Source organism: Diplotaxodon limnothrissa, linkage group LG13 (genome assembly GCF_057381915.1).
Source record: "Diplotaxodon limnothrissa isolate DT_005_m linkage group LG13, D_limnothrissa_male_GT1.1, whole genome shotgun sequence".
NCBI lineage: Eukaryota > Metazoa > Chordata > Actinopteri > Cichliformes > Cichlidae > Diplotaxodon > Diplotaxodon limnothrissa.
In genome coordinates, this window is record NC_140608.1 from 22,184,000 (window position 1) to 22,325,053 (window position 141,054).

Below are 141,054 nucleotides of genomic sequence, written 5' to 3' on the forward strand. Positions count from 1 at the left end.
TCCAGCCTATTTAATGCTTTTTACCATGTTGTACAATAAGAGGTTTAAATAGATTAAACGCTTCTTCATTGAAATAAGGTTGATATCGCACAGACGTGGTTTCAACAGGATACCCTTTGATTGATAAGTTGGCACCATGTGGACATGCAGTCTCTTCTGTTTCCCGGTTAGATCAAATATTTTATGGTATTAGAAAAAGCAGAGGTGTAGATAATAACACAGTGATGGCTGAATTCCATGTATTCCTCTGCTTCAGTTTAATAATAATAGCTCTCTCTGACACTGCCATGAATAGAACAAAGGAAGCTTTGATTTTATTAGTGACACCTGTGCTTTTCTTCTACCTAAAGTTGAAACGTCCTACACTAAAGGCCTTTTGTCTTTAGTGTAGGATTTTAAAGCATCCGATTCTTCGGGACACCACACTAAAACGATCATAGTGACCTGATCAAATGTCAAACAGAGTCAGATTCATTGCATTCATTGCACAGCCAAGTTTAGGTTTCAGCAGGTGAGCCCAAAAGGACAGAGCATCTAATTTAATCTATCTTGGGACCGCTCTCTGCACTGCTCACCCCAGAAAAAATGAGTGACAGAGGATGGCCTGTTGCCTTTGTGCTGTGTGTGTGGCCGTGGGGCGGTGAGTTAATGCAGGAGATTGACTCTTAATTGCAGTGGGGAACGCTCATCTTTTCTCATTAATGAGAAGGAGCCCGAGCCTAGAGATTTTCTCATCACATAAATACACTCCTCCACCGGCCAGGTTAAGTGCTGTTTAGAATATTGGCCTTCTTGCATATGATTTTTTTTTTCTGGACCACTATGTCTCAGATAGTGAACACAAGCAAAAGATGAAATGGGAATAAGGCAGGACTCAAAGGTTTGCGGTGTTGTTTGCTGTCGGGGTGGGTGGGGAGTGGGGGGTGTCTCTGAAGTGAGCCGGTCACATGTGTGATACGAGTCGTGAAGAGGCAGGGCCCCGTCCAAAAGGGGGCTGGTGAAACCTCTTCATAGAGCCTAACGAGGCAGATGAGATGGCCATTTATGGGATCACGTTTCATTTGCATTTCATCCAGCCTCCAGATCAAAAGACAACCTTAATTTGAGGGCTGCACCAATAGAAAGTGAGTGCTTCCTGATGGATACAGATGTTGTGGCTGAAGCAGAGCAGAGGCAGTAGAGCTGCTCTGCGGGCCTGTCTGTCTGTGAGTCTGTGAGTCTGGAGGTGGGGGTGTGGTGGGGGTTAACCTCCGCCTAAAGGACGACCACTGGCTCCCCATGATGCATAACCGTGAGGGATTAGAGAGCACAAAGCAGCAGACTGTTTGGTGGAGCACTAAAATGTGCTCCTCTGGGGCTCATTGAAAAATGATTGCCGATTAAGTGTTTGAAGTCTGCCCAAAGACGAGTGTGCGTTTTTAGTAAGACGAGTGTGCGTTTTTAGTGGGATGACGATGAAACTCTATCTTTCCTGCTTATGCAGGCAATTTTCCCTCTCTTTTTCCACTAACTGTACCATGATGTGTGTTCTCTTGTCGTGCCTGGAGTTGAGGTTGCCAAACTCATTTCACCTCTTGGACCCCAGCTTGACTGGAAGCCAGACAACCAAAAGTGATAAGAGTGAATTAAGCTGTTACTCTCCAGCGGGAATGTTATTATACCGCCAGAGAGAGGCATTGATTTCCCTATGAGAACAACAGGTGAGCTTGTAGAAAATAACTTGGAGTCTGCCTAAATAGCAGGTAATACCGGGTCTATAAAGATAGAATTATGTTAATGGAAATAAAGAAGATAAGGTTGCATAACTCAATTCACGGAGGATAAATTGGGTCAATCCTAATACCGTATTTAGAGCGCCATAATAGTCATAATTTCTAGGGGGTCCTATTCGTGCAATGGCAAGGATTGCTAAAATATTTTATTTTCAAGTGGCATTTATCCAACATGATTTACAATTGTCGTAGGTATTTATTCCAAGTATAAAGCGGTGAATTACAACCCTTAGAAAATTCCCTGAACAAAATCATGAAGTATGATGTGATGCCAGGGTCAGTCAAAGTCAGCCTCCTGAGGCATATGGGACTGTGCTTCCTTTGATTAATTGAACCCCTAAGAAGACTAATACTCTGAAGTGAACTGGAGGAAATAATTTGTGCAAGAGACAATGTCGAGAGTGATGACAAACATAGCTTAGCGTTTCCCTTGTTGCACCTCAATTCCCCGCAATGTCAGCTTTGAAACTGCAGCGCTCCTCAATATATTATCGTGTTACACTCATTTGTTTTCATTATTGCATCAAAGAGGATCTGGTCATGCAGCGGCCATTTTCCACCATACGGAGGCCTAGAGAACAAATGTGACTCTGGAGTCACTTCGGGGTTATGTAAACAATGACGAGTCTGCAGTTTAATAAAGGGTTAGACTCACATTCTTATGTTACTACATAAAGAGAGCAACAGCCACTGAACTTCAGGGTAAATACAAATATTCTATGTTGTCCTGTTCTGGAGTAATATTTGAATTTCTAAGTTAATTACAGCTACATTCACATCCTGTTATAGCCCGCCGAGCCTTCGATTTTACATCGTAATAAAACGCCACGAACTCGACTTTCGTCTCGGCGGTGTTGGTAAACAAAGCAGGAAGATTTGTTTTAGAGTTGTAAAATGAGCCGAGTATGTTAAGTAGTCTCACAGAGAGGCTGCAGGGCTGGGGGTGAAGGGTGAAGCCGGCCCCAGCGGACAGGTGGAGGTAAGTTGAGAGCCATGCCACCCAAGGGGAGGATGAACTTGAGACGTGTCCCTCACCGTCCCGTGAAGGTGGAGGTCAGCAGACAGCCACTCTGATCGCCCGAGATGCCCCAGTCAGCGGGAAGGACCAGACCCTTCTTCCCTCTGATGAAATGAAGCCACCAGCGGGCCGGGTCAGTCTCAATTAGGACTCATAAACTATCATCAAAACCTCAAAAGCTGGTCTCCAGTACTCGGGTGGTCAGGGCAGAACAGAGCACATCTTTGTGCCGCGAGAGTGTATCGCTCATGCGTGAAACAGACACGCCTTGTCCCACTGTCTGAGATGTATCTCTCAGTCAGCATGGAAACAGCCTCCTCAAAAGTTTGTACCGTTGTCGACTTTTGCTCCAAAAAAGCAAGAGTTAATTAACTCTGGGAAAAAGCACTCACAAGTGTCACAATCCCTTCACAGGCAATTTCCACCTTATATGGAGCTTTTCTACTAATCTCCCTAAGACATCAGACTACGGTTATAACCGTCTATAAGCCCAGAGGTTGTTTGTTTTCCACTAGCATCTCTATCTAAGGCAGATTTATTGTTTGTTTTTGAAAGCCGGTAATTAAGGCAGCTGCAAATTTGTATTTCTGTTGTCTGAGGCCTGGGGCCGGGATTAACAGCATTTAGCATTGTGGAGCGTACCCCGCCCCCTTTAAATAGGGTCAATTAAAAAATACAAAAAAAACACGAGAAGATGAGTTTGTGCCTTTAAAACACAGAAGAAGAAAAAATGCTGTTTGACATGTTGATGCGGTTGTTCAAAAAACGAGTCACTCGTTAATTGTGTATTCACGCACACTGCATTAGCTGGTGAATATAGCAGCAGTACATATATTTTTAAAAAAGCACAGGACTAATGTTTATTTAGTGCTCTTGACAGGCAGCTGTACATATATACATAAAATAAAATTGATACACTGATAAGGAAATGATTAATAAGTGGTATATTTCCTGCTCTTCAAAGCTTGACATGAATCACATATTGTTCAGAGAAATAATTACAGCTACACCTACGGTTGGATTCTGATTTTTGACACCAAAGTGACGCGTGAAGCCAAAAGGTATTTGAAATGGCCGTTGCTTTCTGACACTCATTACCCCGGCATTACAAGAACACGTCAAACATGAACATTTTTCCAATTTCTGCGGTAGAATTGAACAAAGGGTTACATTATAGCCCAGGAATCCTTAGACGCTCACTAGGCATTATTTACCCTAGGCTGCGCCCATGGGTGACATCTCAACTCCCTGGGTTATTACACCTGCCCATCAAGCCTCGGCTCTCAGCCTTTTTTTTTGTTTTCTTTTTTTTGTTCGGTAAAAAACATGTCTGAGCTGTCACTGGGATCGACCCGCTGCACAGACTTGCTTACCGGGAGGAAGTTTTCTGTTTCTGACGGCCCGTTTGAAAGCAGATCAAGGCGATAAGCCAGATTGAGCAGGTAATAAGTCATTTTAACTGATTCATCATTTAACTCACTCTGACGGACTGATATCCACACTGATAATATCTGCTACAAATTATAGGCTGTGAAAAGATCGACTTTACAGGCTCAATCATGTGACAGTGAAAGATTTCGCTTGTAGATTTCTGCTTCAACCTCAGGGTACAAGTGATAATTTCCTAGCAAAGCAATGTTTCCTCCAGCTGTTTTTTACACATTTGTAGACATTATCTGAAGGACGTGCATGTTAGAACCCAAGAAGTGGGATCAGAGATTAAACACACGAGCAATCACATCTTATTCGGCAGTAGTGCAGCATAGATGCTTCGGTCCAGTAAATCCTCCTGCACGCTCCTCTCAGGCAGCACTCTCACCTAAACCTGTTTCTAGTAGCAAGAACGCAGCTGAAGAAGACTACACACCTTCTTCCACAGAGCAAACTATGCACTCCTGGCAGTGTTGCTGTAAACAAACTCTAAATAAGGACCATTTCTACCCTTTGTATAAAGGTGTTTTTTCTTTTTATAGTTTTTAAAATGTAAGTTATTTCAACTTTAACCATTGCATCCTCTCAGCTGTGTTTTTTCAAGAATCAGTGCAATAAATGAGAAAGGCCAACCAGCAATGAGGGAATAAATTCTATATTTAGAGCAGCTTTTCTGTCAAATAAATGGATTTCTGTTTTTACAGCTTTGCCAGGTTATAGAACTTTAATAAGGTTTATATTTGCTGTTGTAGCAATAATGCAGTACACCAGACACACTACATTTCCTGCAAAAACAGCTGTGGCGCTTTGGGAGAAAAAAGAAGCACTCAGTAGCCCCAGAAATGATTCATCATAGTTACAGTGTTGTAAAAAAAAGAAAAGAAAAGGACTTTGCGTGTGCATCGTGCATGTTTTTTAGTTGTAGTTCTGTTGAACGAGAGATGGTGGCCACCCCAGGGGAGCTCTCTCTTGTAGTCAAACTTCAGCATGCTCTGGTAATCCTGTTAAATAAGCGAGGACTTGTAGCACCTCCAGCAGATTAGATGTGACCAGAACTGAGGAAACACCTGAGCGAAGCCAGAAATTTGACCAACTCCGAAAGACAGAGCAAAGTGAAATAAAGTGGAAGGGAGTTTATGTTGTGTTACGCTGAGGTGGAGCCGTCGTTGAGTCAAGTTGCTTCAGGGCATGAGAGGGGAGGTCGTTAAATGAGCCGGTCCTGCTTTACTGTACCTGATATGAAAATAAATCAGAATCATATGCATCTTTGAAGCATTCACATGTGAAACGATGAGTCCTTTAAGAGTGTAATATACCGACCTTGTTTTGACTAATATGAAGAAGACGTCCTACAGGACATACGTGAATGTACAGAACGTGACTGCACTGTATATCTGCAAAGGTAGAGCGTGCTCCAGAGGGGAAGTTTATTTTTCCTCATACATTCCTCCACCTTAGCTCTGTCATAAGCTATTTTCTGCTCCGCTGCAAATCCTAATTGATCGAGTTCAATCTCAGCTTTACGTTACATGGGCAGATGACATCATTTGATACCGATATTTTGCGCCGTTCTCGCGGGCTAATGTTGTTTTGCCAGCTTTATGGCAACGCACCGTCTAGACAAAGGCATATGTACACAAAAATCAAGCGTATAAATGTTTAGACAATCATTATTTTAATTTAAAAATTTTAAGGTTGACTTACCTGCGGTGGATGGTGCCAGTCATTGTTGGATGGTGACAGCGCGAGTGTTATGCTAAGGCCTCCGGTGCTTTGGTCTTTTTCAGGCTCGCATGCTTCACGGGGCTAAGTCAAGAGTGGAGAGACAATAGTGCAATTTATTACACAGCTGAAGATCAGGTTCTGCTGTCAATCCTGGCTTTGCTCAAAGGATGTGCCGCGTGCTTGTGTGTGTGTGTGTGTGTTGTTTCAGTTGTGATGATGGAAGTTATTTTGTGCATTGTCACCCAAGTCTGACATTTCTGACAGTCAGCACTCTCGTCAAACAATCCCTTCATAATCCTCCACTTTTTAAACAAACACGATGTGATTAAATGCTGTGAAATAGTTTCTTAAATGTGGTGGCTGAAACCCAGGTACCTGGATTTAGTGGTCACAACCCTAAAGGAGGAATTTCTCTCTCACATCTCCAATTAAAAGATACTAGTGTGATTTTTTTTCTCTTGTACTTCCATTTAGTTACTTCTATGAAAGTAGCATTTTCTGCTTAAAGATCTTTATAATCTTCTAAATGCCTTAATATGTAGTTTTCTGTTTTTTCTTTAACAAGACAGTTAAGACACCCTCAAACATCAGTCACTACAGGCTTTATTGGCATTCATTTCTTCAGGGTAGTACAGCAGCCTCCCAGAGGGGCTGCTAAATCAACCTTAAGACCCAAGACTAGTGCTTTAACCCCTTGACTACCTCTCTCCAACTCCTCCCCCCTTTTAAAGCTTGTCCTTTGGACATTTACTAATAAACAACAGGTCAGCACCTGCAATGGCAGGTGATTTATTTAACTCCGAACAGCCGTGACGAGCTTGCAGTGAGGAGGGAGGTGGGTTGGAGGTTAAGGGGGGAAGATCCTCCCCAGAAAACCAGCTCCCCGGCCCCCGCAGGCCTGGAAGTCGACTCCCCCACTGTATAAGCACTTAGTGCTCACTTCATTCTGCTTCTCATCTGACTGTTTTCTTTATTTCCCCAGTAAAAGACGACAGAATCTTTCCAGTTTATCACCATGAGCTCATAAAAAGCCTGGAGGATAAAATAATCATGGTAAATGGTAAATGGCCTGTATTTATATAGCGCTTTACTAGTCCCTAAGGACCCCAAAGCGCTTTACATATCCAGTCATCCACCCATTCACGCACACATTCACAATCATTTGTATAGCAGGTGGGGGGAGTTGAAGCATGTCCCCAGCGTATGACATCACTGGGCCTGACCGCCTCCCAGCCGTGCCAGTGACACAGGGCCACCATGTCGTAAACCCACGATAAAGGATTAGAGCATGTTTCCACTGCATCTGTCCAGTGAGCTGAGCTGATCGGACAAGGTACAGTGCAAGATGTTGTCCAAGGACCTAACTAGAACAGAATTATTGAGTAACAGGAAATTAAAAAATTCCTGCAATGCCGATCCACCACTCAAAGTAATTCTTTTGCAATCTGGCCTGCCCCCTCTCTGAACTTCAGCCATTGGGGGCTCATTTTGTTGTTGTTTCCGTCAAAATATCCCAACATAAAAGGAAGGAGGACAAAGACACTGTACCTTTATCAGTTTTTGTTTTCTTTTGTTTTGTTTTTTCATAGGAAACGTATCGTTTTACGCATCATAAGATAGTAAAACCTGTACTGGTTTCACCTTCATAATTACAGTTTAGAGCAACAAAACTCTTAAAAGTTAATAAAACTGCAAGTTTAATGATTGCATTTAGTGAGATTCTAGGTTGTCTGGTTCATCCATTTGGAGTATTTACTTAGCTTCTCTTGCCAAATGCAGATAGCTCTCTCGCTGTTAAATCCCTGCATAATACATGGGATAAAGGCCTAAATGTTTCACTGCTCCAAATCTCCCCTGAATAATTACACTGAAATTTTATTCAACTTTTATGCCTCTTAGAGTCGGATCCCTTTCCAGGAATCCAACGTTTCGCAAATCGGACCTTCATCTCACCACGTGGGCACTTTTCTCTTTGGTCAGAAAAACGAGTGTTAACAAAATCACTTAGTATTATAGCAAACACACGTAGGCGGAAGATAGCAAACATCCTTGGCTATGGAGGGGTGTTTCTGATCATATATTGTCACCGTTAAAGCTACTTTGGGATGTTCTTGTCAGAGGTAGCTCCACATTTTTGGCAGTTTCTGACACAACCCCTGTAACCATGAGTCGTATATTATCACTGTTTTCATTTTATATTAACTAAATCAGACAGATTGAAAATTATTAAATAACTTTTGGTTAATTCTGCGAGTTTTTTCAGGTATTATTATGAATTATTCTAACACATTACACAATCACCCGCAAGTTAGAGCAGACAGACTCCGTAAAACTGTAAGCAGGTGTGAATGAATGCTGAACAGAGGTATGGAAGCGTGACCGCAAGCCCACCCACACCTTTCACATTAAGTAACATCAACCTTAAACCTGCGTGTAAAATATTAACAAACTGAGAAAAAATGACAGCTGCCTCACTTTAAGTTTCATCAGCATGTGGAAACAGTTAATATCATACCTCTATTGTAGCCTGTTCTCATTAGCAGAATGACTGAAGCAGGAGGGCTGGGGTGCGGGGTGATGAAGAACATCCAGGCTTGCGTTTTCAAGACTTCAGCACACGTAAACACAACATGAGGATTTGGTGACTTCACTTCCTGCTTTGAGAGAGCCACTCTACTAAAAGAAAAAGAAAAAAAGCAGTACAGCTGGGGTCATGTACTTGTTCCCATCAGTTCCATGGTGTTACCTTCAGGGTACCAGGACCAGATTATGTTGGGGTTTTCAGCTGTTTTCTATTAGTCAAAACATCTTTTTGCATTCTTATGTTAATTTTTTCTAGAATAGTTCACCATTATATGTGAACTGCAGTAAATTTTTAATTTTGGAGGCTGTTTCAACACAGCTAAGAAGTCTTGTTTGTGTGCATGTCCCTTCCTCCACTTAATAGAGTAGGTAAAGAGTAACACCTCAGGCAAACAAGTAGGAAAATAAAATCTTTAGAGACTATGAAAAATCCCACAGTAACTTTGTACCTGCACTGCTTACTAGTTTTATTTTAGACAAACACATCAGCTAAATGTTAATCATGGATTTTCCTAGTCCCCAAAGGTTGCCGTTCTGTTTTTATTCTACTGAAACTGTGCCATTACCGGTTAGATTCAGGCACTGAAACAGTCCTTGGTTTGGGAAAGCTGGTTCAAAATAATCTCCTTCTTGGACAGGTGTTATTATCTGATGAGCTGGGAGTGAGACCCTTTTCACTGTTTCTGTAAACCATGCGCTGCGTGTCTGTGAGGCAGTTTTGACAGAGTGGCAGTGTTTGACATCCTGGGAATGAGAGAAGCCTGGAAGTGCAGTGACAAGAGTCAGTTTTGTGTGTTTTGGGAAAACAGTTTTAGATTACATGCAGTGATTTGACCCATTTCTAATAAAACATATTTATTTGAGCAACTAGATGCATTTCTGATTTTGAACAATAGGCTATAACTTCAGTTACTGTTCGGGTAAAAGCAGGTAAAATGAAGCTGTCAGTGTGGGAGCATTCTCCCTATATGACATTAAAAAAACATTTTGTATCGTTGTGTATATTTAATGCCTCATACAAAGTCTAGCTGTGTCTCACTCTGTCATGTACATTACATCAGCCTCAGCCTAATTCTGCTCCAACCAAACAATCATTTGGATTAATTGTCAAAGAAAATCTCCCGTACAGAAACACGACAGTCGCTGGAAGCTTGTGTGTGTGTGCGTGTTTGTGTGTTTATTTTTCCCTCTGTCACAAACATGAGGACTTGAGTGGAGTGTGAGTTGTGTTTGAAAGGTGGTAAACCTGCTGAGGCTCTTTAATTTCCCCCCTCTTCACCGGCATGAGGGATGGTTCAAAGGGTGACTCTCTGACAGGGCATGTGATCGCTCCTCCGTCCTTTATCTGCCTCCCCACATTAGCACGTAAATGAGGCTGCACTTTGGGTTTTGGGAGCTGAAGCGTGCTCAGTGTAAACAGGAGTTGTACTGTTATCATTATTGGACAGATTTCTGACATCCTAACACCTCCGTTTCATTAACATTCAAAAGGGCTGGGATTTGACACTGCCTCTGTTTATACAGATTTTTGAATACTTTGCGGTGGGGATTGTATACAAAATACTGTATACATAGTATTGCCACTGTTGAGTGGAGTTACACACCTTTGTATTGGCAACCTGAGCTTTGCGGTGTACGCAGATGATTGGATGTTTAAGTCCTAAAGTTAACTTAAGAGGCTATAGTCGGACCCTAACAGTGATTTATAAGAAGAGACTCTTTAGTTCGAGATGGAGCCAATATTGTATGTATAATTAGCTACAGTGCTATATTTCAATGTGCTTGCATATCGATGTTGATGTCTGTGCTGAAGTGTGTTCTCAGGCCTACAGTGGGGTGACTGCAGGGTCCTGAAACTCCATTGTGATTCGAGCAGAGCTTATCGCATGGGAGAGAACTGGCAGCCTCTTAAAAGGTATTATATGTGCTCTCGTTCTCCTTCCCTCTGTCTGACAGGAGCCCTTGGGATGAAAGGAAAAAGCAGTGGAAAAAGAGACATCGGTTCCCGACATGGGGAAGTCTTTGTTTCTATTCTCTCCATCCCAAGTCTCTCCAGGAATCCTAATTTCCACCATTCACCTACCTATCGGCAGATAAAAGCTGCTTGAAGGGGGGGATTTCCTCAATTGAGACAGCTTGTAACCAGTCTGCATAAGGGGGAAGCCGCACAAAGCTCCGTGAGTGAGAGGAGGTTGGAGCGCAGATTTCAAACCGCTTTGAATTCGAACACACTGGTGAGTGAGTTGTTCTAAAGGACATTTTCACAGAGGCCGATTTGAAACCTGGCTGGGAATCTCCGAGCTGAGAGTTTGGATAAGAACACTGACACACGCCATGAGAATCTCCTCAAATCCTGAATATTCCCAGGAAACCAAAGCAAGGATGCTGACACGGCTTGTGAGAGCGTCATAGCCTTGTTTCTCATTATGTCGGTTTCTCGAAACCACTTTTTATTAAGGTTGTTTGCTTTTGGTGGGGGGATGATTAGATGGTGATGTCCAAGTTCAGGGAATGCCAGGCTTGGCAGCTGACGTCCTTAATGCGGCTGCTTGGCATTAGAATGGGGGAGGAGAAAGTCCATGCCAGTCTCCGGGGAGTGGGAGGTGTTAACTTCTAATGGCTTTCTCTGCCACAGCCCTGACATCTGCAGGGCTCCCAGCAAAAGAGAGTGAGGCCTTTTTGAAAAATTAATGGAGCTGAATGCATCTCACAGCAAGGAGAGGGCTGGATTAATCAGCACATTAAGGGCTAGCTCCGGATTGGAAATAATTATTGGAGCTGACAAGGTGCAGAGGTGCCAGTGCCAGCTCCTTTCAGGAATGCATTTTAAAAAGCAGTTTAAAAAGCCTTCAGATGTTGGCATTATCTTGCGTGACCAAATTAGGAGCAAATGAGAAAAGTTTATCTGGCATTTTGGAGTATTGAAAGAGCTTAGGCTTTATAAATTATACAGTGTGTGTTTGTGTGTGTGTGTGTTGGTGTGTATGTATGTGGAAGCACATGTGTCTGCACAGCGTGCACGCAAAAGGGGTGCAGATGTGTTTTTTTGCAAGTGGGGGGAAGGGATGAGAATGAGAATTATGAGTAAATCCTTTTTTTTGCAAAAAAAAAGAGGAAAAAAACAGGTTTCCGATTAAAAGTGGGTGTGTGTGTTTTTTTTTCTAGAGGGACTGCACAAAACTTTAAGGGGGATTAATTTAAATGGGTGCTTGAAACTATCTTACTGTTTGTGCAAATGAAAAGTGGATGTCTTAACATCCTGAAAGAGCCAGACGGTAAACTGATTACTGTTGACCACCCATGAAAAGCATGAAGAAGGAGGGGTGGGGGGGTTGAAGAGAGAGAAAGAGAGAGAAATGATTTAATAAGCGGCATGTTTTTCTGCCTTTCAGAAATAATCCTCTATAATTTTTCTAAGCAAGTGATCGGGCAGGCGTTACAGTCATCATTAATATACTCTACATTTCAGACATCATTTGCCCGATAATAGCTGCTTCCATCTGAAAGGAATCAAGGTGATGCAAGCCGAGTCGAAGATAAGAACCGTTGCTGCGGAAATGCAAAACATTGCAGTATTTTTATTTATTACATTTGGACAAATCAAAGTGAAATTGGAATTAGTTATGTAAGTTATTACGAGGCTACCTGACATTTGGATGTCAAAAACTGGAGGAAAGAAATGAGCAAACTGCTGCAAGCTAATACAAAACATCTTTTCTTATAATAGCTGCTTTATGATTCCTGCACAATTTCCAGGGTTGATTTTTTAATTAGTGTTACAAATGGTCAGTGAGCATTTCTCTGGGTTATCCTGGATAAAATTGAATGTGACTCTGCCCTGAAAGCAAACAAAATATGACTGAATGGATTAAGAGTAATAATGTTTACATCTTCGTGGTGGTATGAAGACACCTTTGAAGAGAGGCGGTCCACAACATCAAAAGAAGCTCTGTGTGGAATGCCAAATGTTTAGCTGGCTGTTTGATCTTTAAAGCACCGTCGATCAGATATGCAACCTTGGATAGAGATCTCCATTATGGCTGTTAGTCTCTTTTAAGTACAACGGCTCTTCAGGTAAAGTGCTCGGTAACAAACTGGAGGGCCTTGAGCGTCGTCTTTACGGCCTCTGTTCCGCTTGCAGTGAAACAAACTTCAGGCGGCGGTGAAAACTTCAACGCTGTGAACGAGCGATTACTCGAGCCAACGCCGATGTAATTCCGTTGTCTCGAATGTTGTCGCCGGTCCTCGCCATGTAATTACACGGAGCGTAGCTAAAGTCAAACCCCAGAAAATGGGTGGATTTCGCCGATGCAATCAGGTTTGTGATATACCCAATTCAAGGGATGCAAATTTGATTTAACTATTTCCAGGGCTGATGTATGGAGCAAGATATTACTGAAAAGGCACGTAAATTGAAAAAATAAATAGGAAAGAGATCATCTTAATTACCTTGAAATTAGACTCATATTCCACGGTGCTGATATCAGGAAGTGACATAGGTTAGAGATTTCACTTGTTTATTCACCAGCTGACTTGGCGATTGCCATACGTTTGCGTTTATATATGGCGTATCAGTGAAATTGTGTTTGTTTCAAGATGCTGCAGATTATCCAAAGGTGTGAAAAGATTCATACGACTGAATTGCTTAATATTGAATACTAAATCAATTCCGTTTCTGTGTGTGTGTTGGGAGCGGGGTTGGGGAGGGGGGGTGTCTCTGCCCTGCAGCTTGTGGGCGTAAAGCTTAAGCTTCTACATTCATGAAATCCAACAGGATATTTACCACCTGTAAATGCTTACATTACGTGAAACTCTAATTTCCCCAGATCCATGTGTGTATGATTGTGTTTCTGAGACCTCATCCAGGCCCAGTCGCCTCAGGGGCTGAGACTGGACAGCTGTATTCACTATTGTAACACTGAACTGCTTTGGACTTTGTGTTTCTTCATCACGGTACTTAAATCCAGTGAAAATGGGGGTTTTAACTTCTTTTTTAAAAGATGTTTCAGGTATATGCATCCATATATTTCATCGTGTTCTAAATAAATAAAGGAAAATTCAACTTTCATGCTTCCAGAAATGAATTATGCCTTAAGGAAATGGCCAAACTTCACAAGAGTGGGTGTTTTCAGAAAAGACGCATAGGCCTTGTCATTATTTCCTGCCCCACCTACTATTTTTTTCCCCTCTGTCTGCAGAGCAATGCATCTCTGCCCTGCAGCCACAGCCTCGAGCACGTCATTCTGGGAAGCATTCGAGAACACCTCTGTCTCCTCTTTTCAAAAGCTGTTTAGTGTCTGGGAATATTTGTGAATTCCTTTTGATATCATTACATACATTGTAGTGTGAAGCGCTCCTGCACATACATGCGGTGTCACAGTGTCTTTATGTCTTTTTCTCCCCGATCCACACTTAAAACAATGTCGATGGATTAATGTTTTTTGTGATGGATTAAAGAGCTACGAGAGCGACGTGTCTGCGTGAGAAAAGGCTGCTCTTGGAAAAGCTTTGCTTTTTTTTGATGATCATTGTCGTGTCACCGCGTGAACAGAACAAATCAATCCCAGTCTTCATATTCGCACATCACCTGCTGTGTGGTTAGTCACCAGCCACCACTAGGTTACATCCCGGACTAAATAAATTATGTGTATCAGAAAAAACCATAGAGAGGAACAAAATTGCAGACATTTTACAATATCTATAAATATATAGAGTCTTAATAATATTTAATAATAATAATAATAATGGATACTTTATTGATCCCCATGGGGAAATTACTTGTTTTTCTCTGCATTTGACCCATTCACTCTGTGAAGCAGTGGGCAGCCCACTAAGCAGGCGCCCGGGGAGCAGTGTGTAGGGACGGTACCTTGCTCAGGGGTACCTCAGGGTAGCCGTTAAGTGGATTCGAACCGCCGACCTTCCGATCATGGGGCGACCACTTTACCTACTGAGCTATCCCTGCCCCTAAAAAATAACGAGGCTGCGATGGCCGGGAATCAAACCCGGGTCAACTGCTTGGAAGGCAGCTATGCTTACCACTATACCACCATCGCTAACATATTTAAAATATGTTAATCATATTCAACCTTCGTTTCCATGGTTTTAATCATACCTTTCTAACACAGCCCCTTCTCACCAGCATCTCGTTCTTAGCAAAAGTATATTAAATGCAATTTTAGATGAGTTCATTTAAAACACATTTGCATCTAAAGAAATGTAGATGGTGCAAAAACCACAAGGGGGGAAATCAATGTGGTCCTTACAGTAGCCTGTAATTAAACTTTCTTAAAGCTACTAAAAGAGATTTCATGAAGGCCAAAGGTCCTAGACTGGCACCATGGGTGCTGTGAGGGTGCTGATGGTACAGTACGGTGGCGAGGGAGAGCTGTGATAAAGGGCAGCTGCCGGCGATTTAATGAGGGAGCAGGGGATGTGGCCCCCCGCTGCAACTCATCGCCACTTAATGGCACCACTAATCCCTGCAGAGATGGTGCTGTACACACAATTGGTCTCCCCTTCATGTGGCGAAATATTCCAGCAACACTTTCTCACACCCAGCATCACCAGTTAGCTGTTCGCAATCACTATGAAATGGTGCCTCTTTCAAAAACATTGACAGAAGAAAAGATGAGCCGCTTCTTGCAGGTGATTCAGTCTGGAGCTCAGTCCTTTGAATGTTGTTTCTGGCTAACACCAGCCACTTCACCCACTCTATAACTGAGGACATGGTGTGCAGGTGTAAAGGACTAGAGGGTGTAAAAATGTGCCCATTATTTTTCACTGCAAGCCTCTCTTGTGTATGACTGCTGGCGGCCACATGCTGCTAAACTTCAGGGCAATGAGTCCTCGTGCTTCCAAGGTTGCGGTGTTAAGGGTTGAGACAGATCCATCAGCTTGATGTTATTTAAAGCAGGCTTTAATTGGCCCTGGGTGTGAAATGTGATCTATGAGTTGCTGGTCCACTTGTTTTTCACAACACTATGCCATTATAAAGTGGATATTCCCTGACCTGTTAGCTTTGCCAGGAATTCTGTCCCACATTTTCTCTCGCAATCTATTCGACAAGAGCCTCGGGCCTAACATCAGCGATGTGCATATACAGGCCCTCCTGTAGTCCATTCATCAAACACAATGATTTGGCTGTGTGTTTATATGGCGCAAGCAATTCTCCTGTCTATATTTGAACAGAGTCTCATTAGAATAGCGGAGAGAACTTGAATTTCGGGTAGTGCTCACCGCACAAGCACATCGCTCTCAGATGAACATATGGAAATCGATTTGCATGTGAAAAAAGCATGAATGAGCGTCCAAACCGCACTCTGGAAAAACATTCCATGTACGAGAAGAAGAGGGAAGCACTTGCAGCGTCACAGAGCTGAAAAGTTAATGCAGGAATGTCAAAGCAAGCATGTTTCACTTGTAAAACATCTCAATCTGTTAGCATGAGCGCACGATTTATACGTCTCAATTTTAAATACATGCATGTAGAGTGCAATCTGTTTAGTTCCCAGCTGGGAGCTTCTCTTTGTTTTCTGGAGAAGAGTTACTCGCTCCACTTGTCTGGACGATAACTTACGGAAAACATTCATTCTTTGACTGAAGTTGATACTTTGCTCTCAGTGGGACTCCGGGCCAGCGGAAACAAAATCTTTACGATTCTTTACCGTCCATATGTTCTTGTTTATGAGCAGGCACCTCTGCCTGTCATGTTGGGGCACGGAGGGCAGTTTCTTTGTAATTCTTCAGAAAATGCGTCCAAACACAAAGTGGTGCCCACCTGCCTGACGCAGACATAAGCCCACAATCTATTTAGACACTCGCACACACTATCCCTCCCTCAGCTTTAGAGCCAGATGTGCTATGCTCTCGGCGCAGCCTGAACTGCCAGCTGAGGCGAGAGCATTACCCTGGCAAAGAGCATAAAAGGCCACATGAAACAGACAGAGGAGAGGGATTAATGCTCTCCTCCCATCTTCACTTGGCTGTATTCAGCTCTATTCAGCATATCTGGCCTATAATGCATTTACAAACTGGATTGTTACTGACTTTAATAAAGAACAGAGTCTGGATGGCATTCTAATACTCCGAAATTTATCTTGCACCTGTCCCGAGAAACTCGTGTTTTTAAGCCTGACACAGTTATTGATTTGGACAGCGAGTTCATCCTTGTTAAGAAATTCTGCCTTAAATCCTCGCAGCTGTAAATTATTGCCGACGCTTATTGTTGATGAAGCTGTGGTTTGTGGAGACAGAGTGCTCTTTGCGTCAGATCTCAGCGTTTTATGCTGCAAAGAAGGAGAGGACCTTTGTAAGTTAATCGAAAACTCTCGGCACAGATTATTCTTTTAGCGCACGAGACGAAGACACAAGGCTAAAGAGGGCAAACCTCAAAGGGGCGGTGCTTCATATTTCTTTCCAAGAGGATTGTGGGAGATTTTGCATACAAGCACCTCTTGAAACCAAAAAGAGGCCGCAGTGAATCAAAGATGGAAGAAAGAATTAAATGCCACGCTAAGACTCTTCTTTTATCCTTGTGGTGATTTTTTTGTCACTCTGTAAATGTGCACTTAGTTTGCATTTGGCAAAGATTTCGTGGTGAAAAGACGAATCGGTGTAATCTTTATCCCATGGCAGCGAGTGCAAATGATGAGCCACCAGTAAAAACAGAAATGGAGTGAAGCTCTCGCTTCTATTGCCCCCATCATCTTTGACAAATGGAGCAGCAGTAAAAAAGGCCTCTTTGAGTGAGTTGTAACTTTCGGCAGCCCCTCGCAGGTGCGGGTGATCTTTCATCCTCCCGGCCCTCCTCCCCCTCCGCTTCGGCGTCCAATCTCTGGCCTCCATCAAAAGTGAACGCGCTGCCCCAGGTTCAGATTAACTCCACTCCGACAGACCAAAGGCCTCCCCTCCTCCTGCCCCTTTCCACCTCAACTCACACATCTCCTACAACAGGGGAAATTAGGGCTAGTTTAGCAGATCTTACAGCATCACTAAACACCGCCTCAGATCGCTCGCTGATTGCCTGGCTCAATCGTTGCGTCCCTCCCACCACCTCCACTCCCCTTCGCTTATCTCTGCCTTTGGCCAAAAGCAGCTTCTCTGCTCTGAACCCTTACTCTCCCCTTACTCACACACAAGCACAAACACAAGCAAAAGCACACACAATCCTCCCTCCAACTTCTCCAGAGGAAATATATAACTAACTTATTGTGAACAATCTCTCAGCAGAGTCAATAGATAATTTAAGTTAAGCCTGATGCCATGTCACAGTGTTTGCCGTCTGCTTTTTCCACTCGGAGTTAATGTTTCTTTTAATTGTGAACCATAATAGAGAGCTTGCTGTGTTCATGATCAACTGTACGACCTCCTTTACAGGTTATTATCCCAGCTTTGTCCCAGACGAGCTTCAGTGGTAACAGATTTACAGATTTATGTGGACTGGGATGAGTCTGACTACAATGAGCTAGGTAACCACAGCTTAGTGGTAGACTTTTGGAAATTAGTTATGGGAAAATGGACAGAGCTGTGGTAATTGCTGGAGTAAAATATTTTCTATTTTTTAATTAAATCTCACCAGATATTTTAAAGGCTTTTTAAAGTCTTGCAGCAATTACGGATGATCAGCTTTTTAGCAAGCTGGTTAACCAGCGGGTGGTTGGGTGAGACCTGTCATTTGTCTCTCTTGTCAGTTTCCTGTTTTCCTGAGCAACTCCCTTGACCTGGCTGGCAGGCCTGCCTGCCCTGAAGAGCACTTTCCCTTTCCTCATTTTGCGTTGGGCCGACAAGGATGAAGGGAGGGAGGGAAGGGTGAAGGTGGCGGTGGTGGGGAGGGTCCAACTTAATCTGACCCATTGCTCAGGTCAGTGAGCTGCTTACAGGGTCTATCCAAACATAGGAGCTTGTTTTGCTAAAGCTGTGGAAAGAAGAAGTACCCTCTTAAATCAATGCTTTACTTAGAGCTGTGCACATGCAAGGTTGTTATGCGTGAAACCACAGGAGGCAGAGCTGGCACACAACCAGCAGCGTGCTCCTCTTCTCCACACTCCCCTCACCAAAGGGAAGAAAAAGAAAACTTGCCTCTGTACATGGCCAAAAACTTTTTCACCATTATGAGCTATATTTTTAAAGCATAGCTGGAGTGTGTGGAACAACCCCCTCCCCACACGCACAAACAATTGCTTTGGTTCACTCAAATGCAACGGCATTTTCATTTGGGCCCTCCACAGTGTGTGCTCTTCCTATGACAAAAGAGAATTGCAGTCTAAAATGCATCCAGCTGTGTGTACTTATCTTTTTCTCTTGACATATTTTCACCAAAAAAGTTCAGCCCTGATCTAATCACGATGCTGCGGAGAGACCAGATTGAGCGGCGCTCATGTATGTTTGTGGTGCACACGCTGGAGCAGTTTGAGTTTTCACCCGGTTGTTTGGGTATCATATGATCTAAAGAGGAATGTAGAAATCAGCCAGATTTATTATTCCTGTTTGAGTGAGAGTTTGCAAAGGCAAAGAGAGAACTGCTTACTGCTAGCTTGAGGAGGCATTTAAGGTATCGTTGAAGTAGCTGCTATGACTTTTCAGGGCACTAAACTGCCTTGTTACAGAGGGGAGCAGCCGCATTGCACACTTCAGAAGTGGTTTGTCATTTAGATTGAATTTTTATGAGTGCCCACAGGCACTTTTTCTCAGGGGTCTTTGCTTTCAGTGAGGTGGGGCGTTGTGGAGTTGTGGTTGACGCTGCAAAGAAAGGAATTCACATTAAATTCTGCAGGTAGGCGCAAACACCTGGGCGAGGTGTGTTCCCAAACTAATGTGCCACAAGTAACCAAAGGAAGCACGGCGCACTTGAACCCAGGTTACACGGGGCTTCTGACAAACATGGCCACTGGTAAAAGGCTCTTGTTGTGACTGTAAACAAAGGCTCTAATTCACCGTAATGGTTCTGTGGGTCCAATGCTCTGGGAGATGCAATGGCCAGTCTCAGTAGCTTAATTATCTTTCTAATTTGTATTAGCACCAGCTATCCTCTCAGGGATAATTATGTGTCTTGTGTGTGAGCAAGCTTAATGAGGTTAACTTAAGTCTTTACATGGAATAAGGGTTCATTCACCTTATAGAGCAAAGAGGCAAGGAAAAAGCTGCTGATTGCTGTGTTTTTCTCCTTTATAGATGAATACCATAAAGTCTTAGAAATCCCAGTAGAGTTCAGAGGTACTGTGAACTTATTCTCAGTGCTAACAACAGAGGAAGTTAGTTTGGCGTTCTGGTTGAGGGATGTTCAGCTGAATCAGTCGAGAGCGCTCTAGAATGGCTAAACCTTGTCCATCCTCACTGATTATAGATAAAAATCAAAGAGCATTCCTATCAGATTGGTATAACCTCACAATCATTCACTATGTTCCCTCTCCTCCCCCTCCAGTGACATTTTCAGGAAATCTCAGCACTTCCACCAGCCGAAACTCAGTGCGCACTGAAGGGAATCATGTTTAGCAGGTATTGATAAGGCTGATAAGAGCTCAGGCTTGCTCCTTGATATCATCTGAATTCCTAAAGTCCTGTGATCATACGCCTTTTCCCCTCTCGATTCATATGCTGTGCACCACCACTACAAAAGACTACATTTTTCCCTCTTATGACTGAGTGTAATCCACTGCTAAAGAGCCCTCATTTATTTGCTGTACCCCTCCCATTTTTGCTTGCTCAATACTTAGCTGTTTTTACTGCGGGTTGGGGAAGGAAACCATCTTATCTGTGACTAGGGGGATTTATTAGTGCAAAAAAAGATAATTGCTATTCATAGGCCACTGGGGGCTGATTTACAACCACTAATATTTAGGATTCCTAGAGCCGGTTTTCAGCTTTTTTATCTCCAGCCCTGCCTGCAGCGCAGAGGGGAGAGAGGTCGATGAGGGATGGACTGGGCAGAGCCTCCGCTCAGAGTAATTTGGATGAAGACTAATGTGTGAGGAAGTAGCCTGCATGAGAAGGCCTCATCCACGTAGGTCTGCCTGGAGCTGACAAACACCTGCGCTACTTAACCTGTAATGAGCCTGCAACTGAGATCTGTCTTATCCCCTTTTGGTCCACGGGAGCAATTCTAAGGCAACAAAAAATGTCAATAAAGTGGAAAAATCTGGAACGATATTACTTTAAAGTCTCTTTTATTATCTTTGAATACGTAAAAATATCTGGAATGACCACATTGTTTGCTTTCTGTTTTCCTTCTGGCCTTTTACCCACAGCACAGGGAAAACATAGCTTGTCCTCACAAGGGTCGTGCTTTGGTTACCTGTAACACAGGTAGCTTCTTTTTTATTTTCTTTGCTTTTTTTTTTGTAGTTGCAGGCGAAACAGGAAATGAAGAGTTCTGGGTCTGTCTGTCCGTGCTGATCCTCCAGCTGACCGGGAGGCAGTGGGGGCTTCAGCGAGAGCACTCAGATGTGAGGTCACGGGTTCAAAGCCCAGGTGTTGTGCCTCACAGCAGGACGTTTCCCAGTTTAAACTGTGTAAATGATTTTAGAGAATGTAGAGGTTAACCAGAGATCAGCCTCTGGTGAGACTCCTTCTACAGTATCTGTCAAAGACGTCAGTTTGTAAACACTCTGATCTGGCTTCAGTGTGCTCACGCTAATGTGCTCTATTACTGCAAATCCAAATCACCACTTTAAGTAAATCTCACCTCTCTGTTTTGGTGAGCAAATTTGATTGTAGATAACTTCAGATAAGAATTAAACAATTATTAAATTTAGTTTTCAATTTGAAAACAGCGTATCTGTGCATGCAAGCTGTGATATTACAGCAGGAGAAATTTTTATGAAAAAAAAAAAAGGCGGCTGAAGAATCCCGAGTACATGCAGCAACTTCCTTTTGATTCCCATTTCATTGATTTAATTTCTCATCCTTAAGAGATGTCACTTTGTCTGAAAATGTATTCATCCTGCATATGCGACTCTTAATAACGCTAATCTTTTCGCCAGAGCAGAAATCTCATGGAGGGATAATCTGAGATAAATATAGTTAATTGAGGCCAGGTGAACTTTCTTTATCAGCAGCACAGTCAACCAATCTGAAGTAAATGTGATAATTAGAATGGAGATGTCTTCACCAGGAACAGCGCGTGGTCCTGTCCCGCAGCCATTTGCCTCAAATTATATCTGATTTCACAATACGTCAGAAATCTATAGCAAATTAGTTGGGCTGCGAATGCACTCATGTTTCCTATAGACATGCCTGAACGTGACAATCTGGAGGGAAGAAGGACAGCTTCTCCTCAACCACTCAGTCTACTGATCTTAAATAACACTGCACATCTTACAGTGCACCAAACAGCCCCCTCCCTGAGAGACAACAGGTCTAAATCAAGGGGAAAACGGGCTCACGTCTCCCCCCTTCCGCTTGCTGGTGAGGTATGAAAGAGTGCTCTCTTTGGCCATACATGCAGCCTATGCTCCACTGAGCCTGACCACCATTAACACCCCTGAGAAACTACGTCCTAATTACTCATTCAGCCCGACAGAATCTCCTTAATTACAAACTTCATTAGCCTGCAGGACTTTGTTTTTCTCTTGAAAAGGAGGGAGCAGGGGGACAGCTCAGGCCAAGGTGCAGTGGAGGCGAGGGGCTATGTGCTTTAGCACCTTATTCCTCCATGCATTTCTTTTTTCTTCTTCTTCTTCTTCTTTTTTTTCAAAGGAGATGTTAAGACCTCAGTCAGAGATCTAATTAGATTCATGGTGAGAATCAGACACCTTTTAACTAGCCTCTGGAGTCCCCCTAAAAGGACAGCGAGATCCAGGCTAAGAGAGGCACAGAGAATTAAATGAACCTACTCCTGCCTTTCATGTGTGAAGTGGTCTGATTTGCCATGTCCTCACCTCCAAATACAAAATAACCTGCAGCACTTACACACCCCGCTACCATTATACCTCACTCATAAACACATAGAACAGCCTGTGTGTGCGTGCGTGCTTGTATTAGAGGGGGACAAAAAGCTTCAACAAGACCAGGTGCTGTGGCTTTAGCTGTCGTTGTAATTGGACTTGAAAAGACATAGATTGCCATTTCCTCGTTTATATATTCCACACTCGGCGTTGCACCTGTTTATTCTGCCCGCTCGTCTGAGCTGCTGATGCGCACATCGCGTGGCTTCACAGTCAACCCGCCCCTCATTTCTGTGGGTTACATGCATTTAGAGCTCATATGTTCACACTGCATGCAATTATATGGTTGAAGGCGCTTTAGCCAGCAAGCGTTAGCACCAGTTAGAGTCAGGTGAAGCACAGAGCACTTCTCGGTTGCTGCTAATGCATAATGGAGTGCTGCACAACCGTCGAAGTTGGAGAGTTCCCAGCCAACGCTGGTCAGACTTCAAAGTCTCTCTGTGCTGCTGCCTGTGGAGAGGTAATTATTTCACCTTAAGCTTACGTAAACCGAGTTATGCTTGTTATTAATTAGAAGGTGGCTCTCACAAACTCCACTTGAGATGTTTAGACAGCATTCCTCTCCTTTCAATAAATAGCTAAGCTGTGCAGAGGAAGAACATTATGAGTGAATGGGAGTGAATGATCAGCAAGAGTAATTTAGGTCAGTTTCTCTGTGGAGGTGCTAAGTTGTTCATTGGCCCATAATAGGTGTCACAAACTGAATTACTGCCACCAATCATTTACACCGCCTGTCAAGCAAGGCTCCAGCTCTCCAAGCAGTCACACTGAAACCTGCACTAAAAGCCTTTTCTTGTCTTTCTGCGTTGCTTAAACATGTCAGTGTTTAGATGTCAGACACTTCAGCACACTGTATTTTCTCCCCCTGCCGTAACACATTTGGAACACATGGCCCGCGCGGTTTTCCAGCAGGGAATTCGAGAACATCTGCCGCCATAGCAAAGACGTAACAAACATGAAGCTTCTCGTACTTTTTCCAGCCTCATCTTCTGTATATTACTTCCATGTTTGTGTGCATAATCTCAGCTGAAGTTGCAGCCCTCGGGCTCATGAGACAAAACCACTTCTTTTGTTAGGTGTTTGTGCTGAACATAACGATGTGTATTTAGCCACGACCGAGGACATTCAATTTCTCGAGACAAAGCCACAGACTGTTTTGTCGGACGGTATTTTTCCACGATGGAGCAGAGAACGCAGAGACACCCACTACCAAACCGCAAATGCATACTCGCTCATACAAGACACGCACACACAGTCCTCCACGGAAAATATTGTTTGTGAATATTAGTCATGTTTAAACCGACTTCAAGTGTCTGTTGCGCAGAGGGGGAGGTGGGCTATTATGACAGAACTGACCAGAGAGTTGGCACGGCGTCGCATTGATGCCACAAATGACTTCAGTGTTGTATGAGAAGCTAATGAGAGCTGGCGTAAGAGTTGGATCAGCATTCATGAAGACGTCGCGTGAAGCAGCTGAAACGTCATGAATTACCATGAATTACAGAGTGTCAAGAAACCCCTTCTGGTGTGTTATGAAAACTGCCTGTTGTAAATTAGAATAAAGTGGTCTGGTCAGTGTTGCTTGTCATTCTCCAGTTTTGACTGAGGGTAATTTGGAAAGGAGGGTAAAAGCTCCATATTCCAAACTAAAGCGTGAAAATGTGCAGAATGAGCTGGTAAATATTTTCAGTCTGGAGCCACACTTCTGTTTTTAACTCACACCAAATATGTCAACACACACACACAAGCAGAAATGTCAAAACACTTCATAATGACCTTTGTTGTTAAATGGTAAATAGATAGTTAATTCAACAATTACAGGATTAATTATTTACTAATAACATAGGATAATTATTCCTGTTTACCAATCATTATTAAGGCAGTAATATAAATATAATTTATTCATGTGTAGAAAAAAAATAATTTTATTCAATCCAATTTTATTTATGGGACACCTAAAATTCTAGATATTAAAAAAGAAAGACCCTTCAACATTTTTTAAAATTATATGTAGTATAATGCATGGTGTCATAACTGATAAGAGAAATATTGTAGTAAAGCTTTCATTACTGATCGCTAAGCTTGTTCTAATTCTCAGGGCACCAAAATATTGTAGATTTGTCATAACTACTGGCATCACAGAGATACACAGTGATCAGTGAGATTATTCTCACTACATATATATATATATATATATATATATATATATATATATATATATATATATATATATATATATATATATATATATATATATATATAATTACTATATTTTTATTTTTTTCTTAAACAGGAAGTGACTAATTTGTGTCTGTTTAAGCAACAATATTTCAAAAAATACCAAGATGCTAGCATAAGTAAGCAGCCCCCCCCGCCCCAAGCTCACATTCTTATAATTTACGCCACTGCCCACCTTACCTTCTTAGTTTTAAGTTATTTAATACAATTATTAAGAACATAAGCTTCGACTTTTAGAATAGCCATGTAAGTAATGTTTATAGTAGCGCTGCTGTGTGTTTACTAACTTCTATAAAGATTTATAAACATCATTTCCAGCTTTACAGTACCATCAACAAAATGTTCACGGATATGTTTGCAAAATTAAAAAAATATATGCAGGTTATCGTTGCTTAAAGCTCAATTTATTGCTAGTTTTTATACATTGCCCACTTGTTTCACAAGCAAATTAATTATCTGGTAAAGGAAACATCAAAATAGCGCCACCGAAAAGTATTTCTTCTATATTAATGTTATCATATAGTTATTTGTGTTATGATCAACTATAGCTCAGGCTATAAAACAAATTAGAATAATAATTTTTCACCTTACCATACACTCAGAAAAATAAAGGTGCCAACTGGAACCAAAAGTGGTTCTTTAGACTGATGCCATAGAAGAACCTTTTTTGGTGCCACAAAGAACCTTTCAAACAATGGTTCTTTGAAGAACCATTTCTTTCAGTGGTTCATTGAAGAACCTTTAAAGGTGCCCCAAAGAACCATCAAGAAATGGTTCTTTGGGGCACCTTTAATGGTTTTTCAAAGAACCTTTTTAAAAATGGTTCTTTAAAGAACCATTTTTAAAAAGGTCCTTCAAATGGTTCTTTAAAAGAACCATTTTAAAGAACCTTTTTTGAGTGGTTCTTTAAAAAACCATTTTAAATCTTTCAAAATAAAATGCATCATAAATTGAATTTGAGTAGGGTAAAATAAATACGAGCACAGCATAGACATATATTAATGGTTTATTGTCATTTTGTAGTATACCAAAAGACAAAAATGCATTTTAGCCCTCAGCACAACATCAATACTAATACATGTCACATATTAGTGTTTTAAACAGTAATAATTAAATATATTTGCTATACTATAAATAAATATATATAAATACTATAGCTACAGATAACACAACAAATAATACATGTATTGTTTAATTAATAAAACATCAGAAAGTGATAAAACACATTAGAAATAGCAATAGCTTCATAACAGACCAATAAATCAACACATTTTCATCAGCAGATGTTTGCATGTTCAGTAAAAACATTTCAACAACAAGTTTATGATTAAAATGATCAATGAACTTTAGCATTACACCATGTAATGTACGTTTCATGTTGTACTCATGGTCCTTTGTTAGTCCAGTTTAGGACAATGTCTCTGACGTATGTTTCATATCAAACATATGTCATATCAAAACAAGCCCACACCTGCAGTTGTTTCAGTTTTTCACTGGTGTTTCCTGTCAGCTGGTCAACCTCACTCAGGCAGACATCCATATCAGCCAACCAAACGACAAGCTCCTCCCTTTGTGCTTCAAATCCCTCCCACTCTGAGACAAGGAGCTGAAAGAGAGAGAAAAGAGTCAATTATAAAGAAGAGAGAAAAGTGAAACCCTCCTCAGAAGGTCTGACTCGCATACCTGCAGTTGACCTGTGATGGACTCCAGTTTGGCGTTCACGTCATCCCTCGCCGATGCCAGCAGCCGAGTCTGCAGGGTGCCCTGGAAGAGCTGAGTTAATGTTCGACTCCTCCTGGTCAGGCTCTCCAGCTGGATGACCCGAGGTCTCCCCTCTCTCCGCTGCCTCTGAACACAGAAACACAAATTGCATCTGAAGCAGGAGGTGCAGATTTTTTGCTATTCTTTTCTAAATCCAGGCTAGATCACGTGGAGGTATTTGGAAAACTTTTTTGGCCAGTGGACGACTGTTGTCTTGCAGAAAGTCAAATCAAACATATGCGATACACAATCAATTCACAAGAACACATTGTAAAAAATAAGTCCAGTTCTTGCCTGATTTCAAATGAATTCTGCATCAAAACAGGGTAAAACGAGTGTTTGCAGCAAATATGAGCACAAAGCCTCACTTTGTACAAGCCTGCTATTACAGTTCTCCTCTATGCAGACGACTTTCCTGTTTTCAAGGCACAACTTGGATCTGCTGTACGAATCTTATGGATACACACTAAATGAAACAATAGTGTGCATGACTCCAGATTCTGATCCCTCATCCTAATATGGTCCCAACATAGCAACAGCAATAAAGCAGATGCTGAGGCTAAAAAAATACAAAGTCCATAAACCAATGGCTGACGTGGGTTTTATCATAAGGGTGATAAATATACAGATTTCAGTCTGTCTTAGAGATTTGATGTTCATTTACCTGCAGATGCACTATACGTGCCTGCTCTATGGTTTTTCACAACATTTTGCACATCACTATTTAATACAGGAAGTACGTGAACTAAAACAAGTCATCTTTCTTTGTGAGAGGACCATATTAATGAAACAAACCTCAATGACATCATAGGGATCCCTAAAGATGCTCCTGCTGCTTCTCTTCCTCCTCATCCTAAGCTTCCTTCTCCTTGTCCTCGCCTTCCATCCAATTGTAATTCAACCTAATTGTGTTTCTCCCCCTCCTCTTCCTCATTTTGTTGGAGCTGTGAACACAATTAATGTGAATCTGGATTAATTTGTGCAAACAAGAAAAATCTACAGCTTTTTGGTCAGAGGTGCTCTTGTGATTTAAGCCGGGTAGAGTAGATTTATGTGTTGATGCTACCTGCTTCAGCTCTGGCTGCTGAGTGATATTTACACCCTGGCTGGATTACAAACTTTAACCATGTGCTGAACTTTGGCCCAGCGTTGATACCTCTTGTTAGTATAACGACCTCTTCTTAGCTTGTATGTATGATGGTGGATAAATGAAATATACAAAAAAATTAACTATATTACAAAAGAACATCTATCTTGGAAACATCAAATGACCGGAGCATAACTTGTCAACTAGTCCGAAACTAAGTTATGCAGGAACAGTCAAAGACACACCTTCTCATGTCACATTTCTATTCATTTCTATATAATTCGATTAGACAATAAAGAGTTATCTAATCTAATTATTCATTCAAAACACTTATGCATAGCTGCATTTTATACAGCTCATACAGAATTCAAAGTACAGGTTCATGTGAGTATTTAATGTACAGCTCATATCTACAGAATTTCAGAGTTTCTAGAGCAGACACAGAGCTCACGTCACAACAGGCTTCAGGCGCCATTTTAGTGACTTTAACAATATATTAAATTTTAATTTCGGTCTAGCTGACATTAGGTTATGTACGCAGCACGCAATTGAACCACATATTTTAGAAGCCAAAGGTTCAAATTAGCTGGGAGCAGCTTCACTTAATTATAACAGTGGTTTTGTTAGGAAAACAGTTGGATACTAAATTGCGTTGACCTCAACGGCTAACGTATCTAGCTAATCGCTACTGTTAGCACAACATTAACAGCAAGCTACAATGACGAGTAACAAAAACAAAACAGTAATAAGGTTTTAATGGAAATGTTTTACCTTTTCTAACAGTCCCAGAATCCACAGCTTCAAAGTCCAGCAGGTACTGAAGACTGTTATCCGTTTCGCTGTCACCGTCCGTGAGTTTTTTTCCCGAAGGTCAAGGCCCGCCGCTCGCACACTCTGTCTGCGCATGCGCATCCCAACGACTGACCCCCTCCGTCCGCTCCCGGGAGGTTATAGTATGACGTGTTCTGACGTCACTCTCTCTCTCCCTGTCATTTATTTGGCTCGAAACACATATCAACAAATTGCTCAGTGATGAACAACTACTCAGATCATTTACCTAAGCTGTGCTTTGTCAAAACGAAGTGTGTGTTCATTACACTGACATTCTGTTCTGCAGTTGTTATTTACTTGTATTTTATAATTTGACTTTACATACTGCTGGGTGGTTTGTAAAGTTTACAATAACTAGTATTATCATTATACTATATTTTCAAAAATATATAATAATCTCAAAAGTAATGCCTTGGAGTAGAAAATAGTATTGCTTTATTAAAATTTAAAACTAAAGTACAGTACTTGAATGTGTGTATTGTGTCTACTGTTTGCAAATATTTCTAACTTTTATTTGAATATTCAGTTTCCTACCATCTTCTCTTAAAGGGTAATTGCCAGGTATCCCGCCCTCCCCCTTTGCACACACATGCACACAAAGAAAACACAGTATAATTCACAGCCTCATTATAGTGAATAAATATTTATGCTATTTACACCATCAAACTTAGATTGCTAAGGATGAAGAACCTTTTGTTCTTTAAAGAACCATTTGTAATAGCTGAAGAACCATCCACAAAATAAAAAGGTTCTTTGACGTATGATGATTCTTTAAAGAACCATGAAGACATCTGAAGAACCATTTAAGAACCATAATTTTTCTGAGTGTAGGGTGGTCCAATGCAATAGTTTACAGTTCCACTTTGAAACTGTGCCATTTCTTTTTAGTGTTAACAAAACTATTTAAGGCTACAGTACCAGTAGTATTTACTGATATGTGCTTTACTTCAGGCTAATGTTTCTCTTGTTTGCCAACAGTCTATTTTAAAGCCACTTAATGAAAAATCCAAACATCTAAAGTTACATTTTAAATGTGTGTCATGGGCTCAGTTGACTCCTGCGTTGAAAAGGAATAAGGAAAAGCGATGCACCATCCGCTACCCAAGAGCATGCAACCCCCTGTCTGCAAAGACCACTAGTATTTTATTGCTGCTTCACTTCCCAGACACTAAACACTCCACTGCTGTCAGACTCAGCCCAAAGTAACTTGATATTTCATGTTTTTTGGGGGCCAGATTTTGCTCCCTCCCAGTCACCAAAAGGGGGAGACACAGCGAAGCTTTGAGGGGGCAGAAGAACAGGTGCCCACAATTTCACCTGTCTGCTCTGTAACCCATGCTCTGGGAGCTATGTTACACTTCAGCTCTAATTGTAGCCACATTTGCAGCGATTTCACAGGGATGAAGTAGCAGAGGGGAAGTGGACTCAAAAGTCCACTTTTAGAAGTGAGCTAATTTAATTGCATGTGACCATACCCTCACATGGAGCGACATAAAACACGGACAGGAGAACCAGCGGCTTACATAGACACACACACACACACACACACACACACAAGAGCAATGGAGCTTCAGCAAGCCGTAGCACTACAGCCTGTTTATTCTAAAAGCAGGAGGTCATAAAATCAGGCAGTATTTTCAAAAGTACCTGCAAGCTGCATCCTGCAAACAGACAGAGCTGTGTCAGTGCTGATGATGTGGGAGGGGACTTGCAGGTCAAGAGACACAAAATAGTTCAGCAGGCACATGTGATATATTTAGTGAGGCCATTGTTTGTTTTATTTAGAGAGCGAATTGAGGATTTTCCAAACTGCAGCGCCCCTGAGGTATTTTATCAGGTGTACAGTCCGCCATGTGTTACACATTAGCGAGCTGAAGGGAATGCTGCTTGCAGATACAACCTATAAAATGTTTGGAGGTTGGAACTTCAGAGGACAAGGGGTCGACAATCGCTCTCTTCAGAGCTGGTGGTGGATATGTGGGAAACACTTATATGCAAATGAAACGGCCTCAAATTACAGCCCAAATTGCCCCTATATCGTTAGAGAAAATAAGCATTAGGAATCTCTGGCATTGCAGTTTGCCATAAGAATATTAATGCATGGAAAAATAGGTGTTTACTGCTGCAGCCAATTATAATAAGAAGAGTTTAAGGAAGACGGGGGAAAAAACAGCTAATAAAGTTTCTGAGGCCTTCCAAACTGAGCTGTGCCTGTGCAGTGTGGTTACTGAGGGGAGCACACAGATATGCTGGTGGTGTCTGCAAATGCAGGGCGCAAGGCATGATGGGACTGAGGCCTGACAGACGGGGAGGGCGGCCATTGTGCAGGTGGAAAAAAATAAAGTTTACTGTTTCTGAAATGCAATGAATATTTCATAGTGAAATAACCATTTGTCACATGTAGGTCATGTGACAAGCGTGTGTGTGTGGTGACCTCGGTGAACATGGGCAATGGAGCACCAAAACCCAGTGAGTGAAACTCTGCATGGGCCTGTCAGAGCAGCTTGTAATGTGCCACTTGGCTTTGTTCATCTATTAACAATCACATTTTGGTGCCAGGCTCTTAGTGTGTGTGTGTGTGTGTGTGTGTGTGTGTGTGTGTGTGTGTGTGTGTGTATACGATGTCGACCTGCCTTGAATACATTAACTCAAGTGTCTTTTTGTTTCTTTTTCTTTTCTTTTTAAAGAACAGTCAGCATATTTATATCTTACAGCTTTGGCATTTTTCCTTTTTTTTTTTTTAAACAATATGTTGATTTTTTTTTCCAGTATAGGATCTCAAACGCTAACAAGTTCATTGTCATGTCAGGAAACGCAGCAGGCCGCTGTGATGCCTTTAGGAGCGCTTCGTGAGTGTCTGCGTGTTTAATCCTGCTCTTAAACGCCTCACCTCGTTCAAAATCTGAGCTGGAAATAACTTAAGGATAAAGGACGCGTTATTCACAAAGATCGCCACTTCTGCCCAGCTGTGTTCATGCCCCTGAAAGTCGGTAGACTAGTTAGTCCGAGTCAATAACCGCTGACTGTACCCGATGGCAAATTGGAAATTGCTGGGTTCGGAAAACATAATCATCCGAGCACATCGTGGCTGCAAACGCCACTCCTTCGTTATTAATAATAAAGAAAGAAACTGAATCCGAGGCGTGGATGTTTAATTTGTTATTATGTAAGCTATTTGAAGAGTGATCGTATGGTAATTGCTCATTAGTCTTGTATATTTATCGCTGCACCTTATGTCGAGGCCAGGGGAATTGTGCGGGGTTCATTCTCTCGTTTCAAGGATCAATTTCAGAGGCAATTTGTGAAACAGGACAGATCAAGTTAGGCCTGACGTTGGGTCTGTAACGGGGTCGGCCTACAGGTGCCACCTCACAGACATTCATTTTGCCCCCGACGAGATGCTCTTCGAAATGAAACTCCTCTGGCAGACGACGTGTTGACAAACTATCCAAATCCATCCTTTCAGAAGCCACTTCTTCCGACTTAAGAGATTCCAGCTCGATCAATTATTGACTTTGCGCGCTAATACCGAGCCTGTCCTCCGCTTATTCCCTCCCTCGGCCACTATTCACATTAGTGGTGTCAGCGGACGTAATTATACCTACTAATTGCAGATTAAAGGTTTTGGGTCAGTGGGGTCACTTGATAGGACCGACTACTCTTTTCAGTGGTGGATAATCGTTTCACGTTGCGCGCTAAATGTTTGATGCAGCGGGAGCTCGTTTCCAAATTGTCCAAAATTTACGCAAGAACCAAATTGCGCGTGGACTTGTGATGATTTATGAGGGAGTTTAGCCCCCGGACCGAGAGGGGCAGTTTCAGTTTAGATAAGAGGGTCACCAAAGGTCCCCACAATTGGCCCTTAACGCACAGCACGAACGTCTGGGAGAAGGATCTAATACGTGAGGGCCCACTTCAACTCATAACGCGCGCACGCTGTTTGAGTTCTGTCCAAAGTAATTATATTCATGTGACCTTAGTTTCAAATTGCACCTGATCGTCCTCAAACAAATGCCAGGATCTGAAAAGAAGAGCGCCTTGAATTTCTCAGACGTGAAACACCTAAATATTACGGAAGCGGCATGCGCGCTTTTGTTAGGAAGATGTCTTTACCCAGACTGCTTTACAGAAAATAATCCCCCACTCCACCTCCGCCTACAGCTTTTTATTATTTTCATTTTCATTTTTTATGTAGTAATATGCACTTTCAAAATAAAGAGTCTCTTTTAATTTTATTTAACAAATTAAAATACAATACACCCACTGGAAGCTTTTAATTTGGTGAAGAAGATTTTTGGATATTGTAGCTTAAAAAAAACAAAACGTAATTTCAAAAATAAGATCAAAAATTATTTCCATGCACTAGCTTCTTTTAAGAGAGAGGGGTTGAAATCAAACGCATTTAAATTAATCAAATTGTGCCAGGCTCTAATGAGAAGCCTGTCCTGTCTCCTGTGTGTCCATGCAGACGCACACGAGGAGGGGGTGTATGTGTGGTGGGGGGGGAGTGCGCCAAATTTGTTTGCGGCGGATCAAGGCTCACCGCCTCCACTGCACTTTCTTTATCTTAATTCCAACTTGAAAAGATATAATTATCTAGTTTGAACAGGACTGCTATCAAATCCTTCTTTATAGGCAGGGTAGGGAAAAGCTCGAGTGGATTGTGAAGCTCTGAGCCGCTCGGTGTTGCCCGAGATAGGAGTAATGAAGTTGTGGAGTCCGGAGATACAAAGGGCATTAACCTCATTAGCATGAAACCTTTTCTTCTAACTATTGTGGGACCCTTTCAGTCCTCTAATCCCCCCTATTTCAAAGCTGGGTTTGTAATAAAGCTTTTAGGGGTTTTTTTCTCCAAAGCTAATGGTATTCTCTATAGATTTTTATTGCTGTTATAATCTATGGGCCGATTAAGAATTCCCTATATGCCATGTCCCCCCTCCTTCCTAACCCAAACCACAAAAACACCACTTTTTACTTTATGAAACAATTAAACAAACACGTGCACCTCCGCGAGAAACACCGAAGTTAGGTTTGCTGTGCTGTTCGCGAGGAAACAAACAAAAACCATCATAATCTAGTTTCAATTTGTTAAGATTTCTTTCTGCTTTCGTGGTTTTGTTGTTTGGTTTGTTTGTGTTTAAATGAGAAATCGTTTCCTGCATCTCTTTCTCTTTTTTAATGCGCCCACGGACTCCAAAAAAGAAGTCCTGTAATGTTTCCGCTCGGTCCAAAGCAGCAGCTTGCAGCACGATTGGAGCCTAAAAGACAAGATTTTAAACAAAGATCCCATTTTTTGCGGCACATTGCAACCTTCCCTTATCGCGTCGTGAGGGGTAGTCAGATTGTACTAAATTATGTCCAACCAAGCCCCCCTTGGATCCGTGGATTAAGAGATTAAAGTGGACCACTGGGCAATGCATCCCCTTTCCCCCCTCATATTACTCGCATGATAATTGCCCAAACTGATTTGCACTTTCACAAAAGCTTGTAGGGACTCTTTGTAGCCGGAGCGGAGCAGACGCTGCAGCTCCTGGAGGAAAAAAAATGCTTTCTATGTCAGACTGAGAAACAAATGCAGGGCTGAGGAAAACAAATTACATGCTGCAGAATTTTTCCTCTCTTTGTTTTTTAAATCATCCTATAAACGCCACATCAGCGCGCCTCGCTGTGCGCTAAATGATTGCGCATTTCCAAAAAAAAGAAAAAAGAAAAAAAAAAAACTTAAGGTTGCTTTCCGTAATCAAAAGCCTATACTTTTACTGCGCGCGACATATTGATAAAACTTTATTGACAAAATATTGACAATTACATACTTCTTGGAAGTATACTTTGTGTTAAAATTGTAGCAAACTTAACACAAACACAAAAAGTATTTACATTCTGTAAAAGCGGGTTTAACAGAAACATTAACTTTTTTTTTTAGCATTTCTGTACATGGAATAACGCTCAGTGCTTTTTTATTTTTGCTCTCTCTCCTGTCTTTGCTCAATTCTTGCTTTTTAGTCCTTCATTGCAACTTTCACTGGAGGGTCAAGTCCTGACAGAAGCCTGTGTGGGGGCCACAGCGACACATTGGTAAAGCTTTAGGTTAAAGGAATGTCCTGATACCTTCCCTTTAAGTACTTTGTCTGTGGTCTGATTCACTTATTTTTTATTTTTTTTATAGAAAGATGTCATTTTTTCATCGAAATTCCACTTTTCTTTCCTTAAAAAAAATTAAAAATAAACACCATAACGCAGCACCGCTACTTCATATGTTTTCACAATCACTTTTACACGAGAATCATTAATTAAAGACTGCACACATTGTAAAAAGGAAGAAGCACGACATCTCTCTGTTTGAAAATAGAGTTAGAAACAAAACTGATTATTTCTCTTTTTTGTTGTTATTGTTTCTGTTTTTCCTTGGTTTGCGAAAACTCGTCAAATTAAAAACAGCTACCAGGAAAAAAAGAAGAAAAAAAACTAGACCATGCATTTCAAGTTTTACAAAAAAAAAAAAAAAGCAGTTTGGTGTTTTGGTATATCTTACGTGGAAACGATTTTTTTTTTGTTTAAAAAAATAAGAGGAGGAAAAAATAATAATAAAAGCCTTCTGAAGTGCAAACGTCCAATGTGAGTTGGAGAAAAATATAATTAGGTGTTGGTTGTAGGTGGGGGAGGGTGGGGGAAGGGGGGTAGTAGTGGTGGTTGGTGCGAGAAAGGGTTCAGGTAGGTGGACTGACACACTGTCGGTCACATTTCCCTGGGTCACTCGGACTGACAGACCCGCGTGGTGACAGCAGTGTCAGTCGGGCTTGTCTCACCCTCAGCTGCCGGTCTCCGGAGATCTGAAATGTGACATTGGCTTTGTACCCTCTCACTTGTCTCTACACGGCATCCTGTATCCATGTCCTCCTTCATTCAGGCGCATAGTCTTTATTTTAATCGTCCGAAGTGACATCAATTTCCTCCGGGCTCGCCTGTTTAGTCGCCAGTCTCCACCGGTTTATGTGATGCGATCCTTTCTTCTTCTGCTGAGACTCCGAGCCCTCCTCTTCCAACTTCTGTCTCTTGAACTTCGTCCGCCGGTTCTGAAACCACACTTTTACCTGCATAGAGAAGGGGGGGGGGGGGCAAAGAAAAACCCGTATCAGTTTCACGAGATAAACCGCGATTGGCCAGTGCGTAAAACCAAGCGTGAATAGGATAGCATGGCTAAAAACAAGCAGAGAGTTCAGCAGAAATAACAATACTTTTTTAAAAAGGCAAAATGTGACCTGCACCTAAGGAAACAGCCGCCAGGATAAACAAACATCAATTATAGTTCCAGTACAGCACGAATACATGCCATTAAAAATCATGTCATTGTTAATTACTCCAATTATTCTTATTAACTCACATAAAAAAGAGCGACTTCCGCCTTAAAAAGGTCAAACCCCAATTCTATTAACAATATAACAGGACAGAGTCTTTTCCACATCACGCCTTAAAATTATCGGGAGGGAAAAAGGAAAATGAGACAAGGAGCTGTGACACAAATAGAATATTTTAATAAATAAGGTTCACTACTGTTTTAATGCGCGCAGAAACTTTGACGCCATACCCAAAGTAGGTCAGAAATGTATTTAATTTTTTTAGATTTTTTAAAACAAAAATGTCAGCATGTGGATGTCAAGAGAAATAAATGTCTCTGAGGCACGTTTAACATATATGTCCACACGCTCCTCTAAGTGGATTTGTTAATAATCGGTACCGTGGGGGGAATTAACAACATCTAAATCGATAAATTATCTGTTCCTGTTTTGTCGCTGTGCAGCCCTTTCAGCTCTTTAATGGTGACCGAGGTGCGTTTAATAAGCCTTCAGTGGGCTAATTGAAGTAGGTGACGGTTCATTTCTCCCTTCAGCTCCTCCAAAAGGCCCCGCCGTATAAAGGACACACAGCGGACAAAAGACAGCAGGCTGATGGGCTCAAACAGCATCTTAAATATGGCAGGGGGAATTCACTGAACCCGCCTCGCTCTTTGTATCTCCTACCCTATAAAATGGTTAACTGGTTAATTTGCCCTCCATTTTGAAAAGGCAACATTCTCTCCCCCCACCCCCCACCCCAAAACAAAGTAATTCAACCCCCTCCTGGAATGAGGTTAGGCCTACACAATGACGATCGACTGGCTCCAGCAGAAAGCCTCTGTCTTCAAATGACAACGTGGAAACGGTGTGCCACCTGATAATTTCGCGTTATTGTTTGGCAAATGATAAGCAAATGATAACACCCCGCTTTAGTGCCGCGCGTAAATACGCACACGTTTTACAGGCCTGATTGAAGGCTCCATGACGCACGGTACCACGTTAAAAAAACCAAACACATAAAAAGTAACACACCGTCCTCCAGGACAAGCACCACGACACAGTCAGCTTCTATAATAATCAATAATAATCTCTCGAATTACTGTAAAATGAAAGTGGGGATTTCCTAAAAGCCAAAAACACGACACGACGCGCTGAGAAGCAGCACTGAAACAAAAAACACACACACAACGTGAGAGCAGGTGAGTGGAGAGAGAGAGGGCGGAATGTCGAGTAAAATCCAGTGCTTCTTACCTGAGTTTCTGTGAGGCTAAGGCTGTGGGCGAGCTGCTTTCTTTCTGCTCCCACCACATAATGGTTTTTCTCGAACGCGTGTTCGAGCCGCAGGAGTTGCGAAGGTGAAAACGCTGTCCGGATTCTTTTGGGCTTTCTGGCCAGCGCGTTGTGCAAAAGGAAGCTCTCTGGACTCGTTTCATTACCTGGAAGCGAGCAGAAAGTGAGGATCCTCAGTGACGTATTCAAATATATATGTATATTTTATAAGATGTTAACTATTCCATAAGAAACAACAGGCCTGGGCGCAGCTAGAGGACTGCAGTCTCCTGAGGGACTATAAAAGAGGACGATAATAAAGTCCAAAAAGAAGCTGGACATTAGTCAATAAAAAGCCACACGCCGTATTTATGAAAGTGTGTGTGTGTGTGTTCAAATTAATCATTACTGAAGGTTTCTTCTTTTAATATCTGTCAGTCCTTCCGTGTGAAGAGAAGAGGGAAACAAATAAAGCAGACGTATAATCCTGGACTTAATTAAATTAGCTTTTTGTGAACAAACTGTAAATCGACAACACACAAAACCAGCTTAGAAATTAAACTGAAAATACATTCCAGTAAAATAAAAAATAAAAATAGCGCTGTCACTTGCAGGAAAAACAAACCAAATCAAACAAATAAAAATAATATTCAGTAATAATATTATTAATAATAACGATCACATAAAAATACCACAAATATAGCACCCGAAATCAACAATAGAAAAGTTCTCAGGCCAAACCAACTTAAACAATAAATTTACAATTTACTCATATTTTGTCTGATGTCAGGTTCAGAAATTTAGAAACAGCATAATCATATAATTACACGTTTAGCTCAAATAAAAATGTATTTATTTCTTTAAAAAAACAAAACTAAAAAAACTAAAAAACAAAAAACCTGCTGTAACAGGTTTAAACCGCAGACTAGCGAAATGCTTTCATTGCGTTTCTGGATATAGATCATGCGCTATATATAACCTGCAGACTACCGGTGTACAAACATGTCAGAATTTCAATTCGTAAAAAAACAACAACCCGTTAACACATACTCCAAAGCTGCAGGCGTCCTCACAAGCCCAGCCATAAATATTTCTTTGTTACAGATTATTTTTCTTTGTCCAAAATCGAAGAAATTCGTTACGAGGTCATTTCTTTTTACAGCTGCGACACCTTTAGAAACTACTTTTGGCACTTAACGACGCTTCACTTTAAAACTGTTCTGCTACAGCTACAAATATATATTTATATTTTTTTACACCACCTTGCTCTCAGCTTAACACAGTCTAAAAAAACTAAAAAAACAAAAATGAAATAATAACAGAAAAGAAAATGCTACAGCCCGTAGTTGTTCGTGCGTAAAACTCATCCAAAGTCGAATACTTTGACAACTTACCTTGAAACCTGTGACCCAAGTACCTATATCTGTGTAATAACCAGGGGTAGAAAGTTGAGGGGTCTCTTTGCTGGCTGGCAAAAAGCGGGTGCGGACTGTGTGAGGATGAAAGCGGGTGAGCGGCCAGAGCGTGCGGCGGGGCCACCGGATGTACTGGAACGGTAGAGTTTGGCGGATGAGAGACCGCCTCGGCAAAAACCAAGTCCGGGTTAGAGTAGACGCCCCTGCCGCCGGAGTGAAAGCCGTTCAGAAATGGGTTCATCTGGCCGGAGTTTGCATAGCTGAGAGCCGCTGGCCTGATGGGCTCCTCGGAGCGGGACGCCGGTATCGGATTATCCTTCGCCACTAAAGACTCTATAGTAAAACACCTCTTGGGTGTAGGTTGAAACATGGTCTGATAGTCCAGATTCCCCAGTTTAGGTTAAAGTTGTCGTAGGCGCTCTTGCTTGAAAAATACTCCACACCCAAGGAAAAAAAGGGGAAAGTTTCTGCGCAGTAAACAAGTTGGGAAAGGGCGGCGGGCAGTGTCGAAGAAGCCAGAAAATAAAAAGTGCTCGGCTACTCCCAGACTAATCCATGGATGTGATCGTTTTCCTCGCCGGCTTCGTGCAGGCAGATTTGTTAGTTCATGAGCCTAATTAGCGCTGCAGCCCCATAAACAGCTTCCTCTGAAGGCTGTAATGGCATGGTGATTGGTCGCTGCCGCTGCTGCTCGCCTTAAGGTGGAGAAGGGGGAAGACGCTTAAAAAGTGCGTCAATGGGAAGCAGGGGCGCGGAGAGGCGGACTCGAACGCGCAACACGGAACGGATTCGTTCAGAGAAGAGCCCCCCGCGTGCACGCACACATGCCCGCACGCGCACATGTAGACACACAGACACATGAATCCACTCGTGCGCACATATCTCCAGGACATTTAACACATTCAACTAACCAGTAGAAAAGGTAGCCTGCTTATTTGCATTTAGTGTCTACGACAGATTCAGGCAGATCTTTAAAGTGTGTGTGCTGTTACTACTAGAGGTGATTACTTTAAAATATGCAAAAACAATGTGGCGGCAACACATCAGCTCTGTTTGACTCTGTTTTTGGGATGCTAATGGTATGGAATAAATTGAATTTTTCAGCAGCCGCTTATTTGCGCCATTAGTCGGTTTTAATTTATTTTTCCATATTTTCCTGTTTTCTTTTTGTTTATTTATTTATTTGTGACTGGACATTTGCAGAAAATTCTTTTTTTTTCGTTGCTGCTTGTTTCCATTTGTCCCGATTCTAGGATCAACATTAGTATGAGTTCTATACTGACACGCTTACATTTGTGCAGAATGGTTTGTCGAAGACGCAGACGCGCTTAAGCTCAGATTTAGAGGTGCTTCTGCTTTTTTTTTATCTAGTGTGCGGGACACGATCCTGAAACAGTCAGTGTTCAGTAACACTGATGTGTCGCTGTGTGTTAGACGGTGAGAGCTGTTTATTAGAGTAGTGTACCTGTGCGAGTGCGACCTGTCACCCCTGCATGCAGATCAGCGGCTGACGGCAGCAGCACGAAGCTGCAGCCATGTCCGCGCACAGCGGGCCTTCACAAAGAAATAATACACACTTGGAGTCCGCGCAGGCTGCTGACAAGTGAACTGATGCATCCCCCGAAATGAGAAAATGATGTATTGCCTACCGACAGCCTACGTCCAAATGTTTGGAGATTATTTCATCATTTTATGCCTTTTTTTGTTTTTGTTCATTTTAATTTTTTGGCCGCTGCTTGTAAGCTGATACATGTTTCAAGGAAAGTTTCCAACCAAATACATATAATCAGAATAACTCCACTTATTATTATTATTAAATTATTATTATTATTATTACTCACATGGAGTTTAGGCTTTGCTCATTTATGCGGGTCCCTGAAATTAAATGTGGCCTATAAAAATATACTGGAGCACTGAATGGGCTTCTCAGCGCTATCAGAGCACCAACATGCCCACACACATACACCACACACACCATCTTGTTTAAGATGTTAAAAAACACATTCCAGTTTATTATTTTCAATACCTGGAGGAATCTCCCAGAGGTGGATAGTTTTTTATTCAATTCGCTTATACAGCTCAGATAGAGGCTTTTGGTTTGCATTAAATATCAGCCTATTATTTTTACTGTTATTATTATTATTATTACTATTACTTTTATTATCATCATCATCATCATCATCATTATTATATAGTAGCTCAAATCGGGGAGCCAAATTAAAAATGCCAACGCAGTTTTGTTGTTGGGACAACAAACTCCCGCCCTGCTGAGGGTGTTTTCTTACTTTATAGCTCCAGCAGCATGTTACTGGTTTTGTAATTGCCTCCTTTCTGACCACCTTCTGCTTGTTTATATTTTTACTGAGTTTTATACCCTCAGTTAACTGATGATCTTAGGCATGAACCAACACGTTTCCCGTTTTCAGATGTAACGCGTCTTCTTTCTGGTGTTTTACCGACATCTAGTGGTTACAGAAAGAAAGGCTTTACAAAGTTCAGATCGCCAGCGTCGTACGGTTGTAGCCTCCACAAGCAGTTTTGAATTATTATTATCTTGTTTGCCAGGCCAGCAGTCTGACCGCTCCTAAATATTTGGGCATACATGTTTCAGTTTCAGCCTCAAGGTAGCCAAGAAGTTCTGGATTACGATGCAGCATCCCCATGTGTTGTTTATACATTAGCAGTGATGTGGGATTAATTTAGAAACCAGAAACCAAAATCTAAACGACAAGCTTCATCATGTGCAAGTATCAACATAGTTGCTTTACTCATTTAAATTAAGTATTGAAACGCATTTGCAAGCAGGCTTTATTTCTAAAATGTATGTTCATAAGGTTATCTGTGGCTTTATTGATCTAAACTAGGCAAAGCTAAGGACAGCATACTCTAACATTTTTTATATCCCATTGAAGACAAAGAGAACATACTCCTGGTGAGCATTGTCTTTATTAATAAAGGCTTTATCTGTTCACATGCAACCTGGTGTGATACCATTGATTGCAGCAAGATAGAAGCACGCACTGGATATGAAGCCAGACCATTTCAATACTCTATGCATGCACAAAATGTAAATTCCACTAGTTCTTTAACAGGTTAGAAAGCATCTCATATTAGATGGAAGAGCTGAAATAACTGAAGCAGGTGACACGATTCCTAGTCACCATCAGCCATTAGAAGAGTTGTAGATCTGTGCCATAACATCTATGCAAGGTACAGTCAATAAAAGAGGCAGTTGGTGGTACACTGAGTTTGCATTGAATATTGTAGCAGGTTCACTGGTTTGCATGTAGGTCGGATTAACTTCACTAAGGTAAGAACATTTCCAACCACTGGGGGTTAGTTACAGTAATGCTTCACTGAAACCTAAGTGAACACAAGTTCATTGGTTAATGGTGTTTAGAAGGTGAGGAGGTTCCGGTTCAAAACTGCAGGTCAAGATAAAAATAAAACAAAATCACTTCCCAGGAAACTGCATTCTACAAATACTCAAATCAAAGGTATTTTTGGGCCCCCAATGTAACACTGTGGCCAACAGTGATGTGGTATTTCTGATTATTATAATTATTATTATTTTAAATCATTTTTTATTGATTGAGCCATGAGCTGAGGTTCAGCGGCGAACGGTGGTCCAGCCATCATCATCTGTCTCGTTTTTGGTGCGGCGAAGGTTTTCTTTGTCAGTACGCCAGCCCTTCTCTCCATCAGCGTCACGATCACGGTCCCGTCCCGGTTCTCTGTTTCGGTCCCTGTCGCGCTCCTCACGTTTATCCTCACCTCCACGACGCCAAGAACCACCTGTGGGGAACAAAGATGTTTCGTAGAAAATATTCCAGCAACGGAAGTTTTTATGTTTTAACTTTGGAAGTTTCGTGTGTCCAAAGTGGATGATTTCTTTAAATTAAAAAAAAAAAAAAAAAAAAAGCTTATGTAGCAGAGCATGTATCAATGGGTTTGCAGTGCCCTCTGCTGGCTGAATAAGTTATCTTCACGTTGAAATTTTTGACAGTCAGAAGATGAGCTCAGTGGATTGAGGATGGAGAGTTGGATCAGGGACACCAGCGTCTACAGCGTTTTAAATCTCTCTCAACTGTGATTACTTTTTATTTGATTTCAGGAAGATAAAAACCATGGTGATGTTGTGCACATCAGTTTTCTTTTAACATCTCTTAACAACAAAAGTGTTTGGGAGCAAACCATACTAGTTTTGGAATCAAAATGTTCTCCATTCAAGCTTGATATTTGATTATTATTAATAAAAGCAGAGCTTAAATTATTGGTAAATCTATGCAGTTTTTTTTTAATTGTTTATTTACATTTCATACAGCAATTTTCTGAAACAAAGTTAACATTTGTGCATAAAATAAATTACTTAGATCACACTTAATGAGATCAAACCCAGCAAAGACACTGAAAGCAAGTCTAAAACATGCTCTGCTCACCATCATCAGGATCTCTGGGTGGGCCTCTGTTGTCACGATCATCACGGCGATCTCTATCACGAGGGTCTCTATTGCGGCGATCATCACGGTCACGTCGATCGTCTCGATCGCGTCGATCGTCTCGATCACGTCGATCGTCTCGATCACGTCGATCATCGCGGTCTGCCTCCTCTCTGCGAGATTCTCTCCAGCTGCTTCCCTCATCAGTACCCCCTCTTCTCCAGATACCATCCTCTCTGTGAACGCACAGTGACACCAATTAGAAACTCTGCCAACAACTACCTGAAAAGCAAATTGTCACATCCTCCACGGTGCTACGAATAACTCAGCATACAGGCATAGATCTATTAGCCCCACCTGTTTGGACGACGGTCTCTGTTGCGGTCGCTGGATCTTTCGTCTCCTTCGCCATCATCTCCATCATCATGGGGGCCACCCCGGGGAGGTCCCCAACTTTCCTCTCTGGCCTTCTCTCGCTCACGCCACCCCCCTATATCAGAGGTGTTCATTATCATCATTTTATTAAGACTTGACATTTAGGCACAGACCAGCTGCCTGGCTGTTGGATAACAAGACTTTTCTATTATTTACTGATAGCCAATTGGCTACAGACTTACCAGGTCGGCCCAGTGGTTTCCAAGGTTTGGCGTCATCATCACCACGATGTGGCCCATCATCCATACCTCTTCTTCCAACTCTGTCATCATCTCCTCTTCTGGGGCCCCAGTCGTCATCAGCTCCACGCCTGGGTCCCCTGGAGTCATCCATGCCTCTACGAGGACCTCTGTCATCATCAAAGCCACGTCTAGGACCGCGGTCGTCATCTCCACCACGCCTTGGACCACGATCATCGTCGAAACCTCTGCGTGGACCACGGTCATCATCCAACCCTCTGCGAACAGGGCGGTCTTCATCGTCACCACGGCGTGGGCCTCGTTCATCGTCAAAGACCCTACGGGGACCTTTGTCCTCTCCGCTTCTACGAGGACCATCTCGTCTGAAAGGTAACTCTTTCTCCTCCTTGTCATCGTCCTGTCTCCAAGTCCTAAGGAGCACACAGTTGTTGTTAGAGAAGCCATTCCTAGCTGAGTCGGCATTACAAGAAGAAAAGCAGGAACTAAGTGTTGGTGACACACACCTGTCTGGTGCAGGACGACGCCACTCTGAATCCCCACCCTCTGTGCGTCGTCTCCATCCTCCATCCTCCTTTTAACAGAATCACATGATACTTCAAAATTACTCACAGTCCTGTAGACCATATTATCCTTACACAGCCCATCCCAGCCATCTTGGGGTAAGCAAAAGCAACTTATTAAAAAACAGATCCAAACCTTTGGCTTCTCCTCCTGTGGGACCTTTCTCTCCTCCTCACGGCGTCGTTCTCGCTCCTCAATCTCCTGCTGACGAAGACGCTGCTTCCGCTCTTGCTCCTCAAGCTTTCGTAGACGCTCCTGGTACTCCCTCTCCTCCTCCTCTCGCTGCTCTTGTTCCAGGCGTTCACGCTCTTCACGCTCTATTAAAAAAAAAAATTAAAAATCCTTCCTGGTTCTCTGTGGAATATGAGCTCCTGTCCTAACTTTATGAGGACAGGTTGGATCACGGATTCGTGATTGTACAAACCTTTCTTGAGCTGCTCCTCATGAATACGCTGTGCCTCTTCTTCTTTTTCCCGGTAGTAAGCATTACGCCTGTCCTCTTTGCGCTGTCTCTTTCTGTCTTCCAGGCGCGTCTTCCTTTCCTCTATCAAGCGCTCTTGGAAAGCCTTCAGTTTTTCCTTTAAAAGGCACAGAAGTGAAGCTGAAAGCACTGCTTCAGTCCTCATAGTCAGCTAATGCTCAGAGATTGACTAAGCAGTCTTACCTCATAAATGAAGCTACGAGCAGCTGTTATTTTGGACAGGAAGTTCTCTTTGTCCTCCATCATCCTGGACATGCGCTTCTTGTGCTCCAGAGCCTTCTCCCGTTCAACTTTCATGGTACTAATCTACATAAAGAGAAGAACAACTTGTTACATTCCAGATGCTCAGATGTTTTACATTCGTTTTTATCTCTTTATGTAAAGCGCTTTTTTCCTGCCCACTTACCCTCTCCTCCTCCTGGAGCTCCCACAGTTCCATATCCTTGACACGCTGCTCCTCATAAGCTTTTTTGATCAGGGGAATCTCCTCAAGACGCTTTGCCCTCTCAAAATAGTCAATCTGAAGAGAGATAAAACTTAGGGCCCAGTACATATTTAAGTTATCAATACTTCTACTGATTTAATACCATTACCTTTTTCTCCTGGTTCTTCAGACGCTCCTGAAGTTCTTTCTTCTCCTTCTCCAGCTGCTCCACCTGTTTAGCCATGATGAAGTCAGGGTCCAGTTCTTCCAGGTCCTGCAACAAAACCAGTTTGTTAGATCTACATTAAAAATGTAATCCATGTGAAACTTACCCAGATCAAGTTGATTATGGCTACATTTCATCACCTCAATGTCGATATCCTTGAAAGCCTTTGCTCCAAGTTCAGTCTTCTTGATCTGCTCCAAGCGCTCACGGGCATTCTTCTTCTTGATCTGCTTGTGCTCCTCCATGATGCGCTCCTTCTCCCTTTCTTTGGCCTCCTGCCGCAGACGCTCCTCCTCTGCCTTGCGAACCTTCTGCATCTCAGCCTCCCGCTGTTCTAGCTCCTCCTTCTCACGCTGAATGTTTAAGCTCTCCAGACGCTCCTTGCGCTCTTCGATGGTCTGTCTACGAGCCAGGATGCGCTGGTGATCCTTGCGGGCACTTTTCAGGTAGGCAGCGATGGCCTGTTGGTTATGCTCCTCTCGCTCTTGCTAAGAAAGAATAATTAAAAAAATAAATAAGATGCACTTGAATTCAAACAAAGGCATAACATGAGTAATGTTTTAAATATAACATGAAAAATACCGTCACTGTATGTACATTAATAAAGGGGGGGGGGGGGGGGGGGGGGGGGGGGGGGGCGCTGTATATTAGGTGCCTCTGGTCACTGTGTATCGGTTAGAGGTTGAACTCACCAGGATGGAGGCAGGCTTGATGACCTGTATGGCTTTAGCCAAAGATGCAGACATGGCAGTGAGCTGGTTCCTTATCTGCTCTGACGGCATGTTCTGCAGGAAAGGTCCAACAGGAGCATCCTCTTTGGTCGAGTAGTTCAGATCAGAGCCGAAGCTCAGAGTTTTAGAGGTGTGGTCTATTCTGACCTACAAGACAAAAAGAAATGTTAGATAATCTACAAAAACGCAGCATGTTACTTCAGTAATAGCTCACATCCCTGTTTCTGGACCATCAGTGATGTCAGTGTCTCTACCAATGTGAGTCTTACCTGCAGATCACAATGCCGTGCAGCATCTACAATGGAGCGCTCCAGCTGGAAGGCGTCCACAAATGGAACCAGAGAGGCCAGACGACTGAACTCGATGCTTTGATAGATCTGTGCAACCTAAAATTTAAAAAATGAAGACAATTACACCCATTTCAGGGTAGAAGTGATTTAGAAAAAAAGATTAACCAGAAGAGAGAGAGGATTACCTGTTGCAAGAGCCTCAGGATGGTGTTACTCTGCAGATGTGGGACATACTGCTGAAGATCAGGTTCCTTCTCAGCCTGATCTCTCACCCAGTTTAACACCTAGAAGAGTAGGAAATTACAAGCAACAAGAAATGTTAATTAAATGAATAAACTTCAAGCTGTATGTAAGAAAATGAACTGAACGACAGCTCCTTGTAATTATTACGTTTGCTGCTGCCACATGAAGCTGGACAGTTTACCTTGGTCACTCTCCCGCTCAGCTTCAGAGGATGAAAGTCGACCTCAAGCCAGTTGTAAAGTTCTTTCACATCAGTTACAACATACTGCAGCAAGTTAAATCTAACCTAAAACACAAAAATCATACATTTGACAAAAAATTTAAAACAAATTAAAGAACAGATAAAAACAAAAAACTATATTCTTAAAAGGGTGTGAAGATTTCTCTCTCTTCTTGAGCACATAGTGTACCATATCATTAATGAGACTTTGGCGGGTTGGTGGAGACTGCAGGGCAAGGAGGGTAGCTAGCCTTCGGTGTTTCTCAACAATGATGCCATCCATGTCAAGCAAGCGAGCAATATCGGTACGCTCAGGGGTGATGGGAATAGATAGCGTAGCCAGGAGGACTCGGGTAGACATCCTGAAAATTGAAAGTAAATTTCAATACATATTTGGTCATGATCAAATTTTAAAAACAAAAAACAAACAAACACTGGTGCATTTATCCACAAGGAATTAATGGAATACCGCTGCATCTCCTCTTGGGTCAGATTCTTTCGCATCTCCCTGGACAGATGATAGAGCCGGTGAAGTGTGCAGGCATGGAAGAGAGCGTTTCCAGATTTCCAGAATACAGTAGACACCTTGTTGTAGTAGTTGGCCATCAGCTGTGGTTTGGGAGGCTTCTTGGAAAGAGCAAACAGGCCATGGATGTCCTCAACAGCCTTGAATGCTTCCTGAGAGGAAAAAGAATAATTGCATTAGTACCATTAATTTTACATTCATCATGTTTCAAAGCTACTATAATATTATACATTGCCAGCTGCACATTACAGCATCCCACAACAGTGGAGGCAACCGATCTGAAAATGCTTGTGTAGTTGTTGAAGAGTGTTAGGTAGACTAACCTGCCACAGCTCCATGCTTATGGCGCTGTCCAGCTGCACCAGACGTGTCTCCAGGTGCATGGACTGACTTTCAGGGTTGTTCAGATTGATGGCAGTGCTCTGGTTGTGATGGCGCTGGATCTGACCCAGATGCATGCGCAGGTTGTCACAGAGCTTACGAAATTCTGCCTTGCGGGTGTACTGAAGGCAAAACTTGAATGCTGCAGGGAAGGTAGGATTTTAGAGCCTCGTACTTAAAGGTTTTAACTGTAAAAATGTTTGCAGTTGCAAAACTATTCAGTTATTTAATATTAATAGTAACAACAACAACAATAACTGTTCACTTTGACAATTAATTTAATCTGTTACATTATATCTTATTACATCGCATTGCTTTGCGTAACTGCTGTAATACCTTGAGGATTAGCTAATCCTAGACTCACAGCAAACAGACTTGAAATACATTTCTGAATAATAATTAAATGACTTCATTGGGAAAGATTTTTGTTTTATAAAACATACTATACATGCATTGGTGTTAATTAACATCCATATACAGAAAACGATTAAAAATACAAAAACTTTATATTAAGATGGTAGTAAGCAGCCTGGAATATTGACTTAGGACTAGAACATGACATCATGAAAACAGACAGTATTTAAAAAGTAATTTGATGCATGTCCCTACCTTGCTGTGCAATGTCATGGTATAGACGCTCCACCTTGGAGTTGTTTCTCAGCAGGTCAAGGCACTGGCGGTAGGACTCCCACAAGAACTTCACCCACGGAGTGAGGAGCAGGCGATCAGTACGATCTTGAGTGTCCTCTCCACTCACAGCACTCAGGAGCACGCTAAAATCAAAGCAAGTTTCACATTAGTCCAGTTTATTTGTTTAATTGAAAAAAAAAAAAACCAAATCAAAATTTAAAGTTAAATCAAACACCAGCCCTAAGAAATGAATTAAGTCATTTGTTAAACAGCTGATTTACTATATAAAAACTTAAGCAGCATCACCTTTCTGGGGTCTGGATGTTATCCAGATCTTCGATGTCCAGGACCATTTGCTGGGACTCCTCCTTGGCTGTCTCAGTCTTCTCCTCTGCCAGCTTCAGGTAGGCCCTAACCACATCCTCCAAAGACTTGATGTTCACCTGGAAACAGAAAGCGCTTACATTTAGACTAAACTGCTATTTTGCATAAATTATTTTGTGTGTGCAAAAATCACAGATTTTTTCTTGCAGACCTGCTGGCAGATGTTCTTGTACTGGTAGAGACCCTCCTTGGCCAGGTGACTCTTGCGAAGATCGACGCAGAGCTCCAGATATTTGAGCATAATGGGCTCGTGGATCTTCTGCCATGTTCGGTGTTTCTTGCTTTTGATGACATCGTACAAGACATCCAAGGCCGGCTGCTTCTTGCCAACCTCAAGAAATTCTGCGCAAACATGTTAAAATAATATAAGTCAACAATAAACGCGTCAAGTCCCGCATCATTAAAAAAAAGCAAACGCTTCACACGCCGTGACAAGCTAGAGCCGGCTGATTAGGCCGCTGTTGGTGCGTCGGTGATAGTAGGATCTACTTACAGCACCGATTCCCAGGCAGCGTTAACAACACCGTAAAGCTACGTAGAAGGTTAACAGCTCTCTGGCAGTCACTTACTTTTCTAAAAAGTCTTTCTTTTGTAATTTAAAAATCTGCGTAGACTGTTGGCTACATACCAACGTAGCTTCACAATTTCGATATGGCTTCCCCGCCATCCGGCTAGCGTTAGCAGTTAGCCCGGCCGGCTAACAACAACGAGTCACCAACGGCTAATGCCAGCTAACCCTTCGCCCAGTAGTTAGCATGGATGTGGCCCATCTGTTAAAACACGAAGCCGTTTGTATACTCACCGTTCGCTCGTTTCAGAGCATTCTCTGGCCGCTGAAAATACGCCGGCATGTCGATGACCTTTTAGCAAAGCTCAAAATTGGTTGACTTGGATTAATTTTAAGAAATTTTACCAGTCCATCAAAGCCACGCACTCACCCTGTGCAACGGTGCTGGCTGAGAAAGGAACAACCTCGTGAGTAGCCTTGGTAGGGTTGCCAGTTGCGTCACGTGTTATCCCTCCCCCCCAATCCCATACTGTGTGCGCCGCATCTATGAGGCGGTGAAAGGAAATAAAGACAATTAACTTAATACAACGTACAGTTCAGCGTATCCGCGTAGTTTTGTTATTATTTTTATTTCACTTTTATCATTTGTAAACACACCCTTTTCACATCTTGTAGACCTTTTTGGATATGCAAGCACATAAGACTTTAAATGACAAATGATTCCGTTGGCTGTGGCATGTTTTCAGTAACGGAAACATGATCATTAAAATGATACAATTTAAAACAGGAAATAACTTGTAACTCTTGTGCTTTTATGAAAGTTTCTATAGCGTTAGCACCAGTGGCCGTCTGAAGTCACTGGTCCATTTTAGAACGTAGAATAGCAATGCATAATCTAAACTTCCCAAGTGAGGGCTTTAATCAAACCTGGCAACTCTGACGGTACAAGGTTCCCGTATGTGCTCCCCCCAATGGTACCTTCAAGTACTATTCAGAAAAACATTAACTCAAAAAAGATCAATTCAATCAATGCGTGTGAAATAAGATAAGATAGAGCCCAGTTTATCTACCAAGTTCGTAAATTCCCGTGCATAGGTAGCAAAGAGTAAACACAACCAATAAAACCATGAAACAATAGCTAAACAAAGTCAAATAACTCAGTAAAACGGAATATGACAAAATTAAAAGTAGCTCTATAAGTAACATAAAAATGATAATTTAAAGCTAAATAGAATACAATTATTAGCTGTATAAATATAATCATTATGTTAGAGAATGTGCTCCACTGCCAGTCCAATATTGCCACTTACAGTACAGAATGCAATCTTAAAAGCAATCTTGGTTTTATTTTGACTGTTTTACTTTCAAAAACATATATCTGTGCTACAGATTACGTGAAAACGCAGACTTTTCTATCACATCATAATGTGAAATGCTATGAATTCATAAAATTTCAAATTTATATTTTCCTGCCGTCCGTGAACATTACTTGCATTTTGTGAGTTACCATGAACGCACCGTTACGGCTGCTGTGATTGGCTGTGAGCTGCGTAGCTCCTCCCTGCACAGCCCTCCTGTCCCGGAAGAGGGAAGCAGCTTCGCAGAGAGAGAGAGGGGAAATGTTTGTTGACAGCAGCAGAAATCTTCTGAATCAGACTGCTGGCAAGTTTTAGCCCACTTTCTGTCCCATTAAACCCATCCAGCATCGCTCTCTGGCATTCTGATCTCGCATGAACTCTCAAGGTAACTTTCCTGTTACAACTATGTCCGCAGAAGAAGACGCCCGGTGGCTGCTCTCCAGTTAACTTGTGCTTATGAACTGTTTCAGGTATGGAATATGGCAACGACTGAAACGCAGCTTATGTTAAGCGTGGGATTAATCGGTAAGTTTCGGTTAGGAAGTCGTTCTTTTGTCTTTTTTTTTAAGCGAAGTCGGCGTCTCAGATCCGCTGAACATGCAGGACAATCACATGATACTATTGTGATCCGAGAATGTCCCCTCACTGGTTTATTGCTCCTGCATGTTCAACCTGAATGGCTCTGGATGGGTTCCTGAGCGCCTCCAGTAACCTTGTTATTGGTAGTGATGCTCTTAGAAGACCCTGAAAGTCCAGTCTGAATGCATTTCTTTCTCCTGACATGCTAAATGTTGCTACATGTTGCTTTTATTTCCCCTCCTTCAGAGAAAGATGTGAATGGAGACACTTTGTGGGTGTGGTGCTATCCATCTGTGGGCGACGAACTAAGGGAAGTCCTGCTCAGCAAGTGCTGCCTGACACACGATGGCCGTGACTTTCACACTTTTGTGTTTGGTCAGTTCTCCCGTACCTGGTATTACATTACTACAATGGAAGTACAGGAGCCGACAGCACTAAACAAGGTAAGGTGTCTTTATCCAGGCATTAGCTTTATCCTTTTTGTCACATATAATATCTCCATCCCTCCATAGATGAGCATTTCTTTAATGTCTCTCTTTCTCTTCGTCAAGGTCACTCATTTTTCAGTAGTTGTTACAGCAAAAGACTTCAACCCTGAGAAATATGCTGCACTCAGTAGAATACTCTGCAGGTGACAGTCTTTATGAATACGAAGCATCACCTTATGTCTTTGTGCTTTGGGCTGAACTCACACAGTTACATTTATTTCTCAGGATGTATGTCAAACACGGAAGTCCGGTGAAAATGATGGAAGCCTACATCACCGTCCTCACCAAAGGAATCTGTCAGAGCGACGAAAACGGCTCGTTTCTCATTAAGGACTACGATGTTCGGAAAGCCTACTTGGCAGGTTCAGTCAAAGGTAGGACTTCACGTTTGTAAAGAGGAACACACATAAAAATACTGAACACCTTTCCCGGACTTTCCTGTGTACACAAATCTGCTATTTAAGATTTTTGTTATTTGTTTCATTTGTTTTGTTGTGGCCAAACACTATTTGAACTTTTTAAAAGCAAAGAATTCATGCTTTTTAGCTCTTATTAGAAACCCCCGCTGTTACTGGAGGTTTTTAGGAAGTAAAACATATCAGGGTCAGCTGATACTTCACATGAAAATGAAAGTTTTCTTACAACCTTATGCAGTCCTGAGAAAATCTAATAAACTTACCGCTTTAATAAGAGGGTACCCAGGTGCAGCTAATCAAATGTACTTGATTAACTTATCATTGTTAAGTGTGAGAACCTCTATAAAAGCAGAAGTTTTGTCAGTTTGCTGGTCTGGAGCATTGAGGCGTGTGTTAACACAATACCACAATCCTTCCAGAAGTGCACGTTACAGTCATTGAGTCGACCAGAATTCCCCTGTATACCAAAGAGGCCCATCTGTCTGATAGCTGAAGTTTTCCTTAAAAGAGCTGTGCATAAATGACTGACTGTAAAACGTCAATGAACTGAAGCTATGTTGTAAAGAAGACTGGGCCACAATGCCTCTAGTGTTGTTAGAGACTGATGAAATCAGAGAGAAAATTATGAGTTTATGTTATTGCTGTTTAAAGTGGTCGCACGAGCTACCGAATGATGAGGTGTACTTAATCACGTCTCCACACAGTCTCGTGAAAAAGTTTTTTTTACACGGGCATACACATATATAGTGAGATATACTTTAAATGGAAAATGATGGGGTTGTCATTTATTAACTTTGAAGTTATAACTGTTTGCTCAGCTGTGATGCTACTCTGCTACTCGTGCAGCAGATGGTGCTCAGTGTGCCAGAAACAATGGAGCCAGAGTCATAATCATGGAGAAAATACACGATAGCTGCTTGAGATATCATCTCAAGCAACAATTTCTGCATTAAGTAGTGTAAAAAATATGGGATAACAATAAATGAATAGCTGGGGACGGCAGGAAAACGTTATGCAAATGCAGTTTGGCATCTAAGTAATTATTATATCCATTTTTAGTTGATGTACAGCTTTTTTTAATTAATTCATTGAACATTTTAAAATGTTAGCTGTTAGTGGAAAAAGTCACAAGATCTCAAATCTTCGACCATGTTTTTGCTCTTGTCTCAGATGTGGTGTCTCAGTTCGGGATGGAGACCATCATCCTGTATACAGCCTTGATGCTGAAGAAGCGGATTGTTGTCCATCACCCTCGGATTGAGGCGTTGCTGGAGTTCACGAGGTGAATTTAAGACTTTCATAATCATATCATAGTGGACATAATTGTGTTGTGTGGGTAACTCTTTTCTCTGTTTGTCTCTCAGAGTTCTGCCGGCTCTCGTGTGGCACAGGAAAGACTGGTCCATCCTCCACCCGTACGTCCACCTGAGTGATGCTGAACTGGAGGATTTAAAGAAATGCCCCGGTGAGGCTGCCTACTGGTTTATCTGTGTAATTAACAGAAAACTCATCACGCAGCTTAGCAACTATCTGCACTGCCATGACTGGGGTGAATGGGTGAATTATTAATGCTCCAATATGTTTGCTTCCTCCACAGGATACATAGCAGGGTTTGTAAATCCGGAAGTGAGCAACAGAATGGATTTGTTTGATGTGTTTGTGAACCTCCCAGACAGCACCATCACAGTATCCCAGAGTGCTAAAGGTAGCATGTGTTCAAAGAGAGAGCAATATGTTGCTTTGATTCTCTCAGACTGATGCTGAGTCTCTCACAACAGAAGCCATGGCTATGGGGAAGTTGCACAAGGACATCGGCCAACTCATCGTGCAGTCTGCGGAGGACGCAGAGAAGTCAGACAGTCAGGTGATCAAGGTAAGAACGTAGTTAAAAACACCGGACAGGAAAGCGTCAGCTGCAAGAAACCTAGTCTTAAATCTAATGTGCCCTTCATCTGCAGGACATTTCTGTCAAGACTAAAGAGATCCTCGCTAACCTGGTTGCTCTTGCTGATGAGTGTGAAGACTCTAAAATCACACTGGAAGGTTTAAAGCAGCGTCATTTCCCTCCAGCGACGGAGAACTTCCTCTTTCATTTGGCAGCTGCAGAGCAGCTCTTGAGGATATAAAGCTGTTTTCAAACACTCTACTGCAGGTTACCATCCGCAGCATGGACTCACTGTTGGGATCATTACGTTTTTTTTTTGTTTGTTTTTTTTAAATGGCACACTGTTAATACAAGGAAGAAAAGTGTCCCTAGCATCAGATTTTATGGTGCACTGCTTATCTAATACATCATGGGACTCACACACCAATAATGGGAGCAATGAAAGGATTAGTTTGGTGATAATTAATGTTTTTTAGCAGAAACTAAATTAATCTACAGCTCGAGTTATTAAAAATATCAACACACAATGTGAACAGACTGGCTGCTGCCTGAGGTGTAGACCTCAGTGCACAGCTGCTTGAGTTTTTGAGTAATCTGAAACGATGGTCTTTATGTGGGATTTGCTGAAAATGTAAAACAATGCAAGTTTTATCCCTTAACAGTAACAGGTATGAGGGGAAAAGCGCCGCAGCTGTTGACTTGGAGTTTGTAGAGCAGAAACAACGAGCAGTGATTTTCCATCAGAGCGTTTTCCCACACATTGGCTTCCTGTTCACGGTGCAACGCAGCAACTCCAAACGTCACAAAGCTTGTTCATGGCTGGGTACTCACTTTGTACTGTCACATGTGTGTGCAGGTTTTGCAATTACCGATTTAGCTGATAGAAACTTTGCTGTGCGGGGAAATCAGATTACAAGTGTAGCAGACACTGCACAACTTGTAGATTCTTGTTTTTCTTTTAAAGGAATGTCACATTTTCTATTTTGCTAACAGCATTAGCGCCGCGCACAGCTGAAACAGAAGTAAACTGTTGTGCGGTGGGGAATTTTCAGAGTTGTACTAACAGCTTCCACTTCAGTCTTGAGCTGATTAAATAACGATTAATGCTTCCATTCCCACACTGACTCACTTGTATTTAATTACACGTCTTATTTTCCAAGCTGTTTTTTTCTCTCCACTCTTCTAAATCAGTGTCGTTAGCGCCATTGTTGTACGGTTGAATCCATTTTCCACCACATTGCAGTATTTCAGGTGACGGTAACACATAGGCTCGTGCAACTTTGAAAATATATTTTCATGAAAATGTGTAATATTTGCTATATCTATAAATCCAACTAATACTCAAAGTGAAATAAATTTCTATCAGAAAGTAAACTGTTGCTTTAAATAAACTCTTTATTTTGGGGTGTGTGTGTGATGTGGTGGTTGTTCCTGTCATGCTCTCTGCAGTTTGTGGAACATGTGTCAGTGGATTGTGTGTCTTCTATCTAAAGCTGCTTTTCAGAGTCCTCTGTGGTAGAATAAATGTCTCCCAATTGCTGCAGCCTGCAGCTCCTCCTCCAACTGCTCCCTCTTTATCTGCAAAACAAGGTCAGTGTCAGCTAAGTTCAAGAAAGCAAAACAAAACCTGAGAGCAGAGGAGGACCCCGACCCTTACCGTTCCCAGCTGTGGAAAGAGACTGAATGAAACGGGAATCATCAGGCCAAGGACGAGCGCTGTGCTTATGTGTCGGAGAGGAGCGACAAGCAGAGAGTTCCTCTGGAAGGGTCTCACCCTGTAAAGAAAAATCTATTCGGTCAAACCTGATTTTATTCGGAGGGTGTTAAAGACGGCTTTAACAAAAGGCTGACCTTTTCATGAGTAGCACCAGCAGATTAGGAACGGCGGCGGTCATACCGAACAGTGCCGCTCTTGACAAGGCAGTCTCCCACACAGCCTCACAAAAAAGGAAAGATCTTTACTACATCAAGATTTCACTGAAATTACTGATTTTTCTTTTTTTAATTTAAAAATACCTTTTCTCCTGCTGCTTTGGACATGCCAACAGGATTTCCATTGTGATCAAACACTTGGATGCCAGTTTCTGACTCCTCACTTCTTACAGTTAACACATTGAAGAAAGCCAGAGTAGCTGAGGAGAGTAAAACAACATTGCAGAGCTGAAAGTATGCTAGTTTATTTGCTCTTTTAGGGTACCAATAGGCTCAGGCTTCATTTTTTTCCTATTATCCCCAATATGGTCTTCCCAGGCAAATATGTGAGCTCATACCACCTGCTAAACCTTCATTTGGCAAGAGGAAGCCAATCAGGATAAGAAGAAAGTTACTTTAAAAGCAGAGCAGCTTGTTTCAGACAGAGGGTCTGCAAAGCTAAGTGTAAAATACATAAGGATTATTCTGAACTGTAAATCATGCAAAGCTACTCTAATAGAAACCTAAAATGCAAACTTTAAATACAGTGTCTGCATTGGGATGATTTCTACTGTACGAGTCTCCACAATACTATTTATGCACTAAGCACAGCAGCTTGTATTCAGCACACAGAACTTACCTGAGAGAGGGATTGGTAATATTGACCTAAAGAAAGTCTGCACTGCTGAGCTTCTTAAACCTAGTCTGTTGATAAAAATCTGAGGGAGGGCCTGAAACAGAAGATACAAAGTAGCAATGACTGAAAAACCAAAAGTTTACTTGAGGCATTACGGTTACGATTTCCATAATCAAAATGCACACACCCCTGCACATGTTGTATAGGAGACTGTACCAGTGATCAACAGAAGCTGCTTCAGAGAAATGTTGTACCCCTGGTGCTGAGAGATAAGTGCAGAAACAGAGGGAGGGCTCGAGATTAGAGAAAAGATACTTTAAAAAAAAATGATTGAGCTATTTGATCACACAATCAGCTCATAAATGAAAATATAGGCCTGATCTAAACACTTTACCTGCTCTGATGAAGAATTTCTGTTTGCATAATTGAACCCAGCACTGTAACTCTGCAGCAGAAACTGAAAGAGTGCAGTGGAATATTTGCCATTAGTTACTTTGTTCATGTCTAATATATATATATTTATCAATCTCATCAATATGCTTTGTTACCTGCCAAAACAGAGCAGGTTTCACAGTGCTGTGTGGCAAAAGACTGGCAACAACCTGTGAAATTAAATAAATAAACTTCCTTTTGAAAAAAAAAGTTCTATATCTCTATCTATCTATCTATCTATCTATCTATCTATCTATCTATCTATCTATAGATAAAGGAGAAGACACCTACCAAAGGTCCTGATATAGGAAGAAATGCTGAAAAGAAGCAGGTGGACATGAACTCATCAGAATCTCCTGTAAAACTCTTTCAGCGATATACAGCACTGTGCAAAAGTCTTGAGCCGCACCTTGTTTGTGTTTTTAAAAAAATGTATTTTTATTGTAAGGAGACAGTTTATTTTATTATTTAGAAGTGTTTTAAGTGCTTTTGAGGAATAGTTCTGCAGGCTTTCTAAACGTCTTTCAAAGTTTTTCTTTGGACATCAGCTGCTTTCACACTCATTTTCTGTTCTTTCGTTGTACCTGACCATTTTCAGAGGACTGTTCTGAATCATTCAAGCATAAAAGGACATTTAACTTAAGGGATGAACGATTGTTATGTGTAGACACAACAGACAGTCAAAAAAAAAAAAACTACAGCAGACGAGGAGTACCTGAAAGGTAGGTGTGTGTGTGTGTGTGTGTGTGTGTGTGTGTGTGTGTGTGTGTGTGTGTGTGTGTGTGTGTGTGTATGTGGACCCATCTACTGCTCACCAAAACCTCATCAGAAATGGTCTCAATGGGAGGTGGCTGTCAGGAAGCCATTATTAAGAACTCGGAAACATAGGGATAAGACTGGAGTTCATTTGAGTTCCACCTTGCAAACACACTGCTAGTGCAGTGCTGCATACTTGGATAGAAAAAAAACACACAGTGGAACGCTATCGGTCATGGATTGGCCTCCCCAGAGCCTGGACCTCAACATTATTGAAGCAGTGTGGGATCATCTTGACAGAGAACAGAAGAAAAGGCAGCCAACATCCAAAGAAGAGCTTTGAATGTCCTTCATGAAGCCTGGAGAACTATTCCTGAAGACTACTTAAAGAAATCACAAGAAAGCTGCATGTTTTGAAATATTGTTGCATTCATTATCCTTTTTCATTGCACAATATATAGATATGGACTGCTATTGTGCCCATTTACTTGGATTCTACTAGGGTAGCTTTCATTTAATTCACAGACATAATGGACCCTGGTGCAGCCCATCAATCTGACACAGGTTATTTTCATCCCATTCCCCCCCCTTCTTAAGCTCCTTTTCTTCTACCTGATCACGCAGGTTACTTATATATATGTTATACATGTTAACCTTGTTATTTGAAACTTTATCTCATATAACACATGACCAAAGTTTTTCTTTGGAGATAAAATATGGAAAAGTCTAACAGGTCTATTTTAATGCTTCAGGAATACACATGGGAAAAAACACAGCTGATTGCTGTTTGAACTTACAGGTGTTTATCTGGAAAACCTGCAGCCTTTGTAGCATCTTTAACAACTGTTTAAATCTTTGTTATCACACATATGAACTGATCACACTGCAACTGTATGTATGGAAACTTGTAAACAACACTTGTAAAAGTATGTTACCTGGCGGCCGAAAAATTAGGGGAAGAGCAGCCCCAGAATCAGGGTGGACAGATGACTGTGGAGGCAAAGTGGTCATCCTCCTTTAAATCACATCTGCACAACATAGCTCCTTCCACTTAACAATACTTTAATAAGACTGATAGCGAGGAAATCTTAATTTAGGGTCACTTCTTGCAAGACTTACAAGTGAGATGGTCAGTGCAGCTTCATCCTAGTAGAGAAAATGAAAGAAAGAGAAGTAAAACAACCTGCAGCAGGTTCACAGTGTTGTGTACGTGACCACTGTGCACTCAGATCCTTCAACATAATCTGACCTTTTCATTTAATTTTTCTCCGCTTCCAAGGAGAGAGTGAGCCTTTTGTATCTCAGGCTGCGGGGAGCAAAATCACAAGGTAAACATCAGGTATTTTCCACTCATCCCATAATATCGGATCACTGCAGTGGTTGCTACTCACGTCAGATGAGAGCAGGAGGGTTGGATTAAGGAGATTAACCCAGATCTTGAGTCGACGGAGGAAAGACTGTAAAACAGGAAAAGTGTAGTCATGAAAAAGCACGAAAGAAACCAATTCCATGGTAACTGTGAGAGGTGATGCTATGCATGCTGTGCACCGTTACCTGTCCCTCTGCTTTCCAGTACAACAGGTTAGGATCCATTAGAACAACGAGTACATTCACGTTTCATAAATTAAATCACTCACAGTGACACTATTACAGTACATCGCCTACAAGCATGCATTTCTCATGCTTTTGAGGTCAACTTCTAATTAGACTCAACTTCCGCCACCAGTCACGTGTTCGCAAAGGTTTATGCTACATTCAGGGATGTGGGATATATCAGGCGTCGCGTTTTTTTTTCCTAGTGGCTTTCTGCTCAGCGTGTTCAACAGAGACCGCAACGACCAATTTAGCATTTTTACGGTCAAACAAACACAATTTAAATTAAAAAGAAAAAAAATATCAGCTTCGTGTTTCGCTCACTTAAAATATTTTTGTCTAAATATTACGAGCTGTACCTGAAGGTAACGTGACTTTAGCATTTTCTTTATGCGCCATAATTTGTCACAAAATACGTTTTATGGTCGGCATATTCGATAAATTGAGCTGGCAAAATATTAATACAATTCATTTATTTTTATAGTTTTTCCTTCAAAGGAGAGGTTGGAATTGAGCACGTGTGTAATAACCTGCTCAACCGTGCCTCCAGTGACATAATCCAAAATGGCAGCCACCATCGGAAAACTGCTCAGGACCTCTGTAAGTGCAACTTTATATAACGTTACTTTGCATTTGTTATTCGCGCTGTTGCACATAAGTCATTAGTCAGTGTTGATAGCAGGTATTGATTAAAATAAATAAATAAATGAAAAATTGTCCTCCGCATTTATGTTGTGTGTGCTGCACATTTGAACCTGAGCACCAACTGACACCGGTGTCAACCCGCGGCAACTGCGCAAGCCTCGCTTCATAAGAAGAGCGATGAGTGGAGTTGTGGTTATACCTAAACAAAACCTTAAAAAATGACGTTCGTGTCTTATATAGAAACGTTAATTTCGCCATCTTGATGCATTGTGCTAGAATTTTCTATGGTAAGCAGGGTCAAAGTTATGAACTGAGTTGCCTTGTATTAAGATAAAAAAAGAAGCTCACTTGCAATTAATCCCATTAATTACACAAAGTCTTAAAGAAAGGAAGGCGGGAACACAGCAGAGGTTCAAATTTAGTATGATAATAATTACCACCTGTAGGCAACTGCTGTGTTCACTTTGTAGGCCATGACTAATATAGATTTATTATTATTATTTGTATGAATGGCAACAAAGCTGGGGCTGAATTGTGTTCAATATTAAGGCAGTTTGTTTTGCGTGATTGAGCTGTTGTTGAATTTTATTCTGCAGTCCACATGCTTCAAGAGCCCCAGTTTTTACTTTAAAGGTATGGTGTATAAAATCTCACCACTAGATGTCAGTAGATCCTGCTTTCCAACCCCTCCCAATATAAGTGCATAATCCTAGCTATGTTGGGCGCTGTAGGACAACCAAATCTGGCTGCTGTATATCTTAGTGACTGTTTACCTCAGTTGTGGTATATCTATGTCCATTTACTCTGGAGGAGGCTGTAAAACTTTGAAAGTAGTCTGAAGCAAGTCGATTAGTCAGTGAAGCTCACTTCTATTTGAAAGCAATACTGACGCGAGTTGTTGAGAATATCCTGAACCTTTATGTCAGCAAGCACCGATGATTTTGCTGCAGTTAGCCATCATTAGTGAAACTTTCTTTGGAGTGGATGTAACATTGTTGGACAGACATTTAGTGAATAAACTCCCATACAATGTGAGAATGTAATCAACATATTTATCAGATGGAACTCGAGCTGGCATAATGTTGGCTTATGACCAGCTGTTGTTGTTTTAGCCGGCTCATTATCAGCCGTTTGTTTGCATGTCTAACCTGCTACAGCTGGATGACAGTGTTCAGTGAGAGCATATTAGTGCAGTTTACCTAGTAGTGCAACGTTACGGTCCCCACCCTTTCCATCAGTCTACAGGTTTAACAACTCTTACAGCAGAAAACGTGCACAATCAGTAACATTTGGCACATGGCATACATTAGCATTAACAACGATGATCCTCTATCTCGGTGGTGTAAATCTATTTTTGCTTTGTCCTTTTTGTTCTCCTTTTTTTTTTTTCTTTTTTTTTCTTAAATATAGTTTATGCTGGTGGGGATGAGGGTCCCTTTCTGGAAGCCTCAGCCACTGTTTGCTGTCTGACTCATTAGAATAGCTTCCACATGTTGTACTTCTACACATAAACTGATTTATGTGGAGTCTTAAAAAAGGAAACCATACAGAAAAGTTTCAGACGCATCATAGTGGTTGATTCTTTGCAGGCTGTAAACCAGCGATGTCAAACTAATCTTACATCATGAGCCACATACAGTCCACTTTGATCTTACATGGGCCACATCAAAGAAATTCCTATTTTACAGTTTAACCTCCTAAGACCCAAACTCTTCCACGACATGAATTTTTAATTTCTCTTTGATATTTGGGCATATTGGGGCCTGACGAATGTAAAAACAAAGAATTACCAGATTTATTTATTTATTTATTTTTTTTACCTTATTTTTGTTTTTAAGAAAAATAAGAGCTACATATGAGGATATTCATTTTAAAATTTGATAGAACAGTAGCAGTATAATGTCCTCGTAAGTGGATATCAGGCCCATGTAGAGCAAAATTGAGTATTTTAGTTTAAATAACCCAAAATGTGATGTCCACATATGTGGACGCCAGGTCCTAGGAGCTTAAAGAAGTTTAACTACAAATTCAACGTGCAAATATATTTTCTCCACATTATAAAGCTTTTTTCTTTTTTTTTCTCTTTTTTGTAGTAAGTGAAACGAAATGAACGAAATCGGTCAGCACAACTTTTTAGGTTTAAATTGTAAAAAATACATGTTGAAAATCGCATTTAAAATTGTTGTAGATCATGGCCTAGACTGCCCTGTAATTATAATACAAAGTTTTTGTTAATTTATAGAAAATGTCTTTTTTGTTGTTTGTTTCTGTAAATAAAGACATTTATCTATAGGGCCATTTAATTTTTTATCCTTTACTCAAGTAACAGAGGTTAATTACGCAATGTCTGTTACTTAAGTTGTAGTGTAAAAATCCAAAATCCACATTTTCCAAAGGTGCCTAGCGACCAGATTGGAGTCTTTGCTGGGTGTTATTTAGAGGTGGGAATCACCATACAGCCCACAATACGATATTATCACAATACTTAACGCACAATACGATATTATTGCAATTTTTTAAAAAATATTTTGCGATATTCAGATTCTGTACATAAAGGTAAACTTTATCAATATTCATTTTATCTAATAACAAAGTCTCACATTCAGTCTTTCTCTCATTTCAGTCAGTTTTATTGTTGACAAACTGAACGGTTTGTATTACAGTCTAGTCCAACTTAACTGAATGCAACCATCTGGTACAATTATAGCTATTCTGAACTATGCAATTTGTGAAACCTATGCAGCCCATTCAGCAACTGAAGAATTTGAAAGTAAATTAAAACAAAATATAATTTTACATTAAATAAAAAAGTTTTAAACTTAATTAAAATAAAACATGTCTTAAATTAAAATAAGTAATAAGTAAGTCATGTTTATTGCTGCCATAAAAAAAAAAGTTAAACACATTTGGACAGTGTCAGAATTCTTGCTCAGAAAAAGGAGCTGATCAACATGCTCTGAAGTCAGAGCATGTTCCAGTCCACAAAAACTTTTTTTGTAACAAAATATCGATTTCTGCTGTCCCTGTATCGATACATTATTAGCAAACAAAATATCACGATACTACACACCCCCAGTGTTATCTTTGACAGCCCTGCTGTAAACGGCTTTGTTCTGGTGCCTTTTTTAATAGGGATTTTTACAGTGATGTACAGTAAATGAGTCACTGCAGGGGAACTGCCTGCATAGTTCAGAGCGCTAATGTGGTTTTATTCTGAGCTGATGATAAAGTCATTGAGGTCCAGTGATTGCTGTCTCTGACTTTGATGCATGGTCAGGTTAAATGTAACGTCAATAATGCCTAACAGGGATTTCAGTATTCGTAAAGATACAGACTTCTGCAGATGAGTGTCCTTCAGTATGAGCTTTGATATCAATTATATGAATGAGGAAATAAAAACTGAGTGTCAGACAGCTGCTCCAGCTGCAGCAGGAGGGGAGGAGTCAGAGAAACTTGGTGTGGAGGACAGGGCACTCGTTACTGTTACTGCAGAGCGCGAGGATAACATGGACTAAAAATTCTAACTTTAGAAAGCTTTGTTGTGATTTATTTTTCCTTCTGTTAGTAACAGCACTTGCTGATATAAAATCCCTGCTGCGGTTTCACCGTTTGGGAGCCAAAGCAAGTGGATGACTTAGAAACTTACAGAGGCAGTGTAGCCTCAGTTTCCTCCTATTTTTGGAAATTCTCTTTGATATCCCAGCTAAGCAATTCGTTCAACAAGTTTTGAATAAAAAATAATTTCTTACCTAAAGGTGGTGCGTGTTGATAGACAGAATCTCCGCACACACACACACAGCGGGAATGTTTCCTCAAGCTACTCCAGAACACACTGTAGCCTACATATAACAGTACGGTGTCGCAAAAATAAATCCATTTAAATAATTCATAACCTATGTTGGAAGAAAAGTCACTTTAAAAAGTTAGAGTGGCACATGCGTTTTTGAAGTATTTATGGTGGCAGTGTATGTGCAGTAGGAACATTGAGATGTGCTGCTCACATAAAGTACTATCTGTATATAACATAGCAGTGGAATATCTCAGTGGGAGTATAGTAATTAAAGAATGAGCAGTACTCACAAAGACCTTGGTTTAGTTCAGTGTGGAGAAACTGTTGGGTTAGACCTTTAATTTTATCAACTCAAATTCATTAAATAACCTCTCATTTTAAAAGGTTTCTTAACAAGGCTTGTGTAATGCTGGAGGATCTTTCTTTCAGCACCACAATCACCTTTGCTCACTAGATTCTCAGGTGGTACCAATGAAGGTAAACCATGAAAAACACGATTAGAGGACATTTTCCTTTCACAGAGGACAAATTCTTTCACTCTTGAATGTATCTGCAAGCTTGAAAGCATTGATACCTTTTCATGTTCCAGTCGTCCTAAACCATTGTTGCAGTTAGTAAAATGGCAACTTGATAACTAAAAGAGCTAAATATCCTTCCAGATTATGGATTATTCATGTCATATTAATGTCTTTTTATTTATTTTTGAGGCGAGGGTTGCAGCAGGAGGGCTGAAAGTCGCAGCAGCTTGTCAGCATGGAGCCTGCGGGGCTGCAAGAGTCCTCACTGCTCCTGCACTCCAGAGATCCTGTTTCTCCACCAGTATGTACAGAACCAAAACACACAGCATGCAGTCAGAAATGAAACTGCCTGATTCAGCTCAGAATGATTTTTCTGTTTTCTACTTATATATAGCACACATCATGAGTTAGTCAACTGATCAAATAACTTACAGATGAAATGAAGTAAGTTATTTGCTTTCCAGGATAAGATGATAGCATTTTTCTCCCTATATTGTTTTTATCAATCTTATTCTGCAAAATAAAATATCGGGCAGTTTTACCAAACAGTTGGTTACAGCTGTACTCAAAAGGAAAAACTATAGTCATTATAATTAACTTTCCAGCAATATCAACAGTATCGTTATATTTCTGATCCTGGTTGGTTAAATTCTGCTCAAGTGTTCAGTGTTGTGGATATAAACTAAAAGCATTTGTTCAAATGTTAGCTTTGCTGTAATATCATGTTTGTTACAGCAGTTATGACAAAAAATACTCTTACTGTCATAAAATTGATGTGAGAGAATGATTCGACTTTTTATTTCTGATTTTTCTTGAACTCGTATGACGGCTGAATTTTTCAGAACTTTGCAACTCGGTTTTCTTTAGATAACATTAATGTTCTTGCTCTGTGTACTTAAAATACATTGCAGCAAACAAAGGGGAGATGTATCTATAAAACCAACTAAAGTCATGTTTGATGTTTGTGTGTTTCACTCTGCAAAAGCCTTGCTTTCCCACCCTCAACCCCACCCACCCATTGCCAGATAAACAGTGTAGATGTTTGTATGTCTGTGTCAAGCCAAACATTGACCAGATGACATTACAATAAATTACTGTTTTATCCAGCATGCATCTTATAGTCAGTTCTGTACAAAGGCAAATTGACAAAAAAAGAAGACTGTTGCATATCTTATATTGATAAATAAATGATAAATAAATAGAGTTTGACTTTGCTGTATCAGGCGCTTCCAGATGGGCCCCTGCTGTCACCCAGCCTGCGCCTGCTTTTAAAGGGACAGCTGTCCACAATGGGGAGTTCAAGGACATGAGCCTCGCTGATTTCAAGGGCAAATACCTGGTCCTTTTCTTCTACCCACTGGATTTGTGAGTATTTATAAGAATAATTTTCAGCATGAGATGAAGAAGTGAATAAAATGTTGGCATTAATGGCCTGAGATTTTCCAGTATTTCTGCAGATGTGCTATGATTTTTAATAAGTGCTTTTTATTTTTTGTTACACCACAGCACATTTGTGTGTCCGACAGAAATCATCGCATTCAGCGACAAGGCCAACGAGTTCCACGATGTCAACTGCGAGGTGGTCGGAGTGTCTGTGGACTCTCACTTCACCCACCTGGCATGGATCAACACGCCACGAAAGGTACATTCAGTGTAATAGTTATTCAGTAAGCGGCACACGGTGCAAGGTTCAGATCACTGTGCGTTCTCTATTCAGTCTCTGAAGTAGAACTTCAAGGAGCCTTTAGTAAATGACTGACCTCAGTGTGTTGTGCTTGCAGCACTTTGCAGTACTGTGAAATAATCTCAAAAGCTGTTATTTCTCGAACACTACTAGAAGCACTATGCAGCGTTTGTGTTCATGTATCTTTTTATGTTTTGTCAGGCTGGAGGCTTGGGAAATATCCACATCCCTCTGCTCTCAGATCTCAACAAGCAGATCTCCAGAGACTATGGTGTGCTGCTGGACGGCCCAGGAATTGCTCTGAGGTGAGTTCATTATGCGCTGTGAAACCACAACTGGCTCACAGTACTAAAATATAAGACCAAAGACATAAAACACAAACCAGTAAAAATGTGCACAGCTGTAATAGGAACCCTAACAGAATCTGATAACGTGCATCACGGGGATTACTTTTTATAGAGCGTATTAAACAGTTTTTCTTTGATTTTTGCCATCCAGGAATGTTTCTGCCAGACTGTTTGTTTTGTAAAGTTCTATCCTCACGTCTTTTATTAAATTTTATTTTACATGGTCAGTTTGTATAAAGGCTTTAAATGGTAAATGTCATACATTCACACCCACAGTTCCACAACTCCGTCATCTATACCCAGAAAAAGCTTTTTTTTTTTTTTTTTTTTTTTAATGTCTGGAAAAGTGACTAATGTTGCTGCTACTGTTATCATTGTTGATTTAAATACCCAGTCCTCTGGGTATTTTTAATTTGAAGACAGGGAATATTATGCAACAGGCCTTAAAGTGTGTTTTCTCTCATTTGGTGGGTTTATCCAGATATATCACCAAGTGTTGCAATAGTGCCTGTAACTGGTCTTTTATGTAATTGCTCAATATTGAAGGGAGAACCTTCTAACACTGTTTATAAGCTTGGGGAAACCTGAAGTCACTTGGATGAGTGACGAAATGTTTCTTCCACTGAAAATGCTACGTCCAGATGAACAAAATCAACCTTTTGGGATTTCCTTACCTGGATGATTGAGCATGCATCGAGACCTAAACTTGTTTAGAAAGATGTCTGATGTTTTTGTTTTTTTTCCCTTTAGGGGACTCTTCATCATTGATCCAAATGGCGTGGTGAAGCACATGAGTGTGAATGACTTGCCAGTGGGCCGCTGTGTTGAAGAGACTCTTCGTCTAGTGAAGGCCTTCCAGTTTGTGGAGACTCACGGGGAGGTGTGTCCGGCCAGCTGGACCCCTCACTCCCCAACAGTGAGTACACCTGGGCTCTGTGTTTCAGTCCATTCAAGGCTATAACAGCTAATGTGGATTTGATACCATACACTTTTTTTTTTCCTCCTTTCTCAGTTTTTGTAATGTTTGTTTTTCAGATCAAACCAACACCAGAAGGATCCAAGGAGTACTTTGAAAAAGTCAACTGAACACTTCACAGCAGATTGAAGGCTTAAACGTGGTACAAATCTAGAAATATACTGAGTTTACACTTTAGCATATGCATTTACTCATAACATCGGGATGCTCTAATAAACAAACGCTTTATAAACCACAGCTCTTTGTCTTGAATAATGCACCAGACCACAGAATAAAGTGGTCTTCATGTTTGTCTTATTTTTCCTGCCATAACTTCATCATCTTAGCTGCCTCTCCTTAGTGGTCCAGCTAGGACTATAATGCTGTAGTCTAGAAATAAATGCTGTAGACTGTTCTAATCAGGTTCAACAGTATTTACCATCAAAGTCAAGATCACGCTTTAATAACCCCTGTACATAAACATGTTTATTTTCTTTTTACAGCAAGTTAATATGGAGGTTCAAAATGTCTAATCAGACATTGGTACACAACATGAGGTGCCAAAATCAACTTCAGTGGGGGAGAACTGGAAATCAAGAGAAAAAAGAAGGCAATGCCACTTCTCATACAAGTAGGGTACATACTGAATTTACACAAAATGGGGGGGAGCATTTGAAACACACCGCAGCACTGTGTGGTTATGAAAACATCTAGCTTTAAGTGTACATAAAGTTGAATTTGTACAGTATGTTTGCAGAAACAAAGCCACTGCCTCTTTCCGTTGAACATTCACAGACGATGTTTCGGGTTAGGCAACAGAACGTGATGGAAATGGCTTACCAGAAGATGTAGGGCCTTTTTAAGGCTTTAAATAACATATGGAATCAAAATAATGTGTCTAGAAAATCATCAAAATGCACCTTTCCATTTTGAAACCAAGAAGATGCCAACAATCAGGAAAAAGAAAAAAAAAAAACTGACAGCGCTGAAGTGAAATCTGATTTGGTGAAAACTTCATGCAATTTCAGGCAAGATGTAACAGCGCCACCAGCCCCACCCCAAGCACCAAACAAACAAATTGTTTTAACTGAACGATTCATTTTTGGAAGAAAGGAAAAAACAACACCCTGTAGTAAATCTGTACAACGAAAATACATTTGGGATCTACATCTAAAGGTACATTATTATGGTTATATACACTGCCCACCATCCATATATTATCTTTACATGTAGACTTCATTCAAACCCAAACATTTAGAAAACAAAACTAAACAGATAAATGGGATCACATCAAACATCCATTTTTAAAAAAATCAGTTCTTGCTGTACCTCAGCTGTTGCTCAGTCCCTCTGTTCTTTGTCTGTACAGTAAACTACAGCAGGACTAAAATCTCTTGACTGGATGGACTGCTACCCTAACAGGGAGTTAAGAATAATTGAAATTGGTGAATGATTATTGGGTGAACATTTTTTAGTTTTTTGTTTGTTTTTTCCCCAGTGGATTTCAATGGAAACAACCAATTGTACTATAGTAACAATAATTTGAGTGACTTCATGAATACAAAATAGACTTCAGAGTCAGAACACAAACACAAACCCAACTCTCCAATATTCTGACACAACAGAACAAAGGCTTTCAATACACTCAGGCCTCTTCACTGAAGAGAGCTACACTATTCCATCAATATCACATGTACTGTATGTTCTCTGGTCTCAGGTGGGACTGGGTTGGAAAAGAGAAGCCATGTCAGCCTTAAACATTCGCCGCCTCCCTCAATGTTTGTTTGAAAGCAACTGATAAAAATCAAAAGTTGTGTTTGATATCTCTTCCGCAGGTCTCCTGTTGTTCACTATTGAGTTGCGCGTTGAAAATCTTTCAGAGAGGAGAAAAAAAATATGGAAAAACTACATTGTACAAAGTGAGATTCTCACAATCTCTTTGCAAGAACGAAAAGTAATAAAGAATGACTTGTGCCCGCCGTCTTTTGGGATACGCCTAGGCAAATCCATTAACATCCCTGTGTTGATGCTGCTTCACTTCTTAGTCAATTTTCACATTTGTGTAAATCTTCCTCACAAAGGCACTTGTTCCCATGTATCCTACGGCACCTGAAAAGCAAAAGATGATCTGTGAGCAAGTTTCTTTTTGTTTGACAGCACCAGGTATCAAACTCTGCTGTTACTTTGCAGGTAAATCCATCACGAGACAGGATGATTACTGGTGAGGTATCCAATAAAGGTTTTAGCAGAGAAACGCACATCCCACATCTACAAAATGAGCATTCAGACACACAGCCAGCCCAGGAGGCAGTGTAGTACCTGATGCAGATCAGAGAAAGCTCCACAAAGGTCCTTCAAGGTACATGAGTGTCAGCCTTGGCTTATTACTCTTTCAGCTGAAAAATGAGTTTGGCTTGCAGCTGGTGGGGAAAAGACTACTTAGCTGCACTTAGAGCTGAATAACAGATGTAGAAAATAAGATTTCTCTAAAAAGATAATTGGTTTCATGCAAGAACTACCTGTATGTACATACGACTAACATTTTTCATACTGAATAAGCCTAAATCATATACAGTCAGTGTGCTTTTCTCCATGTTTGACTCAAGCCCAACTATGAATGAAATTTCAGGTTAACATCGTTTATAGGGAGGTGTGAAAAGCTTTTATTAGATTGCTGACCGTAGCAGATGTCTACTGTACTTCTATAGCCCCCTCCATTGTACCACCTGCTGTTTAATATTTTCACGTCCATCTCTATGACTGTCACGTCCCCTCGACCACCACCTGTCTAAACCGTAAACCACTTTCTGTTTGAGCAACAATTCTCCTTTATTCCTGTCGCAGTACCGTGCGCGTCTAACAATAAAATGTCAGCAGTTGTATTAATATCTTCAAATTATTGAGGTCCCCCGTGTCTGCTGACAGACTTCCCAGATTCTCTTGATTTCTGACAGCTAGACTTGCAGCTTGATATACAAAAATAATCCACCTGGGATGATAATTTGCAGCAATCTTTGGAGAATTTGCACAAGATCACAAAGGCACTCCCATTCATGAGCAGGTGGCATTCTTCATGTGAAAATGAGCAATTTAGAGGAAACTTGTGCAGGTAAGAGGAAAAGCAAACCTTGCAAGACATGAATTTAAGTAAAACTGTAAAAATAGTCATGTTAAATTATGGAAGCTGCTGCTTCCTGCCTTTAACATTTTTTAAAGGCAGGAAGCAAAAGGCATGTTTCAGTCACTAAGAAGTAAAGCGAGGTTAAATCCTCTAAATGGCCAAATTCAACCACAAACTGTCAATGTACAGTGTGAATGCTGCTAATAAACGGTTCTTGCTGTGACAGTGATCCATCAAGTATCACCTCAATATTTGCATTTTTACACCAATCAAATTGATCCACAAGTTCTCCAAATGATATTTAAAAAAAACAAAACAAGACAAAACCGCACTCTGAGATATTTGAAAACTGAACTTCAGTGAAAGGTGAAATTGCTCCACACTATGAGTAAGATGCAGTGTAAGAACTGTCTCAGTCTCTGTGCTCAGAGGGCGGGGAATGTGATGAGGAAATTGAGAAATCTTGAGCAGAATTTAATGTCAGACTATTTTTTATGGCGTCACGCCTCACTGGCACAAATAACACTCCTTATTTGTATGTTTCCAATAAAGTGGATGTGTTACCAACATGTGACACGAAGTGAGACGTGGTAGTTGAGATTTTAGCCCATCATGTATTCATCACATCTATTTATTTCTTTTCTCTTTTGTTAAAATGAACTGTGTGTAAAGTCACATAAACACAAAACCAACCCTTTATAAATGAGACCACTGGTGTTTATGCAGTGAACAGCTATTTACATTTGGCAGAACATCTAATAGTTCCTATTCTGAGATGAGTCTTCAACAAACTCTGAGTTTAAAAATAAATTCAAAGTTGATTAACTTTGAGTTTCTTGTTCCAGACCAGCTGAGTGGAGTAAGTTGAATCAACTCTGAGTATGTTCACCCCGAGTTAAGCATGTGAGAGTGGAGAAAGAAAGCATCATCAATGGAGCTCTGATACCACAGTTCACTATGGCAACGGGTGAATAAAAAGTGTTATTTAAATCCAGTAAACCAAGGGATATGAATGTGTGTCAGTGTGGACCGTGACAGTCATCTTAAAAAGCAAAGAAGAGAAAAGAGATTTTAATGAGCTTGGTCTGCTGTCACCATCATAGAGAGAATAAAAGTTTGATAACACACATGTGTGTGCGTGTGTGAAGTTCAAAGCTGGATCATCACTTACCCGGCTTGAACTTTCATTAAATGAAGCTTGAATTCTAATTTTAGGTTTGATATTTAAATCTTATTATTTAGCTTTAACCCTACGGGGCCAGAGTGTAGGTGAGAGAAACTGAAGACAGTAGCAGACTGCAGGGTGGATCCACCTTCAAGACACGTTTTTATTAAATTAAAACATTTTTTCCCTCCCTCTCTCTTCTACAGTTTATGAACATTGAGTTGTTTGAAAAAAATATTATCTGGAAAAGTTAAGCCATTATAAATGGATCCAGACAGGATGAACCTAAACTGGATGAGGGCCTGATCTGGTCTGAACCTGTGATCTATTCATCTATTTTGGATCTCTCCTGCTTTGCAAGTAGACTTCGGTCCGTTTGCTAATCTGTTACAGAGCCTATGCCTTTGGGCAGATCCTGTTCTCTGTCGACCCACTGAGACTGATTTGTGATTTTTTGTGGGAAATATGTTGAGATTCAGAGTCTGAATTAAAAACCTTTGAACATGTTGAAAGCATGTAACAACTGAATCTCAAGCTGTGAACAAATTTCAGCAGATATGTTCAGAATACAGACTGCTTGCAGCTGCATATAAAAAGACACTTTAAATACATTTAGTCCAGTTTTCAGGTCTTAAAATCATCTTCACTCAAATATTCACCATCTCCAAAATCCCAGCTTTGACAGACATTTCCCCCCCATCAGTGTGGCTTTTACAACACGACAAATGATTGACAACAGATCATATATTATGCATCTTTATACAGATGCAAGCTATTATGCAGATGCATTTAAGTTAAACATTAACTGCAACAGTAATGTTTCAGAGGAACTGACTAAGAGTCTGACTGCTGGATTACTGTCCACAGAGTAAGAAACATGTAGACTACATAGACTTTATTCTGAGCTGTCTGTCTCTATCCTTATATATTGATGAGTGAATGGCTGTAACAGCCCTGATGTGATTTTTTTTTCCAACCTAACTTCTAAGGTGGGATTTCACTGTTTCTAAAAACAAACATCTGCCAATTAAGTTGCTTTTCCATTTGCTCTTAGATGGACTTTACAAATGAGGAATGAGTGAGTGTCAATCAGCTGGTTTAGGTGCAGAGAAAAACTCAAGAGTTTTTTAGTTCAATGATCCGTTACCACGGTAACCAACTTAGTTAACTTTTTTCCTGGCACAGAAAACCAGGGTTTTCATCTCATGGTTAACAAACTCAGAGTTAGCTAAACCTGCTTCATGGAATAGGGCCTGAACCTACTACGATATAAAATTAGGTGGACGTAAAACTTACCACACATGATTCCCAGGGCAGTGCTAAACACAGCCATGTAGCCAAAGTAGAAGGATGTCTGGAACAGCCCATACATCCTGAAATACAACAGGTTAAAATGTAAGAGGTGTGTAAGATGTAAGCACTTCTACAACAGGATGTTTCATCGGATTAATAAAGAGTAAAACTCACTTAGTTTTGAAGAAATAGTAGTAAAAGGAGTACATGTACACATAAACAGCAGTGGATGCAGCAGAGAGGAAGCTCGTCCATTGCCTGGAAGAGAGGGACAAGCAAACGAGAAAGAGGATTGATGACAGGGTGACAATGCCTCAGTTTTGTGGCTGATATTCCAGAGATCCATGTGGGGGAAAAACTCACCATCTGTAGTCCTCAGCATTGAGAAGAAAGTATGTACACACAATGGTGACACACACAGTCACAATGCACAGGATAACCAGGACCAGCATCATGAAGCCATACACATAGTAGATTTTGTAGGCCCAGAAAGATGTGAAGATGAAGTACCTGTCACATGAGGACAAAAACAAAAAACACTTCAACATGGCTGTCTGGATCATTTTAAACAGAGTCCCTCAGTAACACTGCAATACACTTACATTTCTATGAAAATGGAACCAAAAGGAAGGATTCCTCCAAGGCACACGATGACAGCTGGCTCCATGAACCTGAGAGCACAAAATTCAACATATTGACGTGGCCGTGTATCCTTGAGTGTTCGTGTCAGAGTCCCCCTTCAGGGTAAGGACACATGACAAATTGTGTTACGAATGCGAGAAGGGGGAAAAGTTGACAGATTGGAAATTCAAGTAGAGTCAGACAATGGCCTTAGGTCACATCTACCTTTTCCATTTGGCAGCAAGCCACAGTGCTTGGCAGAACGTTGTAAATGTTAATAAACCTGCAGTCGATCGCTTTTCCATATTTCATAACCTAAAAGTGTTTGTGCAGACAGCTAAAATGTTTTGAACTTTAAACCTGACATCTGGCAACTTAAACACAGGCCATTCAACACCTTGTGTCACCTGCATCGAGTACGACATTCTCACTGCCCACTGATCCGATAAGCTAAGCCTCCATCTTCTGACATTTTATAAACAAAATAAAGGACACCTGCCACTTACGAGAATCATAAATAACTCTCCCCTGACCGGTGCCCCTTACAAACTAACACTAACGGCACTTGGGGCAGGGTCTGCATGAGAGAATTATTTTAGGGATACGTGTTCTCATTTACATCGTAGAGGGACAACACTAAAAACAAAAACTGTTGAAAGCGGTGACCTCAGGGTAGTCTTAAGTTCCAGTTACACTCTATCCATTATCTGACCCCACGTCTCTGTCACTAATAATAATAATTGGATTTATATAGCTCTTTTCAAGGCACCCAAAGCGCTTTACAATACCACTATTCATTCACTCTCACATTCACACACTGGTGGAGGCAAGCTACAGTTGTAGCCACAGCTGCCCTGGGGCAGACTGACAGAAGCGAGGCTGTCATATCGCACCATCGGCCCCTCTGGCCAACACCAGTAGGCAAATAGGGTAAAGTGTCTTGCCCAAGGACACAACGACCAGGACAGAGATCCCAGGGATCGAACCGGCGACCTTCCGGTTACAGATGCGATTCCCAACCCCCTGAGCCACGGTTGCCCACGTCTCTGTCACTAAGGCAAAGACAACTGCGACTGTCCACGTCAAACCACACCTACCATTTCTTCTCAGGGATCGGCCGCGGCACAGCATTAACTCGGCAGGGAAAGTTGGGCTGGCCAGACAGATTCCTCCCCAAAATTGTTCCCACGAGGTTCAGAGGCAGGATGACAAAGAAGCAGATACAGCAGACAGCAACCTGCAAAGATGACAAACATTTAATTGTTTTAGTTGGGCGGTCTGTATTTACGGCCATTATCCAGGGTGTTTCACATCCCCAATCAGTTGTTTTAATTTTGTTGACTGTGTTACAGAAGTTAATGTTCACTGCGTGATCTTATGGTACAAACTCAAATGTTCATTAAACTGGAAGAGTAACAGATGAATGGATTTCATCAGCAGATGCCCTAGATGTTTCTGAGGTTTGGCTGAGTCAGGGGAACAATGGCTATTTCATGACACTTTTGATTGATCAGCTCTGCAGCGCTGAGTGGAGCAAACAAACAGCTGTTTGTAATTTCTGTAATTAGCAATTTAAAAAAATATGTGAAATGTTTGTGTGTGTGCATTTTTTATTGCTGTAGTGTCTGAAAACATTTGGCACTGAATGAAGAAATAAAGCAAACAGAATTAAAACTCTACAGTGGGTTTGGGACTCTAGTGTCATAAATATCAGGTGAAGTGTGCATATTGTGTTTCAATTTGTTAGTACACTTTTCTCATTACTTCAGTTGTGTTCCCCTGCATGACTAAATCCCATTGCTGATACCAGAGATCTATGCGGCCACACAATTTAAATGCTGGCTCTTGACTTGGAGGATGTTCTTCATAACATTGTGGTTTTTAGGGAGGTGCTGCAGTGTGAAATCCCACCATGGTTCCAAATGGGATGGCTCTGGAGGCGTGGTAGTAGATAGCAATGAAGTTGATGAAAAAGGCAGTCCCGCACACCATGGCTGGGATCATAAAGGCCCCAATGAACATTTGTTTAATCCATCTCCTGCCTGTATTAAGCCAAAAAATAAATAAATAAATCAGACGGCAAAACACGACAAACTGCTTTATTAGGGCATGTCACACATATTTTGTTTGTAAGAAAACAAACTATTTTATTACCTCCTTGTTTTGCATACAAACTTCCCCCAAAGTAGCCATTGACAGGAGAGGTTGCAGCATACACAAAAATGGCTGTGCTCAGCATGGATCCTCTCCTACAGGGAAAAGAAAAAGTTAGGCCAAGTGAAGACCACTCCCCTTGGCGTTGCATATAATTTTTGTAGTATTTTATAGCACACTTGCACCCAATTCTTTGTCTAAAACAAAAGAAGAAAGATAGAAATGAACACTTGATTCCTTGATTTACAAAATGGTTACCTTCTTTTTTTTTAAATTTCCTCTTATTTATACACAAATGATAATTAATTATTCTTTTTCTGTCTTCTTTCTATTTTCCTAATCATTTTGTTAATGTTAAGCATGACAGACTACAACAAACTAACGTAAGTTAGCAGACCCCTCAAAATGTAAGGTAATGCTTTTTTAACAAGTTAATGCAAGTTCCAAGAACACCTCTTTCAACATGTAGCTCCCAAATATAGCACAGATGTTCTTTTTTCTACAATCCCGTTTCAGAGTCTGTAGCTTTAAAATCAACTGAGCTGCTGCTGTTCACACCTCTTCTAGGAAAAGGTATGACAGTGAAATGAAGCCAATGGGAGCAGCACAGTATCTCTCCCACTTCTTTGTCTGAGTGATCTTATTAAATGTTATTATCAAGATCACAGCACGTCTTTAACTTTCTCAGATGTTATAATATAAAGTCTGGATTTATAGAGGGGAAAAAATGGCTTGCATGTGACACCAGGTTAACAGTCCTTCATACCCATTCTCTGCAGTGACGCAACACAAAAACACAACCCGCACAAAACTCTTGTCTATTGGCTTCAGTCATCAATCTTAAAAGTCTCCATTTTCCAATTGTTCTTCAATATTAGCATTTTGAGCCTTACATCAAAAGGTAATTGTAACCTTAGCCACATTAGCCACTAGACATACCAGAATGGGATTTTTACCATAGCTGTGGAGACTAAAAATAAAAGCCAACAACTCAGTCTTCACTTCTGCAAGAGCCAAGACTGCATGAAATGATTTCTTGGGATTATTTAGAATACTTTCACTGCCTTCCCATGCTGCCAGACAACTTTTTTTTGACTGAGAAACTGAAGTCATTATATCACTATAAAGCCAGCAGACTCTGCAAACAAAAACTGTATTTTTACTTTAGCTTATTTGTTTTGCTGTAGAACTTTTTAAAACACAGAATAATGCACTTTTTATATTTTTCAGGCTAAACAAAGAAAGCGAATAAAATTCGTAGAGGCTTTTAAACCTGGGAGCTCATGTAGTTGTGGGGGTGCTAGAAGAGAGCAACTTTTCACAACTTTACACAAAAATGAGCATTTTCACAGTACATATTTTCCTGATTATTTCATATTTGAATTTTAGCTGAATGATTTAAACCTTGCTCTTTGATAAAACCGTAAGTGAGAGAAGACAAAGACTTTTGATAAGGGATCCAATACACAGAAATCAACTTTGCAACTAAAAACCAGATCAAAAACAGTCCTCAGCGAAATCTTACAATCATAACAAAATGTTCAATTACTCACTCTGTGTACAGATCCTCAACCATAGCGACGATGATAACGATGAGGGAGACTGAGAAAATCTGGCAGCCGGAGCCAATAAGTGAAGAGAAGATCAGTGGATGGCTTGACGGCCTAAACACATCTCCATGTACCTGCTTCCACCCATATTCGTCTCCAAGGTCTCTATCCTGTTGGTACAAAGCAACATAAGGAAACTGAGAGAAAAGCGTGATGAGGGGAAAAAAACAACAAGAACAGATCTTAGTTCCATGTTAAAGCATGCAAGTACAGCCAAAGTTTACCATGTCATCCATTTCCTCCTCTTTGCTGTATCTGGCATAGTCCTTTCTTAGCGTTCTCATAAGAATCATGGACACCAGACCCACCAAGAAAATGACCATCATGAAGGAATTAAAGATGGAGAACCAGTGAATCTAAAAAATATATATATAGTAAAATCAAAAATTTTCTTTAAGAGGTAGCAACACTGGAAAGCTCTTTGCATCAAAACAGTACATCAAATAGCCACACTTGAGTAAAACAAATGAGTTATGACGCTGCATGGAAAACAAAACAAAGACTCTTATTGAGCAGGTTGGTCATTTACATTACATCTGTTGCAAGGCTCAACTTGCATCTTCTGAAATGTCATACAGAGTTGTGCTATTACAAGGAAGCATGTGAAACACCACAAAAGTTATTTCACTCACTCTGTGCTGAAAGAAGGATGGATCAAGGTACTTGTCAAATCTGTCTTCAAACTTTACATCTGACTTCTTCCATTTCACCTGGATAGGAGAGGTTCATTGGCATTTATGCATGTGTTTACATGTCCTATGTATCCCCAAGAGAGTATAAGTCAAATATGGCAGATATACAATGATTTTTAGCTTCCCAGAATGTTAATCAAAAAGTACTCACAGAATAGGACATTGGGATTCTTGTGTTTGGCACAAGTCTGACTTTCCCTTCGCTGGTCAGATTTACGTCAACGATTCTATTGCCATTGAAGCCGATCTCTAGTTTCTTATACGTCCACAGGTAGTGCTCTTCTCCATTTTCATCTGCCTCACCAACAATACCTTTAAAAAAAAACAAAACAAAAAAACGAAAAAACAACTCGAGATCTCATTCAGCAGTGGTCCAATGGACAGGTGAAAATAAACGCTTTAGTTATACAACATTAACAATCAGGGTGCAAATGCCAAATAAAGGCCACTTTTGATAACTTTGTAACAGCATAATCTCTACTCACTTGTTACAGTCAGGATTTAGTTTTCATAAAAGGTCATTGCTGAGCAAAGAAGTCTGATGCAAAGCTAGAACTATGAATCTACTGTTGTGGCTATATATATATGTCTGTTTAATGTTTAATGCCTGAAAAATTGTTCCACATTCTGCACCACAAATTAATGTAGACAGGAATTTTTGTTCTAGCATACATAATATTATGCAGGCGAGCTCACTTTAGTAAGCGGTACTACAAGTGAGCAAGTTCTGAAAGTGATGAACGACAGGTCTGCAATTGCTGAGCTAAATAACCCTGATAAACATCTCATAAAAGAAAGGCACACCAGTGCACTTCTCACACAATAGCAACCCGGATGTTAGACTTATAGATATTCATGACGCTCCTAATTATGCGACACATAACTCAGCAACGTTTGAGCAAATACCAGCGCCCCTCCCACTTCCTTCTACATCAGCTTGCATAGTCTGTTTAAACAGGGTAGGAGTGGCACCATTGTACTACTCCAACATATGTGAGTGTTCACACTGACTGCTTGTTAGAGTGACAGTCTTGACTCAGTAACAGTAGTGAGTCATTAATATCCTTCTTTTGGTTTATATGAAACACTTTTGCACATGGGAAATGAATACTAAAAGCTGCAGGAGAATTTTTATGAGCTCTGTATCCAAATATTCAACTATTTTAATGTTCATTGGGTTGTTATTCAGCAATCAAATTGGAAATATAAACAATTTGTTGCCAATTTAACAATTGTTTTATTTTTAAGCTTCTTTGCAAAAGAAATAAAATACAAGATTGTATCCTACACATCTTAACAATGTCTTGCTTGTTTGGCACAGGAACAGCACTCTGACTCTTTCTGACATGTTCAGTGGGTGAGTGGACGGAGAGGTTTCAAAAAGTGAGACAGCAGCGGGGCACAGCGTGAGAGAAAAGTTAAACCTGCTGTTGCTTCCAACTTTCTCTCCGAGTTATCATTTTATACACAGATAAAGATGAAAAAACACCACAGCCATTGTCTTTAATACATGGGCTGAAGAGCTCACCTTGGGAAGTGTTTATTATTCTGGACAGCCCTAACACTCAGTACATCCAGTGTCTTTATTCACTTTATGTCAAAATGGTTCCACTCATTAGTATATTTTTCAGTCAGCATAATACCATAAAATTATTCTAAAACGTAAAGCTGTATATAAGCTAATCAACCGGTACACTGCACTAATTAAGCTGATTCAAAACAAAAACAATATAATACAACATAGACTAAATCTTGAGTGCCTTTTATTCTGACATTTGACACATGACATTGTGTCCGGTTACACCTCCCTACAACACCGGTAAAGAATAAATGGACCAGTTATCTCAAGAATAGGAACTGGTTTTACTTCTTCACCATCAGGATGAAAATGTCGGTCACTCTACTCTAAATATTACCACATCACCACTAATAGCCAGTAAGAGGGGATGCGTGAAATTCTGAGATGAGAGAGATGTTAAAAATAAATTTGGCTATGTTTTTTTTTGTTTGTTTGTTTGTTTGTTTTGTTTTTTTTGGGGGGGGGGGGGGGACTTTACTACTGCTGCATATTACTGTGAAAACAAATCTTTGTATGCTGTTGCAAAAAGCAATAAAAATATTGTTCACAAAAATAATAATTTTTCTATTTTTTTTTCATTGCTGTTGGATTTTGGTTTTTCTCCCTCTACTCCCTATACTGCTAGTAGTGAATGTAATCCTATGTGCTTACAGGGTAATAACAGTCAAAAGATGAATGTCGCCCAATATCAATCTTCAGCAGATTGACATTATACCTATTACATCTATAGTAATAAGAACACACCTCAGAAGCTAGACAAAACAAAAGAAACATGTAAAAGTAGATGTGTTAATAAAATAAAAAGTGGTTATCAACTTACCCCAGATTGGCAGGTCATCTATGTACATTTGGTACCAGTAGTGATTCTTTATGGCGTAGACAAAAGCATCTCGTTTGGCTTTGTCCAACTCTATTTCACAGTACGTTGACTGCATGACTTCCTCTACAAAGATAAAGATCACATTTTTAGTAAGTGTAGGAAGTTTTGTGGAATTAATAAAGCCAGACATCCAGAGACAAGCAACATTTTTTAGTTATAATGCTCTTGCTGATTCAAAAGTCCTAAAGAGGTCAGTGTAAGTACCTTTGAACTTTATTTGCAAGCCGCTGAATTCAAGCTCCACTCCCTGCAGAGCCTCTCCAAGTGTTTCATGGTAATGACTGATGGTCTTCTGGGAGCCCGCACAGAAGGGCAACGAGAAATACTTGTATGTCTCCTGTCGGTTGTGGTAAGGCCCCACTGTGTTCATCCATAAAACTACCTCCTCCTTATCTGTGTACTGCAAAAGGAAAACAGGAGGACTCTTATAATTAAATCCAGGAATGCTACACCAGTTCTGCAAGTACTGCTGATGTCCTATTCTTATTCTATCGATAGTGCACCAAAGAAACTTCTGTGAGTTGCCAACAACTTTTAAAACAATAGCAGCAACTTTCAGAGCACTATCGCGTTATAAATCATGCAAACAAATGTAAATTTCAGGCTCTTTTCACACTGTTATCGAGCCATCCTCGTAGCACTATTGTGTGTTAGCTATGTGTACCACTGGCAAGGAAGTTCTCGTGAATGCAACATCCGCCTCTTTACTTAACAGCTTCCACATTAGCGCCCCATTTATAATTAAGACAATGTAATGCACATTATTATCTTGTTAGCCAGGTGTAATTAGGGAGGCTGGATCTGACAACGGAGAACAAAAGTAATATGAAGAGGGCCTTAAGTTTAATCGATGTCAAGAGTAAATGTTTTTCATTAATTGTGTTTGCGAGGCTAAACGGACGGCAGTTTTATAAATCTTGCCTTTGATTAACTAACTAACGTTAGCTACAGGCTAACTAGCTGCTAACTTAAGTGTAGCTTCCGCCGGTGCTCAAGTAAGGTTGCAAAGACCAGCTTGGAAGATGTGCTAACAAGCTAGCAAGCAAACGTTACTCATAAGCACTTAGGCCGATAAGTAGTGACAACTTAGCCGGCTAAATGAATGCCTACCCGTTTGATAGCTCACCCAGTATCAGTATATAACCCACAAAGACCAAGTCATGAACCCTGTCACGTTTATAATTCTGTTTTGTGGGGTGTAGCTAGCCGTCGCGGCTACAGTTAGCAGGTTACACAGAGCACAAACGTCCATTATTTTCAAGGCTCCCCCTTTTCAGTCGGCCTCTCAAAAAGGTGTCTTACCGTGTGGTCATGTTCGTCTGCGTCGACAGGTGATAAAGAACATACAAGTGCGAAAACCACCGCCGCTACCACCTTCCACCTGGAATATCCCATTATTTTCAGAAAAAAAGTGTACAGAAAGACTGGGGATGTTAGCTTTGCACGGCTATCCCACCTTCTTCCTGGTTGTATGACAGAGGCAATTTTTAGGGATGCTCTCGTACGCATATGGCGTAAGAGCCTCATGAGCGTTCGTCGTATGCACGTTCGATTGGCTGAAAAGAGGCACGTGGCTGACGACGTCCAGTCAGCGCAGAAAACGATGGATACACGGTGATTATAGAAACTCTGTCGGCGCATCTACCGCAACCTTCGGCCACGTCATCCGACTGCAAAGACTGGAGCTTCAACTTTGACAGAGAGCTGGTGCATGAAACATGATCCTCGAGTACAACAAGCGGGTCTATTCACTGTCTGATGAGGCCTCTTAATGGACCCAAAGTTGTCCGAACAATTTGTCAGTCTGAGCCACGATAATGCACAATTTTAAGCAAGCGCAGCAACCTCTAAATGTCCTACTTGTTTGGATTGCAGTTCTAGGTTATTCTTTGGATAAAGCTGATAAGTTAAACCTGAGTTTAAGACTGTAACTTAAAAGTTCCTATGCACTTTGACTACATTTATCTTTAAGGACACAGTTCAGCTCAAGGTAGGCTGACTTGGTAGACTGATTTTCAAACAGACACTCGTCTTCCTTGACTACTTAAATGCTCTATGGTCTCATTTAATATGTACAATTGTCTGAGTCAGATTCTGACGCTTCAAAATCCTAAAGCTGCAACTCATTTAGAAACACAATCTTATAAAAGCTTCAAAAATTCTTTCAGTTCATTAAAAACTTTAAACTCATTCAATTTACAGTGTTCAGAATTCATTAAGATGTTTCAGTAAATCACTTTTTCTTTTGCAAAATAAGTAAAGCAACTCATTAAATCAGTGGTCTCCATGTGAAGTATGACGAGGCCTTTCTGCTTCAGACGTCTTTCCAGCATTACAAAGACTGCACAAACCTCCTGTAGAAGAGACACGAGGGAACACAGTACACATGTTGTGGAAATGAAACAGATTTGGTGTAATCACTACGAGCACGATTAGTGTGATGTTTTCTCACTTTACGATTTCAGGCAGACGGGGGTCTCTGTATAAGCCGTTGTGCAGATATCCCAGAGACCCTTCAAATGTCACCAGCTTGACTCTCTCTGTATTCTGGGCACGCGCTGCCACCTCGTATGTCTGGGGGAGTAAAGAGAAGGAATTTCAGTTTACCTAAAACAAAAATGTTCCTAGAAGAGTCATTAATTACTTACAGCTCTAATGAAAACACTGACTCAGTTTACTTTAAATGACAAGCAGCTGTCTGTGCCACTGATACCTGCTGAGCAACCTCAATGGGAACCAAGTGATCATCCTCAGAATGAAGGAAAAGTATGGGGCTTCTCATTTTCTTCAAACTGCAGAATAACAGAGCTATATCAAATCACAGCATTTTTCTAGTAATAACATTTTTAGCTTATTAACGTATTACATATCTCTTAATATTTCACTACTGTATGTACATAACCAACTTACTTTTCTTCAGTAGGAAAGACAAACTTATTATCTTCCCATGGTGCTCGGTATAAGTAACCAAGGCCTGGAAATTTCCAGTAACGCTTTAAACACAAAGAAAAAAGTCATTGTAAAGTCTGTTGTGATGCAGTAACACAGTCACATGAAATAAATACAGCAAATACTAAAAGTGGTAGGTTAGACGAGCATACCCAAGCAAAAGGGTTAAATGGAGGAATATTTTGCCGAACAGTATTGAATGCGCCTTCAAGGATCACCCCATCAAACACCACTCCTGAAAAGAACGGGAAACAATCACCATGTTGAGCTCACATGCTCTTATGCCCAATTTATGCTTCAGCGGGAACTTTACATCATAGCCTACGACGCAACCTGACGTGCACCTTATAAGAAACGCAGCTAACACGTCTGGTCGATGTAGCCGCAGATATTGGGTTATATATTGGATTCCTCCTGTGCTGCTTTTCACTGCGGTCTTTGAATTTATCAGTGAGATAATAACAATCATCACCTCAGTATATGGAAAAATAATCTTAGCATCAACATGAGGACTCAGTAACTAATGGTTACCACGTGGTAACCATTAGTTACTGAACAGAATGGAGGGCACAAAAATAAATGTGGGGACAAAGGTTAAGTCGTAGGCCCTGCAAAGATTCCTCGCAGAAGTTTAAATTGGGCATTACTTCTATTTGCTTGATTCATTAGTAGCAAAACCTACCCTGCTCCAGAAGTTTGTCTGCAGTGTTAGTCGCCACTCTGCACGGAAATACAGAAAAGCATTTTCAGTTTATCCAATACGTCACCTTCTCATCTCATCGATGTTGCCAGATTCATTACAGCTGTCGACTAATTTCAACCAAATCCAATTTGATTATGTTTTTTTAAAGAAATGCAAACTGGTTCGAGGTATCTTGTTTTGAGCATTATAAGGGTGAACCAATACAATGAAAAACAGCTAAATGTGCAACTACATTCATTTCAAAATGAACACGTCTGTTAAAAAAAATAACCCAGATATTAGAAAATGAACAAAAAAATTAGATTAACATAAAAAATAGACATTAAGCACCGAATTATCTCCACCTGGAAAAAGACAGAAAAGCTATTTCTCAATATGAAACGGGAAATATTCAATTCATGAGGGATCTGCGTTGCATAAAGCATTTATCACTTGCCTATTCATAAGGCTTCCTCCGTTTCTATTCAGTCAGTCAGTACAGGTAAGGTTCCATAATTTGCTGCCTAGTGACAAAAATCTGAAGTACTTCCAAACAGGGATCTTCAGGGTGCCGAGCTGGGCTGTGAACTATCTGCCATCATTACCACACAGTTGCTGATGAATTATTCCAGATTTAAATTACCCTCCTGCCAGGCTTAAGCACCAGGAAATTATGTATTTTTAAGATGTTTTCTTTGACAACTGTTAACTTTGCTCATTAATGTTATTAGCCTCCTGATCCTGTTCATCATTTTTGCATATAAAAACAGCCTGGAAGAGTTGGTAGAACTAAAAATGCTATGGCTTCTCATCATTTACCTTCAGTTGTTCATCTGGTGGGTCCTGGTTAAGATCAGCAGCTTATCCTAAGCCTGAAGTAAAAAGAACTGTACCAACGCCATCCAGCTGCTTCTATCAGGTTTTATAGTAGAAATCCAACTTTGCAGCCTATGCAGGACTTTTTTGCCCCAACAAGCAAATTTTACTTTTTACAGTCGAATGGCATTATTGCTTTCTGTCCAATTCGATAATGAAATTTAGAATAGCTCTTGACTGTTGCAGATTATTACTTCAATATTTTAAAAGGAAGAGGATGTGACAAGTATTCCAAACATTTTTTGGGAGTGTGTAAAGGTTTCCAAAATGCTGCACATCAGGAGTCTTTCCTTACTGACCCAGTGCCAAGAGAATGTCCCCAGATAACGACAAGGCTGTTTCTGCTGCGTTCTTTGACCCAGTTGTACACGCAGAGGAAATCAGTGGTCAGACCGGCTTCAGTTGGCTCTCCGGTGGAGTCTCCAAAACCTGCCAGAGTTTGTCACATCATTTGCTATTCACGGTCACGTCAGAGAGCTGAGCTTGAGAGCAAAGCAACCACAAGGTGGCAGTCACTTAGAGGAAAACCCTCATCAGACATTGACCTGAAGCTGAACTGATCTCTTTTGACTGCCTTACAACAAACAACTCATCAAGCGCAACAAAATTAGTTCACAGTGATTATATGTCTGCAAATGATATTAAATCAATGTGAGAAGGTTTTGCTTTACAATCAATACTAAGGCTAAAAAGCACTGAAATAGAAAATATGTTTAAATAAGAGTCATAAATCTCCATTTGTACCAACCTCTGTAGTCAGGCACTAGGACATGGTAACCAAGAGCACTCAATATCTGTTGACACATAACACTTATTTGTCATCAGAATGGCCACAAAGACCTTTTAAAAGATTAATATGTTTGTATTTGTGATCACTCACTTTTGCAACTCCCACCCGATGAGGAGCTGCCCTGTTGGATTCATTAAAAAAAAAGCCACAGAGCCAAAAAATTGGTATTTTTTCCAAAGTGTGGAACCTCTACTCTTTGTATCTGCAGCTGTAATACAAATGCATTATTTATAATACCTCGTGCCTGTGTTTCCATGAAGATATATGAAAACTGGACTTCCATCGCTTAAAGTGTTTTGGTACCACGCCAAGTCTTTCCCCTGTGCCTCCTTCCACCGACTTTCAGGGACAGTGTGCCTTTGACGGTCAAAACAATGCACCGCTTAGAAATACAACCAACAACTGGATCATTAAAAAACAAGTGTTGTCCTTTAGTCTTAGGATTTTAAAAGCTATGCTAGGAAAAAAAAGAAAAGAAAAAAGTTTAACTTAGCTTATGCTCACCATACGCCGAGGGAAATTCCTTCCTCTGATGTTAAGTACATGTTGATGGTGTGATTAAGGGAGAAATCAGCAGGTTGGCTGAGGTCAACAAAGAATGGCAGGCTGACTATAAACAGGAAAAAAGAGAGGTGCTTTTTTTTCTGAGTAGCAAGCTAAGGATTTACAGTACATCCAAGCGGCAAACTGGATTTTCACATACTTCTGTGTGTGTAAACAAAGTGCTGAATTAATTCTGGAAGCATTTTCACCGAGAAAGGCACCACAACCAAGATAACAAAGAGGGCCAATAAGCCCCTTTTTAGCCACCCTTGGGACCTATAAGGAGACAGAAAAAAGACAGAAATAAAAACAATGTGACTGGAGACTAAAGATGGATATTGATAAGATCTTATTGATTGGCAATTCTGCTTATCGGACAGATTCTTCAACTATTCCTCCATTGATTCTTGTTCCACTGTCTTTGTGTAAAAGAAAATAGGCATACGCAGGTTTTCAGCATGTTCACCTGAGACTTAACACTGTGTACAAACAGAGTGGGAAAACACTGGCAAGTGACTCAAGGGGTGCAAAATCTCCATGAACATGACTCACTGTTTTTGCATCAGTCATATAAACATGAAAGCATTTACAAAAGGTATAAAACAGTCTGGAGGTGTACAATTTCAGTAGACTAGGCCGTTCCTGTTTGCACTGACACCGACTTTCTCTCTTTATCCAAAAATTATTATAAACTTCTGATGACTTTATTCCGCCTACCCCTAACTGTCCAATCTGTGTTAAAACACCAAATCAACACTACAGCAACACTAAAAAGTTTGGCTCCCACTTCTCCTCTTCATGACATCTAAATTCAGCTGCATCCCTGCAGACAGTTTGAATGACTCAGCAAATGTGAGAAGCATCAAGTGAGGGGAGAGGAGGACGGGGGTGTGGTGGATGAGTTTGTTGAGTGGTGCAAAAAAAAGTGCAGCTCTATTCAGGCAAGATCTGAGAAACAAAAGCCCCCCCCCAAAAAAATAAATACATAAATAAAATCTCCCTCAGAGACACACTGAAGGGTCTGTGGACCAGGTTGAGCAGATGTACTTGGAAATGCTCACTTATTCCCACTGGTGTGCACCAAGCAGCTCTCCACATGTCCTATCAGTCTGTGAATGCAGCATTAATATAGAGACATTAATATGGGAGAGAAGAACTGAACGATCTAATCAAGACGGCAGGCTGTCATTGGAGTCAGTCTGGACTCCCTGGAGGCAACAGCGAAAAAAAGGATGCTATTCAGACTATTGCCAATTAATGGACAATACATCCCACCCCTTCCATTAACACTTTAATCAGCCAGAAGAGCCCTTTTAGTCAAAGACTGATCTCTCTGTACTGCTCGGGGGAAACATCTAGGAGGTCACTTGTTCCAAAAGCCATCACTATCTAAAGTTAACTCCTTGAATTTATTATTCAAATCTTTTCTGAAAAAATAAAGTTCACTGCAGATTTTTAATTAATCACCTCTCTTTTTTCCTGTTTATAGTCGGGCTGCCATTCTTTGCAGGATGACGCAATGCAACCTTTGTTTTACTGGGCAGTCGCTCTGTAGAAGATGCGTCTGTTAGTGATGTTATATTTTCACATTTTCAAGACACTTCCAGTCCCTGACACAGTTTAGTTTTCAACAACACTACAGGAATTCCTGTACTCTGGGAAAATGACTCACTTGTATTGTTCCACTAGTTACTGTATTGATCTGTAGACCATTATGCAAGACATATTTTCAAATGTTTACAACAACGCCCTTTACGAGTTTTTGATATTGTTGTCTTCGCTAAATGCGTTTGCTCAATGCTTCAATGTCCATTTAGCTAGCTAACAACCTATCAACTCTATTATGGTCTAGTAAAAGCGTGCTTGTAGTAGTAACACCATATAGCGTCATGTAGTAAAATGCCTGTCCTGCGCTTACAAACGTGTAACAAACGGAATAACAAACTACACGCGAAAACTGTCTTAGTGCAGACTGCTAGTGGACTTTTAATTCCACTAGCCGTTAAAAGGTAAAAGCTAATGCAGTAAGGTAAGCTAGCTAACTCACTGTGGTGACCGTGTCCCCTCCTTCTTCTTGGATTTGGAAGTCCGCTGTACCCCGCTATTGTGGGAGGATGGCTCATTCTGTTTAACGTCCCTTCTCTTCATTATTTAAGGTCAGTTATATTGAACAAAAAGAGACTTTATCTATACAGCTAAACGTCTGGGACAGTTATATGGCTCGCAAGGAACTTCAGCAAACTTTGACCGAAGTCCGTTCAAAGACCTGATTCGCGGTGAAAGATAAGATAAGATAAGATAACCTTTATTAGTCCCACACTTGGGAAATTTGTTTTGTCACAGCAGGAAGTGGACAGTGCAAAAGTTATGAGGCAAAAATTAGAATACAATAAGAATAAATACAGTACACAACTGTACAGAATAGAATAAAATAAAATACTATATACAGTAGAATAAAATAAAATAAATATACAATAAGATAAAAATAGAATACAAATACAAATACTATATACAACTGAGTAAAAATACAACGATGACAGAAAGGATTATTGCACTTAGTATTATTGCATATGTATGGATGTGTGTGCTTGATCAGTTAAAGTCTTTATTATGGAGTCTGACAGCAGTGGGGAGGAAAGACCTGCGAAATCTCTCCATCCCACACCGTGGGTGCCGCAGTCTCCCACTGAAGGAGCTGCTCAGTGCTGTCACAGTCTGCTGCATGGGGTGGGAGATGTTGTCCATCAGGGATGACAGCTTAGCCGCCGTTCTCCTGTCACTCACCACCTCCACTGGGTCCAGAGGGCATCCTAGAACAGAGCTGGCCCTTCGGATCACCCTGTTCAGTCTCTTCCTGTCCCCAGCAGAGATGCTGCCGCCCCAGCAGACCACGCCATAAAAGATAGCAGAAGCCACAAGGGTGCGGTGCCAGAGGCTGTTAAGGTAGCACATGTTTGCACTACAAAGCACAATATATGTTACACACCTTAAGACAGCAATCTATACAGCTCGATACAGTCTGTGGCAAAGGGTGTCAAACATCAGGTCCGGGGTCAGAAGCAAGAGTCCAGTCTGGCTCTCTGCAAGGCTTTGTGAACAGGGGCATAAATCTTTTTAAAGCTTTTCCTCCTAATAAAAACCTGCGTCTTGGCCATTCACCACAACCACAAAGTAATTAAGTGATAGATAAACAACTAAATGATAGAAAAGGCTCAGTTCTTTCACTATCTACTAAAAAAAGCATTTAAAGGAGAGTTTGGGCAAAATACTTCCTAAAATTAAGTATTATGTAAGTACTCTTCGGGAATACTTCTCCAGGCTACCTGAAGTTCCCCAACATTACTGACTGAAATGCAGCCCCAAAACACTGCAGAGATTTAGGGCTGTAGACATTAACTGTTATCCCTCTCGCTTTACCTCCCTTGCACATATTGATCACTAATTGAACCAACAATTTAAAATGTGGATTCCTCACTCCATAAGACATGCTTCTTGTGTAATTTGACGCACCTCAGCCTTTCCTCCCTGTTTCTCATCATTAACAATGGCTACTTGCCTGCCAGCCTTCCACTGAGAGCATTTTTCATTGATCAACTGAAGGGCCAGATGCATCTTTCAGGTCCTGTGTCAGGTCTTTCCTGACGTTTTATGTGTTTCATGAGGACATGATTTTCTGATCCAGTATTTTAGACCTGACACTTCTTCTTTTGCCCCACACTTGTCCAGTATTGTGAGACTTATTTAATAGCGTGCTGAACACCGTGTAAAACGTTTTCAGCTAAGAGCCCTTAGAGAATCTCATTTCTGGTGCAAAAACATTATTTTATGTCTGTCAAACTGTGTTATCTATTGCATTTTTTGTAGATTCAGCTAAAGCAATGAGAACATATCATGTGTTATGATACAGGCTGCTAGTGATAAAGAGCCAAAAGATACCATTTAAAATTGTTTTTTTTGATAAGTGTGCTAAGTTATGCGCAGACAGAACTCCAGTCCATTCTTTGAGTAAGTTTATTTTAATGCTTGAATGATTCATAGATCAGCATTAAGTGACAAAACAAAACAAAACAAAACCTTTGAAAATGGCCAGCTACAAGCACTGGACTGAAACTGACAAGCCTGGAGAGCTACTGCTCAGGACCACTTTAAAATATAAAATATAAGATGCAAAAAAGAAAAAAGAAAGAAATAAAAACAGATTTGCAATCCACACCAAAAACACTAGTGCACCCTTGGGAGCATTTACTGATCACCGACACTCTGGGAGGTTTCTATACTGCAAGAAATATGTTTTAGATTTTTGGCAGCAGTCACATTGGTGGTGTGTTTGGGAGGAAATGTCAATAAAAACCTTCATGGGGAAAACCTTCACGAAGAACTGTCTGGAGGGTTAATATAAGCTGGGATTAATGCACCAAGCTTGACATGTTCTGGATCAGATAACACATTGAAACCACACAGCGTGCACAATTATTGGCGCACTTTGACTTTGTCATTATTTCTATATGCCTATTTTCCAGCTCTGCATCAGATGAATGATAATGATGATGAGGCCTAAAGTGATCCACACCTTGTATTAAGTTGCAGGATTACCTCAGCTACGCTGGAGCACAACCACCTCTGAGTAAGAGTTCTCTGTGCTGTGTTGTAGGGTTCTCTGGTCAAGCCTTGCTCTTGCACTGAAAGTCGTTGTTGTTGACTGGCACTGTATAAATACAACTGAACTGAATCAAAATACATAAAGACACGGGCTGCTGTTACTGCACATCATTACGCATGCATCAAAGTAGTTCACTGTGTATTGTCACTAAGCCAGCACACCTCTCTGAAGAGCATTTGGGAGTCTGCAGTTGCTGTCTTAGTGAAAGTTGACTCTGAGATGAAGAAACGGACACTCCACGATTCAAAGGCTTATGACAGTTATTGAAATGAAAAATTGCTAGGATGGTGGATGCTCATATTATACACGGCCAAAGTTTCAAATAATGAGGTGGGTGTATCCTCTATGAGCCAAAAGCTGGGGCTTCATAGGGATCTAAACATTCTTTTCAGTCATTTTTTTCTACTCTTGGCTCCATTAATGTGGTCATCTAAAGCACTCAGCTCTGGCTGTGAGCACAAGCCACTTTCTTTTCTTTTCTGTGGAAGGAACAGCCATTGAAGACAAAGTTGGTTTAAAGTGATGGGGATTGCATTCTGTTTTTTTTATTTACCTTTTACACAGCAACCCAACTTTTCTGGAATTGGTTTGTAATTGTACACATTTCTATTTCTAGAGAGAAAAAAAAACCCTCCTTGCAATGCATTTGCTCAACAACAAAGTTGTGACAGCAGTTTTTTTTTATTTCACATCTTCTTTACATTAAAAAAAAAATCCCCAAATGTCATACATTTTCCATCACAACAATCTGAAAGCCTGAATGATGTGGCATGAAAAGGACACTTGAGGACCACTCAGGTTATACAAAGAAAATGAGCAAACGTCTCCAGTAACTCTGTCAGTGTTTGACAGGTGATATTTAGGATGCACAGCAGAGAAAAGGCCTCTAAGGACCAGAGATGTCACTGAAATAAATGGATGGATGTTGCAGACGACTGCTTTAAGAACTGTTTGGCTTGGGCTGTATGAGGGAACCGACCGAGAGGACATTGGCTGCTGCGGTGGAGCCCTCTGTTAGCTGATGGGTCAGGTAAACACCAAAGGTCACCTAAAAAAAAATTAAAAAAAAAAATCACAAAATAGCAGAGCGTTTGAGTTGCCACACACACACACACACACACAAACAAACACACAACCACACAAAGCATCTACATGAAGGTGCAGTAATTGCTTTTGACTGACCTTCCCGCTGCGGTAAGCAGATAGAGACATTAGCGGCTCTTTTGTTTTGCTTCCTGTGTCTTGGTCAATTCCAACCATGTGACATCTTCCACAATGTCCTGCAACCTTCAGGTTAATCACAGAGGGAGCATATTCATTTTGGACAAATCCGCAGTTGAAGATTTCATCATTTATCTCAAAGTGTCAGCTCACCATGAATTGAGTACTGCCAATAACCAAGTGTGACCAATTATCCTCCTCAAACGGTTCGACGCCAGCGATGACTAAATTGGCCCGGAAGCGGCTAATGACACTCTGTGTGTCAAGGAGCTGATCGCCCTCAGAATCGTCCTGCCTGAGAAGGCAAATGGGGAAATTGCATGTTAGTTTGCCTTGCTGTGTAAATGACCCACTGTGATGCAAATGTACAGACATCGACGCATCCTGAATATTTCACTGGAGCCATGTGTATTTTGAATAACATGCCATGTGTTCAAACCTGCTGCTCATTAGGTTCTGAATGAGCTCCACGCTGGCACGGCTGATCATGAGATACTGAGCTTCATTTACCAGGGAGAGCGATGTGGAGGTGGCAGCTAGAAGGGAACAACTTCATATTAGCACAGTGAGCTGAGGAAAACATTTTCATTAACACTGTCGTTTTAAAAAGTCTGGTAATTGAGGTTTTACTGAAATACAGCATTTGGAAAATGTAAGTGAATCTTGGCACACATCCAAATGCGCACTCACAATTCAACACACAAAATGTTTTGTTGGGTTACACGGATGAAATCTTCTATCACTGTGTCCTTGAAATATTCTTAAAAAAAAATCAGAGAATGTACAAGGAAGTGACAGCTGCAGAAACTGTAGCAGAGAAAGAGCAGCCACAAAAAATGAGATGGTTATACCACAATAAATACATTTTTGTTTTTTAAATTAAAAGGAAATAATTATTGATTAGATATTATGACAGAAGTTGTCTAGTAAATAAAACTTGTCAAGAAATATTATACTGAAGCAAGAGTTAGTTTTTCCAGACTGCAGAATTGCTCTCTGAGTGTTTATTTGTCAAATTGCCAGTTATGGCCTAACAAATATTAAAGATTCGAGTGAAATTTCACTCGATATGAGGAAATTTACTCAGGCTGTGAAAACAGTTGCAACAAGTTTCTTAGTGCTCTACAGAAAATGGACAATAACCTGAGATCATAACATTCCTAAAGACGTAATCAGCAGTGGTACTGTACACTGGATTAGTGCATAAACTGATGGATTCAGCCATTGTTTTCTTAACTCCGTGCTTTATTAATGCTGTTATTAATTTTTTTTTTTTTTTTTAAATCAGTTGACTATGGTTAGCAAGCTCATTTAGCAAGCTCCATAAACTACAGTGGTGGAAAACACAAATGCACTTTGTTTTATGCACATGCAATTTTTTTGGATAGTCTGCACTATACAGTATAGCATATATACATATTAGGGGTGCAACGATACTCGTATCGATATTGAACCGTTCGATACAGTGCTTTCGGTTCGGTACGCATATGTATCGAACAATACAAAATTTGTAATTTATTTTATCAACTTTCCTTCTGACGATGCTGTCTGTGTTGAGCGCTCAGTAAATCTGCGTTCGACTACTCAGCCTAGGCTGCACTGTCGAGCGCAGATCCACTGAGCGCTCAACACAGACAGCATCATCAGAAGGACGAGCGCAGGGCAAGCTAGCGAGACAGAAGTTAAGCTCTCCTTGCAACATGGCAAATTGAACCTTCCCCACCCTCATTCAGATGTGGCGTTTGGAATTATTTTGGTTTTCATGTGACATATGACCCTGAAGGTAAGCGCGTCATGGACTAAAGTAAAACAGTATGTTGGATGTGCCACGCAATGCTCAATTACATGGGTGGGAACTAGTGTGTTAGCGAGCAGTTAGCTCGTTAACGTGTTAGCCGTCTAGCCCCACGCAGGGGTAGCTCGATAACGGAGCACTAGTGGGAACACAACGAATATGACTGCACATTTACACCGACATCATCCTAGTGCAAAGACAAGTGGAAGCAGACAAAAACAACAAGCATGCATGTTACAAACTTTACCCGAGTCATTTAGACAGCCGTTAGCACATGATTCTCCTTATGGGGACCTGATATGTTTAATATTGTGGCGAGCTCAGACAAGGAGGAGAGGGAGGTGTCGTTTGGTCTTGCTTACCGTGAGCTAGCCAGGGAGCACAGCCGTTTATTGACATCTGCAGAAGAACACTGCCGCTAGCTAACTGCTCAGCGCGGCAACCGCACAGCCACAACAACAACACACAGGGCGCCCTCTGACCCCGGAAGGACACACCGTCGCAGCGAGAGGGCGTCACCCGTCACTATGGCAACATAAACAAAACATAACTGTACAAACAGAACCCCGAACAGCCCTGACCCGCTACAATATGCTGCTGAGAATATAGCCCAGAAGAAGCGTATAGTATAGCTTTTATTTTGGAAAGAGCCATTTCTCTGTAATAAACTCTCTTTTCCAAAGATGAGTGATTCCTCAATCAGATACAGGTGTTACCGCGCCAGATCCGCGGCCCCGAACCGTAGTAAGGAAACCTCTGGCAGTTACTTGAAGGTTCCGTAACTGACTCGTAGCCGGCAACAGCTTACTATACAGGTCAACTCCGCTAGCAAAAAGATCGAAGGAGGCGTAGGAAACTGCTTCACCGAACTTTATTTCTTCTCTAAGGCACGAACACAGCGTACAGTGGGCTGAAACAGTTTACTCACAGCGAGCATCGCCGACACAACTCTGGCTGTCGAGGGAGTTATTATATTCCTTTTATTTATTTTCTTTCCGTCTCTTCTGTAGCTAACCGTTACTTTTTCCCCTTCTCCGCTCTCTCTCTTCACACACACACACACACACACACACACACACACACACACACCGAATACATTTCCCATCAGGCTTCATCCTTAAAGGGCCATGCCTGTAACACAGGGCTTGCAAAATCGGGCTAGCGATTTTTCCAGTCGGGCTACCAAAATCTATCTCTGCCCTGCCCGTCGGGCTATTGTAGGAAGGAAAAATATATGTCAATGCTTTTGCATTCTTTCGGAAATGTAGCTGGGTAATTATGTCATTGGCATCGGTGAGCCACTGTCAATATGTGACATATTGAAATCGCGTTTGAATTTGCGCTTGTTTTTTGCTTTCACTTTGCAAATATCCAGGTGCCTTCTTTTGGCGCACCGCCGGTCACGACAGGCGGGGGAAAAGTCACTCGGGTCAGAACATGGGGTGCCACCATCATCCCACTTCTGACACCAATGTGGCGAGCTCAGACAACGAGGAGACGGAGGTGTTGTTTGGTCTTGCTTCCCGTGAGCTAGCCAGGGAGCACAGCCGTTTATTGACATCTGCAGAAGAACACTGCCGCTAGCTAACTGCTCAGCGCGGCAACCGCACAGCAACAACAACAACAACACCACACAGGGCGCCCTCTGACCCCGGAAGGACACACCGTCGCAGCAAGAGGGCGTCACCCGTCACTATGGCAACATAAACAAAACATAACTGTACAAACAGAACCCCGAACAGCCCTGACCCGCTACAATATGCTGCTGAGAATATAGCCCAGAAGAAGCGTATAGTATAGCTTTTATTTTGGAAAGAGCCATTTCTCTGTAATAAACTCTCTTTTCCAAAGATGAGTGACTCCTCAATCAGATATATTTATTTTTTTAATTATTTTTGTTTCAGCAACATTAAATTTAAAAACTGTACTTTTGAGTTAAAATATATATTTATAATTTTAATAAATGACAAATTAAAAAGGCATGAACATTTTTTTTGTATCGAAAAAATATCGAACCGTGACACCAAAGTATCGAACCGAACCGAACCGTGAATTTTGTGTATCGTTGCACCCCTAATATACACATATACATATATACACATATATATACATATACACACTCACATATATACATATATACACACACACACATATATACATATATACACACACACATATATACATATACATATATACATATACACACACACACACACACACACACACACACACACACAGTGTAGTTGTCATATAGTTGTACTGTTGTTATTAAGTGAGATGTGACCATAGAGATCAAAATTATGTTCTGCAGCTTTTATGTGTATAAATTTGGGCTTTTTAACATTGGAGTCTACAGGGTTTTACTCACTTTTGGAGTAAGCCTCAAGGCCACTCTGGGAACGGCAGCTTTTTTTCCTTATGTGCTTACAACCCTTGGCCTTGTTGCTTAGCTTGGATACAAATAAAAAAGTTCCAAAGATGTGGAGTGTGGGAAATGAAGATGTCAGAAATGTATATTAAACGCCAGGATAATCTGGAGACTCGCAAAAGGCAGATTTCAAAACAAAGAACGATCGGCATCTGCACAGGCGAGGCTGAGATGTCCTAATTTGCTGTAGCTCAAAAGACACAGCAGTACAATGGCACCGACTTCACATGGCTCCTCTCATCATACTCTTTCAAAGTGGTACGATAAGAAGAACTGTGGTGTCTGGATTTGTGTGCATTCCTCTTCAAGGAGCATAAGTCAGGCCAGTGGTAGCAGCCACAAGTCCATTTGTTCATAACAAAGTGGGAGTGACTCTGAGGTCTGCACAGAGCCTCAAGTTCACCATCTGATGGGGAAATTTAAGTCATGCAGACCCAAGCTGACCGTTGTATACATGCAAAAGTATAAGTAAGTATTTCCTGGTATAATCCTAGCCTTAGATTCTCCCTGGATGCTAAATGTCCAGAGCTTTCAAATCCCTCATCTCCAGTTTGTAGCACAGGCTTGCCATTAAAATCCTGGCTCTCCATACTCAGATTAAGTTCACTTTTATGAAGTCATATTAACTATAACAACTGAACTTGATGCACTTTATGCATTTATTTATTGTGTTTTGCTTGCCTTTATATTAACGCTGACATGGGACAGTACTACAATTTCATTGAACTATTGTACAAAATTTAAGTACACAGTTTTAAGCCACTGAGTTGTGACATTTAACTCATTAATCAGGTATGCACTACTTTTAGATAAGCACTTTAAATATACATATCTTGTGTTTACAATGGAACAGCCAATCAGAAAAACGTTGGCTTAAGGCTGGGAGAGTGAATTAGCTAAAATGGCTTGTGTCAGAGTGGCGCACACAAGCTAGGAATAAGATAAATAAGGATTGTTTTGAACTGTGAGTCATCCAAAGCTACTCCAGTGGAGCCCAAAAAGAAAATATAGAGGATGAAATGAACATATTGGGGCATGTTTTCTGCTCCCTTATTAATAATTTTCACACATTGCAAAGTGCAGAAGGAATCAGGTGTGAATGTTTGCTCAGTAGGTGTGATTTTTTAAAATCAAATCGCATGTTCCAGTCTAAATGAGGGATTCACATCCTTGGCTGAGAATCCCTGGCATACGCAGCATTTTCACAGTCTTTCGGATTACAATCTGACGCTCTTAAGCAGTGTTACAGAAAAAGATGTTGCCAGCATTACTGAATGCAAGGTCACACTGCTCGTGTACTGTATTCCACATAAATCTGGAGTAAACAGAGAAAGGCGAGGCAAAACAGGTGAAACGCTTGTACTGGTACCTTCACTCGGCCTTTTCTTCATTTCTCGGGTGAAATCAGGCCTTTGTTTTATCAGGCGGCACGGCTGTCCAAGGAAGTCTGAAAGCCATGATGCAGCCTCATCCCCACAGTCGACAGTCTCCACCCTTGGGGAAGGAGGAAGATTATATTCAGGAGACCCCCGGGGGAAATCTACAGAGTTTTGATGCTGCTTACTATTTGCTGTGACATCTAATCGGAGAATCACTGGGTGAATGGCTTTTTTTTTAAGCTTGTGACTCGTCATGTGGGGATCTGTCAGAGGAGATTAATATCATCCAGTGCTCTATTGTTTGTTTTCCCCTAAAAATGGTAAGCAGCAGGAATTTCATAAGAAGCTGGGAGAGGAGGGCCTTATAATGCCATCCGCAAAGAAGGGGTAGCATAAAGAACGACACAGGTAGGGAGAGCGTTGACACGAGAGAAAAACAAAGAACAAATGACATGTGTCACAATATTTCCTGCAGCTCATGCTTTTCGGATGTCTCAAACGCTGCCAGCTCACCTGTCACCACAAACTTTACTGTGACACACCCTCGTGTGCGAATGATTGTTGTTTTCCAGGGGAACAGAAATGGTATCCATCCCTGTAGGGCGATTGAAGAAAAAGCAAAACAAAAATCCTCGTTGAAGTTTACGGCACAAAAATCGGACTAACTGAAATTTAGACATATATTTTAAAAATGTATTCCCAGTGAGCCATGGACTGAGTGTCTGACCTGGTGCCTGCAGGAGCAATTTGTTGGAGCGAATGTGGACTTGCGGGCGAATGAGACACAAACGTGGCTCCCTCTTCTGACTCAGGCAAACGCCGTTTCCATTTACCACCATCCAGCCTCTGTCATACAGTAAACCCAGCGGGCCCACCGGCCAGTCGTGGACCTGCATGAAGAGCAGAGTCAAATCAAAACAGGTAGAGTGGAAGAAGGGGGAGGAGAGAAAAAGGTTAGAAAAGAAAGACGAGAGATAAGGCTGGGCTGTTCTCAAACCTCATACGCTCCACAAGATTTGATAGGATAGATGTATATGTTGGTCAGAGTATAAGCCACCCCATGGCTGTTTGAGTCTCTCAGTTGAAATCCCTTCAGTGATGCTTCTGTGGGCTTCTTTTCATCTCCTTTATATACTTCTCCATTAGTAATTTTGATTGAAGGAGATTCATTGGAGTCCTCTGACGCTGCAGCAGCTCTTTTTAACTCCTGTAGCCTCTCTTGGTCTACTCTGACGGGTTTCTCTACGAAGCACTCCGCCACAAAGTTCAGGAACTTTTGACAGTCTTCAAATGTTGACATGTAGCCGAAGGACACTCGAACAGATCCGGTCGGCTGGCCATCCACTATGTCGATGTTGTCTCCACAGACGTGGCCGGCCTTGAAGAGAAAAAGAGAGAGAGAGAGACGTTTCATTCTACCTACGCATGCCCTTAACCGACTTTGACAATTTTCTCTTTCTTTCATCTCTCACCTGCAGGTTCCTCTTCACCCGCTGACTGGTGATCCCGAGGAAGGACTGACATGCCCCCGTGTTGCAGAAGCAACCCGTGCGCACGTGAATATTGTACAGGTTGGCCATTCTGTCGACCTGTGAGTGACAGAAATTATTTCACCTCCTTTACATAAACACACAATTATTAGACTGTTATGAAATAGAAGTAAATTCTGTTTTCCACATGCACCTGTGAATAGCCAATTATCTGTCCATTTGAATCCATTAGGTTGAAGTTCAGGACTGCGCCCTGTGTGATTGGACTGTCAAACTGGCCTTCGGTGTATATGTGAGCCACTGGTCTCCCGTTGCCATGGCAAAGACTTGACAGCAGCATGTAAGTGTATCGTGCCAGGCCGAACGTGTGCTGCTGGATGTTGTGCATGCCCCCTGAAGGGAAAAAGAAATAAACGAAGGTTGAGGGTTGTTGTTTTTAACCTGAGGCAGATTATAAACAACCCGCATACGCATCATGATTTCGCTATTAAACAGATTGAATGAATCGCCATGCTCTGGCAACAGTACCTGTGATTCTGTAAAGAGCTTCAAATGCGTGATTTAAGCCAATGATGTCCAAGAAGGACACAGTGCCATCTTCAAATCTTTATCGGGGAGAGAGAAAACATTGCGTTTTGAATACAGATGCTCACAACAGTGAGTTCTCAGAGACTATCTGGCCTTCGATGGGCTGTAAGAATGTTTTACCTGTCAGAAATATTTGCTGCCTGCACATAATAATCTTCTCCGGAAAGATAAGCTGCTGCTGTGCCTCCTCCAAAATAAGTCTTTTTTAGTATGTCTGCTGCGTCGTTACGGACAAGAAGCGCCCCCAGACCTGTGGGGAAGCCAAATATCTTGTAGAAAGAGATAGGAATGAAATCAGCAGGGCAGTCCTGTAGGCTTAGAGGCGAACAACTGACATAAGAGGCTGCATCGAGCAACACAAACCAGCGGCCTTGGTGGGCGCACGCTGGGTAAAGGCGTCTCGCCTGGATGCCTTTCACATGGCTAAGGGGATACTTCCTCCCTGAGAAGTTGCTCTGTGCTGGGTAGCAGAAGAGGTGCGGTGTCTGGCAAATAACATCTTCAACTTGAGCTTCATCCTTTGCTCTGTTTTCCAATTCCTGCGGGGAGACGGGCTGGATAACCACCCCCCGGCTAGAAGTCAGTCCTCTCATGCCAACTACAGAGGTATGGCTGTCAGTGAGGTAGCAGAAGTGACTCCCTGCTTGGCTCTCTGTGTGCGACCTCCAGGGAAAGCTCTCAGCCACTAATTTAAGAGCGGCTGTACAACCAGAAGTGAAAATCACAGAGTACTCCTCAGGGGTGGTGTTAAAATGCTGCAATACCCTGTAAGAAAATGTTTTCACTCATTTATTCCAGCAAAGTACCAACTGAAGGAGTTGCTGGCCCATTATTAAGGCTTTTGAGAGCATGCACAGACTTTACCTGTATCTGACCCGGTCCACCGTGTCATGTGTGAGTCTGCTGCTGGGGTTGTGGCTGTGGGGGTTTCCTATTGGGGGGAAAAACAAAAAGGAGATGCTTTTAAATTTCATGGCTCAAGGAAAAATAACCACATAGCAGTAACACTTGGTGGGATTTTATGTGACTTGTCTCACCGTACAGATTGCTTGTAATGTCCCGGCAGTAGTCCCTAAGCACAGACTCGGGATACAAAGTAGCTGCTGCATGATCCAGGTATGTTATCCCTGTTTACAACAGAGAAGCAACGGTTTACAGCCAGCGGTTCCGTCACTACAGCTGCTGCTCAGGACTGAGCACAATCATTACCTTTAATCCGCGTGAACTCCTGCTCGATCACGTCTCTGAAGTTTTCTCCATAACCGTAGCGCCCCGAGACCTGCTGAAAAGTTTCAAAAGTGCAAAGTTGGTGAAAAGCCATTATGACAATTGTTCCGCCGAACAAAGGTAACACAAAACACAGCGGGACTGCTCCTGCTTCAGATATTTCAAACGCAGTCCTTATCACTGCGTAGGTTACTGATCGACTCTGCTAGAGTGTAAAGTCCGGCGGACAGCAGCTGAGCTTTTGTAGTCCTCGTCCATTTGTAGTCCCTGTGCGTAAGACCGGCCGACCCAGCAGATGTTGGTGTTACTTTACCTCGGTGTAATGACTATTTATTTATTTACTGCTAGGAAGACGGAAGACGGAAGAGAGCACCAAAACATGCTGCTCCTTGGACCAATCAAAACTGTTGTAGCTGCACTGCGGTCACGTGGAAAAAAAAAATCTCAACCTTCGCTTTTGGCCAATTTTTGTAGAAGAGCATCAGATAAACGGTTGGCAATCTTAAAAATGTTTAGCTTAGAGAAAAAAAAGTCCTTAAAAATGTACACTGGTTTTTAATATAGGTTAGTTGAATCTTGTAAGCTTATTGGGAGGCCAGGTATTCTTTGTGAATGTGATTAACGATAAGTGAGAGTCATGCAGTTTTAAGTCTATCTACCTTAAAAAAATGTTCTTTTATATTGTGTAATTTTATGTGTTTTTACTGTAAAACAGATGGTGCTGTGGGATATAAAACCAAAAGTTGGGACACAGTATATTTCCTTACATCAACATTTCTTAATTATCAGATGAAATATATAATTTTAACACATTCCAAAGGGGGCGCTGGCTGTAGAAATACATGCATTATTCACGTACATATGTTTCTGGCAGCTGATGAGAGATCTGCACTGACACATAATCTATAGCTGTCATTTTCATATATGGGGCATCCATCAGATTTTTGAGTGCGTTGTGTCCGCCCAGCAGACATGAAAGGTTCACAGGTGCTAAGCACATATATACATTTAAATAATATCATGAGCATGAACTGTGTATTCATCCTGTACAGGCATTTAAATTCCTTCCAAGACATCTGAAATCACTGCTTTGAGTAACAAGCATGAGAAATTGCTTCTCAGTACCTCTTACATATCATCCGACTCCTAGCCTCGCTGGCTAACAGGGTGCACAAACGAGGGCATTAATCAGAAGTGACTGATTAAAAATATTGATTAGTTCACAATAATACTGTGTGATGATTAAGATGTGCTAGCTATAGAGCTAGAAAGCCACAGAAAATCATGCAAGGGCAGTGTGTATATTTTATCCTTTATCTAGTTTTTCCCATTTGGGTAACCACTACATGTACTCTGCTTTCAGTAACTGTAACTGATTACACCAGCAGGTCTAAGTAATCACTTCACTGTAATCCAATTACATCTAATCCCTGACTTTTTAATCTAGTTGACAGACAAGGTACATGAAGGAGAAGAAATTAGTCACAAGTGATTGGCATGAAATGCCAGATCATCTCATGGTCTCTGAAAGGATAGAAATAGCTGTCACATGCTATGCCCTTGAATGCTTTGATGCTCCTCTTGTGCTTCTGATTCTACTTACAGTTTGGACACAAAGAGACACCCTGTTGAACCTGTTTTGTTATAACTGGATAAAACTTTGCTTACTTTTACTGCTTAACCTCTAACCTTGTCTTAACTCTGAAATAAAGGCCTCCTAAAAAGTGAAGCGAGTCAAATCAAGTCAGTATCGAGACTTATAAAGACAGCCTTCCTTCTTCTGTTCTCACGAGGTAAAATCTTTTAATCATAGAAGTGCAACTTGGAGGCTGAATTGAAATCATAGCTGAGAAGTGAATGTCTGCTTACACGTCTGATAGACGGCCATGAGACTCGCAGCAGCCATCATTGTCTCCGTGCAACGCACTGAATAGTAATTAAATATGCCACTTATGCTTCACTGATTCATTTCCTTCACAAATTTGGGTCTCAGCTGAATACATTTTTTCTGTGCAGAAGGGCTGTATTGTATCCAGTATGGCCTCATTACAAGGGCAGAAGGGCTTGTTGTGGGGGAGGGCAGAGGCCGTATGAAGGGGGGTGGGCAAAGCCCCCCACGAAGACATTGTGCTTAACATCACTAAATACCTCAAACGCCACATTGTCCTTTCCACCCCTCAATTAGTCAAGTTCCTTGTAAGAAAGCACAGATTTCTTACAAGGAGATTTATTTTTAGAGAAAATCCTGCCCTGTGCTGGCAGGAAGCTCTCAGAAAATCTAATGAAAAACACAGCAGTCATGCAGAGCCGTTAGACACGAACCAACATCGGTTAACAAAGCTTCTCTTCACCATCTCACTGTGCTTTTTTGATGACTGCAAAAGGCTAGACCTTCCTGGGTCTTTTTGTTGTGGTGTAACTGTAGCTGGTTCTATCTTTGCTGGACACTGTCCAGCCGGAGAGCCTCTTTGCCCTGCCCTTAGGCCTCTTCAGCTAGTGGAACTCCATGCGGAGGAACGCCTCTTTGGTGACTGTGACAGGGAGAATTAGGCAAGAGATGCGGGTTCACTTGCCCTGCGTAGGGGCTTATCTTGGGCTAAGCTGAGGGACTAATAGCAAAGCCAGCCTCCGCTCCAGCCGGTCTGAGGGCACAGGGAGCCATCTGTCCACTCTGTGGATAACTGACAACAAAGGGTCATACGTTGAGCACGGACTACAAACTAAAGCGCCATTCTTTTTGAATACCAGAAATAAGAGCACGGAAGCAGTATTTTGTATATAAGGTCAGTACTTTAAACCACTCATTCTTGATGCATTACAGGCCTCGCACTGGGCTTCAAATGCAAGCTGGTGATTGTTCACTGAAGAGAATTTGTTGGGAACATTGTTGCATACAACAGTAACTTTGGGGTTTAGCCAGAAAGAAAGCTGAAGTTGTTGGTTGTGGACTTTTAATGGAAGCTGAGTAATGAGAGGCTTTGTTTTAATGCACTACTCCTGACTCCCATTAGGTTGAGATAATTTGAGCTGCTTGTTTTTCCTGTACTCTGTGCTGTGCTGTAAATGCATTTTGTTGCACCGTTCCCCTAAGAGATAGTTTGGGCTTGAATTAATTAACACATTAAGCCAGACATGTGATGAATCTCCAATACTGGAGGCTTTGTGTTGATGGAGGAATGCCACACTGAGAGGACTCACACTTATATACTGATATGTGGTGGCTCACAAAATAGCTATAAATAGCCATTGCTCGAGATTTTTAAGAAGCGAATGCTGTTGGCTTGTTGTGATAAGCGAGATAAGTAATTTGAAACATTGTCTTTTAAGAGCATTGCTCCTAAACTGGAGAACAATTGCAAGTCATAATCTCCTGAAATGCTGTAATTTTATCAGTACTGTTTCAATTTCAAAATGTTCTATCATTCTTCGTCTTAGCCTCCAAATTTGAATATATTTTCATACGAAATCCTTCAAGTAATCCACTTAGACATTGTTCTCCATTTCCCCCGAGGGATAATACCCTGTTTTTATTGTCTGAAGCACACTTCTGGCTGCCTGTTCCCGGAGCTGAGTTCCTGTAGATTATCTGTTTTATCATGTATACTCTGTGGGTGCTGTTGTGCACCAGCGTTTTGTTCGGGAAGTCTTGAGTGGGTGCCTGCATGCTAGAGGTGACAGAAATAGGTCAAAAGGGTCTTAGCATTAGCTAAACAAATCCCGGCCTATAGGATTAGACAGAGATGTTTCGCTTTATTCGATGTATTCACAGGAACTTTATAATGATGCACAGAGGAGAGAATAGCTGCGCTTCTTGTTAGCAGAAAGACACCCTCCACTTATTCAAGATATTGGTTGGATTAAGGCCTTTAGCCCAGTCTGGTATTATCAACACTGGAATGTGCTAGAACAATACCATATTGTAAGCTTCTCGCTGCTGCTGGGAAACCCCGTTTTTGTTTGCTTGTCATCACACTGATATTACCAACATTTTAACTGGATACCTCCTGAATGAATTTTGTTGTTAGTGCTAGCATGTCTTAATCAAACCCACACAATCACGCTGTTCTTCTTTTTTCTAGGTGTGGAATGGCGGCACAGAGTACTGTATTTATTGGTTTGTGTGAGTATAAAAGCTGGGATCTATGGGAAGGTCATAAAAATGACACTTTTTGTGAAACACTTGGCATTGAAGGGTTATCCATCTGTACATATGTATGAGGCCACAGCCTGTTAGCTTAGCCTGTTTCAGTCCAAAGGTCACTAAATCCTTGACTGGGTTCAACAGCTCCTGGAGAGCTCCACTGTTTGCCTGCCAACTGGCTGAGCCAGTGAAGGAGGCAGGCAGATAAACCATAGTGTATTGTTTTTGTGATTCATTCTGTTATTGATTAAACAAAGATGCAGAATTGTGTCTTCATGCTAAACTAAGCTGACTGGCTAGAACCCTACTTCATAAAGACAAAGGAATAGTGTCAATCTTCTCATCCTAGGGGCGTAATTTCCACGGGGGTTACGGGGGTTATGACCCCCCCAATAATCAGACCCTACCAATATAACCCCCCTAATAAAATTATGAATTATTTTGCATAAATAGGCCGTTAATGTCTTTACTCATTTCAAGTATTACCAGCAAAATAGTTGCACGTTTAAACATCTGGGAATTTATGCAGATTTATTTATTTATTTAGACAGAGATCTTGACCCCCCCCCCCCGATGTTCAGCACAATGTTACGCCAATGTCTCATCCAACTCTTTATTAAAAAGTTAACAAGTGTACAATACTAAACAAAAGTCCTGATTAACCCCTCATTTCTGTATATTTTTATATCAAAGTGGAAAACGGATGCAGTGCCTTAGTTAAACGATAGATGGAAATACAGTAGACGAAGCAAACCTGACCACCTTTATTCTTCAACACAGCCTGAACTCTTTTAGACAAGCTTTCTTGTAATTTTTCTAAGTAGTCTTCAGCAATACTTCTCCTCCATTCAAAGCTCTTATTTAGATGTTGGCTGGCTTTTCTTCTTTTCTCTGTCGAGATGATCCCACAGTATCAGAGACGTTGATGACCAGGCTATAGGGAGACCAATACATGACTGATAGTGTTCCAATGTGCTTTTACTGCATTGGCAGTGTTTTTTTGGATCAATGTCATGCTGAAAAATGATATTGCTGCCCATCTGACGCATGGTGGGTGGAAATCTGACATCTCCAACACCACTGGCTAAAAAATACAGCCCCAAACAATGACAGAGCACCCACTATGTTTTACAGATGGCTGTAGACACTCACTGTTGTACCTCTGTCTGTGATGTACGTCTTCCTCATTTCATAAGACCTGATACTTTTGACTTTTTGTATAGTTCTTAAGTAATTCGGCCTCAGCCTTTTCTCCCTGTTTACTTTCCTTAAGAATGGCTTCTTCACAGCCACCTGTCCACTAAAAACATTTTTTTGACAAAGTCTTTTTATGATATTTTGGTATATGTGTATTATATTTTATGTTTCCTCATACATAACAACATACAATATGGAGTATATGAATGAAAATAAGAGAACAACTAAAACTAGCTTTTAAGTGAGAAGCAGCCAGTATTTAAAACACCTTCAGAAATCCTGGAGAACTATTGGTCAAACTCAATAAGTAAAGTTTGGCTCCTTGGATGCAAAATATAAAGAAATGAGAGATGGTTGTCATTAGGCATACTGTTAAAACGAGTAGGATTGACTTTAACTGCAGATTAACTGGGAGTACTTCATGCATGCTCGCCAACAGCAAGCCACTATAGCCAGTATATTCCTGCTTTTTCTGACATGACCAAGATTTCAGCTGAAGCAAATCTATCATTTGCAAAAAGGTTTTAGATAATGTCTCACATGTGAGTGATTACTAAGTTAGTCCACAATCACATCAATCTCTTGTTAAATTACTTTTTTTTCTCCATTTAGATTATCTTGTTTATTAGCTACAAACTCTCCATCGTGCCCAGCGTTAAAAGTAAATAGAAAAATCACTTCTCAGCAGAACCATGATGATCTAATGAACACTGCGACCTTGGCGCTTTATAGACTTGAAGTCGTCTCTCTGTCTGTTACGGTGCAATAAGCTGGCCGTCCTTCACTGCATCGAGACATTCTTTATTTGTTCTACAAATACAAAGAATTGGATACGCGGCCACAGCAGAGTCGACATTGTGTGGTGTCAGTGTGATATTAAGAGACACGTCTCTCTCTCTGTCTCTTTCTCACACAAACAGACACACACATCAATTGATCCTCAGGCCTCCCCAGCACAAGTAGCTTCCTTTATATCTTATCTTCTCCAAGAGAGTCACACAACTTGTATTTAGCCGGAACTAAAGACACAGTCCCATGTGAAGATTGCACGCAGCGATAGGCTTATCTTCCCCCGCTCACAACTACATGATCAGAAGACAAGCAACAATGGTCCATGACTCTTCAGAGAGCATCATTTAAGTTAAAAATCCCCCAAAAGGGTACGTGGCTCCGTAAAGCAACATAAAAGTGAGTGTTCCATCTTTGGAGAATTTTCCACTTACTCAACGTTTATCCTCGTTAAGGTAATAATCCATAACAATTTCAGATGGAGGTCTACTTCATCTGTGCCACAGATGGATTCCACAGTGGTAATGCAGCTTACACGCACTTCATGAAAGCTTTTAACATTTATTTTGCCAGAAAGGTCTTTCCAGCTGAATCTTGTTGAGGAAAAGAAATGATGCATATTTCAGGCCGCTCTGGGAATTTAGCTGTAAACAGAAGAACAGGGTAGTTAGCACGAGTAGTGAGGATAACCCAAAAATCACAGGTTTGCTGGAAATTCAGAATAAAAAGATAAAAAGCAGCAGTACCCGATGGAGGCCTGAATGAGACCCTGTGCATAAATAGTCAAATGTTACAGCGGTAATGTTCACTTCAGCCTGCATGCATTCAGTTTACATGTTATTTCCTGACTACCTGACTATTTCTCGATCCTTGCAGAGTGTTTTACTTTACATCTGGGAAAACGAGAATGTCTGACAAGGAAGAAATGGCTTCAGATGGGAGTTTGAACGTTACACTGACGCTGAGGCTGCTGATGCACGGAAAGGTAATGGACATTTGTAAATAATTCAAATCATTCAGTGCATTTTTGTTGTAATAGCCTAACGGTGTCGTAATAGCTTTTAAAATGTTTACATCCTGCTGAAAAACTGTTGAGAGAAGTCCCGCTGTTATCTTTTCATCCGCAGGAAGTTGGCAGCATAATTGGGAAGGTAGATTTATTTTATAATCCATCACCATTTATAGATTTTTTGGCTGTTTTATTTCTGTTTGTCTTGTTATATTCCTCTTATAAATCCAATCTAACCGACTTCTTTTCCTGCCTGATTTCAGAAAGGAGAAACAGTCAAGAAAATGAGGGAGGAGGTGAGTGTTTGCTTTGACATCTGTAATGAGAAAGGGCGTATAATTTCACGTTGTCAGGCAGATCGAATCAAATCACAGCTGGAATAACCGCGGGGCTTTGCTTCCAGAGTGGCGCTCGCATCAACATATCAGAGGGCTCGTCCCCTGAGAGGATAGTCACCATCACAGGACCTACAGAGGGCATCTTTAGAGCCTTTTCCATGATTGCGCAAAAGTTTGAAGAGGTATGCCCAAAAGCATGAAAGACACTGGCTGCACCTTTTCTCCAGTCTTGCATCACAACACGCGCACACACACAAAAAGACTTGTCAAATAACGCTGATGTTCCGTACAGTCGACACTGAAAAACAACATATTTTGGAAATCTCCCTCAGGATATTACCGCAGCAATGACAAACAGCAATGTGACAAGCAAGCCACCTGTGACACTTCGCCTGGTTTTCCCGGGGAGCCAGTGTGGCTCACTGATTGGCAAAGGAGGCTCAAAGATCAAAGAAATCCGAGAGGTATGAGTCGTTTTCTTTCTTTTTTTTCATGTTGCAGCAGGAAGTTGTTTTTTTTTGCACCCAAACAAGCACAGAAAACAGTCTCCCTGGCACTCTGACACCCTGAGTATCAAACACTCAAGTCAAAATCTTCTTGTTTTTCTCTGCCTTAAACTACATGAAGCTATGTGTATGTTTTCTGGAGGGGTGGCGGGGAGGGGGGTGGGTGAAAATCCCATTGATTATGCCTGCGAGGATGAGCAGGGCCTGAATACTCATTCCGAATGGACAATATTTGTGTGCGCCTCTTCAAATATTGGAGCGCACATTGCTATTTGGCTTGCAGCTGCTCCCTGCATGTCAAAATGTGTTCAGGATAATTTGTGGGGTGCTCGAAACGGCATTTCAATCTGGGTGATGGCGTGCTCTTTTCAGCAATAAATAGCCTTTGTATTTTCTGTTGTCTGGTGATGTTAAGACCACAGGCGCTCAGGTTCAGGTGGCAGGAGACATGCTGCCGGACTCCACAGAGAGGGCTGTCACAATCTCCGGCACTCCACAGGCCATCACTCAGTGTGTAAGACACATCTGCTCTGTGATGCTGGAGGTAAGCGCTGTCAGCCAGCAGATGATCTTCACGTTCAGCGGCTCTATTTAGAAGTCAAGTATGTCACATTTATTTAGAGAGCAGAGGAAGGTAGTAAATTCAGGATGTCTTCAAAGCTAAAGCCCAGATAATTTATATTGATAGTTCTTAACCTTGTCTGTCTGATATACCCAGACGTGTATTATATAACAAACATATAAAACTGGATATTGATGCAGTACTTTTCCCATATCGTTAAAATGTCAGCATTTAAATTACCACTGTACTGTCAAAGCCTCTTCACGTTTTTAGACCCCGTTTTAAACTTTTCTCACACTGCCCATCGCAGCACATGCTCTTAATGTATTCTGAGGAGCTTTGAGTTTGGATTTTGGGTTTAGTATCCACTTGACCTCTTTCTATTTTGATCAAAAACTTGCCAATTCCCCATTTTTAGCTGTGCTCCCAGTTGTATCGCAGTTTTCTTTGGTCCGATCTTTTATGTTACTTTCTCTGCAGATGAATGGGATATAAAAAGATTCAGGCAGTGCTATAAAGGAGGATATAAAACGCATCAATGCCAGTGAGAGTTCTTTTTCTCAGCTGCGCCAGTGTATAAATTTTCTCCCTTTTTGGTTTGCACGACTGTGTCTCCAGTCTCCACCGAAAGGCGCAACTATTCCCTACCGTCCCAAGGTCGTACCTGCTGGAACCCATGCAGTATTAGCACCACAGCACTCTGCACAAGTAAGTAGCCATAGGGGAGTTGTTTAGCTCTGAATTTAGCTTATTTAAAGACACGCAGCAGTTGAGTGGACTTATTATTTTGTGTGATTTCAAAATTTCACTGATCATCAGGGGGTGTTTCTATTACTAAACGGGCAAAACAGTGTAAATATTAGGGGTGCAACGATACTCGTATCGATATTGAACCGTTCGATACAGTGCTTTCGGTTCGGTACGCATATGTATCGAACAATACAAAATTTGTAATTTATTTTATCAACTTTCCTTCTGACGATCTTGTCTGTGTTGAGCGCTCAGTAAATCTGCGTTCGACTACTCAGCCTAGGCTGCACTGTCGAGCGCAGATCCACTGAGCGCTCAACACAGACAGCATCATCAGAAGGACGAGCGCAGGGCAAGCTAGCGAGACAGAAGTTAAGCTCTCCTTGCAACATGGCAAATTGAACCTTCCCCACCCTCATTCAGATGTGGCGTTTGGAATTATTTTGGTTTTCATGTGACATATGACCCTGAAGGTAAGCGCGTCATGGACTAAAGTAAAACAGTATGTTGGATGTGCCACGCAATGCTCAATTACATGGGTGGGAACTAGTGTGTTAGCGAGCAGTTAGCTCGTTAACGTGTTAGCCGTCTAGCCCCACGCAGGGGTAGCTCGATAACGGAGCACTAGTGGGAACACAACGAATATGACTGCACATTTACGCCGACATCATCCTAGTGCAAAGACAAGTGGAAGCAGACAAAAACAACAAGCATGCATGTTACAAACTTTACCCGAGTCATTTAGACAGCCGTTAGCACATGATTCTCCTTATGGGGACCTGATATGTTTAATATTGTGGCGAGCTCAGACAAGGAGGAGAGGGAGGTGTCGTTTGGTCTTGCTTACCGTGAGCTAGCCAGGGAGCACAGCCGTTTATTGACATCTGCAGAAGAACACTGCCGCTAGCTAACTCCTCAGCGTGGCAACCGCACAGCAACAACAACACACAGAGCGCCCTCTGACCCCGGAAGGACACACCGTCGCAGCGAGAAGGCGTCACCCGTCACTATGGCAACATAAACAAAACATAACTGTACAAACAGAACCCCGAACAGCCCTGACCCGCTACATAGCCCCCGCCTAAGGGGTCAGTCGTCCCCGACGACCCCATTGCCCCACACAAAGTCCTGCAAATGTCCAGGTGCCTTCTTTTGGCGCACCGCCGGTCACGACAGGCGGGGGAAAAGTCACTCGGGTCAGAACATGGGGTGCCACCATCATCCCACTTCTGACACCAATGTGGCGAGCTCAGACAACGAGGAGACGGAGGTGTTGTTTGGTCTTGCTTCCCGTGAGCTAGCCAGGGAGCACAGCCGTTTATTGACATCTGCAGAAGAACACTGCCGCTAGCTAACTGCTCAGCGCGGCAACCGCACAGCCACAACAACAACACACAGGGCGCCCTCTGACCCCGGAAGGACACACCGTCGCAGCGAGAGGGCGTCACCCGTCACTATGGCAACATAAACAAAACATAACTGTACAAACAGAACCCCGAACAGCCCTGACCCGCTACATAGCCCCCGCCTAAGGGGTCAGTCGTCCCCGACGACCCCATTGCCCCACACAAAGTCCTGCAAATGTCCAGGTGCCTTCTTTTGGCGCACCGCCGGTCACGACAGGCGGGGGAAAAGTCACTCGGGTCAGAACATGGGGTGCCACCATCATCCCACTTCTGACACCAATGTGGCGAGCTCAGACAACGAGGAGACGGAGGTGTTGTTTGGTCTTGCTTCCCGTGAGCTAGCCAGGGAGCACAGCCGTTTATTGACATCTGCAGAAGAACACTGCCGCTAGCTAACTGCTCAGCGCGGCAACCGCACAGCCACAACAACAACACACAGGGCGCCCTCTGACCCCGGAAGGACACACCGTCGCAGCGAGAGGGCGTCACCCGTCACTATGGCAACATAAACAAAACATAACTGTACAAACAGAACCCCGAACAGCCCTGACCCGCTACAATATGCTGCTGAGAATATAGCCCAGAAGAAGCGTATAGTATAGCTTTTATTTTGGAAAGAGCCATTTCTCTGTAATAAACTCTCTTTTCCAAAGATGAGTGACTCCTCAATCAGATACAGGTGTTACCGCGCCAGATCCGCGGCCCCGAACCGTAGTAAGGAAACCTCTGGCAGTTACTTGAAGGTTCCGTAACTGACTCGTAGCCGGCAACAGCTTACTATACAGGTCAACTCCGCTAGCAAAAAGATCGAAGGAGGCGTAGGAAACTGCTTCACCGAACTTTATTTCTTCTCTAAGGCACGAACACAGCGTACAGTGGGCTGAAACAGTTTACTCACAGCGAGCATCGCCGACACAACTCTGGCTGTCGAGGGAGTTATTATATTCCTTTTATTTATTTTCTTTCAGTCTCTTCTGTAGCTAACCGTTACTTTTTCCCCTTCTCCGCTCTCTCTCTTCACACACACACACACACCAGGCAGTCCCGCTACACACATCCCGAATACATTTCCCATCAGGCTTCATCCTTAAAGGGCCATGCCTGTAACACAGGGCTTGCAAAATCGGGCTAGCGATTTTTCCAGTCGGGCTACCAAAATCTATCTCTGCCCTGCCCGTCGGGCTATTGTAGGAAGGAAAAATATATGTCAATGCTTTTGCATTCTTTCGGAAATGTAGCTGGGTAATTATGTCATTGGCATCGGTGAGCCACTGTCAATATGTGACATATTGAAATCGCGTTTGAATTTGCGCTTGTTTTTTGCTTTCACTTTGCAAATATCCAGGTGCCTTCTTTTGGCGCACCGCCGGTCACGACAGGCGGGGGAAAAGTCACTCGGGTCAGAACATGGGGTGCCACCATCATCCCACTTCTGACACCAATGTGGCGAGCTCAGACAACGAGGAGACGGAGGTGTTGTTTGGTCTTGCTTCCCGTGAGCTAGCCAGGGAGCACAGCCGTTTATTGACATCTGCAGAAGAACACTGCCGCTAGCTAACTGCTCAGCGCGGCAACCGCACAGCCACAACAACAACACACAGGGCGCCCTCTGACCCCGGAAGGACACACCGTCGCAGCAAGAGGGCGTCACCCGTCACTATGGCAACATAAACAAAACATAACTGTACAAACAGAACCCCGAACAGCCCTGACCCGCTACAATATGCTGCTGAGAATATAGCCCAGAAGAAGCGTATAGTATAGCTTTTATTTTGGAAAGAGCCATTTCTCTGTAATAAACTCTCTTTTCCAAAGATGAGTGATTCCTCAATCAGATATATTTATTTTTTAAATTATTTTTGTTTCAGCAACATTAAATTTAAAAACTGTACTTTTGAGTTAAAATATATATATTTATAATTTTAATAAATGACAAATTAAAAAGGCATGAACATTTTTTTTGTATCGAAAAAATATCGAACCGTGACACCAAAGTATCGAACCGAACCGAACCGTGAATTTTGTGTATCGTTGCACTCCTAGTAAATATATACAACCATTGATCATATTTACATGCATTTAGCCGAAAATTTAGGAATAACTTGCTTTTACATGAATAATTCACATGTTTACATGTTGTGTCTAAGGCTGATGTTTTCCACGAGCTGCCCAGGCGCTGTCCTGAATTTGGCAGAGTCTGCTTTGACCTATCAGACATCTGTTTATGTTATTGGATTTCCAGCTAATGGTCGGAGAAGGAGGGGGGGGGAAGGCAGATGACATTTAGATGAAATTCCGTCAGATCTATAAACATTAGAGCCATGGAAAAGGGGAAAGGAATGGATTTTCACTGCACTGACTTTCCTCTTGATGGTCTGTGACAAATTCATTTTTCAAGTAACACGTTATAACATGTCTGCACCACCCGATTACATAACCGTATCTCATCTGTTCTTCCTTCCAGGCCTTTGCAATTCCAGGGCAGTATGCTTTTGCACATCAAGATGTAAGTATGTTCATTTGAGTGACTGACATCAGTCCTAATGACCTACTCCTGCCCACTCCTTCCAAGCCACCGATACGCCCTCTGTGTACCCTATTGTGCGAAGATCAAATTTCAGTAACCCTGATCTGTTGACTTTACTAACACTAACCCACGGTAGCAGCATGCACTGATTGAAATGGAAATGAAGATTTGCAGAGTTCATGATCACTTGTAGCTTTGTAGCTTGAGATGTGACTGTATTTTCAGATGACTGCTATGAGAAGTCAGCATGCTTTCTGAGGAAAATGAATCTCTTGATACTGACACCATGTGTGATGTTTGTGAACTTCAGATTGGCTCTGTTTTGTAGTTGTCAGCTCCTCTGAAATAATCCAGTTTGATTGGTTAGCTCTAACTTCCTTCCTACCCTGCAGTTGACCAAGCTTCACCAGTTGGCTATGCAGCATATCCCCCTCCCTTCCCTTGGGCAGAGCAACCCTACCTTCCCTGGTACGTACCCACGGCTCCCCAGGGAAGTCCATCTATCCCTCTCTCATCACTCCTCTTCGACTCACACCATCAAAACACTGCTGTCACTTCAGTGAGGATCAAGGATTTCTTTGAGAGTAGACGGTGGCTTTGCGGTGATGTATCTGCATTTCATCGATTTTCACAAGAAAATAAGATGAAAAACAAAACAAGAATAATCAACACAATTGTAGGTTTTTAAGGTTAAGCCACCCAGCTTTCTTTTTTTTTTACCTTGAAAGTTAGTCACTGAAATATTTATCACTGAAAAGAATATGCGACAGACTGAAGCAGACAGAATGATATATAAGCTAAAAAAGGAAAAAAACAGCAGCTTTCTCTGACAGGGAAATGTGAAAAATGTCAAAAATATTTACAGTTTAGTAAATATTTAACAATTTCTCACCATTTCTCCCATCAAACCCAAATTTCAGCCCCATTTGCCCAGTTTCCCTCTCCAAAGAAAAACCAAACAAAAACAAATCCTAAGTTTTTGACCCCATCCTCCACCTTTTGCAACATTTCTCCTCCAAATCTAACACTGTCTTGGCCAGACCATCCCTGACCTCAACCACCCCACGTACTCATATATTCCGTCACAACTAACTCAGCACAATACATTACAATATTTTGATTAAATAGCGAGTATTGGTGTGGTAGTCATAGTCAAGCAGCATGCATGTATTATGTATATATGTATTGTCTTTTTAGAATGATTATTTTGCCCTATGCTATTTTCTGCTTCTTAATTTAGCAGTGTAACAGTGATAACCTAGACAAAGTAGGGCAACTTGTCGTGCTATGAAAGTGGAAGCCATTAGTGCCAAACTGTTGGTAGCGCTCCTTGTCCTACTTTGCAGGATTGGATGCATCTGCCCCCACAAGTTCACAAGAGCTGGCAATACCTAATGATGTAAGTGTTACATTGTTTGTGTTCTCCCGGCACTAAAACCTGAACTGATAATCTCCATGCATTTGGCTTCATTAAAACTTTCTAGGAGGACAGCTTTAATGAGGAATTGTTTGGACACAAATGTTTCACCTACTTAGCTGCGGAAATTAAATAGTCCTTGCTTTTGGCTGACATCGATTATTGCAAAAGGAATCCACAACAGATTTATTGAAAAGATGTCTGTGGACGGCTGTTAGAGGACTGTTAACTGTGCTGCTTCAGACACAGACAGTCCTGGTTTCATCTGTACTGAATCATGTCAGAACTTGATGTTGTAGGAAACATCTTTTTGGTAAATGCACTTTTCTTGCTGAGACTTGGATGAGTGAGACTGACTCTCAGGTGTGTAAACATAAAAACAAAGCCAGCAGCCTGTTAGCTAAGCTTACCATGGAGGCAGGGAAAGGGGGAGAAATACCCAGCTTTGGTCTGTCAATTCTGAATTTTAATGTTGTATCTTGTTAGTTTAATAATGACTGAACCAAACTGTAAAATCAACAAGTTGTAATATTTAATGGGTGTCTATTTCTTGGGCAAAAGAAGTGTCTTTCTTGAGCATTGAGGGAAAATAATGAAGACTCCAGGAAGTCACTGTACCATCCAGTTTCTTACGTATCCAGTTCAGAGTTGCAGAGATCCGCAGCTTATCCTGTCATAGGACGAGAGGCAGGGTACACCATGGACACATCACCAGACAACCATTCACAGCCAATTTAGAATCTCCAATTAACCAAAACCCACACGTGTTTTTAGACTATGGGAGGAAGCAGGAGTACCCCAAGAGAACCCACACAAGTGCAGGGAGAACGTAAAAACTCTAAACAGAGAGGCCCAGCCCTGATATGAACTCAGGACCTTTTTACCATGAAGCAAGAGTGCTAACAAACGTAGCACTACGCTGTCCAAACAAGCAACATAATTAACAAGAACCACCCTGAGAGCACAAACCTCTGTCAAGGCATCTCATTTTCTTACTTTTAATGGACTTCTACTGTATTTTATGCAAGAAGTTAGTAGCGCAGTTAAAATAACACGTTTTGGGGTCAATAGGCAGATCTAAAATGTAAAAGGTCAGAGGTCAGTTATCACTTTGACCTTCAGATCAATCTTTTAACCTTGAAGAAGAGGTCAGAGGTCAAAATCTTTTTTTTTTTTTACATACCATACTTGTAAGAATCACAATTTTTGAGTCAAAAGGCATTTTTTCCAATTTTTGACCAATAAATCATTAAGTTGACCTTGAAGACCCTGGTAGGTCTAAGCCAAATTTTAATGGATTGTTAACATGACCTCGCTCTGCTCCCCTGCAAAGTTTTATCAGAATTCATTCAAACCTTTTTTGAGCTAATGTGTTTACAGAAAGAATGACACAAACGCTACCAAAAACATAACCTCCTCAGCGGAGGTAATTACTGAGCTTTGGAGGTGGATTTTGCTGACTTCACACTGTAGGAATATTAAGGTGTCAGAGTTTCACTGCACTACTTAGTGACCAAAATAATTCACAATGTTATTGTTGCGTTTACAGAAGAGTATAATGAAGTCACTCAGAGTAGATAGACAAGCTATCTACTTCTTTTTTCTATTACATAGCAGGTGGGACCCAGTGATAAGGTGCAACAGCCACTTATTCTCTTTGCACTGTCTCCCAGATAATAACGGCTGCTGCTGAATTATTTACCATATGCATATTAACATGTTATCATATAATTTTTAAAAAATAATTTCTTGTTTATCATCAACACTACTACTTCTACTGCAGACAGAGCCAAGATAGATGCTCTTTCTGTTTCTAATATATCATCCTGCCTTCTCATTTAACTCAGACAAGAAATAAACATATTTGCCAAAATACCAATCAGTTTGTAAAAAATAAAAGCCAGTGCTTTAGTGGTGATAAATTATGTATCATCTGTTTTATCTGATGGGCATATTGGACCGTAGATATGCTTTCTGTTGTCACAATAATGAAGAGAAATGTGGTTTCCCTCTACAGAAAACGGCCACGGCGGTTGCTCCCAGGTTCTTTTGTAAAATCTAATTTCTGCATTCCTGTTTTGTTATTCGCATGTTTCTGATCTCCAACTCCCAGTTCATTGGCTGCATAATTGGAAGACAGGGTAGCAAGATCAATGAGATTCGCCAGGTCTCTGGAGCTCACATCAAAATTGCCAGCGCCACTGATGGCTCAGCCATGCGCCAAGTCACGATCACAGGTTCACCAGCCAGCATCAGTGTGGCCCAGTACCTCATCAATGCCAGGTAAGACATTACGCAGGACAGCCACGTCCAGCAGGGCATCACTCGCAGCCTGATGATAAGACAGCCAAACACTGAGCTATTATATTGGGACAGAGATATTGTGCTCAGGGTGAGGCTGGATTTGTTCCAACTCACTGCTCTGTTCTCTTGACTGCATTAAAATCCTTATTGTCTCTGCTTTTTAACACATTCCTTCTTTGATTCTTTTGTTTTCTCCTTTCTCACCTCCCTTATCCTTTGTCTCTCCCCCCATCCTCTCCCCGTTTTTCTTTCTCCATTTTTCTCCTCTTAACCCTTCACCGTCTCCAACTACCCCTCCAATCGTCACGGCCTGCAGCTTAGAGATGGCTAAATACACAATGCAGGCCGCTTCCTCTGCGACCCCAGTTGACCTGAACATGAGCTTCTCACAGTCTGCTTCCACTGCCTCCACTTCTGCAACCTCTATGGCCGTCCTGGCGGCCACCACCCAAGCCCCCACCACAATTAACGTCCACTCTCCCTCCACCTTACCAGCCATCCAAAACCCACACTACGCCGTCCCCGTTTCCAGCCTGCTTGGCATGAAAACGCTCCCCGTGCTGGCCGTCCACCCAGCAGCCGCTTCCAGCCTAACGCAGGGTTTATGCCCTTACACCGCAAAAATGCCAACCTCCGGCGTCAAAAAGTCAGAGCGGCAGAAGTTTGCTCCTTATTGACACCTGCTTTTGAGCCCAGGCATCGTAGCCGACCGATAGGACCTAATTAAAAAGGATGGCAAGTATATAGGCCTAAAATCGGCTTACACCAGTGTGTAAGTTTTCCCCATGTAACATTTGTTCCCCATAAATCAGGATGACATTAGACAGAGGCAGAAAGGCTGGCAGTATCAAAACATGTTCTCGTTAATTAAATGAGGCAGTAGAGGTGCATATTAAGTCAGTATTATCTCATGGACATGTATAACAATTAATGTGGGTAACTCAGGCTTGTATTCATAAAAAAGCTATTTTTCAAATGGATTTGTGTTCCAGAGCTTTATACGAAGACTTATCCCGATGCAATTATTGACTTACCGTAGTTTTCTGTCTGTGTGACTAGTTTTTCCTAGAAAATGTCAACTAGCAATAAAAGACGTGGTGCTTTTGTTGGCAGCAGGCTGTTAAACCTTTGGTTTTTCACTGTAGAAGTTAAGTGTTTTTTTTTTTTTTAACAAGGATTGTTCCACTCTTCTGTCATATTCCCCTCCCTCTCTTTCACTATAGGCTCTCATCAGTGCTAACAGGCTTGGGTGTTCTGTAGTAGCGTTGCACTGTTGCAGTTCTGATGGGATTATCTTAAAGCCACATTGGATTCTAGTGGATTTCACCCTACACAGTAATCATGTAAAGCAGGGACTGGCCTGACTAACTCTCGCTCGCTCGTACCGTACACCGGCTTGTTTCTTGTTTATTCTCCAGCCTCGGCGAGTGGGGGAAGGCTTCGACTTGTTTCATCCGAAACGGGGTGCTGATCAGTTATTTAAATAAATGTTTTATTCATGTGTTCCTGGTGTGGCACCCCCCCACCCCCACCCCACCGCCACCCACCAAAAAATACCAGAATGCAGATTTATTATGTTTGTTGATGAAATGACTTTGAAATAAATGGGACTTTTTACAAATGCAGATTGGTTGCTTTTGTTCTAATTTTGTCGGTGGTGAAAGAATTCCATGTTTTTGCTGATTTCTCCGAGTCATAAATATAAACCTGGACTCTTGAGGATTTCTCCCTTGTTTACTCGTGGCTTTAAGCCATAATTGTATATACCACACATACCCACTTAGCCGAAATTATGGATAATATCTCAGAGTGTTGAAGCTATTTTGTTGAATATACACTGTTTAGGATTTGTGTTTTTTATTCCCTTTGTAGAAATGAGGGATTCTGAAGCCTTCTGGTGTGATTCAGTTTTCTACACTTGGAAACAAACCCCATAAACAAAGTGATATTAATAAGGTCGTAAGATCAACTTTTATTCTTTATTTTTATCCCCCAAACACTGAATTTGCTTCCACAGATTGTACGTGTAAAACATTCAACAGCTGAAATATAGAAAAAATAGAGGGAGTCCATTAGCAGGACACAGCCACATAGAGACTAGCAGGAGTGCGAAGACAACTCTGCACAAACTACTCCATAGTATTAAGGATGCAGTTTGTTTGTGGCAGAGGGCATGCAGCTCCTGCCCAAACAAACTTTTCTACCTGCACTCTCCTGAAAGAAAACAGAAGCGAAGCTGAACCTCACAGTAAATATTCAACACACGCTGTGGCAAAATTCTCATGGGTGCAAAAAAAAAGAACAAGTTAACCTCCAGTCGTCCGCTCAACCGTGCTGCTAGTGGGCAGGTGGGGGTACAGTGCAGTCACTCCTTGTTTCTCCGTGTCCCTGCCGGCTTGTCCCTCTTTACCCTCGCCCCTTGGCGAATCTGACTTTGCTCCCTTTTCAGCGTAAAAACCCAGGAGGAGGAGGAGGGGAGCACTTCTGTTCCGCCTGATCCGTAGCAAGCCACGAGGGCCATTTCCACAGCAGGGCTCCAAATGCTGAAGTGGAGATAATCAATAGTTAATGGGGGCAGAAATGTAATGACAGTGAAGGATGACATTTCAACCTGGGGGAAGGTGTATGTGCACTGAACGCTGCTGCATGTATGTTGATGTGTGCCCAGGGCAGTTATGAGTTCACAGCCAGCTTCTAATGTTATATTAATGATTTCCTTTTTCAACCTGACACAGGCAGGAGTGAGCGGGCCATTGCTGGAGCTTGCTGCCATAATGCAGTTTTGGGAAAAAAAAGCTATTTAGAGGTAAATAAGAAAATAAATAATTTTTTAAAGGTGTACAGGCTGTCGCTCAGGCCCTGATGAAAAACGGCTGCAATACTTTGCAGACTTGCATGTCTGTGGTGCAGATTGGGATTTCTTCTTTTAAACTTCCATCACACACAATAAGTCTGTATGCTAGACTTTTTATTATGAAGCTTCACATTCATAATCCTTAAAGTGAGGCTTTATTCCAGCATATAAGCAGTAAATATGCAACCAACAGTCTGCTCTTATAAATAATATCCCTTAGATTTATATTTCAGAAGCTTTGCTTTATCTTAAAGTTTGTTTGTTTTATCCATATAAGGAATACTTTTTTAGAGACCTGAACAGCATATAGTCTGCTGCTGTTGTTTTACCAACTGCATTTCTAGGATAATTTCTTTGTGTGCTCAGGTAGTGCTACCAGTGATGGAGAAGGTAAAAGTACCAAAACGGCTTCATAAAAGGGAACAGAAATCCTACAAATTCACTTTCAAAGTAAAATTAAAAGAGTGGCTTCAATAATCTGAAGTCTAAATGTGCATCCAGCTACTATATAGGTAGACTGTATGTGCATTTACATATAATGTAGCTGGGCAAAGTGGAGTGAATGTGGAAGAACATCAGTTATGGCTGCATCAGGTCAAACTGTCACTCTGCTCAGCTTTGTTCTGTGACCACATAGTTGCTAAGCTAATGGCATTTCCTTTCTAACAGCACCAGCTAAGATAATACACCTGCTGGATATTGTGCTGTGAACAGGTTATCATGGTGGTGTTAGATTTTTTTTTCCTCAGCTGCTGTGCCCAGGAATTTATCTTTTACTCACAGCTGTCAGGTAAATGCAGTGAAGTATGAAGCATGCTATCTCCTTGGACTGCAAGAAAAAAAAAGTTTTAGGCATGAAAATGAAAATAAAACTAAGCTGAAAATAGGCTAAAACTGACAGCGTGGCGACTTATTGGCGACTTTGTGCTGCTAGTCATTTAAACTCACCTCCCACTGGCAACAATAAATAATGACTAACTAATGTGAAATAATGTCTTAAACCATTTAAGACCTTTTTGGTAATGAAACAGGCAAATGAACAATAAAACGATCTCTATGGATTACATGACTATGTGACACTGATGAACAGCGGGCTGTTGAGGGGATGCAATTCACAGCTTCAGTTAAGATAAATCAGGTAAGAGGAGGAATCTTGGCCGCACACACACAGAAAACATCTTTATGCAACAATTAATCAGAATCTTACATCAGGTGCTTTAGTCTTTTTCTTTTCTGGCACCAAATTACCCCCAAAGACCAAAGTGCGCCATGGAAAACGACTCCCTAATTCCAGATAATTAGGTAAAGTCGTTAATCACAGCAGCGAGTGAACCTTCTGAACCGACCTGTGAAACATCCATCGGGCTCACTAATTGACTGCCTGTTGTCTTGGAGCCATATTTAACTGCTCCATCTAGCGGTCTCTCGGCTGAACGTGACGTCGGAGCGCTGCTGCCTCTCTTCTCTCCCCCATTTATTAAATTATTTAATTTTTTTTGTCACCGTGAGAAATAAAGTGCCAGTGTAGGGCAGCAACATCAGTAGCGCTTTGAAACCGTGGCTGTTCGCCGCAGACGGAGCGCTCTCACTCACTGCGCCGATGAAAGTTGAGCGCAGCACGCTGATGACCTGCGAGCTTCCTCCGGGGAAACTGTGCATTTGACTGGCTTAACGAGCGCCTGTTCCCATCTCTACACTACACATCATTTGTTGCTGTCTTGAGCTCCGCTGTCCAGCAGGCTGAAGGCTGTGTGTTTGAACCCAGCGCACTCACGGATACGGACTCACTCCGAGGATCACAGGTGAATAAGGATGCATCAGTGTTCCTGTGTGGAGGTTTTTTCTTCTTCTTCTCTTATTTGCTTGTCTTAAATTGCTTGAACGCTCGGGCTTCAGATCAACTTAGTTGACTGTGAATAAGCTAATTTATGTTTTCTGCTCTAATGTTCTTTTGCATTTCCTTGATGTTCCCACTCTCTGTGTCACAGTAAAGCCACCGTGCATGCATTTAATTGCACCTATCACCTAATCCCATGCAAATTAGCTTGATTGGAGAAAACTAACGCAGATTGTCGCAACCTACTGTTGCACCTGTGGCTGTTATTGTAAGTTCATTATGTGTTTTTTTAAATATGTAATATAGGACTGAGGATTTTCTAAGAGAGGTTTCAGACTCTGCTCACACACTTAGGGGTGCACCATCCAGTCAGCACAGCCTTTACCAGCAGAGCCGAGCCGAGCAGGCAGCCGAAACCCACAATCCAATGTATTCATTATTTAATATATTCATAGTATCCAGAAAAGTAGGGTCTCAGGATTCTATATGTTTTGTGATACTGTAGGCTTGTTGTTGTTATTATTATTATTTGGTAAATTCTGTTCTGATTTGTTCATTTTTTTATTGAAATGCTAGTTCCGTTTTGGGTGTGTTCCAGCTGCATACCCATCACTGTCATCATCATCATCATCATCATCATCATCATCATCATCATCATCACTTCTCTTTGTTCTTATTGAGAAACACACAAAAAACAGCTTTTTAAATTCTCTTTTCCTTAATATAGTTCCAGCCTCAGACTTTCCCTAGTTGGCTTTGTTGCAAGAGCAAACCACTTACCTTCTTGCACTGCATATAACCTTAAAGCCTGTATGACAGTTTTGCAAGGGCTGTTGGTTTGCATGTTTAGGCAAACTTTCTTCTGATTTGGGTCACTAGTAAGATTTACAGTCAGAGGACAAAATTCAATTAGACAGCCCTGCAGCAATCTTTACTCACTGGCAGATGGCTTTATGCTCTTGGATCCTGCCTTAGTGTCCCTTATTGCTCTAATTGGATTTCATCATTTCACACTGTTTATCTGTATGAAAATGAATTTTAAAACGCAGCATCATTAATTCAATACTCTCTCAGCCCTGTCAGATCCGCCTAAGCATTTCAAATCTCATCCCCTGCGATGGGCTTTGTCATAAATTGTAGCAGACCTCAGAGTAAATTGTTATGTTGATGGCATGTTGGGTTGTTGGAGGAGTCTAACTAGGAGAATCTGTAATCTGTGTGCAATAAATGAAGTGCATGCAGTGGCGAGGGCATATTTGTCTGTCTGAGTTTATTCTAGCCCTGAGGAGATGGTTTTCCTCTCAATGACATCCACTTTGATTTTACATAGGGACATTCGCAGGAGTTGCATTCCCCAAGACAATGTGAATATGATGTTTGCTTATCTGGTAGTGCTGCTTGTCAGACATACGTTGTGTACTATACCAGCCTTACACAGAGAAGGAAACAAAAAAGGGTGCTGATACTGTAGTCTCGCCACTGCTGCATCCCTTTCCCATCGCTTTCTGTCACCGTGAAGCGTTTCACTGGGATCAGATTTGCAAATTGTCCTATTTATTCTTTTAAATACCACTCCTATTAATTAAGATTAAATGCTAATTAGAAACAAACAGCTTAGTTGGGGTGTAGAAAATTTCTGGAGATGAGCGAGCTGCCTCAGTACATTTGACCCTATTTATAGCATTATTGCGAGACTGAACAGCCATCAACCGCCCTAACTGAGTGACATCTAAGAAGAAAGTAATAGGGAGGTCAGCCTTTACACAACTCAAGCGCCACGGTTTGTGTTATTGAAACCTTGCCAGTTCAATTTATATGAATAATAGTATCGTATTTGTCAAGGTGGAGCTAAAAATTGCACTCAGATCTCAGGTTGTTGTGGCAGGACTTATCGTCCATATTCGCTCTGCTGTGTAATGAAAACGACAATAATTTATGAGTCATGAATCAATGCGATGGTGAGCTTCACTGAAGCGTGAAGCTGCAGCTAGGCTGAATCCCGTCTTGATTAATCATTGTTGCTGCACCTCAGTGGTCAAACCTACTATGTTCGGTTGCCTGAGATGTAAACAAAACTCTGGCCTTTGACAGAGGGGATTTATAACTTCAGCGACGATAATGACTGAACTGGTGCTGGTGCCAAACACCGAGGCTGGATGTTGAGTCCGTTCACTCCGGCGCAGGAAGCCACAGAAATATTTAAATGTCAGATGGAAGTGGAAGCATGGTCGGTCCTCAAAAGTAATAGCACGGGGACCGGCAGGAGTTAGATTTGCAATTTTAATGGTTGGAGCAGAATAACAAAATGCAATTGTATTATCAAGGGATAATTATAGTGCCATGCAGAAGGTTGGTCCACATTTCTGCAACAGTGAACAGTTAAGTGAGTAGAAAATGAAGTGAACTCCAAAAAGGGAAAAACTATTTCAACATTTGGAGATAGATTTGTCTGTCATTTCTATTGTGTAGAACTGCAGAGTGTGAAAACAGGAAAGGTGCGTGCCTCATTCACACAAGCACCTTTTCCCCCTATGCTGAAATGCTTTCTATCTAATATGTACACACATTGGCAATATAATGAATGCATTGGCAGCAACTAGGGGTTCAGTATCTTGCCCCCGAGTATACTTTGCCATGCAGACTTGAGGACCCAGGGCTTGAACCATCAACCTTTCAATTTAATAGTTCTGCCACATGAGCCACAGCTACTACCCCCAGTCTTTCCTAACCTTGGATTATCTTTTCCAAGGCTTTTTCACACTTGTCATAATGAAACACCATATTGGAAGTTTCAAAGTTTTATAAATACTCCGACTTCTTCTTCAGCTTGTGTCAAAAAATCCTGCACCCAAACAGCACTCTACCTACAAAGCAAGGGACTGCTATGAGGGGAAGACATTCAGGGAGCTCTTTGCTCAGTTCGTTAGGAAGATGAAAGCTAACGGGAGTGGTGGAGATCAAGTTGAGGTCTGGAAGACCAAGACAATGTTCAGAGACAGCCGCCACCTGGATTGCAAGAAAGGCAAAACACAGATGTGTTTGAGGTAGATTTCACAGAAAAAAAAAGAAGAATTCATGAAAAGAAGACTTCTTTAACTTCACAGAGGTGTATAGGTCGTGCTTTGGGCTTTTGTTGCAGCCAGCGGAATAGGGAGCATTTCACCGGCAGAGGGAAGAATAGATTCAATTAAATACCTGCAAACTCTAGAAGCATCACAGTTTGAGTCTGTAAAAAAAGATGAGAAGATGAGACGAGGCTGGCTTCTACATCGGGGCAATGATCCTGAACACACCTTAAAATTCAGAGTCAAATACGAAAAGAAACTAAAGGCTGTTTGTTTTTTTTCCCATGGCTCTGATAGTCTGTCGGCCTAAATACCATGAAAAATCTGTGGCCAAACCTCAAAAGAACACAGAAGTTGAAGCTTTTGCAAGAATATTTAACAAATTCAGAGTAAATAAATAAATGACTCTTAACTTCTACAGCAAGTTGTGTTACTTGCCAAAAGATTAGCTATTAAGCACTGACCATGCCGGGTGCCCAGCAGGGTGCCCAGCTGTTTCCTCGTTTCTTGATTTTCTCACTCTAACTTTATTCCTAGTGGAAATTAGGACATCTTTTATTCATTTAACTGTACTAACAGAAATTTTCAAGAGGGCAAGCTTTTGCATGTCCCTGTAAAATTCCCTTCAGTTAGATAGACACAAATCCAAGGTTACATCCTCTGTGTATATGGTAATTGTTGCTAACTGCATGCAGAGAATTGAAGGATAGAGCTACATGAAGGCATATCAGCTGAAGTTTGGGGTGGACGAGGGGAAAACAATCTGTAACATACAGTAAGGCAATTCCCATTCTTTTAATATGGACATGCTGATATGCATCCATCTCTTACATCTTCTTATTACCCTGGAATTAAATTTTGGGCTAGCACTTAGTATCTATAAATTTGATCTAATTTATCCAGAGAAAATCACATTATTTAGTATTTTTCCCAGGAAAAATATAGGTGGAAAAAACAACAGGCTGCTTTCGAAGGCACAGTCGAAACAAATAGCGTAATAAATAATAAATTATAATAAAAACGCGCAATATTTAATGGCAAGTTTCATGTACTGTGATGTAGCTATGATCAGTGAAAGTGCATTACAACAGGAGAACACTGTCAGTGCTTTTCTTCTTGACCTATGTATTGCCTGGTTACAGAATATTAATAATTGCATATGTTCTCCCTTAAATATGTTATTTGACCTTATTAAAAACCAATTTGCAGGAAAGTATTAAGGCAGAGCCCTTCCTCTGCTCTAAGCTGGGTATAATGAAGGTGACAAAACACAGGAATGTCCATAAAACAGTGTTGATATAGCAAGCAAGGAAATATTAAATAAGATATGAATATTTAATAGGTTACATCAGCCATGCAAACAGAAATAATTACATTTTATGTGCAGTGAAGTCATTTGCAGACAGTACATTAACCTACAAAGTGACATGAATAATGTTTGGGGATGGCTAAACCCATGAGACATCTAACTCCCTTAGACTTATATTAGCCAGTAAAACAAATCCAAAGACATTTATCTGGGATTTGGATGGTGTAGTGCAATATGAAATGTATTGACAAGACAGCCACATTTTTCTATATGATTTATAGCGCATGTGTTGCAGGAATTTAGAGACCCGAATCTGTTTTTATACTAATGAATGCGATGTTGTATTTCACGGGAAATCTGCTTCCTTTGCTGTCAGTTTCCAGCAGAGGTCTTCCTGCTGTTCAGCCTGTCAGGCCTGAGGTTTGAACCGACAACTTTCACATCGCTGTCTGAAAGCCGGCCGACCATAACCTGCTTTAAAGTCCCAGTCATTAAACTTTAATACAATATGACCACTCCAGAGACGTTTTAGTCTTATATTTGAGATATATATTGTATTCCCGGGGTGTGTGGTTTGTTCTCCTGGAGTCTGTTTGCATCATTATTTATTAATCAAAAATTGGACGACCGTCAGATCAAGTCTCAGCACAACAGCAAAGATAAGCTTCTGTTTTTTTATTGGCATTATTATGATGCATGTGTTAGTGTAACTGTTTTGGTCCAAGGCACTGTAATATAATACAAACTGCATGTCTGGGGATTTGAACTTTTCTCATACATATTTCTTGTTTAACTGACTTAAAAAAAAGTCTTTGCCTAGACCTTAATCTCATTTTAGCACCTTATGTCACTTAATAATTGCTTGCACCACTTCACTTGGCACAGTACAGAATCCTGCCACTTGCCAAAGCGATTTAAAAAAAAAAAAAGGGGGGGAAATGCGCATCCACTAGACTCTGTGTGGTTCAAAAAGTGACTGCTCTCCCATAAAAACAAAAATATATACACATAAACACACCTAATTTTCCATCAAGTGTTTGTTTTCCAGCGATAAGTATTTGCTGTTAATTGGAGAGTTGCTTTTCCACTTACAAAGCTGAATTTCCTTCTTTATTTTGCTCAGAAGTGGGTGTTCTGAAGTGTCACACGTGTGAATGAACTCACTGATACCAGCTTATATAATCTCTGGTATGCTTTTGATTGATGGCTGCAGCCGGTAGTTAGCATAAATCTGAGATGTGCTTTGAGGTCACACCTGTGCAGGGTTTATAAGGTTATAAAATGCACCGCATCTTCTTGTTACGCTGCACAGATGAAGTTTAGTAAGTCACAACGCTGACGTTTTCATTACAAATTTGCCACATTTGTGCGAAGTGACAGTGAGAGTTACACAAACTCGAGCAACTTTTACGTAATGAGAAAAGAGAGAACGCCCGCGAGACACGACACCCACATGACTCATTACCAGCTTGTTCACACACCGTACCGACCGCGTTACCTTTGGAATTAACTTGTTGCCGGTTATCCGTGGGAGCTGTTGACAGTGAAGGGCAAATATAGATCTATTGGCATCCTTGTGTCCTTTAACATGATGTTATGGATGAGGTTCTGCTCCCGAATGCCAGCAAAGCCTGAGGGCCACCCAGAGCTCAGTCTGGATGGAGAGCACAACAGCAAAAACCAGCAGCGGTGTTAATGTGACAGCCAGTAGCAGCTGTTAAGGTGGAGAGGTGAGACTGAAAAAAGCCAAATGAGGTCCTTTTTGCTAATGAGGCCTAGGCATTTCTCTCTCTCTCTCTCTCTCTCTCTCTCTCTCTCGCTCTCTCTCTCTTTCAGCTGCAACAGTGTTATCGGTATGCACCTCGTTCTGCTTCCTCTCAGTTCCACAGCAGCTCCAAGGATTCAGCCTCAAACATAGCAATTCAGCTAAAACACTACTCAAATACCACTGGTGTGCCAGCAGTCAATTCCAGCATTTTTTTTCCTTCAGAATGGAGCAGAATTAATGAATATCAAAATGCGTGGCTTAAAACATGCAGACTTTGTTTTCCTCGCAGTAGAATTAATGCGGCTGCTATCTCTGCTGTATGTGTTACCATTTCAGCTCTTCACCTGCTGTTTAGGGCTCCTAAACACTCTGTTGGAAATTAGTTGTGTTCATTGACGCTGACAAACCAATCAATATGGTGAACTATTTCTTAAACAAACGCGGACAGGTCTTAAGTTAATTGTCGAGTCAATCGATGAGGGGTAATCTCACCTTTTCTGTTTAACGAAATAGGCCGCGGATGTCAACTCTTAGACGAGCCCGTCAGACGGAGCTCGGCGTCAAGCTAAGCCGAGCATTTGGTGGGAGTAGGGAAATGAATGGAAGTAGGCCACTGAATGCAGCAAAGCATCGTAGCGGGCATTTGAATTTCAAGGCGGTGCGGTAAATCAAGTTAAGCAGGAGACAAAAACAAAAACATTGACTACAGCTTTTCAGAAATTTGCAGTGTGTGCAGCGTCAGCAGTTGATCCTGGGATTTTCCTTAACTTCAGCTGTTGTATATTGACTCCTGGCAGTGCTGAAAACTATAAGGAAAGAGATGTGCTTCTACTTCTGATTTAAAAACAAAAAACAGAGAGACAGAGCTTTAGAGGGAAACTTTTAATGCTCCTCTTTGCAAAAGCTGGCCACTGCAGTCAGCTCTAGCAAAGGAAATTTGTCTTTCCAGACTGATATTATGTTCTATTTTCAAATCAAATCTTCCCTTTGTACAGCTGACTGGGATTCATTTAAGAAAAAAAATCTAGACATTGATCCTGATTCTCCCTAAGAGCTTACGAGCTTACGAGATTCAAGTTGTTGGAGGTTTTTTTGACCATTTTTCTTTTACTTTATCACCGCTGAGCCCGATTGATGCAGGGAAGTGTTACAGTATGAAGCAGCATCGATTTCCTACAACGGCCCCATGAATGCTCCCTGTCCTGATGATCCAATTCACTGATCCTGCAGGCTTGCATCACACTCGGCGGGGTGTTCGACAGACATGATGAAGCAGTGCTCTGAAGTGAATTTCTTGCCCTGTTCTCGAGGCTAAATGAGACAAAAGCCACACCTTGGATAAAAAGTGACAAAATGCCGAGCACATAACCCCAGTTTAATTTTCTCTTTCCAGATGGACTGGCTCACACCTGAGATGTGAAGTGTGTTATGTGAGCCAAGGTGTTTTCCCACCTCGCTGGTGGTGGGGAGAGATGCTGCACTCCGTTGCCATGACAGCAGAAGTTCTCTTTGTTCTTGGGTTCCTGATGATGAGCGGCGCTCTGTGTAATCCTATCGCGACCTTACCGGTGAGCCAAGAGCGTCTGGAAAGGGTGTTGACCCAAGCTAGGGAGGACAAACATCAGGACAAGCAGACTGCAGAGGAGCCGCTGGGATACATGGCCCAGGAACAGCCGCAGGAAATCAATGCTGTAGGGCCCAACAGGACTGCCAGGTCAAACCTCAGCTCTCAGGCGCGAGGATCTAAAGGCGAGAATTCCCAGGAGCTGTGGAGCGAACAGGACAGCCTGAACCAAATAGACGAAGCTCCGACCAGTGACGTCACCCTCTCCCTGGACGCCATCGATGAGTACGCGTACCCAGACTACAGGGGGAAAGGCTGCATGGATGAGAGCGGCTTTGTTTTTGCCATCGGCGAGCAGTTCACCCCGGGCCCTTCAACGTGCCCTTGCCTCTGCACAGATGAAGGCCCTCTGTGCTCCAAGCCAGAATGTCCCAAGGTCCACCCTCGCTGCATCAAAGTGGACACTAGCCAGTGCTGCCCGCAGTGCAAGGAGAAAAAGAACTACTGTGAGTTTCGGGGCAAGATCTATGCTTCGCTAGAAGAGTTTAAGGTGAGCCCATTAACTGCATTCACTCATTTTTGACATGCTCCAACTTGAAAGAAGTGCTGACAGAACACTCCCTCGCCATGAGTGGAGTTTATCACAGGCACTACACAGGAGCTAGTTACCTCGCCTTGCAGCATGCAAGCAGGCAGGCAAATTTATAATGGCAAAGGTCAGCACTTGTCTTTTATTTCCCTTTTTTTCTCCTCTGCACAATGTTACTGGAGGCTGAATTTAGCAGTGCAGCTTCAGCAGAGTGTTTCCATATTTAGTTTGTTGATACACATGATAAAAGTTACAGTTATAGTAGTGTTACAACAGCACAGCGCAGCACACTGCTGCATGTGGGTGTTTGAGGAAGAAGAAATACACTGGTGAGATGGTTGTTTTATCTTCTGACACCACTTTGAAAGGTTCAGCTCAGGACTGCACCACAGTCTCAGCGTTAGGTCTCATTTATCAGCGCCTAATGCTCCTATTTATAATGGATAGTGTCTCACCAGGTGGTTGGGGCTAATATGGGATGTCTTCCTCTAACTCATGTTGTTGCCGACAGCTCTCTGCTGAGCCAAATCTACAGAAAGCCTCTACTGCCACTAGCCGCATACATCAGCCTTTCTGCTGTGTGAAGAGGGGGTGCTTTGAAACTAAGCAACAGGCAGGTTTTAATGCTTGATTGCTGCATTCTGGGGCATTGTGCTAAGTGCTACCTCACTCCATTTTCACAGTGGAGTGCCATGCGGAGGCGCAAGCCTCTGCAATCTACAGCAATGCTGGAATTAACCTTTGCTCTCTTGTTAAGACTACATGTATATGACTTTATACATGCAGCTGCTAAACTGAGCTTTGCATGGACACTGTAGGCTGCAGGCTAAATGTAATTCAAAGTGCGCTCTGCCTTTGTGCTACATTTGCTGTACTTTGAGATATACAGGAACGCTCGGATAACTCAGTAATTCCTGACTCTGATCACGCGGCGAGAAAATTGGAAGCATCTTCCTTCTTGTTTCCCATTCCTATTGATTTCTCCATATCCCCCTGATTCGATTGTGAAGTTCAATTCTCGACTCAGCCCTTTCTAAAATGAGGCATTCATTGGCAATGAAGTTGAGAAAGATGGGGCTTCCCTATAGATGTGGCTTTGTGACACTGAGTGCACACAGTCTTTAAAGGAGGCAGACAGGCAGGCGTGTTTTGTGTGTGCAGGTTGTGTGTGTTTGAGAGACAGAGAGAGCTGCAGAAAGGCAGACAATTGGCTAAACAGACATGAAATAAATGAATCTTAGACAAAGATGGCAAGAAATCAATTAATATGGGAGGAGTTTATGTCACCTGTGTTTACTTGTGCATGTGATGAACTGTTTGTAAGAGCGTTAATTGATGTTTTTTTTCTCTGCTATCAGGTGTCTCCGTGTGAGAAGTGCAGGTGTGAGCCGAGCGGAGAGGTGCTGTGCTCTGTGGCAGCCTGCCCACAGACGGAGTGCGTGGACCCGGAGTACGAGCCGGATCAGTGCTGTCCCATCTGCAAGGGTGGTGAGTGGAGATGATGATTTCTTTCAACAAGCCAGTTCATTCCAGTGCAGTTGGTATCCCAGTGGCATTGGCATGAAAGCCCCACTAGTGCCAGTTTTTGCTCAAGGGCACCACAACAGGAGTAGCGAGGTAGCAAAGCATCATTTCGCTGACGCAAAGCAGGCAGCATGCTGCACTACAGTGTGTGCAGTATCTTGCCACATCGGATCAAATCTGTTTAAATGAAGTCACGGCAAAAAAATATGGCTAATTAGCTCTGAGTCGTGGCCTGTTTTTGTGTAAATATTACTTTTTTCTCTGCGTCATTCTTAATGTCATTTCGAGAGTCGTTTGATTGATTCTGTAGCATATGTTCCAAATCCGTCTACTGTCTGGTACTGAGATTTGAGATACGCTTGCATTTTTTGCTGCTTCTGCTGCTGTTGGGGTGGAGTTTATGATCCCGTTGGTTTGAGAGCTTCGGCCTGCCTGAGAAGAAGGAATTCTGCAGCTCAGAGTCGATTATATGAAGTTGTTTCCGATGATTCCAGACAGCATGTCCTAGATTATGCCCCCTTGTTTTCTTGGCGTGACTCTAATGCAACATGGCAATGTCAGCAACATTGCTTCCTTCAGCAAGAAGAATGATGACTTGCGATATGTATCTCTGACTTGGAATCTTAAAGCGGCGCAGGCTGTCTGCTATAAACAAGAGCAAACAATCTGCATGTGGAAAACAGAACCCGCTGCATGTGAAAGTGCTTCGTCTGTATGAACCGCTTACAAGGTGACAAGCGCTGCTGGTAGTGTCTCTTTTTTTTTCCGGGTAAAACTGCAAGTGAGATATTTTGATTTTCCGCGCGTCTGTTGGAACTTTTTACACATTAAATGCCAAATGGGAAAATTAGAAGTCGATTTGAAACAGATGATCAGATGATGATGAATGAATTTGGCTTAAATGAACAAAACACACACACGCACAAAAACACCTCTTCTTCAGCATATGTCTGCCATCGGTTCATTATCATTGCACCCAGAATATCACATTAGCATTAGTCATGTATCATTTTAAACTCTGGAAGTATTATAGACATTAGAATTTGCATGTAATGAATGTTCATGACTAGTCATCAATCAGAGATCGTCCCGCTCAAATGAGAAGCCTGTCTCACAACCTTCCAGTGGTAGCAAGTTGAAAAAGATTGGTAGTCATAGAGCGTCGCTCGCTTTATTAATATTTGGCTGCTGTAATCTTGGGGAGTACATGTTGGTCCTTTGTTCTTCCATATTTATTTATTTATTTATTTATTTTTGCTGGACACCCACATTTTATATATATGCACATATTGATCATGCTGAGAGTGCTTTTTGGGCAGTTTTGGGCAGTGCTCCATAATTTCCCCCCTGTGAAATGCCCAGTGGATTAGCTGGGCCACATTTGTAGGCACGGCAGTCCAGGAGACGAATGTAGATCCCGTACAGTATGCACAGAGATGTGGCAGATTGAAGAGAGCGGGCATTTGTATTCTCAAGTATCCCCAAATCCACGTGCTCGTTCACCCGATAAGGATTTTCAGTTTTAGGTTGACGTCAGTCCCTATTACCATAAGATTACCACACATTACCTTTCAATGAATGCGGCTTGCTATGCAAGGGATGACACGTTATCTGGCCACAGCTAATACCGTCGCGAGGAATACTGTAGCCCATGGGGATTGTGTGGTTAAAAGTGTTAACTACTCAGCCTGCAAAAACAGTAGGGCACGTCTTCTGTGGCGTTGTTAGAGCTTCCTAAATTGATGACCCTAATAACATCATCAAGTTAATCTCAGCTTGGGCTGGGAGATTTTATATTTTAGCCAACTGACACCCTCTAGAGCTGAAAAATGAAGCCAGTGTAGAAGTTTCGCTCTTTGTCAGGGGCAAGGCTGATGCTGTTTCCTCAATGCAGCCATTGCCGGAAATTATAGAGGGTACAAGAAGGACTGGGAATCCTTTTTTATGGGGGAAAACAAACTTGTTCTGCTCAATACATCATTGTCAATATTGAATAACAAAATGCAATAAAAGTGCTAATAATAGAGGTGATATAACAGGTTTTTTTTAATGGCTGCCCGTTGTTTCCTGATGTGAGATTATTTTTTCTTCTACCCAACAATGAAATAAAACATATTTATGATTGTAACCAGACTGCATTTGGTTTGCAGTTGTGCTCTTTTCTTATGGACAGCTGCATCTCCTCATGCATGTTTATGGAGGCAGGAGGTCTGCTCACAGTTATTTGCATATTGTGATTTATGTCTTGTTCGTAACCCCGTGACACACCATTTTAAAAAGTCCAGGAAACACCCATGCTCCTTAAAGTTAATGCTATCAGCTCAAATGTCTAACTTTGAAAGTTATATATGTTTAAAGGCGTGACTGATTTGAGTGGTACGTGTGCGCGGACCCACGCACACGCAGTGTTGCTGCTAGACATCACCTCGGCTAATTGGAGGCACTCTACTGGACCTCTTGATCTGTAATTATCTGACAAATAATACGGCTTGTTGTGTGGTTAATTATACCAACAGACCGTCCAAGATGTCTGTGCTCCAGTTTTTTTGGTTTGTTTTTTTGACTGTGATTCTGTACTGATGTATTTCACATGTACAATTATGCATGCAGCTTGCAAACCAAGCTAAATGGTGTTAAAGAACACCTTTTTCACTTATAACTTCCAAAAGAAAGTGATATCTTTGAAACACTAGTCTAATCTGCAAACAGTGATTGATGGGCAGCTAAGTGCATCTTTTATGTGTAGTCTGTTGCCCTTTAACTTGGGGGAAATTTGTTTTTTTTTAACCATATTTAAGAGTTTTCCAGTGGGGGAGTACCTGCTGGTTCTGGAAGCATTATTTCTCCACTCTTAAAAACGTTAATGAAGCCCTCGGTGTGCTTCCACAGAGAAACACAGGAGCCTGCTGCTTGATTTAACATTACAATTATTTGTGTGCTCAGCTGGAAATCTGGTTACACTTGTGCACCATATATTCTGAATTACACCCAAATTGGCCAAAAGTTCAGAGCGATCTGTTTTTAACAAACACTGTTATGTTTAGCTCTGACGATGATGATGCTCAATTTTCAGCTTAGTGACTGGATGTTTCGTCTCGAAATGCGACCAGTGATTTCTCCCACCAGTCGTTTTACGATCAAAGGTCGTTGCTTTTGTACCGATGATTCAGTGATTCATTCATCATGAATGTCCAAACCATTTGTCGGCTGCGTAAAGCCACTCGTTATGTTGTTTAACTAGAAACTGAATTGAATCTGCAAAGAAACATGAGAACCCAAAATTGCTTCCTCCACTTTTGGGCGCAATGAGACTCTGCTCAGTTCCATTATGGAAATCTGGACTTTCCTGTCTGTGTTCCTTAATATAGTGAAGTGAAGGACTAAATGACCAGAGTGCTCTTTTAAACTTGTCTCAAATACTTGTTTCCATGCATATACCTTTATGACATTTAGCTAAAAGTAGAAGCCTCGTCATCGTCATGCAGCGTCTGTCAGCCTGCTCTCAAACTCCTTTAGGGAGCATAATCTACAGGAGCACAGTGATATTTATGAGAATACAGAAATAGGCTTTGGCAACATTTACGCCTCATTTGTGCAGCAGTCGGGCTGCTGTGCTTTTTTTGTTTTTAACTCTAGCAGGTACACTTTTTATGTATTTTTAGGATCGTGCCAATAATTTACACTTCCTTCCTCACTTTTGCTCTGCCTCCTGCTGGTGTTTTCGCATGTTCACGATAGCTGTGAACATTAGAGCCCAAAGTGTTAATTGACACAGAATCGAGAGTCTGGTATCAGTGTGTGTTTAACAACTTCTTATTGGACGGGGAATCATTTTTGGCTCGTGATTTTGCGACCACGGCTGACGGGGTTGCGGCTGTGCAAACAGGAGGCGTGAGCACTCGACAAACAAACACCAGATATCTTTTGTGAAAGTCTGACTCTGCGCGCTACGCCATCCGCTCCCAGAAAACTAAGATCTCTGTCAGGAACTAATACAAAAATACCCCCAAAAGATGCATCTCTTTGTGGACTTAATTGGACTTGACAACAAAGAACAATAAAAATGTGAAAAATTAACTGGGGGACATCTTATTAAATAATTGGAGGCTATACTAATTAGATGTAAACAGAAGTAAATGAGACATCACTCCAAATGACACCACTGATCTTCCCTTCAGCTCCTCTCAATATCAAAACGATTATCCATCGGATTTCACTTTGTCTTTTATTCATGATGCTTCTTAGCCAGGTATTGCAGGCGCCATCATTTAGATGACGAGGATCATCGATTGTCAGCTCCCATCTTGTCGCTGTTGATCATGCAGCACTCGATATGAGACAGCGCCGAAGAGGTGGCTCCGTGATAAAATACAGATGATGTAAAAAGGAAGAAAAAAAAAAGAAGGGGGCGGCGGGGGGGGAGGGGGATGGTAGAGGTCGTCGACGGAGAGTTCCTCCTCTGGTTCTGTTGTTTGTCTTGTCTACAGATGTTGTTTGAGTTGTGGGCAGATGTTAAGACCTCCCAGGTTCCGCGGTGCATCCGATGTGTCACATCAAAGCTCGGGCTCATTAATGAGAAAGAATTAAACACTCACCCAGATGACACCAAACGGGGAAGGAGGCTGGTAGTGTGCACAGGAAAGTTTTTTTGTTTTTTTTAAAAAAAGCACCGAAGAGAAGTGAAAATGAAAGAAAGATTAAAATCTGTAGAGATAAAAACACCCTCAGATGTGGTTTCTCGTTCAACAAGTAATCCCTCCTGTCTTTTACCTTCATTCCCCAGCAAACAGCCACTTCGCCTCTTTACCATTTTCCTCACTATTGATAAAAATACAACGAGGTATTTCAATGTTTGATAAGTTCATCAATTATGCACAGGCATTATCTTGGCCTTTTCAGGCATGCAAAATCAATGCTTATGGCAGAGCACCCTGCCTCAGATGTGTTATTCACCCTGTATGCTAGGAGACACTCGGGGAAGAGCCAGGGGAGGAAGATGAAAGTAAGAGGTATCACTAACATCCACCCCAGACATTTGTTCATGAATATCAAAGAACAGCTGTGAATGGGGGCAGGTTCTCATCATTTTTCACTCATTATCTTAAAGCAGTGGAACATATTGCAATTAAATGGTCTCATAGCCCTCAAAAGTTTGTGACCATCATTCGCTCTATGCCATAAAGTTTAATTAAACAGCATCGATTCATGCAAAGAACATCTAGTCAATGCGAGCTGAAGGGGGAAAACATGTTTTCTATACTCTAAGCTGGAGTCTGTCTTTTTTCTCCCTTTTTTAGTTTTTTTCCTCCTGCCAATATGTTTTGACGTGTTGCTTTCCTTTTCTTGGACATATTGGTAAAGACGTGGCGCTTTCCGTTCTTGCAGATTCAGATTTCTCTCACTGCATCTGCTTTTGAAGAACGCTTAGAGGAAAAAAAAAATCAATGCAGGAGAAGTCGCTCTCATCTGCACCTCAGCCGTGGCTCCCCTCCCTCTTGTCCTTTGCTCTTGCAGGGTATTGCCTTGGCAACGCACGAGGAAACAAGTGGTGCTCTCCAAGACTCAGACATTAGGGTCAACACTAATCTGGAAGGGGGGGGTGTGATAAACAGTATGAACCGGAGCCAAAATCACTTCAAATAGAGCAGCACGAGACACGGTAGCCTGGTTGCCAAGAGGGATACGGGCTCATTTAAACTAAGAAAGGCATGATTCATAGACGGGCCTTTTAAAAAAACAGACATCAAAAAACACATGAGTCAAAAGGGAAATTGTTTGTATGGATATAAAATGGTCTGGTTTGTCCATTTAAAGCATCCCCCATTTCACCCTGATGCCACAGATAGGGACCAGTGCAGCTGACAGAGCTAGTTTCAGTCAATGAATGCAAAAATAATGCTGCTTCATTACTGACTGTTTGCTAAGCCCCTTAGGCTAATGTTGGTACACTTATCAAACACTTCTCACACCATAATGTAGCTTACAGTAATAACTGTGACTAATTTATCATTGAAATTCCAGTAGCATTTCAGCATGTACAGCGATGGATTTCTCGCGGAAGAAAGTAAAAGCAGGCTCTTGGAGAAAGCTACTGTAAGTGTATGAAATATGCACACACATCATATGAGGGTAAAAAAAAATAAGTGAGGCTGAAACTGTTCATCCAAGATTTTTTTTTTATTTTGAAAAAAGGGAAAAGTAAATTAAACCGTAATGAGAAACTTATCGGTCGATGTTTCCTTTTTTCTGTTACATGAGAAAGAATTTAAAAAATGGGGAATACCTGATGAGTTGGAGTATCTAACACCAATCTAGCTGCACTTGCTGGAGTGTGAACTTTCCCAAACCGAATGACGAGCATGAGAACATTATTCTAATTTCACACATTGGCTCCCACGCTGTGGCTGTTCCAGATAATTTTCTAACGTAACCTGTAACCTCACATGATAATAAAGCTAATGGCATACTCCTCACGTTTGGAAAGGACACAAGACTACTACCGATACCAGTCTAACATACACACTAACGCTTATGTTTTTAGTCTTGGCAAGGCTACTTGGAAGGTAGCAGTGACCTCTAAGTTTTACCCTACAGAGTGTGGCATTTATTAGAGCCTCGTATGTGCAGAGGAATCCAAAGCTTTCCTTATTACACGACAAACAAAATGACATCCAGCAACAGACTTTATGGGTAGTATTTGTTGTTATAAATAATGTCATGAGGAAATCAAGATTAATGCATGCACTGGTTTAATTTTTTAGGCAAACGTGGAATTACATGCAGGGCATTTTGCATCTGCTCTAATAAGCTAATCAATTCACAAAAGGTTTAGTTTTTTCTTTCCCCCCCTTTTTGTTTAATTTTTTTTGCTGGACCACAACATTTTTATTATTTAAAGGCCATTTTCTTTCCCATTACTGGACTTTGAGTTATTACAATAGCGAAAGGTCGCAATAATGACGATAATAGTTAGTCGCATTATAGTACTACTGGGTCACTGAATGCTTTTCAGCTTTGGTCTGCTTGTTAAGTGTTATTTTCTACATTTTCTCCTGAATAAAAGTCCATTTTAATGTGACTTGAAAATACATTCTCAGTACAGGAAAAAACCCCATAGAGGAACAAAACGATACAAAAACATGTTCTAGGCCTGATGCCAGACCTTTAAACACGCTGTTTTTTTTTTAAAGGATTATGTAAATGAAGGTCTTGCAGCAAAGACTGTCACCTGGACACTGCTGTGATGGCTCTCGAGGCTCCTTTCTTTAAAGGACATTGGTCACGACAGTCGAGCTGCTCGAGTGCAGCTGCATAGCTTGGCTGCAAAGATCATCTGTGCGCGTACGCGAACCTTCACGCAAGGTGCCACTCCCACAAAACCAAAGAGTCAGCGGCTCTCTAAGCGAGGCGGTTACTTAGAAAACCAGTCTCACCGAGCATCTCTGAAAGAAATTATTCATATTGTTGTGAAATCCCTGCAAAGTCTTTCTGCCCTTACAAAGCAGCCTCGTTTTTATTCTGCATTTATAATGCAAATGTACCCAAGAAATGCATTAAGATGAGTGATTTCGGCTATTCTTCTCTTTCCATTACCTTATAATGCGGCTGTTTTTAACATGTCAGAATTAAGGGGTGCGATCATCAGGATGTGTCCTCGTTTCTCCATCCATTATCTGGCGCAGTTACAGAGCCAAAAGCCACAGGTGCTAATGGCTATCTCTTTCACATGCTTCCCATGCCAACTTCTAACACGCTGCACTGACAGTTTGGGTCCAACTGTTCATGCACATGCACAGTCCATTTGTCTCTGCCTCTTCGGGTGTTTTTCAAAAGCTCTTGTGAAGCCTGATGTGCCCATAAAACCCTTTTTTTTTGCCACAGTGAGTGACGGAGAGATGGGGATACATTATATTATATTAATGAAACAATGACAAAAAGGTGGTGTGATATGAATGGCAGAATAATAGGGTGAGAGGAATGAGTAAGCACAGCAGGGCTAAATCCATGCATTAATTAACACAAATGAGTGTCATGCAACTGTCAATGACGGGCTTTAATCCCGGCTCCACGAAGGAAGTGCTTTTGATTAATGCCGCGAAGTGGGAGATTATTTTTCGCATTTTCCCCCCTCTCTCCTAGTACACCCTTGACATATGCATCCCCTTACTGGAGACTCAGTGCTTTAAATGCTACTAATGATGATGAATCAGTAGCGACAGCAGCCCGGGCCACAGGATGAGTTGTTATTCAGATAGCGTGCGCGCACGCGCGTTCATGTACAGACTTATAAACGTGTTGGGGTTGACATTTTGACAGGCCTCGGTAAACTGTTCACATTGATTGATGCGCAGGCTCGCTCCTTCTGGGCGCTGCGTCCAATCAAACGCGGTGGCTGCAGCTGAAAGACTCCCCATTTATCAGCATCTTAATTATACAACAGAGTGGCTCAAGACCTTGTTAGTGTAAGGGAAATAGCCATTGTTATGCTACACCTGTTGTTGTGGAAGCAATTCCCGCAGTGTTTATATTTTGCCGTGCGGCTGGAGAGATAATGGATGATTTATGAGCACTTTTTCTGCAGCCACTAGTCGAGGACACGGGCACATTCACTAGACAAAAACATTCCCATTACACTTTAGGACCAAAAGAAGGTAATTCTGTCCGATAGGAGGAGGACACTTGTGTTTTTGTATTGTAAGCATGGCAAGTAGATTTCTTTGTACACTCCAGTGTTGCCAGATGGGAAGAAGCACCAAAATGAGTTGGACTACAGCT

General features: G+C 41.5%; 11 protein-coding genes and 1 non-coding gene across 14 annotated transcripts in view; 4 read left to right on the top strand and 8 right to left on the bottom strand.

The window, feature by feature from the left end:
• Window positions 1–14,513: 14,513 nt before the first annotated feature.
• Window positions 14,514–14,585, bottom strand: trnag-ucc (transfer RNA glycine (anticodon UCC)). The gene has a single exon. It is a non-coding gene; the product is annotated as a tRNA-Gly (tRNA).
• An 11,563-nt stretch (window positions 14,586–26,148) lies between these two features.
• LOC146620283 (nesprin-1-like) lies at window positions 26,149–28,470 on the bottom strand. Its single transcript, XM_085369518.1, has 3 exons — window positions 28,330–28,470; window positions 26,394–26,558; window positions 26,149–26,316 (listed from the first exon to the last, which is right to left on the bottom strand). Exons 1-3 carry the CDS (start codon window positions 28,468–28,470, stop codon window positions 26,149–26,151), a joined length of 474 nt encoding a protein of 157 aa, XP_085225644.1.
• A 6,842-nt stretch (window positions 28,471–35,312) lies between these two features.
• emx2 (empty spiracles homeobox 2) lies at window positions 35,313–38,777 on the bottom strand. The gene is made up of 3 exons (XM_085369519.1): window positions 38,387–38,777; window positions 36,975–37,159; window positions 35,313–35,480 (listed from the first exon to the last, which is right to left on the bottom strand). The coding sequence occupies exons 1-3, from the start codon at window positions 38,775–38,777 to the stop codon at window positions 35,313–35,315; spliced, it is 744 nt and encodes a 247-aa protein (XP_085225645.1).
• A 2,562-nt stretch (window positions 38,778–41,339) lies between these two features.
• Window positions 41,340–49,548, bottom strand: eif3a (eukaryotic translation initiation factor 3 subunit A). The gene is made up of 22 exons (XM_085368887.1): window positions 49,381–49,548; window positions 48,730–48,920; window positions 48,501–48,637; window positions 48,174–48,337; window positions 47,507–47,706; window positions 47,127–47,335; window positions 46,848–47,019; window positions 46,619–46,723; window positions 46,380–46,478; window positions 46,174–46,290; window positions 45,866–46,051; window positions 45,314–45,661; window positions 45,117–45,221; window positions 44,930–45,043; window positions 44,707–44,829; window positions 44,467–44,620; window positions 44,178–44,359; window positions 43,985–44,052; window positions 43,464–43,891; window positions 43,204–43,336; window positions 42,847–43,082; window positions 41,340–42,202 (listed from the first exon to the last, which is right to left on the bottom strand). Exons 1-22 carry the CDS (start codon window positions 49,427–49,429, stop codon window positions 42,018–42,020), a joined length of 3,705 nt encoding a protein of 1,234 aa, XP_085225013.1. The 5' UTR covers window positions 49,430–49,548; the 3' UTR covers window positions 41,340–42,017.
• A 1,137-nt stretch (window positions 49,549–50,685) lies between these two features.
• Window positions 50,686–55,211, top strand: dennd10 (DENN domain containing 10). The gene is made up of 10 exons (XM_085369520.1): window positions 50,686–50,829; window positions 50,915–50,969; window positions 51,270–51,466; window positions 51,575–51,654; window positions 51,737–51,885; window positions 53,098–53,209; window positions 53,292–53,392; window positions 53,525–53,632; window positions 53,706–53,800; window positions 53,886–55,211. Exons 2-10 carry the CDS (start codon window positions 50,924–50,926, stop codon window positions 54,051–54,053), a joined length of 1,056 nt encoding a protein of 351 aa, XP_085225646.1. The 5' UTR covers window positions 50,686–50,829; window positions 50,915–50,923; the 3' UTR covers window positions 54,054–55,211.
• Window positions 55,195–59,244, bottom strand: sfxn4 (sideroflexin 4). The gene is made up of 14 exons (XM_085369522.1): window positions 59,103–59,244; window positions 58,940–59,005; window positions 58,798–58,854; window positions 58,668–58,694; window positions 58,484–58,538; window positions 57,084–57,109; window positions 56,909–56,962; window positions 56,755–56,817; window positions 56,548–56,622; window positions 56,364–56,454; window positions 55,829–55,944; window positions 55,664–55,749; window positions 55,470–55,587; window positions 55,195–55,390 (listed from the first exon to the last, which is right to left on the bottom strand). The coding sequence occupies exons 1-14, from the start codon at window positions 59,139–59,141 to the stop codon at window positions 55,313–55,315; spliced, it is 951 nt and encodes a 316-aa protein (XP_085225648.1). The 5' UTR covers window positions 59,142–59,244; the 3' UTR covers window positions 55,195–55,312.
• Window positions 59,245–59,688: 444 nt separating this feature from the next.
• Window positions 59,689–67,331, top strand: prdx3 (peroxiredoxin 3). Its single transcript, XM_085369524.1, has 7 exons — window positions 59,689–59,741; window positions 64,284–64,395; window positions 65,318–65,459; window positions 65,601–65,736; window positions 65,980–66,083; window positions 66,876–67,041; window positions 67,161–67,331. Exons 1-7 carry the CDS (start codon window positions 59,706–59,708, stop codon window positions 67,209–67,211), a joined length of 747 nt encoding a protein of 248 aa, XP_085225650.1. The 5' UTR covers window positions 59,689–59,705; the 3' UTR covers window positions 67,212–67,331.
• A 222-nt stretch (window positions 67,332–67,553) lies between these two features.
• Window positions 67,554–82,115, bottom strand: tm9sf3 (transmembrane 9 superfamily member 3). Its single transcript, XM_085368888.1, has 15 exons — window positions 81,498–82,115; window positions 80,400–80,595; window positions 80,136–80,258; window positions 77,888–78,048; window positions 77,677–77,754; window positions 77,269–77,400; window positions 76,988–77,154; window positions 75,435–75,529; window positions 75,192–75,322; window positions 74,378–74,517; window positions 73,262–73,330; window positions 73,023–73,169; window positions 72,834–72,917; window positions 72,663–72,739; window positions 67,554–69,189 (listed from the first exon to the last, which is right to left on the bottom strand). Exons 1-15 carry the CDS (start codon window positions 81,834–81,836, stop codon window positions 69,122–69,124), a joined length of 2,007 nt encoding a protein of 668 aa, XP_085225014.1. The 5' UTR covers window positions 81,837–82,115; the 3' UTR covers window positions 67,554–69,121.
• Window positions 82,116–82,368: 253 nt separating this feature from the next.
• On the bottom strand, window positions 82,369–88,298 carry LOC146620290 (lysophosphatidylserine lipase ABHD12). Of its 2 annotated transcripts, XM_085368891.1 has the most exons (14): window positions 88,083–88,298; window positions 87,503–87,584; window positions 86,196–86,311; window positions 85,997–86,102; window positions 85,730–85,849; window positions 85,583–85,613; window positions 85,451–85,496; window positions 85,002–85,131; window positions 83,827–83,864; window positions 83,297–83,379; window positions 83,106–83,188; window positions 82,909–82,987; window positions 82,648–82,769; window positions 82,369–82,549 (listed from the first exon to the last, which is right to left on the bottom strand). In XM_085368891.1, exons 1-14 carry the CDS (start codon window positions 88,156–88,158, stop codon window positions 82,528–82,530), a joined length of 1,134 nt encoding a protein of 377 aa, XP_085225017.1. In that variant the 5' UTR covers window positions 88,159–88,298; the 3' UTR covers window positions 82,369–82,527. The 2 variants fall into 2 exon arrangements, with proteins under 2 accessions (XP_085225017.1, XP_085225016.1); XM_085368890.1 differs by lacking the exon at window positions 87,503–87,584 and having other exon boundaries at window positions 82,372–82,549.
• Window positions 88,299–91,468: 3,170 nt separating this feature from the next.
• On the bottom strand, window positions 91,469–101,040 carry mocos (molybdenum cofactor sulfurase). The gene is made up of 15 exons (XM_085368892.1): window positions 100,806–101,040; window positions 100,634–100,723; window positions 100,461–100,527; window positions 99,717–100,361; window positions 99,537–99,613; window positions 99,202–99,401; window positions 98,991–99,107; window positions 98,516–98,896; window positions 98,246–98,408; window positions 98,032–98,113; window positions 97,509–97,633; window positions 92,356–92,452; window positions 92,070–92,211; window positions 91,878–91,982; window positions 91,469–91,743 (listed from the first exon to the last, which is right to left on the bottom strand). The coding sequence occupies exons 1-15, from the start codon at window positions 100,915–100,917 to the stop codon at window positions 91,636–91,638; spliced, it is 2,511 nt and encodes an 836-aa protein (XP_085225018.1). The 5' UTR covers window positions 100,918–101,040; the 3' UTR covers window positions 91,469–91,635.
• Window positions 101,041–107,856: 6,816 nt separating this feature from the next.
• Window positions 107,857–118,446, top strand: LOC146620292 (poly(rC)-binding protein 3). Its single transcript, XM_085368893.1, has 12 exons — window positions 107,857–107,935; window positions 108,078–108,101; window positions 108,223–108,255; window positions 108,363–108,479; window positions 108,630–108,761; window positions 109,219–109,347; window positions 109,984–110,073; window positions 113,986–114,027; window positions 114,441–114,516; window positions 115,395–115,447; window positions 117,579–117,748; window positions 118,086–118,446. Exons 1-12 carry the CDS (start codon window positions 107,858–107,860, stop codon window positions 118,444–118,446), a joined length of 1,305 nt encoding a protein of 434 aa, XP_085225019.1. The 5' UTR covers window position 107,857.
• Window positions 118,447–130,074: 11,628 nt separating this feature from the next.
• Window positions 130,075–141,054, top strand: part of vwc2 (von Willebrand factor C domain containing 2) — a 14,297-nt gene continuing 3,317 nt past the window's right edge. For both annotated transcript variants that reach the window (XM_085369526.1, XM_085369525.1), the window contains exons 1-2: window positions 130,075–130,716; window positions 132,114–132,243. In XM_085369526.1, coding sequence (XP_085225652.1) covers window positions 130,075–130,716; window positions 132,114–132,243 — 772 coding nt within the window. The remainder of the gene's footprint in view (window positions 130,717–132,113; window positions 132,244–141,054) is intronic.

Coding starts and splice junctions, on each gene's coding strand:
- mocos (XM_085368892.1), bottom strand. CDS start 100,917: ATGGCTTTTCACCAACTTTGCACTTTTGAAACTTTTCAGCAGGTCTCG. Junction 99,402..99,536: donor AGCTCTTTACAGAATCACAG/GTACTGTTGCCA, acceptor TTTTCCCTTCAG/GGGGCATGCACAACATCCAG. Junction 91,744..91,877: donor CTGCTTACCGCAGCGGGAAG/GTCAGTCAAAAG, acceptor ATTTTTTTTTAG/GTGACCTTTGGTGTTTACCT.
- prdx3 (XM_085369524.1), top strand. CDS start 59,706: ATGGCAGCCACCATCGGAAAACTGCTCAGGACCTCT. Junction 64,396..65,317: donor GAGATCCTGTTTCTCCACCA/GTATGTACAGAA, acceptor TTGCTGTATCAG/GCGCTTCCAGATGGGCCCCT. Junction 65,737..65,979: donor GGATCAACACGCCACGAAAG/GTACATTCAGTG, acceptor ATGTTTTGTCAG/GCTGGAGGCTTGGGAAATAT.
- sfxn4 (XM_085369522.1), bottom strand. CDS start 59,141: ATGGATCCTAACCTGTTGTACTGGAAAGCAGAGGGACAG. Junction 59,006..59,102: donor ACTGGAAAGCAGAGGGACAG/GTAACGGTGCAC, acceptor CCTGTTTTACAG/TCTTTCCTCCGTCGACTCAA. Junction 55,391..55,469: donor TCTTTCCACAGCTGGGAACG/GTAAGGGTCGGG, acceptor CTTGTTTTGCAG/ATAAAGAGGGAGCAGTTGGA.
- tm9sf3 (XM_085368888.1), bottom strand. CDS start 81,836: ATGCGCCGACAGAGTTTCTATAATCACCGTGTATCCATCGTTTTCTGC. Junction 78,049..80,135: donor AGATGACCTGCCAATCTGGG/GTAAGTTGATAA, acceptor TTTTTTTTAAAG/GTATTGTTGGTGAGGCAGAT. Junction 77,401..77,676: donor CATCCTTCTTTCAGCACAGA/GTGAGTGAAATA, acceptor TATATTTTTTAG/ATTCACTGGTTCTCCATCTT.
- LOC146620290 (XM_085368891.1), bottom strand. CDS start 88,158: ATGAGCCATCCTCCCACAATAGCGGGGTACAGCGGACTTCCAAATCCA. Junction 83,865..85,001: donor GGACATTCTCTTGGCACTGG/GTCAGTAAGGAA, acceptor ATTTCCGTGCAG/AGTGGCGACTAACACTGCAG. Junction 83,189..83,296: donor CATTTAACCCTTTTGCTTGG/GTATGCTCGTCT, acceptor TTGTGTTTAAAG/CGTTACTGGAAATTTCCAGG.
- LOC146620292 (XM_085368893.1), top strand. CDS start 107,858: ATGTCTGACAAGGAAGAAATGGCTTCAGATGGGAGTTTGAACGTTACA. Junction 107,936..108,077: donor GGCTGCTGATGCACGGAAAG/GTAATGGACATT, acceptor TTTCATCCGCAG/GAAGTTGGCAGCATAATTGG. Junction 114,028..114,440: donor ATGCTTTTGCACATCAAGAT/GTAAGTATGTTC, acceptor CCTACCCTGCAG/TTGACCAAGCTTCACCAGTT.
- eif3a (XM_085368887.1), bottom strand. CDS start 49,429: ATGCCGGCGTATTTTCAGCGGCCAGAGAATGCTCTGAAACGAGCGAAC. Junction 46,724..46,847: donor AAAGTCTCATTAATGATATG/GTACACTATGTG, acceptor TTTGTGTTTTAG/GTTAGATTTAACTTGCTGCA. Junction 45,222..45,313: donor TCAAGGATATCGACATTGAG/GTGATGAAATGT, acceptor GTTTTGTTGCAG/GACCTGGAAGAACTGGACCC.
- dennd10 (XM_085369520.1), top strand. CDS start 50,924: ATGGCAACGACTGAAACGCAGCTTATGTTAAGCGTGGGATTAATCG. Junction 50,970..51,269: donor GTTAAGCGTGGGATTAATCG/GTAAGTTTCGGT, acceptor CCCCTCCTTCAG/AGAAAGATGTGAATGGAGAC. Junction 53,801..53,885: donor CAGACAGTCAGGTGATCAAG/GTAAGAACGTAG, acceptor CTTCATCTGCAG/GACATTTCTGTCAAGACTAA.
- LOC146620283 (XM_085369518.1), bottom strand. CDS start 28,470: ATGCGCATGCGCAGACAGAGTGTGCGAGCGGCGGGCCTTGACCTTCGG. Junction 26,559..28,329: donor TTCTGGGACTGTTAGAAAAG/GTAAAACATTTC, acceptor TTCTGTGTTCAG/AGGCAGCGGAGAGAGGGGAG. Junction 26,317..26,393: donor CCATCACAGGTCAACTGCAG/GTATGCGAGTCA, acceptor TCTCTCTTTCAG/CTCCTTGTCTCAGAGTGGGA.
- emx2 (XM_085369519.1), bottom strand. CDS start 38,777: ATGTTTCAACCTACACCCAAGAGGTGTTTTACTATAGAGTCTTTAGTG. Junction 37,160..38,386: donor CTTGGGTCACAGGTTTCAAG/GTAAGTTGTCAA, acceptor GCTCGCTTCCAG/GTAATGAAACGAGTCCAGAG. Junction 35,481..36,974: donor TTAGCCTCACAGAAACTCAG/GTAAGAAGCACT, acceptor TTCTCTATGCAG/GTAAAAGTGTGGTTTCAGAA.